Source organism: Gossypium arboreum, chromosome 11 (assembly GCF_025698485.1).
Source record: "Gossypium arboreum isolate Shixiya-1 chromosome 11, ASM2569848v2, whole genome shotgun sequence".
NCBI classification, from domain to species: domain Eukaryota; kingdom Viridiplantae; phylum Streptophyta; class Magnoliopsida; order Malvales; family Malvaceae; genus Gossypium; species Gossypium arboreum.
Window position 1 is genome coordinate 132,489,791 of NC_069080.1, and position 144,179 is coordinate 132,633,969.

General features: G+C 31.9%; 11 protein-coding genes, 1 long non-coding RNA gene and 1 pseudogene across 18 annotated transcripts in view; 5 read left to right on the forward strand and 8 right to left on the reverse strand.

The window, feature by feature from the left end:
• The window catches only part of LOC108470386 (mitochondrial Rho GTPase 1), a 7,139-nt gene extending 2,027 nt beyond the window's left edge, over window positions 1-5,112 (reverse strand). The window contains exons 1-12 of one of the 3 annotated variants that reach the window (XM_017771669.2): window positions 4,854-5,112; window positions 4,410-4,629; window positions 3,863-3,995; window positions 3,281-3,430; window positions 2,916-3,092; window positions 2,417-2,671; window positions 1,954-2,022; window positions 1,787-1,842; window positions 1,338-1,419; window positions 777-988; window positions 631-700; window positions 38-150 (exon numbers count right to left, since the gene is read on the reverse strand). In XM_017771669.2, coding sequence (XP_017627158.1) covers window positions 38-150; window positions 631-700; window positions 777-988; window positions 1,338-1,419; window positions 1,787-1,842; window positions 1,954-2,022; window positions 2,417-2,671; window positions 2,916-3,092; window positions 3,281-3,430; window positions 3,863-3,995; window positions 4,410-4,615 — 1,523 coding nt within the window. In that variant the 5' untranslated portion in view covers window positions 4,616-4,629; window positions 4,854-5,112. Of the gene's footprint in view, window positions 1-37; window positions 151-630; window positions 701-776; window positions 989-1,337; window positions 1,420-1,786; window positions 1,843-1,953; window positions 2,023-2,416; window positions 2,672-2,915; window positions 3,093-3,280; window positions 3,719-3,862; window positions 3,996-4,409; window positions 4,825-4,853 lie in introns of those variants that run through there. The other 2 variants (XM_053022363.1, XM_053022364.1) reach the window with 2 other exon arrangements.
• Window positions 5,113-8,589: 3,477 nt separating this feature from the next.
• On the forward strand, window positions 8,590-10,528 carry LOC108472058 (beta-glucosidase 13-like). Its single transcript, XM_017773577.2, has one exon. The coding sequence runs from the start codon at window positions 8,775-8,777 to the stop codon at window positions 10,317-10,319; it is 1,545 nt and encodes a 514-aa protein (XP_017629066.1). The 5' UTR covers window positions 8,590-8,774; the 3' UTR covers window positions 10,320-10,528.
• Window positions 10,529-13,163: 2,635 nt separating this feature from the next.
• LOC128284135 (uncharacterized) lies at window positions 13,164-59,432 on the forward strand. Its single transcript, XR_008274463.1, has 3 exons — window positions 13,164-13,240; window positions 58,636-58,718; window positions 59,411-59,432. It is a non-coding gene; the product is annotated as an uncharacterized LOC128284135 (long non-coding RNA).
• Window positions 41,387-45,333, reverse strand: LOC108474211 (mevalonate kinase). 2 transcript variants are annotated; one of them, XM_017776143.2, is made up of 5 exons: window positions 44,936-45,333; window positions 43,144-43,387; window positions 42,805-43,058; window positions 42,097-42,510; window positions 41,387-41,791 (listed from the first exon to the last, which is right to left on the reverse strand). In XM_017776143.2, the coding sequence occupies exons 1-5, from the start codon at window positions 45,060-45,062 to the stop codon at window positions 41,673-41,675; spliced, it is 1,158 nt and encodes a 385-aa protein (XP_017631632.1). In that variant the 5' UTR covers window positions 45,063-45,333; the 3' UTR covers window positions 41,387-41,672. The 2 variants fall into 2 exon arrangements, with proteins under 2 accessions (XP_017631632.1, XP_017631633.1); XM_017776144.2 differs by having other exon boundaries at window positions 43,144-43,384; window positions 44,936-45,329.
• Window positions 59,433-62,929: 3,497 nt separating the features above from the next.
• LOC108472776 (uncharacterized) lies at window positions 62,930-64,062 on the forward strand. Its single transcript, XM_017774331.2, has one exon. It carries the CDS (start codon window positions 63,136-63,138, stop codon window positions 63,847-63,849), a length of 714 nt encoding a protein of 237 aa, XP_017629820.1. The 5' UTR covers window positions 62,930-63,135; the 3' UTR covers window positions 63,850-64,062.
• A 996-nt stretch (window positions 64,063-65,058) lies between these two features.
• Window positions 65,059-67,977, reverse strand: LOC108472798 (alpha-crystallin domain-containing protein 22.3-like). Its single transcript, XM_017774355.2, has 3 exons — window positions 67,887-67,977; window positions 66,339-66,697; window positions 65,059-65,519 (listed from the first exon to the last, which is right to left on the reverse strand). Exons 1-3 carry the CDS (start codon window positions 67,919-67,921, stop codon window positions 65,287-65,289), a joined length of 627 nt encoding a protein of 208 aa, XP_017629844.1. The 5' UTR covers window positions 67,922-67,977; the 3' UTR covers window positions 65,059-65,286.
• Window positions 67,978-74,907: 6,930 nt separating this feature from the next.
• On the forward strand, window positions 74,908-80,326 carry LOC108470927 (receptor-like cytosolic serine/threonine-protein kinase RBK2). 2 transcript variants are annotated; one of them, XM_017772453.2, is made up of 9 exons: window positions 74,908-75,298; window positions 75,953-76,065; window positions 76,148-76,510; window positions 76,615-76,866; window positions 76,954-77,108; window positions 78,285-78,364; window positions 78,445-78,580; window positions 78,671-78,820; window positions 79,423-80,326. In XM_017772453.2, the coding sequence occupies exons 1-9, from the start codon at window positions 75,261-75,263 to the stop codon at window positions 79,582-79,584; spliced, it is 1,449 nt and encodes a 482-aa protein (XP_017627942.1). In that variant the 5' UTR covers window positions 74,908-75,260; the 3' UTR covers window positions 79,585-80,326. The 2 variants fall into 2 exon arrangements, with proteins under 2 accessions (XP_017627942.1, XP_052878294.1); XM_053022334.1 differs by lacking the exon at window positions 74,908-75,298 and adding an exon at window positions 75,326-75,464 and having other exon boundaries at window positions 79,423-79,882.
• Window positions 79,775-83,026, reverse strand: LOC108470928 (adenylyl-sulfate kinase 3). 3 transcript variants are annotated; one of them, XM_053022336.1, is made up of 7 exons: window positions 82,683-82,982; window positions 81,794-81,942; window positions 81,489-81,638; window positions 80,911-81,026; window positions 80,739-80,823; window positions 80,520-80,566; window positions 79,775-79,885 (listed from the first exon to the last, which is right to left on the reverse strand). In XM_053022336.1, the coding sequence occupies exons 2-7, from the start codon at window positions 81,915-81,917 to the stop codon at window positions 79,805-79,807; spliced, it is 603 nt and encodes a 200-aa protein (XP_052878296.1). In that variant the 5' UTR covers window positions 81,918-81,942; window positions 82,683-82,982; the 3' UTR covers window positions 79,775-79,804. The 3 variants fall into 3 exon arrangements, with proteins under 3 accessions (XP_052878296.1, XP_017627943.1, XP_052878295.1); XM_017772454.2 differs by lacking the exon at window positions 79,775-79,885 and adding an exon at window positions 80,012-80,404 and having other exon boundaries at window positions 82,683-83,026; XM_053022335.1 differs by lacking the exons at window positions 79,775-79,885; window positions 82,683-82,982 and adding exons at window positions 80,012-80,404; window positions 82,491-82,634.
• Window positions 83,027-86,507: 3,481 nt separating this feature from the next.
• Window positions 86,508-87,420, reverse strand: LOC108472843 (uncharacterized). Its single transcript, XM_017774398.2, has 2 exons — window positions 86,913-87,420; window positions 86,508-86,818 (listed from the first exon to the last, which is right to left on the reverse strand). Exons 1-2 carry the CDS (start codon window positions 87,072-87,074, stop codon window positions 86,714-86,716), a joined length of 267 nt encoding a protein of 88 aa, XP_017629887.1. The 5' UTR covers window positions 87,075-87,420; the 3' UTR covers window positions 86,508-86,713.
• Window positions 87,421-91,025: 3,605 nt separating this feature from the next.
• On the reverse strand, window positions 91,026-93,454 carry LOC108471208 (putative H/ACA ribonucleoprotein complex subunit 1-like protein 1). The gene is made up of 4 exons (XM_017772820.2): window positions 93,175-93,454; window positions 92,467-92,615; window positions 92,259-92,374; window positions 91,026-91,377 (listed from the first exon to the last, which is right to left on the reverse strand). The coding sequence occupies exons 1-4, from the start codon at window positions 93,317-93,319 to the stop codon at window positions 91,203-91,205; spliced, it is 585 nt and encodes a 194-aa protein (XP_017628309.1). The 5' UTR covers window positions 93,320-93,454; the 3' UTR covers window positions 91,026-91,202.
• A 3,003-nt stretch (window positions 93,455-96,457) lies between these two features.
• LOC108473893 (casein kinase 1-like protein HD16) lies at window positions 96,458-102,837 on the reverse strand. Its single transcript, XM_017775702.2, has 17 exons — window positions 102,581-102,837; window positions 101,379-101,867; window positions 100,944-101,069; window positions 100,784-100,857; window positions 100,608-100,677; window positions 100,470-100,525; window positions 100,295-100,366; window positions 100,108-100,202; window positions 99,852-99,918; window positions 99,643-99,772; window positions 99,337-99,555; window positions 99,117-99,247; window positions 98,265-98,439; window positions 98,081-98,171; window positions 97,273-97,430; window positions 96,979-97,167; window positions 96,458-96,894 (listed from the first exon to the last, which is right to left on the reverse strand). The coding sequence occupies exons 2-17, from the start codon at window positions 101,808-101,810 to the stop codon at window positions 96,835-96,837; spliced, it is 2,145 nt and encodes a 714-aa protein (XP_017631191.1). The 5' UTR covers window positions 101,811-101,867; window positions 102,581-102,837; the 3' UTR covers window positions 96,458-96,834.
• A 4,645-nt stretch (window positions 102,838-107,482) lies between these two features.
• LOC108470563 (T-complex protein 1 subunit theta-like) lies at window positions 107,483-111,923 on the forward strand. The gene is made up of 13 exons (XM_017771914.2): window positions 107,483-107,837; window positions 108,094-108,356; window positions 108,465-108,611; window positions 108,724-108,885; window positions 109,019-109,096; window positions 109,345-109,478; window positions 109,665-109,737; window positions 109,823-109,900; window positions 109,983-110,105; window positions 110,263-110,357; window positions 110,774-110,998; window positions 111,105-111,162; window positions 111,337-111,923. Exons 1-13 carry the CDS (start codon window positions 107,690-107,692, stop codon window positions 111,403-111,405), a joined length of 1,653 nt encoding a protein of 550 aa, XP_017627403.1. The 5' UTR covers window positions 107,483-107,689; the 3' UTR covers window positions 111,406-111,923.
• Window positions 111,924-113,606: 1,683 nt separating this feature from the next.
• Window positions 113,607-119,133, reverse strand: LOC108472059 (disease resistance protein RUN1-like; annotated as a pseudogene).
• Between the last annotated feature and the right edge of the window lie 25,046 nt (window positions 119,134-144,179).

The following is a 144,179-nucleotide window of genomic DNA, read 5'->3' on the forward strand; positions in this document are numbered from 1 at the left end:
GAAACCCTAGTTTGAATTAAGCATGCCTGTGATTTACCTGTCATGAACAAATACTGCTATGTCACAGACAGCCAAAGAATCTTTACTAGACAGTAGTTTTGCAACTCCATCTTCAGGGATTTCTCGCAAGACTAGAGTTTTCTTTATGCCCTACAAATGAACAAGAAAATTACACTTGGCACAAGAGCTGAAACATCAACACATCAAAGCAACAATAAAGTTAACCAAGGCTCAAAATTTTATCAACCTAGCTATATATAACTCAGTAATTGCTATGCTAACTAAATGCCCAGAAGGATATGCCAAGGAAACAATAAGCATTTATAAGCGAAAGTTCCAGGAGGGATTGCTTTGATACTGCAAGGAACATGTGGGTTCTAATAGGTTACCATCTCAAAGAAATTGTTTCATCTGAACCTTATGAAACATTTTTCTAGTATACCCGTGAAAACATGCTTTATGGTATAGAATCTAGAAGAGCAAGAAATGAATATATGCTAAAGTTCAAGTTACTTCAGCTTAAGTCCCCAATCCTCTGGAAAGACATAAAAAAAATCCCTGTGTTTTGAGTTAGGGGGCCGCTTTCAACATACAATCCCAAAACATGGCACATAGTTCAATGGAACTTACCCCAGGCAGTTCCACAACATTCACAGCATATCGGTCATCAACAGTTGGAGAATACATATCAGAATAGGGCCTACATTACAGTGAACGAAGTTTTTCAATTTGGGGAAAAGAGATATAGTTAATAGGAAACAAGTTCTAATGAATACCTGCCAAGGAAAGAATTTATTAACACAGATTTCCCAGATTTAGCTGGACCGAAAACAAAGCACTGGAAAACATTTCTTTCTGATTGTTGCTTCTTTCGATCTAGGCGCCTTCTCTTAGTCACACGGATAGCAGATGAAGGATCACCAGGATATCCTATGTATATCAAGTTCTCCAAACTACGAGTTGGGTCTAGGAGTGTCATAAGGGCCCACTGCAGCACACAACATAAAATAATAAATTACAAGCACAGGCTGACATATATAATAGCCAATATATGAAGTAATGATCAACCCCAAAAGCCAATCCACCCAAATGAAATAAAAACCACAGTACAACATTTTCATAAGCAGCCACAAATGCTCATAGGGTTGCTATTCATTATTTCCATAATGAATTAATGGTTGGACTGCAAAACTCAAAACAAGAACAAGTCAAAGTTTTCATAAGATAAGAGGCATTAGAGTTTCCTCAGACATAGCATAGTCAACAATGAATTAATTCTTATGAGACTGCATGAAGTATGATATTCCCATTTCAAGAAGTTAGGAAACCATGAATACCTCTGACAGAAATGCATCAAGTGGTAGCCCTCCCAGTGCAGTTTTTTCTGCAGCATCCTTGTACGGTACATCATTCCAAGGGCTGAAGTTAAACAGAAAAAATGTCAAGCATTATCCACAACAGCGTCCTGTTGGCAACTTATAATAATAAAGATTATCTATATGTGCAAAATACATGGTTATAAACACTTGTTTTTCTAAAATAAAATCCCCTCATTTAAGCAACTTCTTTACTTTCTATTTAGTCAGCAATAGCTTGTTATCCTACTTTTTTTGACAGACCAAATTGGTATGCTCACCCACACTCAAAGTAAAAGAAAATAAAAAAGGGATAAAGTTGGGACGGAAAAGACATCCCTGCCCTTAAATTCCCTTCTCAATAGGGCACATATTGCAATTTAATAAAAAGAAAATGAACTAATGTTACTTCAAATTGGGAACCATAATACCTGTCGGGAGCAGTTGAGAAAACATCCTCCACTTCAACTGGACGAAGGTTATTGTCCTGAAAAAGAACAATATTCAAGTTGTTAGGGCATTAATATTTGTAGACCGGACAATGTCAAAGGCAAGGTACATCACACTAAAATAAATGTGAGAAAAGACTGAGACATACTAAGTCACCGTCAAACAATTCATAGATGCCCCTCAGATATTCAATAGCTTCATTTGTCAGCTCCACACTCTACACAAATTAAAAAAGAGAAGAGCAAAGAATAATAATGTCAAGTTTAAAAAATGGCACAGTAAAGTGTATATGATAACAAACATAGTACATTATATTTGAAATAAGACAAAAATTGATCTAATATCAACCAATTAGGCACTGCTCATCTTAAATACAGCGAGGCATTCCAGTGGTAATCAAATATATGATTATTAAATGGTTATATCCAGTCATAGTAAAAATTTCACTCTACAGCACATCGAATTATTACCAATTCTCGTATGTACAATATTGTAAGCAAAAACAATGTGTCAGTCAATTCTAGTTGGAAACACAAGAACCAAAGGAATAACAGTTATAAATGCTTACTTCAGTTTTTCATATAAAAATAATGTTTACTATGAAGCATTACCTGATCAGGAGCTCGTTTAACTGAAGAATGTGGAATTAGATCATCTGAAAGTTTGATGTCATTGTTATATCCAAATTTCCTCAGGACAGTCCATGTAGTCTCAAGGCGGCCTTTTTCTATGAATAGTGCGTGAAGAAATAGGAAACCGGTCAATGTAAGACCGCGCTCATTGACTCCTTCAACCATCTTATCTTGCACAACCCTTTTCACACCAACTATTTCCGAAGGTTGTAATGGAGCATTGAAGCATTTGACCTATTTTACAACAAATTATCGGATTTTTTTAGATGTTTAAGTACAAGATAGCTTAAGTTATCATTGAGAAAATATTTTGTTTTGAGCTTAAAATTTTAAGCATTCAACACATCAAGCAGTGTTTGGGTAATGTCAAAGCTGGTCAGGACAATCATTATTCATAAACACTGAAGCCATTACCCAAACAGGTCCTAACCACCTTAAAAATAAAAGACAAAAATAAGTCAAGGAACAAATGAGGAACCTGAAAATCATTGAGTTCAGCATCACTAAGAGCACCATCCCTGTCATGATCACAGAGAATAAAAATTCGCTTCAAGGCTCTCACACATCGTGGCTTCAAAGTTTGTGATTCCTGATCAAATAATGGGCCTGTTGGATGAAGCACTGCCTTTTGTGCATAGTAGAAAACCTCAGGGATCTACCAAAAAAGGAAATACTTTAAAAGTTCAATCTCTGATAGTATTGATGTGTGCAAATCTGACAACAATTCACTCAAGAAGCGAAAACCAGGAATTGGTGCTAAAACTAGTCTACATTTTATCAGCATTATATAGCACCAGAATTTCAAATTAACCTCCAAAAGAAACAAAAGACATATATCCATACCTGAATGTGTTTATATGCTGAACACTCGATACAAGTTTCAATCTCCCGAAACTGTTGCATTATCGGTGACATCACCTGTTCCAAGCTCACTTGCTGCTGATCATCTCTTAAATCCAGCTTACAGCCAACTACTATAACAGGCACTTTCACCTAATCAACAGAAATTTACTTCAGTCTCATCAAAAGTAGATTCATGAAAGAAAAAAAATATCCATGTGATCTACAAGGTGTAGTAAGAAAAGATAATGTGCTATTAAGTATAGTAAAATCCTGACTGAGCCAACTGGCCTCCTGAAAGCATATTTAAATTCCTTTGAAACTGGTTCAAATGCTATAAATATGAAAAAGTAACGACATGATGATATTTTGTGATTTTTCCCTATATCCATAAGGTCACTTTCCTCATAACCATCAGCCTTCTAGAGTTTGCTATGGGTCCTACACAGGCACATGAAGTAGAATTAATAGCAGGCCCAACACTGTTAAAAAGATATTGACAACTTACTTCACCTTAACATGTTTTCTATCAAAAGAACAAACTAGCACAAATACACAAGAACAAAAGCAAATTAAGATAAAAACCTCTAATTGCCGAAGTTCTGGAAGCCAGTAAGTACTCAATCTGTTAAGGGTTTCAGGTTGATCACACGCATAAGTAAGCACTAGTGCATCAGCTCGCTTCAGTTCTTCTGCTAGTTTACCTCTATCCTCCGGACTAGAAAGGAAAAACAATAAATAAATAAATAAACTTAAGACAAAACATGACCATAATCAAAGAAAACAAGAACTTATCTTACCACATTCTGCGTTTTTATAATGCTACGCCTAAACTAAGTCGAAGCTAAAGCAAAATTTAACACCTCTCTCACTACAAATTCATTTAAAATGCTACAATTACTGCAAACATGGCCATAATCAAAGCAAACAAGATTTTTATCTTATCACATTCTGCTTCTTTAATGCGCTAAACTAAGTCCAAGCTAAAGCTGTTACACAAAATATACAATTCTCTCACTATAAATTCATTTTAAAAAATACAATTACAGCTCCAAATAACACTAGAATTGCGTCAAATATTAACAAAAATGAAAAAAGCAAGTAATGTAGAGAATAATTAATAGAAATATACTTAGCGGAGGTATCAATGATGGTGATGGGGACACGGTCGGGGTAGAAATCTTCCGGCAACCTTGTTGGCGGCAACAACCGAAGCACATTTGTCGGGAAAGTCTCGGCGGCTGCTGTTACAATCAAGCTCGACTTTCCAGTGCCTCGGTCTCCGGCCACCACGATTCGCACACCGGGCTTCCCTTCCGGATTCGAAGATTTAGCCATTCAGAAATTGAAAACTAAAAATAAAAAAAATATTAATAAGTAAATGAAAGAAAAAAAAAAAAACAAAGCAAAACCCTGGTTGATCGAAGATGAAAGAACGTGAAGTGAAAATAGCTAAGCTACAGTGTCAAAAACGTAAATAAAAAGTGAGATGGAGGGCAAAAATTTTGATTTTGAGAAACGATAAATGGAAGTAAATGGAAATAAGGGGTAAGAGAGGGGCATGAAGGTAAATAACCTGAATATTGAGGTGGATAAGAGAGGGAGGTTTACTGTGTTGGTAGCGGAGAGAGGCCGCCGAAAACCCTAGGAAGAGGCGGCGGTGGCGGTGGAAGCGCTCCTTAAAAAAGAATTATAGAATTTTTAAGTATATTTTTGTTTATTTTAATTTATTTGTTTGAAGTGCAGAGTGGCCCATTTCCAATGGGACGATCCTGGCTGTTCAAATTGACGATTCATTTTGATAAACAATGCGATTAATTTCAATAAATTGAAAATAACCGTGATAGACCGGTAATTAAATAGGGTAGATATAATGAGAAATTAAGCTTTTAATGTCTAATTTTTGTCAATCTAAATTGTAGATTTTGTTAGTTTTTTTTTTTTCGTGAAGAGTCGAAATTAATGATCAATTTTCTAAAAAGAATTTAATTATTTTTATAATAAATACAGTAAATATAAGTTTAAAATAAAAACACTTAATCAAAATTGTACCTTTTTTATTCGTCAGAATAAATGTTTTCGATCGAGTAATATTTTTCACTATCCTCAAGTTGCTCACGTTTATCGAATCAGATTTTCTCTCTATAACTTTCTCTTGATCTAAACCTATTTATATGGGGAGAGTTTATAAAATTCAATTATTATTAAACTTAATCATTTTAATATTAAATTAATATAAATAAATATCATATTAAATTTAACATTAAATATATTAAATTAATAGAATACTTATCTATAACATAAATATTAAATTTAATATTAAAACTATTAAAATAATATTATGTTTGGAATATTTAATTTAAAATCAAATTATCTGCTAGAGTATCAGTCGAAGTGTAATTCTTTCACTGCTCAACCACAGAAGAACTACCGTCGCCGACCATCCGTCGGCTACTGAAATGTCATCATTATAGCCACTATGTCCGATGGTGTCACCACAGCTGTGACACCTTCATAGCACCCTGAACCGATTTGGTCATTGCCGCCCTCGATTCGAGCATAGTGATAACCCAACCGGTTCGATCCAGCCACCGGTTGGACTGTCGACTTGATGTCACATATTAGGCTCCAGTTTTGGGTCTTAATTTATATTTTGGGTTCTTGGGCCCAATTTCGATCTCAAGTCCAATTACTGATTTAGCCAATTCTCTGACTTGAAATTAATTTCTAAAAATATAATATTTATTTTAATCAAATTGATTAACTTAATCAAATTTAATTTTCTCAAAAATTATTAAAATTTTTCAAAATTAAATTTTCAACAAAATTCTTTAATCAATTTCTCTAGTTGAATAATCATCAACACCTTCAATTTAATTTCATATTGAATAAATCGACTCTATTAAATTATTTTCAAAGCCGTAAAATTTTCTGCTAATTCAAATGCAGTCCAATCGAGTTATTGTTAAGCTAGCCGTGGGACCAATTAGACATATATAATTAGGCTCTAGTAATTTTGATTATGTCCAGAAGTATTATCCGATAATTCACAATTTACTTAACCATGGAATCAGTCCACAATAAGTATCATGATTAAAAACTCCTTATTGTATACTCTTTACGAAAACAATTCATCTAACTATTTTATCCGATGACTTTGTCATGTATGTGTTACTCTTATATGATATCCTTAATTTATTTGTGTTAAATTCATTCAATTAATACAATCCTATTTATCTCGTTGTCATTATTGTGTCTTCTTAATGATTAATAATATTATTGTTAAAAAATGACTATGATAAATTGCTTGTTTGAGAAAAAGTAACTCGTAACCAAGTTTCATATTTTATTAATCCACATAATGCCAACGAAAGGGTATCGTTAACTCTTTAATCGAGTTATGAATTCTATTATTGCTAGTAAATCCATGTTATATACAAGTCATGTACTTAACATACCGTCTATTGCTAGATCATTTTTAGAGTATAAGCCTTTACTTATATCAAAACATTTGAGTTACATACGCATGGTTAGTAACTGATTCAGGATTTAGGTAAATCACACAATTGACGTCACAAATATATTAATTTACGAACGGATTTAGAATTAATTTATTTTGGATCCAGTCAAATATATCATTTTTCAATTAATTCATCTAGTCTCTATCTGTGGAGTTAACTGCTCCGATAGCCAAAACTAACCATCTCCCAAATCGAAATTGTAGACAACATAATCCTTTTGAATATTTGAATAAAATACTTATTTTTATTTTTTTATGGGATTACTGATTTGTTTAGATAATCTACTGAAATAAGTTATTTTTCTTGCAATGTAAATATTCTTACAGTGCTATTTATCATCAGTTTGAACTTAGACAATTAATGAGCTAATATTTATTTGTTACAATTTTGCTATACATGTAAAACATGAAGGAAAGAAACACAAAAAACATAATAGTAAAATATGAAGTTAACTTTATTTATTTATTTATCGCTCAAATATATAGAAAACAATTACATTTTATTACAATATGGGCACATTTCTCAAAATGACGTGTAAGACAAATATTGTAATGTCAACATAAATTATAAGTGGATTGTCATGCGAGTTACAACATCAACATCGTTAAAAATAATATTATTATTAATATTTTGTTAAGACAAATAATGTAACTTCAACGTGAATTATACGTGAATTATTATGCAAGTTGCAACATCAACATCGTTAAAAATAATATTATTATTAATATTTTTGTTTAAAACAATTTGAATTTTTTTTTTAAATTTAATGGTGAAATTGAATTAAAAATAAAAATTAAATTAATAAAATGTAAATATTAAGAGCTTGTGGGAGTAGGATACCACAAGGTGAATTAAAATATAAATTCTCAATTATGATTTTTGGAATTTGTACGGCGGCCTTTAATTCTTTCGATTCATTTTCTAACTATTAAAGGGCGAAAAGGGTCAGAATGAGAAAATGGGATGATCCCGATTTATCAGGGCTATTCAAGAATAGAATTTCGAATTAAAAGTTTTTTTATTTCTAAAATTAATGACATAATTTAATCCGATAAGGTTTTTTTTTTAAATGTAGTTAAATTTTGGACTAAACTATATAATATTTGGATACTTCAAATATTTAATTGGGATAAAAAAATTAAGTACGAAAGTGAAATTTTAAGTATATTTGAAGGACCAAATCATTAATTAAGCCTTTTAAATTAAAAAAAAAGGAAAAGAAAGAAAACATTTGATTACATAATTAGATTGAATTTGAAGAGTGGATGAATTTAGTTGGTTTAATGATTTTGGTACAAATTGTTGGCAAATTCTAAAAGAGATTTCGCTTTTTTTTTTTAATTATAATAATAGGACAAAGCCTGAACAATCAACGCAATTAGAACTCAAGCCATACTCAGAGGCGAATTTAGGAGGCTATAGAGGCTCCGGCCCCTTAAAATGGAAAATTATTGTTTTGATCATTTAGAAAATTTTAAAATTTTAAATTAATAAAAGTAAAATTATAATTTGGGCCCCTTAAAATTACAAAAATTTAATTTAATCCTTTAAAAATTATAAAGATATAGACTATTAAAAAATTAAATTTCATTACTCCCCTAAAAATTTTCTCTGACTTTGCCCCTGGCCACACTTAAAGCGGTAAACACCCTTAACTATTAGGCCACCACATGATGTTCAGATTTTGCTGAATTTGTTTTTATTATGTTAGTTAATTAGTAATTTTTATATAAATAGTAAATCAGGTTATTTTGGAATAAATTGGTTAGCAATTTACAATTAGTTAACTAAAACAAATAATTGGAAATATTGTCTCATTCACGGTTTAGGAACTATACTTAAAATAGGTTTTCTGTTAGATAGTTTTGATGGGTACTCATTCATAAAATGCCATTCTTCCGTGTATCCTTGCACAAAATTCTGTTTTGTTGTTTACTTTGTGTGTTGCGGAAACCGCAAGGTTACAACTTTTAAGAATGTTGTCAATTTCTGTAACTCAGCGTCTGGTAAGGATCTCTGTTTTTGTTTTGCTTGCTTGCTTGTCTTCCAATGGCGAATCAACTCAAGAATCCCTTTCCAACATTAAAAGGTCAGATTTTCCAAATGATTTTCTTTTTGGAGCATCAACTGCTGCTGCGCAGACTGAAGGATCGGCTAAATTAGGAGGCAAAGGACCAAGTGTTTGGGACCAATTTATTCGAGAATACCCGGACAGAATAATAGACAAAAGCAACTTGGATGTAGCTGCTGATTCATATAACCGCTACAAGGAAGATGTATCGATTTTGAAAGACCTCGGCGTTAATTCCTATAGATTTTCCATAGCTTGGACAAGGATTTTGCCTGATGGAACTTTGAGTGGTGGAATAAATCAAGAGGGTATCGATCATTACAACAGTTTCATCGATGAGTTGATTAAAAATGACATCAAGCCTGTTGTGACACTTCTGCACTTTGATCCGCCGGAAGCCCTTGAAAAGAAGTATGAAAGCTTCTTAAGTAATAGAATTGTGAATGATTTCAAGGACTATGCTGAAATTTGTTTTAAAACATTCGGAGATCGAGTTAAATATTGGATTACAATTAATGAGCCACTAATTATGGCTAAAATGGGGTATGCCATGGGAGTGGCCCCACCAGTTAGATGTTCAGACAGGAAAATGTGTGTCAATGGTAATTCAGGTACTGAACCTTACATTGCTTCCCATAACCTTCTGCTTACCCATGCAACAGCTGCTGATCTTTACAAAAAAAAGTACCAGGAAACACAAGGAGGACAAATTGGAATAACCCTTAATTCTCATTACTGTGAGCCATATACAAACACATCCCTTGATATAGAGGCGGCAAAAAGAGCCATGGATTTTGAGTTGGGATGGTATATGGAACCATTAACGCATGGAGAATACCCAGAAACCATGAGAAGTTTGGTTAAAGACAGGCTACCTGTTTTCACTGCAGAACAAAAGAAGCTTGTTAAAGGATCTTTTGATTTCATTGGAATCAATTATTATACTTCAAGATATGCTAAAAACATTCCACCTAATCCAAATGAACCAGTTAGCTACTTGGTAGATCCAAATGTGAATGTCTCGATTGACAAAGATGGAGTCCTTATCGGTCCAAATGCAGGAGGGAGTATGTTTATTTACGTTTATCCTGAAGGGCTTTATAAACTTTTGGAGTTTATTCGAGAAAACTACAGCAAAAACCTTGCGATTTATATTACTGAGAATGGTTATACGGAAAAAAGCAACATCAGCTTGCCATTCTCCGAGTCACAAACGGATCGCATCAGAATTGAATTTGTTCAAAAACATTTGCGTCAACTCGAAATTGCAATAAAAAATGGTGTGAATGTCAAAGGATATTTCTATTATAGTTTAGTTGATTCTTTCGAATGGGGTGAAGGTTACACAGTCAGATATGGACTTTATCATGTTGACTTCAAAACTTTCATTCGCTCACCTAAGGATTCTGCAAAGTGGTACCGTGATTTTATTAAAGATGTAAAAGGATAAAGATCAATCTCTTTTTTCAATAATACCAATATAAACTTGTATAATAAATAAACATACAAATTATGTTCATGTATATTGTTCTAATACGAGCTTTATATTGAACCATCTCTTTCTCTCTCTATATATCTCAATACAACATTGATATTTGTTAATTATATTTATGCCAGTTAGATTCGAGTTCTGTTTATATATATAGTTTATGGGAAAAAGGATTGTATGAGACAGTGATATTATCATTTTTCAATAGTTTAATGTCACATCAGTAATTTCATTCTGAATTAAAGGATTTTCATTTGGATTTAATTTTTTTCAGGATGAAAATGTTATTGTGGCATTTAAACTATTAGAAAAGATATACCGATGATGTGGTGTCACTATTTCATACAATCCTTTCCCATAGCATTTTGTGTTAAAAGAAAATTTAATTAGATAAACTATTTATCTATTTAAAAGACTAACATAAAAAAAGTTCATTAAAATTATTATTTTGCGTTAGTTATATTTTTATCTATAAAATCAATAAATTTAATATAAAATAAAAATAATAAATATAATATTTTATTAATAATATTTCTACCATAATATTTAATATAAAACAAATATATAGGTTTTACATTCATTTTCGATAACAAATTATAAATATAGAATAATAATATTTTCATTATTAGTGTTACAGTTATTATCACTTTATTAAACTTTAAATTCATATTAAAATACGTTTATTGTTTTTGATTAATTATCATTTGATTAATGTTACAATTTATAATTATATATTAATTAAAAATAATATTTAATACTATAAATAAATGTATTAGCGATACATTTTCGTTCAAATAGCATCTAAAAATATATTTTAGCATTTTAATAGGTTTTGTTTTCATAGCCAAAAAAAATGCTTTTGATTATTACTAGCTTCTAATGCCACATGCTTTATATGTGATTTTACACGCTTTTAATATTTAATCAAATTTTATTTTAATATTAATTAAGTGATAATTAAGAGGCTTAAAATATATTCACTATTTTTTTACTATAATTACATTTAACTTTTCCTATATTTTATGCTTAAATTTCAATTCAATTAATACCTTTACTTTCAAATTAGCATAACATTTTAAACCATTAATTGTAAATTAAATTATAATTATTTTTAAATGTGTATTTCTCACAACTTCAAATTGAATAAATTGTAATTATTTTTAATGCATAATTATCATAACTTTTATTTTACTTCTATTTTTTTATTTTTAAATGTGAATTTAGTAATATGATGAAAAATAAAGGATATTCTCATCAATATTTTTTTAAACCTTGCTTTTATATATACTAATCCCATGTCATATGTGTTGCACGTTATTTTATGTGTTTACTTTTTTAAATAATATATTTTTATAATTATTACAAATATATTTTTTAATTGAATAAAATTTGGTCTAATTTATAATAAAAGTCTATTATTTTTAAAAATAAATGAGAGAATAAAATAATATTTTAGAAGTAATGAAAAAAAAAGTGGGAGATAACTCATGGTAATTCCAATAATTTTTAGATTTTATTTTGTTTATTTTGAACGAAAATGCAGTGGTAAATATTAACTTAAATTTGTATATAACTATAATACTAATTAAGTGAGAATTAATCTAAAATAATAAATTTAAATTAATATTGATTCAAAATCTAATTAAATGATAATAATTATTAAATTAACAACGAGAACATTAATAAATAATTTCATACATTATAAGTTAGATATTATCTTTTTTATATATTTTTGCTAATCTCACACATTTAATTTTTATTAATTATAAAAATGATTTTAACATCATTAATTATCATATTTAAAATAAAATAATATATATTATATTTATTTAATTAAAACTTAGTTTTTAATTATTTTTAACTTATTCAATTATTTTATAGATTTATAATTTTATTAATTAATAATATATTACATTATTTTTAAGTAGAATTTTTAAAGATATATGACCAAATTAATTAATTTCACATTAATATACTATTATATTAATTAATATTACTTTTACTATTATCAACATGATAATATTAATAAATTATTACTCTAATTTTAATTTAATAATATAACTCACAAAAAAATATTTTATCAGTTCAAAAATTTTAAACTCATGCTTTATATATATTATAGATACGTTATAAATTTAACATATTATTATTATTATTATTCCAAGAAAATCATTTGATTTTTTTTAGGGGCGTTTTTTCTGAAAACTTAATTGAACATATCAAATTATAGTTTTATATTCAATAATATAAAAAAGAAGAAGATTCCAAATAATAATTAGACTTGATGTGTGTAACGGCCTAATTTTCAGTGGTGTCGGAAATGGTGATTTGAGATCACTAAATTCGACAAATAAGATTGAACAAGATAGTAATTTAATATTTATGAGTCAAGTAAGAATTTAGAAGAATTTGTGAAATGGTGAAATTAGTGAATTAAAAGAATTTATTAGGTCAAACGGGTCAAAAATGAGGTATCGAGACCTCAAAGTTGAAAATCGAGCTATAAATATTTTTATAAATATTTATGGAGTGTCATTGAGTTAGTATTAAAGTTTCAGTTAGAAAATTTTAACGTTTGGATGGCTAATTAATTAAAAAGGACTAAATTGAAAATAGCACAAAATTTGTTAAATTGTGAGTAAATAGCTTAAGTATTTAAAAAGATGGATTTAAAGAGCAATTAGACCCAAAGGTTAATGGCTGGACGGTTTGGGTATGAAATAAGCAAGAAAACAATGTGAACAAGGGCAAAATTGGAAATAGATAAAAGTTAATAGTTAAATAATGATGTAATTGAAAAATCTAGCTATTTCTTCATATTTTCTCAGCCAAAACGCCATAGAAGGTCTGGAGAAAGCTGATTTTTCATATTTTTACATCATGTGAGTTTAATTCTTGCTTTTTCTTGATAATTTTTATGTTTTTATGACTTTTACAATTAGGTCCACGTAGAATTCATTAGTTTTTGATTTTATGGGTGAAATTGGAAGTTACCCTGGATGGATAAGGAATTTTATGATGAATTATTATGAAATTTAAGTTCTAATTTCATATTAAGGTGGTTTTATTAAGTGATTTTGATAGGAAATGATATGTAGGACCTAATTGTGAAAAAGTTGTGAATTGAAGGTTGCTGTTGAAATTTAGAATATAAAAGGTTTTGAAATAGTTTATAATGATAAAATAAAGTGTTAATTGAGAAAATTAGTTCAATTGATGGGTGAATTGAGCAGGACTAAATTGTGAAAACTCAAATTTTGGGGTAAAAGTGCAATTTCGAAATTTGAACAGCATAAATTATGAAGTGAAATAGAAATCAAATAAATGCTAATGAGTAGAAATATTTTATATTATAGATCAAGAATCCAAAGAAGAACGAGGAAAAGAAAAAGTTGCGGAATAGTCCCTAAATTTCAATATCTTCTACAAATTAGCCAGGTAAGTTCATATGGTTGGAATTAGATGTTTATTTGTGAATGATTGAAGTTTATAATGTGTTATTATATACGAATTTGTTGTGGGATTGTGTAGATTTTGTTAATGAAAGAATAAATGTGGAAATGCAAATTAGGAAAACGCAGGATTGAGTAATGTTCAGATCGTGACGTGTGATGAATTGATTGGATAAGACCATGGTTGTTCCATGGAAAAGTGTGAAATGTAGGTATGGTATCATCCATACTGAGTTGTGAAATGTAGGTATGGTATTATCCATATCGAAATGTGAAATGTAGGTATGGTATTATCAAATCCATACTTGAGTTAAAAATGTAGGTATGGCATTTCCCATACCGAGTTGAAAATGTAGGTATGGTATTTCAATGAGGAAAACCATACTGAGTTGTGAATCGTGGCATTGAGCAACGACGTACTCAATTTCGTAAGCCGCTTCCTAATTTGATTATAAGAAATAAAAGAGAAGTGATCCAAATGAAAGAGATTGAGTAGTTGTTATTGTTGAGCTCAACTATGTGAATTATTATAACAATGGTTGTGAATCGCAGGAAACTTTAGTAAATTTTTGGTATTGTTTGGAAATATTATGTTTGGTAAGCATTACTTTTAACCTATGAACTTACTAAGCTTCAATAAGCTTACTTGTGTGTGTTTAATATTTTATGTGACTTGAAGTGAAGTGGGTAGATCGGATCAACACAACAAAGCACACTATCCAGATCAATTCGGTAGCTTTTGTTTTATGTTTGAAGATTTATATGGCATGTATAGAGTTTAAATGAAATGAAGTAAAGATGTTATAAACTAGTTAACAACATTTTGTACTAAAACAGCTTTTTGGTTAGTAGTAGTAATTTGAGTTTGAAAATTTACCATAAATCATGAAAATCTAATTAGAGGTTGAATAAAATATGAAATTAAATCTTATTGAATCTAGTTTCACATAGAAGAAACGGTGTAAGCAAAAGGCTTTCATATCAGAGATATTTGAATTTTTGTGAGACAAGGCCGAGTGATTTTGAACTCCCTGCTCGATTTGTAAAATCATTAAAATTGTAAACAATTAATTAGGAGTCATACTATATATGTATGGATTCCTTATTGAGTCTATTTTAATAGAAATAAATGTCTTAGTTATTTGAATTCTGTACACGGAGAAATTTGGTTCGTAGTGAACAGGGTCGAGTAATGAACCTCAAACAAGGGAGACTTCAACTAATAAACTGTACTAATTGGCCCAACCAAAATTCTAGAAAAATTAGTAAGTAGATATATGAGCCTAGATTTGGGGAAAATTTACGGATTTGGATTTTGAGTTTTGTAACTTGGGATATGATTTTTTTCATCTGTAACGCAGCTTGGATAGCTTATCCGGAAAATGTGATATAAATTGTTTGAATTTGTTTAAGTGCTCAAATAAGTTTAGTAATGCCTCGTGCTCGACTCCGGCGACGGTCTCGGGTAAAGGGGGCGTTACATTTATTGGTATCAGAGCTTTGGTTTAGTCGATTCTCGGAACGAATTTGATGTGTAAAGTGTTTAAAAATACATGCCATATAAATCTGTGATAGTGTGATGTGAATGATCCGATCTAATTACTAATTTTTGTTATAGATTGTAAAGATGTCTGATAGACCCGATGGTGCTAGTCAGGAAGAGGAAGTTAATAGTAGAATACGACTTCGAGCGGGGAACAAGTGGTAATGTCCCGATTTCTTTGATGAGAGAGGAAGAACTTAAAAATATGATTTACTGGATTAATGAATCGGTGGTATCATGAAACAATACAAGGAAGAATTCAGCACAACAACCTCCTCCTCCCCTCTGTACCACCGCCATAACCCCGGTTGCTCCTTCTTTAATAGATGAATCTAGCAAAAGAAAACCAATTGAAAAACTCGAAAGTTTGGAGTGAAGAATTTCGAGGAGATCGGACGATGATCCTAAGTTAAAGCGAGTATTGGTTAAAGAGTTTGGAGAGTTTTAAACAGATGATGTGTTCTCCGGAGGACTATTTGGGATGTGCGCTTCGCTATTGAAAGAAGAAGCGTATAATTGGTGGGAAACCATTGAGGAAGTGGTACCGCAGATAAACTTACAGGGAATTCTTCCAAAACGAATTTAAGAAGAAGTATGTGGGAAAGAGATATTTAGATAAGAAGAAGAGAATTTCTTGATCTTCAAAAGGGAATAAAACAAAGGGCTTAATATGAAAGAGAATTTGTGTATCTCAATAGATATGCTCGGGATGTTGTAAATTGACAGAGGAAGAAATGTGCATTAGATTTGAAGAAGGGCTTAATGATGAAATCGAATGATGATTGGAGGTACAGAGATTCGAGAATTTGTGATTCTGTCTGATCGAGCTCAAAAGATAGAAGAAGTGTATAACAGAAAGATGCAAAGAGAAAGAAGAGGTAAAGAGGTATACAAAAGAAGTTTCTCTAGACCAACTTCGACTTTTCCGGCCAAAAAGTTCAGAGATGATTCTGGTCGACCTATTACAATCCCAGAACGATCGAATAAAAGTAAAACGACTCAACAAGATGTCGGAGTAACTAAGAAACCAGCAGCTAGTGTTAGTAGTGTGCAAAATATTCCGAGACTTAGATGTAAAAATTGTGGTAGATTTCATATTGGTGAGTGTTGGGGAAGAGCCGGAGCTTGCTATAAATGTGGTGGAACTGATCATTTTATTCGGGACTGTCCTCAATTATTAAAAGAAGATAGAGAACAAGGGGAGAAGCAAGCAAATACTCCTCAGAAAGGAAAACGTTCGGTCAAAGTAGTCTCTTTGGACTGTTCATTCGGGAACGAGAGATACTGCAGATCGATCGAGACAAGAGTACCTGACGTACATATGCTATCCGCAAGGGAAGAAGCTTTTGCTCCGTATGTGATAGTGGTAATTTCTATCTTTTGATGATTCTGTATGCTTTAATTGATCCCGGATCTACACATTCATATATTTGCACCGCATTAGTGTCGAAAAAGAAAATGACCTGCTGAGTCCATCGACCTTGAATTGCAAGTCACTAATTCACTAGGGCAAAGTGTGTTGGTTAATTTAATATGTCGAATTGTCCACCGAAAATACAAGGCGTGAATTCTCTCACGATTTAATGTTGTTACCTTTCCGAGAATTTGATGTTATTCTTGGAATGGATTGGTTGATTGAACACGATGCCATAGTGAATTGTAGAGAAAAACGGATTGATTTAAAATGTCAGACAGGGGAAATAGTTTCAGCTGAGTTTGGGGATAAAAAGAATAATGTCGAATTATTTCACTGCATACTCGAAAATTGATTCGGAAAGGTAATGAAGCATTTTAGCTTATATTCTTGATACTCGGGTTCGAATTGAAGATGGAACAATTGTCGTTGTTAATGAGTTTATCGATGTGTTTCGAGGAATTACCCGGTTTACCCCGGATCGTGAGGTTGAATTCACAATTGATGTAATTCCTGCATGCACTCAATATCAATAAAACCGTATAGAATGGCACCAAATGAGTTAAAAGAGTTGAAGACACAGATTGCAAGAGTTATTGGATAAAGGGTTCATCGGATCGAGTACATCACCTTGGGGCGCTTTGTCTTATTTGTGAAAAAGAAAGATGGTTCGTTGCGATTGTGTATTGATTACGAGCGCTTGAATAAGGTAACAATTAAAATAAATATCCATTACCTCGTATCGATGATTTGTTTGATCAACTGAAAGGTGCTGCAGTGTTCTCAAAAATAGACCTTAGATCTGGGTATTATCACCGAAGGTTAAAGAGTGTGATGTGCCAAAGATCGCTTTTGAACTCGGTATGGTCACTACGAATTTTTGTAATGCCTTTTGGTTTAACGAATGCCCCTGCTGCATTTATAGATTTAATGAATCGAATTTTTCAGTCTTATTTGGATAGATTTATGGTGGTATTTATTGATGACATATTGTCTATTCAAAGACAGAATCCGAACATGCACAGCACTTGAGAATTGTACTACGACTTTGAGAGAAAAGCGCTTATATGCGAAATTTAGTAAATGTGAGTTTTGGCTTCATGAGGTTGGATTTCGGGTCATATTATATCACCAAGGAATTCGTGGATCCAAGTAAAGTTTCGGCGGTGGTGAATTGGAAAACACCAAGAATGTAAATCGAAGTGCGAAGTTTTCGGGATTAGCAGGATACTATCGCCGCTTTTGTAAAGAATTTTTCCATGATTGCTTCACCAATGACTCGCTTATTACGAAGAATATTGAGTTTATGTGGTCTGATGAATGTCAGCAGAGCTTTGATCAGTTAAAGAAAATGTTAATAGAAGCTCCAGTCTTAACTCAACCAGAATCAGGTATACCGTATGTTGTGTACAGTGATGCATCTTTAAGTGGTTTGGGTTGTGTGTTAATGCAATGGAAAGGTGGTGGCTTATGCTTCACGGCAATTAAAACCACATGAAAAGAATTACCCTACACATGATCTTGAGTTAGTGCAATTGTTTTTGCCTTAAAAATTTGGAGACACTATTTATATGGTGAGAAGTGTTATATGTATACGGATCACAAAAGTTTGAAATACTTAATGACTCGTAAGAACCGAACTTAAGATGAGACGGTGGTTAGAGTTCTTTGAAAGACTACGATTTGGTTATTGACTATCATCCAGGGAAAGCTAATGTAGTTGCTGATGCACTGAGTCGAAAGTCATCCTTGTTTGGACTTTGGGCAATGAATGCTCATTTGGCTCTTAATGAAGAAGGTGTTGTATTAGTAGAATTGAAGGTAAAACCAATGTTTCTTCAACAAATTCAGAAGCTGCAGAATGAAGATCCAAAATTGGTGCTAAAACGGCAAATGGTTCGGGATAATTTAGATTCGAGTTCAAGATTGATGATGAAGGTATATTGCGCTATCATAATAGGATTTGTGTTCCAAATAATTCGATTTAAAAATGATATTCTTTCAGTAGCATATAATAGTATGTATTCTATTCATCCGGTAGTACAAAAATGTATGGTGATCTCAAAAGACATATTGGTGGCTGGTATGAAAAGAGAAATTTCGAATTTATTGCAAAATGTTTGATTTGCCGACAAGTTAAAGCAGAGCATCAAGTGCCAACGGGTTTATTACAACCCATTATGATTCCTGAATGGAAGTAGGAGCATATTTCAATGGATTTTGTGTCGATTGCTCGTGACTCCAAGAAAGAAAGATTCGATATGGGTGATTGTTGATAGATTGACAAAGTCAAGACACTTTATTCCAAATGTAATGCATTTTTCACTTAATAAGTTAGCGTAATTGTATGTGTCGAGATTGTGAGACTACATGGAGTTCCAATATCTATCATTTCGCATCGGATCCGAGGTTTACTTCAAGATTTTGGAATAAATTGCAAGAAGCTTTAGGCACCAGATTGAATTTTAGTACAAAGATTTCATCCTCAAACAGATAGACAATCAGAGCGAGTGATTCAAATTTTAGAAGATATGTTAAGATGTTGTATACTCAAGTTTGGTGACAGTTGGGAAAGGTATTTACCGCTATTGAGTTTGCTTACAACAATAGCTATCAGCCTAGTATAAAATGACACCATTTGAGGCTCTTTATGGTAGAAAATGCAAGACTCCATTGTGTTGGTCTGAATTGAGTGAATCAAAATAGTTGGGGTTGATTTGATTCAAAAATCAAGAGAAAGTCCGGATTATTCGAGATAGCTTAAAAGTCGCTTGATCGTCGAAGTCATATGCGGATTTAAAACGAAGAGACATAGAATATGCAGTGGGTGATCGAGTATTTTTAAAAGTTTCACCATGGAAAAGGGTGTTACGATTTGGTAAAAAGGAAAATTAAGTCCGAGATTCATAGGGCCATATGAAATTGTGGAAAGGGTTAGTCCTGTGGCTTATCGTTTGGCTTTACCTTCTAACTTGAGAAGATTCATAATGTGTTTCATGTGTCTATGCTAAGGCAAGATAGGTCGATCCTTCACACGTAATTCCCATACTGAAATTGAGCTTCAACCAGATATGACTTATTCGGAAGAACCAAGAAGATTTTGGCTCGTGAAGTTAAGGAATTGCGAACAAAAGAGTACCATTGGTTAAAGTATTATGGCATCGACATGGTATAGAGGAGGCAACCTGGGAAACAGAGGAGTCAATGAGATCACAGATTCAAATCTATTTTCAGTAACAAATTTCGAGGACGAAATTTTTAAAGGGGGAGAGTTGTAACTACTAATTTTCAAGGTGTCGGAAATGGTGATTTGAGATCACTAAATTCGACAAATAAGATTGAACAAGATAGTAATTTAATATTTATGAGTCAAGTAAGAATTTAGAAGAATTTGTGAAATGGTGAAATTAGTGAATTAAAAGAATTTATTAGGTCAACGGGTCAAAAATGAGGTATCGAGACCTCAAAGTTGAAAATCGAGCTATAAATATTTGTATAAATATTTATGGAGTGTCATTGAGTTAGTATTAAAGTTTCGTTAGAAAATTTTAACGTTTGGATGGCTAATTAATTAAAAAGGACTAAATTGAAAATAGCACAAAATTTGTTAAATTGTGAGTAAATAGCTTAAGTATTTAAAAAGATGGATTTAAAGAGCAATTAGACCCAAAGGTTAATGGCTGGACGGTTTGGGTATGAAATAAGCAATAAAACAATGTGAACAAGGGGCAAAATTGGAAATAGATAAAAGTTAATAGTTAAATAATGATGTAATTGAAAAATCTAGATATTTCTTCATATTTTCTCAGCCAAAACGCCATAGAAGGTCTGGAGAAAGCTGGTTTTCATATTTTTACATCATGTGAGTTTAATTCTTACTTTTCTTGATAATTTTATGTTTTTATGACTTTTACAATTAGGTCCACGTAGAATTCATTAGTTTTTGATTTTATGGGTGAAATTGGAAGTTACCCTGGATGGATAAGGGAATTTTATGATGAATTATTATGAAATTTAAGTTCTAATTTCATATTAAGGTGGTTTTATTAAGTGATTTTGATATGAAATGATATGTAGGACCTAATTGTGAAAAAGTTGTGAATTGAAGGTTGCTGTTGAAATTCAGAATATAAAAGGTTTTGAAATAGTTTATAATGATAAAATAAAGTGTTAATTGAGAAAATTAGTTCAATTGATGGGTGAATTGAGCAGGACTAAATTGTGAAAACAGTAAATTTTGGGGTAAAAGTGCAATTTCGAGATTTGAACAGCATAAATTGTGAAGTGAAATAGAAATCAAATAAATGCTAATGAGTAGAAATATTTTATATTATAGATCAAGAATCCAAAGAAGAACGAGGAAAAGAAAAAGTTGCGAATAGTCCCTAAATTTTAATATCTTCTACAAATTAGTCTGTAAGTTCATATGGTTGGAATTAGATGTTTATTTATGAATGATTGAAGTTTATAATGTGTTATTATATACTAATTTGTTGTGGGATTGTGTAGATTTTGTTAATGAAAGAATAAATGTGGAAATGCAAATTAGGAAGAACGCAGGATTGAGTACGCTCAGATCGTGACGTGTGATGAATTGATTGGATAAGACCATGGTTGTTCCATGGAAAAGTGTGAAATGTAGGTATGGTATCATCCATACTGAGTTGTGAAATGTAGGTATGGTATTATCCATATCGAAATGTGAAATGTAGGTATGGTATTATCAAATCCATACCGTAACACTCCTTACCGAGACTGCTTCGAGAATCGAGCACGAGGCATTACTAAACTTATTCTATCCCTTAAATAGGTTTAAATTGTTTATTTAAGCATTTCGGAATGTGCTGCCATTCTGCGTCAGTAGTCGCCTAAAATTCATATCTTGAGTTCGAAACTCGAAATTAAGATCCGTAAATTTTCCTGAAACTAGACTCATATATCTATCTACTAATTTTTTCATAGATTTTGACTTGGCCAATTAGTACAGTTTATTAGTTAAAGTTTCCCTGTTTCAAAACTCGACTGCACTAACCTCTTGTTACTACGAACCATGTTTCTTCCTGTACAAAATTCATATCACTAAGCCGTTTGTTTCTCTTAAAACTAGACTCAACAAGGATTATAACCATATAAATTATACCTTCTAATTAGTTTTGTACAATTTATGGTGAATTTCCAAAGTTGAAACAGGGTTCCAGAAATTGCTCTGACCCTGTTTCACTAAAACTCAGATATATCATGAAATATAATACCTTTACCTATTTTTCTTATTCCATAAGAAAATAGACATAATAAGCTTTAATTTCATATATTATTCATCTTCAAACTATGTTTATAAAATTTTAGTGATTTTTCAAAGTTACGTCATTGCTGTTACTTGAATCTGTTTTAGGTTACTTTCACATTTTCATAATTTTCATGTGATAATCACCATTCAATCATACATATTAATAAACATGCATATCATCGGCCATTTTTATTAACTAATCACTAGCAAGTATTTACACATCATTCATTGTTCATATTATACCAAAAGTGGCTAAGTTTCTATACATGCCATACACAAAACAAAACGCCTAATTATACCGAGTTATTTCTTTGATAGTGTGATCGGCCTCCGACGTTTCCTTCGATCCCCGAGTGGCTAGATAAGTACTATAAGAAGAAGAAAATAAAGAGATTAAGCACTAGGCTTAGTAAGCTTACAAGCAAATAAATCACAACATTCAACATAATGGATAATTATGCATAATATCATCTAACATCATAAATTTCTTTACTTCTCAATTTCTATCTTCTTCTTTATTCCCTTACCTTCTTTCTTACCTGACCTTTCCTTTTTCATAAGTATAATCTACTTTTCCTTTGCTGTTAATTCACTGTAATTTAACTCGTATCCTGACCCGTTGAACCACTCGGAATACTAAGGATACTAGGGTCGCTTCTGTCTATCAATATCTCGCCAATGCCATGTCTTTGACATGGACTTACATGAATTATTCCTGCTCCAATGCCATATATAATATGGACTTACATGGCTCAATCCTGTCTCCAAAGCCATATTTCTAATATGGACTTACATGGCTCATTTCGCTCATCTGTCAACCCTAATATCCTAACATTCCTAGGGTTCAACCGGCTTTCTAACACTTTTCCTCTCATCACTTCACCTTAAATTCGACTTTAAATATTTTCATAACATAAATATATAAATGCTGAAATTGACAATAATAATGTAAAATAAAAGAATATTGCATTTATTTACTGTAAACTTACCTCGATACAAAATGTGACTAAACTTTACAATTTAGTCCTTTACTTTTTCTTTTCCCGATCTACTCTCAATTTCGCTCTTCTTGATCTATAATAGCAAATTTAGCTTATTTAATATCAACATTTATCAAAACAACCCTTTACTCAAACTTTGGCAAAATTACATTTTGCCCCTAAACTTTCACATATTTGCACTTTTGCCCCAAGGCTCGTAAATTAAACTTCATCCTATTTTCTTATGTTTTATGACATGCTGATCATTTTTCCTTCTATGGCAACATCAAATTCACACACTAACATGTACTTATGACTATTAGGTATTTTTACCGATTAAGCATTTTACTGCTTTCACTTAAAACCAAGTAGCACAAGTTGTCTAACATAATTTAAAACCTCATATTCCATCATAAAACATCAAAATACACAAATTTCACCTATGGGTATTTTTCCAAATTTGATTCCTAACTTAAATTATTGCTAGCATAAGCTTTATCGAGCTACCGGGACTTCAAAAACGTAAAGATCATTAAAAACGGGGCTTGGAATCACTTACTATGAAGCTTGAAAGTTGAATAAACCCCAGATATGGAGAGAGGTAAGGTTCTGCTGGTAACTTGAAGAAGATGATACAATTTTATCATCTTTTTCACCTTTTTATTAATGTTAATAACCAAATGACCAAAATGCCCCTCCTTACTAAACTTTCAAAAATTCCTTCCATGTCCTAATTTTGTCCATGAACTTAAAATTGGTCAAATTACCATTTAAGATCTCCTAATTAATATTCCAAAATAATTTCATACTAAAAACTTCTAGAATGCAAGTTTTGCAAATTATTCGATTTAGTCCCTAACCTCAATTTAAGCACTTTATGCATAGAATTTTATCATGAAATTTTCACACAATCATGTAATCATACCATGAACCTCAAAATAATAAAATATATATATATATATATATATATATATTTTACCCTAAATTTGTGGTTTCGCAACCACTGTTCCGTTTAGGCCCTATTTCGGAATGTTACACATACTGAGTTAAAAAATGTAGGTATGGCATTTCCCATACCGAGTTGAAAAATGTAGGTATGGTATTTCAATGAGGAAAACCATACTGAGTTGTGAATCGTGGCATTGAGCAACGACGTACTCAATTTCGTAAGTCGTTTCCTAATTTGATTATAAGAAATAAAAGAGAAGTGATCCAAATGAAAGAGATTGAGTAGTTGTTACTGTTGAGCTCAACTATGTGAATTATTATAACAATGGTTGTGAATCGCAGGAAACTTTAGTAAATGTTTTGGTATTGTTTGGAAATATTATGTTTGGTAAGCATTACTTTTAACCTATGAACTTACTAAGCTTCAATAAGCTTACTTGTGTGTGTTTAATATTTTTATGTAGATTGACTTGAAGTGAAGTGGGTAGATCGGATCAACACAACAAAGCACACTATCCAGATCAATTCCGGTAGCTTTTGTTTTATGTTTGAAGATTTATATGGCATGTATAGAGTTTAAATGAAATGAAGTAAAGATGTTATAAACTAGTTAACAACATTTTGTACTAAAACAGTTTTTGGTTAGTAGTAGTAGTTTGAGTTTGAAAATTTACCATAAATCATGAAAATCTAATTAGAGGTTGAATAAAATATGAAATTAAATCTTATTGAATCTAGTTTCACATAGAAGAAACGGTGTAAGCAAAAGGCTTTCATATCAGGAGATATTTGAATTTTTGTGAGACAAGGCCAGAGTGATTTTGAACTCCCCTGTTTTGATTTGTAAAAATCATTAAAAATTGTAAACAATTAATTAGGAGTCATACTATATATGTATGGATTCCTTATTGAGTCTATTTTTAATAGAAATAAACGTCTTGGTTATTTGAATTCTGTACATGGAGAAATTTGGTTCGTAGTGAACAGGGGTCAGAGCAGCTGAACCCTGAAATAGGGGAGACTTCAACTAATAAACTGTACTAATTGGCCCAACCAAAAATTCTAGAAAAAAATTATTAAGTAGATATATGAGCCTAGATTTGGGGAAAATTTACGGATTTGGATTTCGAGTTTTGTAACTTGAGATATGATTTTTTTTCATCTGTAACGCAGTTGGATAGCTTGTCTGGAAAGTGTGATATAAATTGTTTGAATTTGTTTAAGTGCTCAAATAAGTTTAGTAATGCCTCGTGCTCGACTCCGGTGAAGGTCTCGGTTAAAGGGGGCGTTACAATGTGACTATAGTTAAGGGCGAAACCGACGAGGCAAAATAATGACTTTGGTCCCATTTGATTAAATGGTATAATTTCATGTTTTACTTTTTGTTAGATATTTTTAATTTAGTTTATTTAACTTTTGATTGGTATTTATACTCTTATTTATGTAAGAGAATATGAATTTAATTATGTTGAAGTGTAATTTTCTCTTATTAAACGATAGAAGAGAAATTATTAATAGATGTAACCATTCAAAATCCCATGCGTAAACGCCAAAGAACATTGCATTTATTTTGAAATGGTAATTAAAGAATCTCATTCATTCATTCTTTATTTTGTTTCTAATAACAATGCAAACTAAAATAAAAATAAAAATAGAGCTAATATAAATATATATATTGAAGTATTTGAATTTGACAATTTATACTTATTTTGTACTTAATTGTTTTTACTTAATCAAGATTTAAACTTGAAAATCGTAAGCTAACTTGGTAATTTTCGTAGGTATTGACTAACACCATTAAAATACATTAACATGGCTCTGACGACCAATAGTATTGTAACACGTAGCATCCTTACATTTTGGCACATGACAAAAAGTTAAAAAAGAAAAAATATTTAAATTTTATTAAAAAATTATAATCTTTTTATTTTGCCATGAGTTAAAATGTAAGGTTACCACATATCACCATACTATTGGTCGATAATGCCATGTTAGTTTATTTTAACGGTGTTGGTACCTAAAAAAAGCATCAAGTTGACTTACAGTTTTCAAGTTTAGGTACCAGTTAAGTCCAAAAAAAAATTTAAATATCAAGTAGGTATGAATTATGAAGTTTAGGTACCTCTATATTTATTAACTCAAAAAGATAAGATGAGATTAAAAGGGAAACTTTGATGTAATTTTAATTGGGCTAAAAAGGCAAAAAAAAGTCATCTATGAAAAATCAGAAAATCAATTGAAACCTTATGAAAAAAGTGCACCCAATTATGTAACATCCCGAAATAAGGCCTAAACGGAACAGTGGTTGCAAAACCACAAATTCGAGGTAGAAAAATTTATTTTATTATTATTTTGAGGTTCATGATATGATTGCATGATTGTGTGAAAATTTCGTGATGAAATTCTATGCATAAAGTGCTTAAGTTGAGGTTAGGGACTAAATCGAATAATTTGCAAAACTTGCATTCTAGAAGTTTTTAGTATGAAATTGCTTTGAAATATTAATTAGGAGGGTTTAAATAACAATTTGACCAATTTTAAGTTCATGGACAAAAATTAGGATATGGAAGGAAATTTTTTAAAGTTTAATAAGGAGGGGCAATTTGGTCATTTGGATATTAAATGAATTAAAAAGAGAAAAATAACACAAAATTTGTTATCATCTTCTTTATTTTCTGCCGAATTTATGCTCTCTCCATAGCTAGGGTTTCTTCAATTTTCAAGCTCCATAATCAAGAAGAACGAAATTTGAGAGTAGATCGGAGAAAAGAAAAAGTAAAGGACTAAATTGTAAAGTTTAGTCACATTTTGTATCGAGGTAAGTTTACAGTAAATAAATGCAATATTCTTTTATTTTACATTATTATTGTCAATTTCCAGCATTTATATACTTATTTTCTTTGAATATTTAAAGTCGAATTAAAGGCGAAGTGACAGAGAAAAAGCATTAGGAAGCCCCGTTTGAACCTTAGGAATGTTAGGATATTGGGGTTGACATGGCAGGACAAGACAGAAGTGAGCCATGTAAGTCCATATCAGATATATGGCTTTGGAGACAGGAATGAGCCATGTAAGCCCATATTAGATATATATATATATATACATATATATGGCATTGGAGACAGGAATAATTCATGTAAGTCCATGTCGAAGACATGGCATTGGTAGGATATTGATAGACAGGAACGACCCTAGTATCCTTAGTATTCTGAGTGATTCAACGGGTCATTGTATACGTTAAATTACAGTGAATTATCAGCAAAAAGGGAAGGTAGATTATATTTATGAATAGTGAAAGGTCAGGTAAGAAAGAAGGTAAATGAGTAAAGAAGGAGGTAGAAAATGAGAATGTAAAGAAAGTTTATGAAGCTAGGTGACATTATTTATATTTATTCATTATGTTGAATGTTGAAATTTATTTGCTTGTAAGCTTACTAAGCCTAGTGCTTACTCTCTTTATTTTCTTTTTCTTATAGTTTTTATCAAGCCACTCGGGATCGAAAGAAACGCTTAAACCGATCACACTATCGAAGAAATCACATTGGTATAGTTAGACGCTTCGCTTTGTGTATGGCATGTATAGGAACTTGGGTTCTTTTGATATGATATGATCAATGAATGATGCGTTAATACTTGCTAGTGATTAACTAATAGAATGGCTGATGAAATACATGTTTAATAGTATGTATGATTAAGTAGTAACTATCACATGAAAACTAAGAAAATGTGAAAGTAACTTAAAACAGATTCAAGTATCGAAATAACGTGATTTTGAAAAATCACAAGAAATTGTAGAGACATGGGTTGATGGTGAATAATATATGAAATTAAAGCTCGTAGTGTCTATTTTCATATGGAATAAGTAAAACAGGTAAAGGTTTTGTATTTTATAAGGTATCTGAGTTTTGGTGAAATAGGGCCAGAGCGATTTCTGGATCCCCTGTTTCAACTTTAGAAATTCACCCTAAATTTTACAAAAATAATTAGGTGGTGTAATTTATATGGTTAGAATCCTTATTGAATCTAGTTTTAATAGAAATAAATAATATAGTCATATGATCTTTGTATAGAGAGAAAAGTGGTTCGTAGTGAGTAGAGGCTAGTGCCGTCGAATTCTGAAACAGGGGTAACTTTAACTAATAAACTATACTAATTGGTTAAGTCAAAAATTCTAGAAAAAAATTAGTAGATAGATATATGAGTCTAGTTTCAAGAAATATTTACGGATCTTAATTTCGAGTTTTGAAACTCAAGAATGAATTTTTAAGCAACCATGATGTAGAAAAATAGTTTATTCCGAAAATTAAAATAAGTGGTTTAGAGATGTTTAAAAGGTAAGTTAAGTTTAGTAACACCTCAAGCTTGACTCCGGTGACGGTTTCGGGTGTGGGGGTGTTACATTTATTGGTATCAGAGCAGGTTTAGTAGGTTCTCGGAACAGTTAGTGTGAGTAAAAGTCTAGCTATACATGCCATGCCTGTATTTTGATAGTGTGACGACTCCTGACGATTTTTAGATATTTTGTTTTTTAGTAATAGATCCCGAGCTAACTGGTGATGATGATGTAGAAAGTAATGCGCATGCTCCCGCGAAAGGGGCACCGCCATCTGAGAATAGGCCAGTAACAGTTAATCAGGGAGGAGTGACTCGAGAAGCTCTCTTCCAAGCTTTGAATGATTTGTTTGCCGAGTTCGTTCGCACTAATCCGCAGCTAGACCTCCACCCCTCATGATTCTCGGGCTACCCATGTAGCTCAAGCTCCCCAAATCCACAGTGCATGTGATAAGAGAAAATCCACCATTGATAGAATCAGAAACAAGGGCGTAAGAGTTACGAGTAACAAAAGATGATGATGCGAAAGAGCGAATTTTGGTTAGAAAATACTATCGAGTCTTTGACGAATTATCTTGTACACCCGAGGAATGTATGAAATGTGTAGTATCACTTCTTAGAGACTCAGCCTACTACTGGTGGAAGACATTTGTATCAGCTTGTACAAAAGGAGAGGGTCGCTGGGATTTCTTTCAGAGGAATTTCGTAAAAGTACATCACGAGGTTTATTGACCAGAAGAGAAAGAAATTCCTGGAATTGAAACAAAGTAATATGACAGTGACCGATTATGAGCACGAATTTGTTAGGCTTAGTAAATATGCTCGAGAATGTGTGTCCACAGAGGCTATTATGTGTAAAAGGTTTGAGGATGGGTTAAATGATAATATCCGACTGTCAGTGGGTGTCCTAGAAATAAAAGAGTTTGTTATTTTAGTTGAGAGAGCCTGTAAGGCAGAGGAGCTGTTAAAAACAAAAGGCAAAATTGAGACAGAGACACAAGATACAAAGAAGAGACAGATGAGCAGGTCATTCCAGGCTACATCCAAAAGGCCAAAGGAGTTTTCTACCAGATCTAGTTTCGCAACCGGGTATTCTAGTCAGAATAGAGGCAGCAGATTTAAGGATTCGAAGGCTCTGAACACCTCGACTGCGAGTGTAGGTAATGTTGGACAGGGTAGATCAGCGTGTTCACGGTGTGGTAGACTTCATTATAGTCCTTGTCGGGCAGGCGAAAATGTTTGTTATAAATGCGGTGCTCCAGATCATTTTGTATGAGAATGTCCAGAGGTGGCTAATCGAGAGATAACACAGAGTGCTAGATCCAAAAATGCTCCTACTAAAGGCAGATCACCGAGGCAACCGGGAGTAGGAGCAAGTAACAGAGGTATCTCAAGAGATTCGGCTGTGAGACCAGATGTTAGAACCCCTGCAAAGACTTATGCTATTCGTGCATGCGAAGAGGCATCATTCCCCGATGTGATTATGGGTATATTTTCTCTATATAATATTAATGTCATTGCTTTGATTGATCCGGGTTCAACTCATTCATATGTTTGCAAGAAATTGATGTCTAGTACAAGTATGCCTATAGAATCTACAGAATTTGTGATTAAAGTATCGAATCCATTAGGCAAGCATGTATTAGTAGATAAAGTATGTAGAAATTGTCCTTTAATGATTAGAGGCTACTGTTTTCCGGCCGATCTCATGCTATTGCCATTTGATGAGTTTGATGTGATTCTTGGTATGGATTGGTTGACTACACATGATGTGATAGTGAATTATGGAAAGAAATTCATTGAGTTGAAGTGTGAAAATGGTGAAATTCTTTGGGTTAATTCAGAAGAGTCAAATAGTTTATTTCCCATAATTTTTGTTATGCCTGCTCAGAAATGTTTGAGAAAAGGGTATGAAGCTTATCTTACTTTTGTGTTAAACACTAAAGATCCAGAATTGAAAATTGAATTAGTGTCTGTGGTATGTGAGTTTCTCGATGTGTTTCCAGAAGAACTACCAGGTTTGCCTCCTGTTAGAGAAGTTGAGTTTGGTATTGAGTTGATTCCAGGTACCACACCCATTTCTATTGCTCCTTATAGAATGGTTCCGTTGGAATTGAAAGAATTGAAAGCTCAGTTGTAGGAATTAACAGATAAAGGCTTTGTAAGACCCAGTAGTTCACCATGGGGTGCACTAGTGCTATTTTTGAAAAAGAAAGACGAATCGATGAGATTGTGCATAGATTATGGGCAACTTAACAAAGTAACAGTAAAGAACAAGTATCCATTGCCTAGAATTGATGATCTGTTTAATCAATTGAAGGGAGCTACTGTGTTTTCCAAGATAGATTTGAGATCCGGATACTATCAGTTGCGAGTTAAAGAGTCAGATGTTTTAAAGACTGCTTTCCGGACTAGGTATGGTCATTATGAGTTCCTTGTGATGCCATTTGGCTTGACTAATGCTCCTGTCATTTTCATGGACTTAATGAACCGAATTTTTAGACTGTACTTGGATAAGTTTGTAGTTGTGTTCATTGATGATTTCTTGATTTATTCTCATGATGAGACTGAGCATGCAGAGCATTTGAGAATAGTTTTACAGATTCTGAAAGATAATCAGTTATATGCCAAGTTCAGCAAAGTGAGTTCTGGTTACGAGAAGTTGGTTTTTTTGGACATATTGTCTCAGGTAAAGGTATTAAGGTCAATCCGAGTAAGATTTCAGCCATTATTGATTGGAAGCCTCCTAGAAATGTATCAGAAGTTAGAAGTTTTCTTGGTCTTACCGGATATTATAGACGATTTGTAGAGGGATTTTCCATGATAGCTACCCCACTGACAAGATTGCTGTGAAAGGATGTCAAGTTTGAATGGACTGAGAAGTGTCAACAGAGTTTTGACAAGTTAAAAGCATTATTGACTAAAGCTCCTGTTTTAGTACAACCAGAACCAGGTAAGGAGTTTGTGATTTATGTGATGCGTCCATGAATGGACTTGGTTGTGTACTTATGCAGAAGGAAGGTAATTGCTTATGCCTCTAGATGCTTAAAGCCACATGAGAAGAACTATCCGACACATGATTTAGAGCTAGCTGCCATTATTTTTGCGTTGAGGATTTGGAGACATCATTTGTGTAATGACCCAAAATTCACGGGCATCGGAAAAGTACATTAACAGGCCTCCGTCTTAGTAAATCGAGTTCGAAATAATTACTAGAAATATTTATGAGTTTAGCGATGTGTTTGATTAGGTTTAAATTAGGTGAATTTAGCTTAATTTAAAGTAATTAGTAAAAATGACTAAATTGAATAAGGAGTAAAAGTTTAATTATAAATTAGTAGGAAATAATAAGGACCAAATAGGAATTAAGCCTATTTGGGAAGATGAGGCTACAAGGAGTAAAAAATCTAAGATTTTTACTTAGTTATATAGTATAATTTTGACAAGTGGATGGTAAAAAATAAATAATAAATAAATTATTATAATATATTATTAGCAACTAAAACAAATAAAAGAAAGAAAATAAAGTAAAGAACAAAGAAAAGAAACAGAATAGGCAAACGAAAACCAGAGGAAGGAAAGAAAGAAAGAAGAAAGAAAAGAAAAAGGAAGAATTAGGGTTTGAAGGTTTGAAAGTTTAATAGGTAAGTTAATTTAGCCCTTTTACTTAATTTTAATGTTTTAAAAGCTTTAGAACAAAGTTTTGATGAAATTAAATTAATATTTTGAAAGTTATTAGAATTCTAAATATTGTTCATGTTGAACAAAAAAATGAAATAGGGTTTAATTGAATGAAATTCAAGTTAAAATAGATATAAGGATTGAATTGCAAAGTAAGCTATAAGTTTTGTGTTTTAGGGACTAAATTGAGGAAAATTTCGGAATTAAGAAAATATGTTGAAAATTTAATAGTTAAATTTGAGTTTAAATGAAATTTGAATAGACATAAGGTGTGAATTGGTGTTATAAATTTGGTTATTAACATTTTACATCAAAACAGTTTTGGGAAGTAGCAATGGTCTGGCTTTGAAAATTCACTAAAAATTGTATAAATTGAACTAGAGGATGAAAAAAATATGTAATTAAAGCTTATTGAGTCTAGTTTCTTATAGTATAAATAGTGTAAGCAATAAATTGATGAATCAAGAGATATTTGAAATTTTGTAAGACTGGTTCGGGGTGATTTCGAGATGCCCTGTTTTAACTTTGGAAAATAATTATAAATTGTAAAAAAATTATTATGGAGTGTAATTTATATGTGTGAACTCCTTAATGAATCTAGTTTCAAAATAAGTAAACAAGAACCTTATTCGAGTTCTGTATAATGAGATAATTTTTTTTAGTAGAGAGAGGTCAGAACTGTCAAATGAAATAACAGGGGAGTATTTAATGAATAAACTGTACTAATTGGCTAGACCAAAAATTCTGAAAATATTATGGTGAGAAGATATATGAGTCTAGTTTTAAGGAAAATTTATGGATATTAATTTGGAGTTTCCTAGCTAAAGATATAAATAATTTAGTAACAATAACTCAAGTAGACAGCTTAATGGTGAAATTATATATATACATTAAAAATGGTTAAATTTGCATGTTTAGGCTCATGGATTAAATTGAATTGTGTTATATTGATGATTATAAATTATTATTATTTTCGTAGTTAACAAAGAACCCAAGACATCGGCACACAAAGGAAAGGAGAAAGCTATCGAGGATTAAAACGAGAAATTCACGGTTTGTATTACTATAATTCAAATTACTTTTTATTAAATGCTATATATCAATTCTATATTTAATAAGTGAATTATAAGGTAAGTATTGATATTTGAGTTGAATGAGAATTGAATTGAATGGTGAATGTGTATGTATAATTGAATTGTAAATTGATTTGAATGTGAAAATTTTAATTGAAAAGTAATCTTGGAATGGAAATGAAAGTGAATTGAGAATTGAAATACCCTATTAACTAGTCGGGCTAAGTCGGATATAATTGGCATGCCATAGGATATGGAAGTGTACGGGATTTGCCGGCTTTATCGATCGTGCACTTTATGTGTCGATTTCGTGCACCTCGTGTGTCGATCAAGCACCTCGTGTGTCGTTTTAGGCACTTTATGTGTCGATAATCGATCGTACTATGTACCGTTTTAGGCACAATGTGCCGCATCTGGTGTGTTTGGGTTGGAACTGTATCCGTTAAAGTCCGAAATGTTAATAGGGTGAATAATTGAAATGAGAAGTTCAAATGAATTTGATCGATTGTACTAGTGAATATGAAAGAAATTAAAATTGTGGACTGAAAATTTAGATTGGAAATGAAATGCATGGATTTAAAATGATTGTGGTGATTAAAACCGGTAAATGTGATTTGTAACTAAAATTGAATAATAGCTAAAGATTGTTTATTTATTGTTATTTAATGATAACTTAAAAAAAAAGAATTGTTATTTGATGCTGAGTTCTTATTTTATTTTTTTAATTGCTATTGCAATTTGAATTATGGTAATACCACCGAGTATGAAATACTCAATGTACAGTTGTTTCCGCAGCGCAGTTAATAGAAGTCTAGTGTCCCGTCCAAGATCCGAGTGATCCCGACTTCAATGAAAAGATTTTGGGTGATGTTTTCTTTCTTAATTGAAAGTGGCATGTACTAGGTGTTGTATAAGTTATATAGATATACTTGTAAAGTTAGTTATAAGAATGGTATACCATATTTTGTTATTAGTTTGATAAAATGGTAAATATTATATTATATAATTTGGTATAAGTTGGAATGAAAAAAATGAATGAAGTTATTAGTTAATTTGGATTAATATTATGAATGTTTAGTTATTAAATGACTATGTTAATGAATTGGTTATGATTTAGATATATTTAGGTTTAAATTGTTTTTGATTGTGCCATTGGTTTTGGATTAGGTGGTTTTTGGTTTGAATTTGCAGGGGGGTTTATGTAAAAATTAAGAAGAAATGCTGTCGAAATTTTTGTAAATAAAAATATATATATATATTCCCCTGAATACTCAAACAAGTCCCGTTTCATTCCACTTTAATACTTGTGTTGGGCTTCGAAAGTCCATTATAGGGACATAATTCTTCAATTATACTATGAATGTTATAATAATTGTAAAATATCCATAAGTTGTCTGATATATCCGGTAATGCCTCGTAGCCCTATTCTGATAACGGTTTGGGGTTAGGGGGTGTTACAATTTGTACGGTGAGAAGTGCCACATATTCACTGATCACAAAAGTTTGAAATATTTGATGACTAAAAAAGATTTGAATTTGAGGCAAAGAAGATGGTTAGGGTTGATTAAAGATTATGAGCTAGTGATCGATTATCACCCAGGTAAGGCAAACGTTGTTGCTGATGCTTTGAGTAGGAAATCTTTATTTGCATTAAGAGCTTTGAATACTAGTCTAGCCTTATCAGATGATGGGTTGAGAGCTAAACCGATGTTTCTTGAAGAAATTTGTGAAGCTCAGAAAAATGATAGTGAGTTGTTAGCCAAAAGAGATCAAGTGTGAGTCGGATATAGAGTCGATTTTCAGATCGATTCGACGGTTGTTTGATGTTCGAGATAGGGTATGCGTCATCAAGAATGATGAGCTTATTCAAAGATCTTACAGAAGCACATAGTAGTTCTTTGTCTATTCATTCAGGTAGTACAAAGATGTATAATGATGTGAAGAAAATGTACTGGTGGGTAGGAATGAAAAGGGACATTTCAGAGTTTGTTTCTAGATGCTTGATCTGTCAGCAGGTAAAGGCTGAACATTAGGTACCTTCAGGTTTATTGCAGCCTGTGCTAGTTCCTGAGTGGAAATGGGATCGAGTTACTATGGATTTTGTGACAGGATTGCCGTTGACACCAAGAAAGAAAGATGCAATATGGGTTGTGATTGATAAGTTAATGAAGTCAGCTCATTTTATCCCAGTTCGTATGGATTATTCACTTGACAAGTTGGCCGAGTTGTATATTTCAGAGATAGTCAGACTACACGGGGTATCGTTATCGATCATTTCAGACAGAGATCCAAGATTTACTTCATGGTTTTGGAAGAAATTGCAGAAGGCTTTGGGCACTAAGTTGGGTTTTAGTATAGCTTTCCATCCTCAAACCGACGGTCAGTCAGAAAGAGTTATTCAGGTATTTGAAGATATGCTTAGATACTGTGTACTGGAATTTCAAGGCAGTTGGGAAAAATATTTACCATTATTAGAGTTTGCCTACAATAATAGTTATCAATCGAGTTTAAAGATGGCACCTTATGAAGCTTTGTATGGACGTAAATGTCGCACACCTTTGTATTGGATGAGCTTAAGGAAAATCGATTCGAGGTTGATCTAGTTAAGGAAACAAGAGAAAGTAAAATCATCGAGATTGCTTGAAAGCGACCTCGCATGCACAAAAGTCGTATGCGATTTGAAGAGAAAAGAGATTGAGTATCAAGTTGATGACAAAGTTTTTTGAAAGTATCCCGTGGAAGAAAGTTCTCGATTTGGCAAGAAAGGCAAATTAAGTCCACGCTTTATTGGACCGCTTGAAGTGATTGAGAAAGTCGGACCATTAGCATATCGGTTAGCTTTGCCGATTGAGTTAGAGAAGATTCATAATGTATTTCATGTGTCTATGCTACGTCGTTATCGCTCAGATCATCACATGTGATTTCTCGACGAGGTTGAGATTCAACCGGACATGACTTACGGTGAAGAACCCAGAAAGATTCTAGCTCGAGAGGTAAAGCAATTAAGGAACAAAAGTATTGCACTTGTGAAAGTACTATGGAATAGACATGGGGTAGACGAGGCTACATGGGAACTCGAAGAGGCTATGCGAAAACAGTACCCAAATCTCTTCACAGGTAAAATTTTCGGGGACGAAAATCCCTAAAGGGGGGGAGAAATGTAACATCCCGAAATAAGGCCTAAACGGAACAGTGGTTGCGAAACCACAAATTCGAGGTAGAAAAATTTATTTTATTATTATTTTGAGGTTCATGATATGATTGCATGATTGTGTGAAAATTTCGTGATGAAATTCTATGCATAAAGTGCTTAAGTTGAGGTTAGGGACTAAATCGAATAATTTGCAAAACTTGCATTCTAGAAGTTTTTAGTATGAAATTGCTTTGGAATATTAATTAGGAGGGTTTAAATAACAATTTGACCAATTTTAAGTTCATGGACAAAAATTAGGATATGGAAGGAAATTTTTTAAAGTTTAGTAAGGAGGGGCAATTTGGTCATTTGGATATTAAATGAATTAAAAAGGGAAAAATAACACAAAATTTATTATCATCTTCTTTAGTTGCTACCGAATTTATGCTCTCTCCATAGCTAGGGTTTCTTCAATTTTCAAGCTCCATAATCAAGAAGAACGAAATTTGAGAGTAGATCGGAGAAAAGAAAAAGTAAAGGACTAAATTGTAAAGTTTACTCACATTTTGTATCGAGGTAAGTTTACAGTAAATAAATGCAATATTATTTTATTTTACATTATTATTGTCAATTTTCAGCATTTATATACTTATTTTCTTTGAATATTTAAAGTCGAATTAAAGGCGAAGTGACAGAGAAAATGCATTAGGAAGCCCCGTTTGAACCTTAGGAATGTTAGGATATTGGGGTTGACATGACAGGACAGGACAGAAGTGAGCCATGTAAGTCCATATCAGATATATGGCTTTGGAGACAGGAATGAGCCATGTAAGCCCATATTATATATATATATGGCATTGGAGACAGGAATAATTCATGTAAGTCCATGTCGAAGACATGGCATTGGTAGGATATTGATAGACAGGAACGACCCTAGTATCCTTAGTATTCTGAGTGATTCAACGGGTCATTGTATACGTTAAATTACAGTGAATTATCAGCAAAAAGGGAAGGTAGATTATATTTATGAATAGTGAAAGGTTAGGTAAGAAAGAAGGTAAGTGAGTAAAGAAGGAGGTAGAAAATGAGAATGTAAAGAAAGTTTATGAAGCTAGGTGACATTATTTATATTTATTCATTATGTTGAATGTTGAAATTTATTTGCTTGTAAGCTTACTAAGCCTAGTGCTTACTCTCTTTATTTTCTTTTTCTTATAGTTTTTATCAAGCCACTCGGGGATCGAAAGAAACGTCGGAAACTGATCACACTATCGAAGAAATCACATTGGTATAGTTAGACGTTTCGTTTTGTGTATGGCATGTATAGGAACTTGGGTTCTTTTGATATGATATGATCAATGAATGATGCGTTAATATACATGTTTAATAGTATGTATGATTAAGTAGTAACTATCACATGAAAACTAAGAAAAATGTGAAAGTAACTTAAAAACAGATTCAAGTATCAGAAATAACGTGATTTTGAAAAATCACAAGAAATTGTAGAGACATGGGTTGATGGTGAATAATATATGAAATTAAAGCTCGTAGTGTCTATTTTCATATGGAATAAGTAAAACAGGTAAAGGTTTTGTATTTTATAAGGTATCTGAGTTTTGGTGAAATAGGGCTAGAGCGATTTTTGGATCCCCTGTTCCAACTTTAGAAATTCACCCTAAATTTTACAAAAATAATTAGGTGGTTTACTTTATATGGTTAGAATCCTTATTGAATCTAGTTTTAATAGAAATAAACAGTATAGTCATATGATTTTTGTACAGAGAGAAAAGTGGTTCGTAGTGAGTAGAGGCCAGTGCAGTCGAATTCTGAAACAGGGGTAACTTTAACTAATAAACTGTACTAATTGGTTAAGTCAAAAATTCTAGAAAAAAATTAGTAGATAGATATATGAGTCTAGTTTCAGGAAATATTTACGGATCTTAATTTCGAGTTTTGAAACTCGAGAATGAATTTTTAAGCAACCATGACGTAGAAAAATAGTTTATTCAGAAAATTAAAATAAGTGGTTTAGAGATGTTTAAAAGGTAAGTTAAGTTTAGTAACACCTCAAGCTTGAATCCGGTGACGGTTTCGGGCGTGGGGGTGATACAAATTAAGTCATCAATGACTGAGAAAACATAAATTGGGTCCTTTCATTAATGAAAATTATCAATTACTTAATTTGACCAGTAACCGCACCAACATGGTTGACAGAAGCCACAAGAAACGACCACATGGTAGCATGCTAACGTGATATGCCATGTTTGCAGAAATAATAATAATAATAATAATAATAATAATAATGTGTATTTGAAAAAAATCTAGATAAATGGTTGTCCAAATTCATTTGAACCTAGACAATCATTTCTCCAAATTCATTTTAGATGAATGTGAAACTTAAAAAAGTTTAAAAATTATTAATAATTCAAATTCATTCCATGCACATTTTTATTAATTTATTTTTTTAATTTTTGCTAATGTGGTGGTAGCTTCTGCTAACTTCCATCAACACAACTAACAGTCAAATTGATCAATCGATGGTTTGAATTAATGGAAAGGGTCAATTAAATTTTAGGTCATTGAGGCTCAATTGAGTGTATTTTCTTTTCTTTTTTTATAATGATCGAATTGATTTTCTTATTTTTCACTTATGATTTTTTTTGACCTTTTAATCTTTTCATTGTGTTGCAAATAAAGAAAATTAAAGATAACCAATTATAGTTGTACCGCAATCGCCCCAAGCTTTTCAAGTCACTCAAGAATGCTTCTAGACATAAGGTCTTATCGCTCATCAATTTCAATAATAGTTGTTATAATATATCGAACGAGTATCTTGACATATTAAACACGAATTATTTTAAATTTGAGAGTTAAAAGAAATCAAAACGAATAAACTTAAATCTATCTTACTAATTTACATTCGAAAGTACGATTACGCTTGAAAAATGAGTTTGCACCCCTACATTACAATGCCTATCCTAAAATTACACCATTTTGTAACACTTTTATTAGCCCAAGCTTATTATCTAATCGATCTAGATTTACTAATTTAGAAATTCTATATTAATCTCAAATCCAACCGAATTAATTGTCGTTTAAACTAAATTCTAAAGTCGTCAAATTACATTATTACCTCCGCCTAGTAAAGTTGTCCCATTTTGACTTTTTGAAGGAAAATCTTTTCAACTTTGACTTTTTATTAATTAAAATATAATTTTGATAAAATTTTGAAAAAGATATAACTTGAAAATTTTCAATGAAGTAATTTTTAGTAGTTCATAAAATTTAATTTATTAAAATATTTAAAATATTATAAGTCAAAGTTTAAAAAATTAACTAAAAAAGCTAACTCCGATATTTTTATTGGGACGTAAGGAGTAAAAATTAATCTTATTAAAATTAATGTTGTTTGAACTAAACTGCATTTACGTAAATTGAGAACTGATTAAAGTATCTATTCGAAGAAATGTAAAAAAGTCAGATCATTCACAAATCAATATGGATTAATTGAATTCAACTAAAAACCAATTGAATTAAATTTTATATTTTAATTATTTATTTATTTTAAACTAATCATATTAGTCAAATCAACTACCACTCTAATTCTTAAAAAAATTGTTATAACTCTTCAAAAGATTTGCATGGTTAAAAACCCATTGATTTCTTTTCTCAAAGTTCCCCAAAACTTTCCAAAATTAGCTTAAAAGTTAAAATAAAATTAATATTATATTTTTTTCCCGAAATATAATGCTAATTTCATGCATTTAATTTTTATTAATTATGAAAATTAATTTAAAATTAATTAATTATTATATTAAAATAAAATAATATTTATAGATAAAATTTATATTTATTTAATAAAATTTTAATTATAAAAATATTATATTTGTTATGAATATCTTATTAAGTGGATGTCCGTCATGATCAAGATAAAGTTTGAATATACTTTAAATTCTAATAGTTATTAGAATTAGATCTCTACTTTTATTATACTTCTTATGGCTATAAATAGATAATCGACTCGATAAAGTATTGTAATGACCCATTTTGATCAATAAAGTAAATTCTCTATTGCTTTCATATTTTATTTGTTATTTATTCTCTCCATCTCTCTTTATTTTATAATAATATTTTTATTTTTTAATTTATCTAAAAATATTTGATGATTTTATAAATTTGATTTTTATTAACTAATAATTTATTATATTTTTAAGTAAAACTTTTAAAAAATTTCAGAATTTATTAATTTTATCTATTATTAATAATTAATTAATGTAAATTATTCTTAATACTTTAATTTCAACTTTAACTCGTTTATATAGTTGAATAAAAATTTTTATTTAAAAATAATAAAAATAATTATATTTTATAAAATATCAATTTAGTAATATAAAGAATGGCGATAGTTTTCACATCGATTCAAAAGTTTATCTAAACTCGTGCTTTCATGCAGATTATAATTATTAATATAAATTATAATTTTATTAAAAATATTTATTATTAATTACTTATACTTGGTAAACTATCATTTGATAATAACAAAGAGTATATATTTAACGGAAAAAACAATCTAACAAGTACGAAATACTAGAATATTCAGATAAAATTGTATAGAATTTTTTTTAGTACTTATATTTTCAAATACTTTCTTGGACTAAGATGTTGTTTATAATAATTTTACTTTTAAGTTTTGTTGCTTGTTTAGACTTTTTTTTAATATTATTGATAATTTTATAATATTTAATTTTTTGGGAATTTAAAATTATATAAGTGTGTAAATCCAACTTATACAGTCAAACATAACATAAAGAATTACAATGTAATTACACTCTATTAATCACACATACATTATAATTATAACATGGTGCAATTACTACATTAATAATTACATTTTCATCTAATTACTCTGTAACATCGAAAGACACTCTATCCCAAATCTTACTTAGAAAGTATATTTGAAGTGCTTCAACTACACTCAATTGAATGGAATCCACTAATTACATTCGTTATCTAAACATATTCTGATTTATTTTTTAATATTATAAAATATACAAATGCCAGACCGACTATCAACTCTATCCACGCCCACTCACACTCGTATCCAAGTAACATAACTCTTCAACCATAACATCCAACAAACTTTCCTACATCTAAAGAAAAAAAAATGTATAGAAAAGCATTGATGTTATAATGGCTAAAAGTTAAAACCTCATTGACTTTTAACTTTCAACAGCAAAGACAACACAAACTGACGCAGTAAACTAATGTACAAAGGAGAATAGAAACAGCTACAACATTGTTTTCTGTAGCAGTAGTTTTTCTTCGTTCTGGTTTAACTAGAAAACGGCTAATCCGAAAGTGAAGTGTACAGAAAACGAAAGGGAAGGGAAATAACTATAACATCGATATAATGTGCTTCATGTTGTTATTCGAAGAGAGTCTTATTACGACTAAAATATGGGGACGGAAAATTAGGAAGAATGATCAAAGGAAATTTGAACACCTTTACCACCAATTCCGGCTGAGAAACACTGGAAACCGAATGATCCGAGCTCTTCCACTAGCTTATCGATGACTTCTCCTGATATATCTGATTCATGTCATCAAGGGAACAAGTGACAGAAAGCAGCAAACTACTGATGAAACTATAAACAAAAACGGATCAAAGTCAATATCTGAGAAGTAGTTTCTTGTCAAACCCTATCCTAGCCTCTGCCCCTTTACGTGGGGAACAAGATCAAAATGTTCATTTCTACGGGCAGAGAGACGCAAGGGAAAGCATTTTATTGCAACGAATTCAAACTCGTTTATCTCATCAAAACCTTCAGTCATAAGTAATGAAAGAATTGGCAGAGGCATAAATAAACAAATTTAAAAGAACAGTAAAGAGGATACGGGTTGGCAAGAGTGTTAGCACGCAACCTCCGCCACCAGCTCCGGTCAGCTTGGAAGCTAGCTTATACTTCATTGATGTCTGAAGAACATTTTCTATCGATGCATGGCTAACACCTATAGAGAGGAGCAAACCCTGATTCATTTCCATTAATTCTCCGAGCTTCTCTTCATTGGCAGATAAATATAGATCATCCACAGCATGCGACTGGATGATGGTAGACCATTCATCACTGATGGCTTCAATGGCATTTAACACGGAACACATGGCATCAGGATGCCTTGATTTCCTTGCCGAAACATTAGCAACCAAAGCCTTTGTATCCCTCCCGACTTTTGTGTTGGTAATGAGCATTTTCAGTGGCATATTGGAATCGACGCGGGTCATAACACCAGATTTGAATTTGATCACATTTCCTGTTCCATGGAAACCATAAATTACTTAAATCACATAGATATTGATAAACATATCATGCATTTATGAGGTAATATAGCACAACTTGCTTAGGCTACTATAAATCGGTCTTCACTCTATCCAACCTTTCCTTTTAGATTACCGATGTTACCAAATTTGGTCTAAAATTAAAATTTGTTCTGATCGTAGTTGGTCCAGGATAGTGATGCATATGATAGAGGGACCACAAATTAATTGTTAAAAGAATTTGAAGGCAGAAAAAGTATTTAGTGAGTTTTTTTAAACAAGTTGGATACCAAATGTGCTAACTGAGTTGTCAACTCCAGAGGGTCTTCCGTGAATTATCTTCTCCCCTTCGAAAGCCCACTTATTCACCAATTCAGCCTCAGTCTCCTTAAACGTAGACCATCCTTTTTGGCTTACGTCCAATTTCACGGAATCTGAAAGAGCTAATAGAGCTGCTGAGAGTGAAACACAATATGCAGCCGATGAACCCAGACCCGCACCCACAGGAAGTTCAGAAGAAACGGTGACTGTAGCCGGCTTAAACCTGGCTCATTGAGTCAATATGTCAGAAACTAGATCATCAAGAAGAAAATTTTAGTTAAAATAAAAAGCCATAACTGGATACATACCCCAATATAGAGGTGTACAACCAAAGAAATGCATAAACCCCAGAAGCAAGTCCAATCTTTGTCTCGGGGAAACTTTGCTCATCAACAAGAGTGGCGAGAGATTTAATGGTCTCCAATGAGCATGATGTGGGTGTCGAAGAAAATGGAGAACCTAAGTGAGATAGCACTTCCTTGATTCTTCCGACTGACCATGAAAAGTCTAATCCAATGTCATTGAGCTTAAGTTTTACTGTATCTTCGTCTTCTATGGAAAAAAACAAATATAACAAAATGAAACAAAGATACAAATATTAGATTGCAAGACAATGTTACGGACCTTATCAAAGTGCCAAAGATTATACAAATAAGAAACCAAAATGAATCAATTGACCAAGAATTGTTATGACAAAATCAAATTTCAACTTACAAAAATTCAAGAGAGGATACTTCGATCAAAGCTTGACAGCGTGTCATTATTGACTTATAGTTTGATTGTAGGTGATCAAAGAAGGAAATATCGTAAATGAGAATGTTTTTTAGTTCTACTCATGCACTGGAACTTATGGTTTTTAAACTCCTAGCAACATTTACCAAAAACACATTAATATTATTAGTAAATACCGGAAAAGGCAAGAGGGGACCATTTGCAGATTAGTTCATGCAAATGAGTAAGTTAGCAGCCAACTATAAGCACTTATCAAACTAGAAAGTTCACAAAGATTGTCTGTTTCCCACAAGCTTGACACGCCCCATAAAATAAACAGCACACTTTGAAATTTATCAAATCCGGTGTGTTAGATCAGCTCAATCTTGGAAACATCATTTCCACATACTTAGTTTTCTCAAAAGATAAGAGCCAGTAAACACATCCAAAGAAACATTAGCAGAAAACAAACCACCAAATCTGATTTAATGGATCGTTATTAAAAGAAAACTATAATCAGCTCGATCACCGAAACTTTGTTCACAAATACTTTGTCGATTCATAGATAAGCACCAACAAACACACCTTTCAAAGCAACATATGCAAAAATCAAACATACCTTTGCACGATTGTCTTCCAAAAAAAACCATCAAAAATCCGTAACTCATTAAAAGCAAAATATAATCAAAGCGATCTCAGAATCACTTTTCCTGAATATTTAGTTTTGTTGAAAGATAAAAATGGCCAACAAACACATCCAAAGCAAAATTCATAAAAAGACAAACATATCTTCGCACGATCGATTCCCCAAAACAAATCATTAAATCCAATTTATAGGATCCTCATAATGAGTTCAATCTCGGAAACCTTGTCTCGAGATACTTAGATTGTTCAAAAGATAAAAACCAATATCTACAAAAATGAATCTCTTTTTCCTCATTAAAAGCAGACCATAATCACATCTCAATCTCAGAAACTTTGTTCCAACATAGTTTGCTCAAAATATAAGAACTAAAAAATACTTGAAGCAAACAAAACTTCAAGAAAGGCAAATAATGCTGATGACTTCAAAATTTTGCTGAACCTACATAATCTTCCAAATAACGGCTAACCCAATCAAAAAAAAAAATTAAAATAACATCAAATTCCAACCTATAAAACACCAAAAACAAATAATTTGAGCAACAAATTCAAACAAAAAAAAAGGCTTGGAAAACTGGAATAAAACTCCATATAGGCTAAACAAGGAAACTACCAAAACATTTTACACAATCTAAGAACAACCCAACTCAAAATAACTTTCATTTCATAAAATTCAACCCGAAAATCACCATTTTAAAAAAAATACATAACAATTAAATGAATGGAAGAAGAGAAACAGAAAGATACCAGAACGAAGACGAAGAGAGACAACAGTGTAGAGATCAATGGAGGAAGCAACGGCAGTATATCCATGAACCACAGCATGTTCACCGGCGAGAATGATCTTCCCTGGAGCTCTGGCAGTTACCTCCATTTTTTAAAATTAAAAAAATGTTGAATTTGAATTTTTTAGTTGATGATTTGAGTTACAATTTGGGAGCAAAATTGGTGTCGAAGGTTGGATCCGTGAGTGAGAATGAAACGAAGGAGCTAGTCGACGCAGTGGGCTTAAGACGAGGAGGGCGTTTAAATAACGCCGCCGTCAGAGGAAGCTGGATTTGGTGGGGGCGGAGAAAACTGAGTTAAAAAGAAATGGGACTTTACGCGCCATTTAAATCAACCTAAATTCCTGTCCTTATTTGGTTTGTTTGTTCTATTCCCAATTTTTTTTATCACTTAAAGATTGATGCCATGCCCACTCGACTAGCTTGCGCGTGATTCTCAACTTTCCGTTTTGGGATATTTCTTCTTTGTATTAATAATGGGATAATATAATTTTTGGCCCCTGAACTTGGCAAGTAGATTCATTTTGATACCTGTACTTTTTTTATCTACTTTGACACTTTAACTTGACAACTTGACAACTAGACAACTAGGTACATTTGATCCTTTAACTTGAAAAAATGTAAAAGTTTGATGATTGGCACATCATCACTTAAAAATCATTTAAATTTTCAGTTGATGATGTGGTATAATTTCAATATGTCAGATTTAGTGTTTTAATAACCAGATCGTGATTGAGTAAGTCGACCACCAGTTCCTGATTCTGCCAGTTCAACTGTCAAACGAACAATAATTAAAATTTTATAAAAAAATTTATTTAATGTCCCATCTGTTCAACTATTGATCTTTATCCTGCTTTTCGAATTTCAAGCAATTTATGTGTTAATCAGTTCAACCCTTTTGTTCAGATCATTATATCGATCAATTCTCAATCCAGTCGTTCCAGTTATGTTCCAATAACACAGATCACATCACCAAACCTTGACAGAATTCAAGTTCAAGGACCAAAATGGATAAACAACTAAACAAGTACAATTTGACAAATTTTGTGTACTATTTTAGTTTCTACCACTTTTCACTTTAATCCTTATTCTTTTACCCCAATCAATACTTTAAAAAATATTTTTTGAGTTTAGGGTCCAGGGTTGATCAAAATGAAAGCATAGACATGATATGGCATGTATAGTTTACTGCAATTAGAGATTTAACGTTTTTATGACTAAAATGAAAATACCCTAAAACTTGGGTGATCAGCTAGGAAGTTTACCCAAAAACTATTAACTAAGGTGTTTTTATTTTTGTTTTTTAAAATAGTGTATTCATCTCGCTCTTTATTTAGAAATTTAAATAAAACTACTTTCTAAAAATAAATATTTTAAATATTTTTCATCAAAGCTTAAAACTTTAGTATTTACGAAGTATTTTCTTGAAATGGAACGGAAATATAATTTTTTCAGTATTTGAAGAAAAATAATTAGTTAGTGGGACAAATCGAAACCAGGAAAAAAACTACAAATAAAGAAAGTAAAATGGTTTTTTTTCCATGAATTTTACAAAGATTGGATTAAAATCACCATTATTACCAAATTTTGTCCTATAAATTCTAGAAATTCTCTTCAATAATTCCATGGATTATTGTTAAGGAAAAATGATAGAAAAATGATAGAAAAAGTTGAATAATTCTTGTTTTATTTTCAAAACAATTGTAAAATTTTAGAGGTAAATTTATGATTTTGTGTATCTTTTATGTTATTTTCTTAAATTTAAGAAAAATAAGATATTAAATAAAATTTACTTTTTTACGTATAAAACTGGTTAACTTTCCTACAAATTGAGTTTTAATATTCTATAGGATTTTTACCAAAAAAAAATCTATAGGATTTTTACCAAAAAGAAAAGTATTCTGTAGGATTTCTAACATTGTAAATACTAAAATTAAAAAATAAAATAGAATATTCACTAAACCCTATACTCTTTACATATTCAGAATTTAATCCTTTTTTAAAGATTTCAATATCTGTTTTTAGATTTCAAAATTCAAGTCGATCGTTAACATCGTTAAATTTCTTTTGTTAAATCCACTAATGTGATATTTAAAAAAAAGCACTCATCTAGTAGTTATGTAATAAAAATATTACGTTATAATGAACTTCAATTTAATAAAATAATTTAGCAATTTAATAGACTAAATTCTAAATGTACGAAGAGTACGTAAACTTGAAGCATATTTAACAAATTTTTTTGGTAAAAACGTCCTCTTTGGTTACTCTTAATTTCAATATTAAGCAAATTGCTCCCTCTAAAAAAATCAAAGTAATTTAGCCACCATCAATTTCAAAAGTGAGTAACTAAGAACAATTAATACATCAATCATGTTTTTAGTCAATTTTACAAAATTTTAATTGGTATAATAACAATTTTAGCCCTCAAAATTTACACATATTATTTGTTAGTATATATGTTCAAAGTTATTTATTTTTTGAAAATTTTAAACTTTTAGATAATTTTTATAACTAAGATCAAATTGATAAAATATGAAATTATTAATGGCTTAATTTGTTATTATACCAATTAAAATCATGTATAATTGACGAAAAATATTAATGTTGTGATCAATTGTTCACTTTCAAATCAACAATAATTAATTTGCTCTAATTTTTTTGAAAGAGACCAATATGCTTAATATCAAAATTAAGAGGGACTGGAGATGATTTTTACCAAATTCTTATTGCATCTGTAATGCACGTGCTTGAAAGTCCATTGAGAGATAAAAGAACAAGTTTCTAAAAATATTAATATTAGTATTTTGAGGGGAAAAAACCCAACCCATGATATCACTAAAATAAGTCCACATTCCACAGTCAAGTCCAATTTTAAACATGATTCAATGTTGGCATGTTCATAATAGCCACCTACCCCCAAAATTTATATAATAAAAATCAACGTTTTATTTCATACGATTCAATTTAGTCACTTAAAACGTTTTAATTATTATTATTTTTATTTAAAATTATTATTTTTATATTTAATTAATAAATTAAAAAATCCTCATTTTTTTCTTTTATCGAAGATAATAGTATTGGTCATATGAAACAACTTGAAAAATTATTAAAACGTGATACAAATATATGAAAATGTTAAATTTCATATAATATAAATATAAAATATTTTAAATATAATTATCGTACGAAAAAATTCATCTACATATTACAAATACATGAAATATTAGATCTTGAATATAGGACGATGGGAAAGGCAACGTTTTTTAAAATAAATTCGTGGTGGGTTTAGTCAAGCCATTAATTTATCAGTCTGATAAATTTGATTTATTCGATTAAAATTTTATAAAATTTAAAAAATTTAATTTAATTTGTCCATACTAATTCACGAGTCAATTGACCTAATCTCTTATTTCGAATCGATACTCCGACCAATTTCTAGTCTAACTAGTTTGGCTCCAAAAATCATGGGAAAATGACTGGACCCAAAACAATGTTTTATACAATCAACCACTTTATAACAGTCCATTTGCCTGTCAAACTTTTGATGTAATTGAGAGATAATTGTTATATACTTATAACAAATCCGTGACACCTATAACAGCGGTCGAAATTAATATTATATTTGAATTTTTTAAAGCAAATTAATGAATTTTTAAAGGAAATTAAAACTAAGTATTATATTAAATTAATAATATTAATTAATGAAATTGATATCTTATTTTTAGTAAAATTTATTAATGTAATTCCATTTTATTAAAATTTATTTTCATTTAATAATTTTAAATATTTTTATAAAATTTAAATATTTTATTAAAATAACATCTTAATTAAATTTTATTATTTTCATTTTACTAAAAGTTAGAACTAATTTTTTAAAATTTGAGATGAGATGCTTTTAAAATAATTATTATATACTTATGAAGATTCCAAATCACTTGGTCAGTAATTTAATTTTTATATTATAAGGAATTAATTTAAAATTATAAATAAATTTTAATTTAATGTATAATATTATATACTAACTTTAATTTGATATTCTAAACATAAAATTTTAGTTTTTTATTTAGTTTCACATAACAATAACAACGCGACACGATTTTTCTTGTAAATTACGTGAAAATCGATTATTAACTTTATTAAGCTAAAAATGAAATAATAAAATTTAATGCTTCCATGTAAATTTAAATTATGTTGTTTTTGTTTCTAAAATTAATTTTAATTATTTTTCATATAAATTTAAATTATTTTCCCATTTTCATAATAATAAACATGTATTTTCAAGATTAAAAAACATGCATATTTAAAATCTACATGAAAATATAGTTTAAATTTTTCATTTATGCTTTTAATTTAATAAAATGTCATATTAACAATTTTCACATAACATAAAAGAAAAATAACACCACATAAATAACGGTGTTAATAAATACAAAAATTAAATCAAAATTAAAATTATATATATAATTACTCCAAAATAAAAATAATATCTAATATCACGTATTAAACCTATATTTATGTATACTTTTCAGATTTATTTTTTCCTTTATTTTTTATTGCTTTTTAATGCACGTGTTTGAAAATCCCTTGGGAGATGGATGAAAATTTTACTATTTTTTTAATATTAATATTTGGAGGGGAAAAAAAAATCAACCCATGATATCACTGAAACAAGTCCACAGTCCAAGTCAGTTTTGAACATAATTCAATGTTTGCACCCTTTAAAAAAATAATTAAAAAAACAACGTTTAATTTCATGTGATTCAAATTAGTCAGTTAAAACCAGTTACATATTATTATTTTATATTTAATTATTAATATAGTGTTTTTTAAATTAAATATAAGTTGCCATTTTTCGCAAGAGCTGATAATAGTGGACATGCTAGCAACAACGTAAACAAATTAATTTTTGTATAATTTACTAATGACGAGAGGTTGACAATGACAGTGTTTAAATCGAGATGCCAATAAACACTTGATCATTACTCTTTTATATTGTTCACAATGTAAAAAAAATTATTAAAACTAATATAAAGAGACCAAAAAAATTAAACTTTATATCAGACGCGAAACCAGAACAAATTTTTAGGGAGTCGAATGAAAATTTAAATTTTTATAGTCTATATTTTTATAATTTTTAAAGGATTAAATTAAATTTTTATAATTTTAGGGGCCAAAATATAATTTTATTTTTACTAATTTAAAATTTATAAAATTTTAAGGGTCTAAATAAAATTTTATATTTTAGGGGCCAGCCCTTGCCAACCCCTAAATTCGCCTCTACTTTATATATAATATAAATTATTAAGTTATACAAAATTATGGGCTAAATTGACCAAATATGAAAAAAAAAAAACTAAATAGGTTATTTTTTAAGAGAAGTTGGCTGTTTTTTAAGATAATATGTGAAAGCGCACTCAACTAGAAGTGCTTGGATGGGGGAGCTTTCCCTGACATGTCAACAGAAAAATGCGCCCAGTTGAACGTGCTTTCACACACTCTCTCAAAATATTACATATTTTTTAAAAATTTCAAAAAACCAACTTATTTGGCTAATAATTTTTTTTCATATAATTTAGTCAAAATTATATGAACACATGATATTTTAAATAAATTTACTATATTAATAATTGCCAACAATCTCTTAATCCAATGACGAGAACATAATGTTGTAAGTATAAAAGTTTGAGTTTAATCCCAACTAACCCATTCTCCTCGCTCAATTATCAAAAGAATTATTATATTAAGAGTTAATAGCATCAAACATCCTCAAACTATAACCCTCGTTTTAAATTGACCCATAAACTTTAAAACGTTCTAATGAAATCCTCAAACTATCGGTGGTTATATTAATCAAGTCTTTCAATTAATAAAACTGTTAATTTAACCGCTAATGACATGTCAAACCTTATATGACATGATTTAAAATAAAAATTAAAGAAAAGTAAACATATTGTATAACTTTAAAAGTGAAAACTAAAAATAAAATAAAATCGATAAAAGAGAAAGTGAGCTAGAAAGCTTTTGTAAAAGCTTTGAAAATCTCAAAAGTAATATTTTATATCATCCATTTTACAAAATTCATTTTTTATTAAATTATTCATTTCAAGCTATACTATATAAGATTTGACATATTATTTAACCACTGAATTAATGATTTTAGTAATGGAAGGATCTTATTGATAGAATGTTTTAAAAATTAAGAACTAATTTAAAATAAAGATTACAATTTAGGGACGTGTGATGCAATTAACTCTTATATTAATAAATATATGAATACAATACAAAAATTAGATTTTGACTTTTGAGTTTTAGAGGAGGGAAAGGATAGGGACCTAATCAATGTTTAATCTACGCATAATTAATATATTTTAAATTCAATAAATGTATTAAATATTGGCGTCTTAAATTAATTGTTAAATAAATTTTAGCTTATGAAATATCCAAATCATGGTCAATATTGTGTTGCTTTGAAAAATCTTATACGTTGGTCCAATAATTTATATATAATTTTTTTAAGGTAATACCAAATATTAGAACAATTTAGACTTCGGGATTTTCAAGATAACGTCTTGGGATTGGAACTTCGAAATCAACAGTGATTATAATTTTGTTCAGTGATTAAAAATGGGTAATATTATAAAAATGTCCTTAAACTAGTTCATTCTATTCAAGTCCATTTTCTTTAATTCAATAAGCCTTTTAAATTTGTTTTTATTTTTCTTCATTAAAACTTTTGGAGAAAGGCTAATACTCTAGTATGTATAAGAGCTTTACTTAAACAAATCACACTAATTTAATAGTCTTTTTGAGTAAATATATATTTTGGTGTCTGAATTTAGTTTTAAGGTTCAAAATGGTATCTAAGATTTTTCTTTTGTCCAATTAAGTATTTGAATTTGGCTTCAATATTTAATTTGGTACCTAAAGTTTATTTTGGTCCAATTAAGCATGTGAACTTGGCTTCTTAGTTCAAATTGGCACCTGAACTTAATATGAAGCCAAGTTCAGGTAAATTTAAATAAAAAGCCAAGTTTAAGTTAAATACCAAATTGAACCTTGAGGCCAAGTTTAGATATCTAATGAAAAGAAATCTTAAGTATCAAATTGAACTTTGAAGCCAAGTTCAGTTACCAAAATATATTTACCCTTTTTGGCATATTAACCTATAAAAAATTAGATTTGATCGGTTGGTTAAATAGGCAGAACTAAAAAAGTTGATACGACAGTTCATCCTTATAAATTGAAATGAGTGTAGCGAATCGGTTAAAATGGTCGATAATTGATTAAAAAAAAGTTGAAATTTAAGGTTAAATTACGTTATTAGACCCTATTCTTTATAAAATTTATGAAATTAATTATTGTATTTTACTTTGGTCATTTTAGTTTATTTACTTTTCAAAATTTAAAATTCTAGACATTACCAAACGATAATTGTTAAATTCAATAAGTTGTGCTATTTCTAAAATATTATGTGATAAATATATTATTATATGTATAATGTCATGTAAACTTATTATTTCCGCATATTACTAACTAAATATCCAATTAATGAATTAATGAATGTTATGTTATGTCGAAACTAAAATTTTAAAATTAGAAAAGTAAATGGGCTTAAAATGATCAAATTAATGTGGACTAAATATACAACTGCATGCATTGTACAGAACTAATAATTAAATTTAACCAAATGAAATTAACTACTACTATTTAGGTCAAAATTAAAATTAAAATCCAAAAATACAAAAACTAAAATTAATCAAATTAAAATATAAAAATTTATTTCACAATTTTCATAAAATACAAATATTAATTGCAAAATTTAACCAAACTTCAACCCTTTAAATATTGGCTTATAGCAACCCTTTATATATATAAACCCATTAATTTGAGTGCTCGTGTGTAATTACATTTTGTTGCATTATAATCGTGTTTTAGATAAATTATTTGTTCAACAATTTCATTATAAGTTTCGATCATATTTTTTTTTTTTACATAATGTCTAGAATTACCCATAGTCCCTCTCAACTCATAAATAGAAGGATAATGTGCTTCAGCACACTTAAACATACATCCTCCTGCATTTGACAACAACACCCACACCAATCGAGATAAAACTCAGTTAACTTGATTAAGTTGACTTAAAGGTTCATGCATCATGATGAATTTTGAACATTAGAATTATTCATGGTTGAATTAGTTCAATTCATCTAATTTGGATTAAGTTTGAATAAGAAGATTTTGCTCATCGTCAACCTAAGTTTATATAAAAATGTTTTATAAATTTTTTTTAATATAAAATATATTTTATTATTTTTTAAATAATAATTTGAAGTTTTTAGGCAAGTCAGCTCTAATCGAGACTTAAAACTTTGTGAACAAATTGAGTCTCAATCTGATCTATCTTATAGACATTTTTACTTGAAATGAAGACATTATGACACCTAAGATTATCATAGTACCATTTCAATTAATGCTTCACTTGATTTTTATATAAAATTTTAAAAATATAATTTTTACATAAAATTTTCATCTACATCTTGGGCATTTGTTTTATGTAAAATAAAATGTTTTCTACATTTTCTTCGTTTGTTTAATGGAAAATATTTGGTTAATGGAAAATGGTTTATAAGTCAATAAAAATAAGCTATTTTTTTTATAAATTAACTTATCATTTTAAAAAAAGTAAGTAAATTTCTAGAATATAATATTTTTATTTTATATAAAATAAAATTGAATCAAGCCTGATACAATTATATTAATAATAAATTTTAATTTTAATTTTAAATTATTAATACTAAATATTATAATATTAAATAATATTTAAATACATATTTACTTTTTATATTTATTAATAAAATAATTATTAATAAAATAAATTATTTAATAATATTATTTTTTCAAAATAAATATACATTAAAATTATAAATATTTAATAATAAATATTTATAATATAAAATATGAATTTTAATTATATAAATATTAGTATTTGTTTAGGTCATGTTTAACTTCATTTATCCCTTCTAGCTCTAATATGTCACTATTCACTCTCGTATATGTAATATATAATTTAAATTAAATTTTAATTAGGCATTGTTTATTATTAAGTTTATATACGATATTAATTATTATAAAGCATTTTATTATTAAAAATAATTTTGATGATCTAAAAGAAATGTTACAATAATAATTTGTAACAAATATATTTATGTTGCATTTGTTTATTAAGAAAAACTCTCGTGAAAATTTATCAAACAACGAAAAATATTTTACGCAGAAATGTTCAAACACAATAAAATATTAACTTTTTTTAGAAAATCAATCAATTTTTCAGAAATCATTTTCTGAAAGTTGCTTTCAATAAAACAAATGCAACATTAATATTTATAATTGTACATAAAATAAGTTTTGAAACATTCTTATATAGGTATCTAAGTTATATTATTTTCCATGTTATAATTTTCTATATTTGTTTTGGTCATACATAGATATGCTCAACTCATTATCTTAAAATTTTCAAATTTTGAAATCTCGTACTTAAATCCATTTCGATAAGTGTCGAATAGACTCAAATTATCCCATATGACTATTTAAAGAATAATAAAATAATAAAAATATTTAAATTTATTTTTATACCAACATGTATATTAATATTTATTTAAATAAATAAAACAATTTTATTGTTAAAATTTTAATTTGGATAATATTGTAACGCCCTAATTTTCGGGAATCCTGCGAATGTTGGCATAGGTTTAATTATGTTAGTGGGCCTCTAGAAAGCCCAAGCTAAGATAGAACCCGCAATTTTAGTTAATTTTGTTCCATAAGAAAAAGGGGTGAAAATTATGAAATAGGACCTATGTGAAAATGTTTGAAAATGCTATAGGCTAAATTGAAGTGGCCAAATAAATAGGAGTGCAAAATAGGAGGATTTGCATGACAAACCTCCCATTTTACATGAAGTGGCCAGCCATCATGGTGTTGTAGACAAAATGTACATTTGATATCCATAATTTATGGTACAAATTGATACAAATTGATAATATGTTAGGTAAATGTTCCATGATAATAGGTTAGGTAAATGTTCCATGATAATGGGTTAGGTAAATGTTTCATGATAATGGGTTAGGTAAATGTTTCATGATAAGAATTTCATGTCTTTTGTATTAAAGAATTAAATGGATGAAATATGAAGTTTTATTAAAAGAAAAAGGGGTGAAAGGAACAAAGTTTTGTCCATCTTTGTTCATCATAGCTGAAAGTTAGAGAAAAAAAAGGAGAGGAGAAAGCTCTTGAGTATTCGGTCATTAGGAGGAGGAAAATTGAAGGTAAGTTCTTGGTACCTTGCTTCTATTTTGAGGTTCATGAGTTCTTCTTGATTCTACCTTAACTCTTGAAGTATATTTTGATTTTTAGTTGTGTTGTGAGCATTTAGTCATGAATTAAAATGAAGGAAATGGTTGTTGTTTCATGTTCTTTTGATGAAAAATGGAAGATAGGTGAAGTTGAGCCAAACAAATGAGCATGCATGTGCCTTAGATGTTAAAGGGAAAAATCAGCTAACATGTTGTACTTTAAAATGATGAAATGGAGATTATACTTAAGTAAAATCATAGATATGTGATGATTGATTGGTGATATACATGTTTAAATAACATGCATGCAAGGTATGTGTGAAAGAGTGATTTGGTAATAAATCTGCTTGGGACAGCAGCAGTAACGTGACTTTGGAAAATCACCATAAATTGTGGGAGAAGAATTAGAAGCTGAATAAATTATGTAATTAAAGCTTATTGAGTCTAGTTTCTAATGAAATAAACAAGAACATATTTTGAATTCTGTACAATGAGAAATTTGATTCGTAATGAAGAGTGGTCAGATTAGTCAAACAGTGAAACATGGGAAACTTTAAGAAAAATCTGGTATTGATTGGCCATACCAAAAATTCTGAAAATTTTATGGATAAAAGATATATGAGTCTATTTTCAGAGAAAATTAACGGCACTTGATTTGGAGTTTCGTAGCTCCAGTTATAAATAATTTAGTGACTGTTGCTCAGGAAGACAGCTTGCAGTGAAATTATGATTATGTGGTAAACATTGACAAAAATTTGTTAATGAGTTGCTTATTGATTTCTTATAAGCTTACTATGATCTGTAGGTGTGGTTGGCGAATATTGTAAGGGGTTAATCGTAGTTTGTATTTGAATAGTTAGATTAACGTGTTAGTAATCCAATTGTAGGCGGTTCGTGTGTGGATCTCGTCAAGATATCGTCGCAAAAGCAATGTAATCGACACCTCTCATAGACTAGATTGGCAAAAGCCGAAAAGTGAAATGTCGAAAAGTCGGTATTTTGGGAATTTGCGAGTGTCGAATGCTCGTAAGATAGTTGGGTTTGTATATTTGGTAATCTAAAGTAATAAATTGCAGATGCGCGATTTCGTACATTTTGATAATTTGGGCTTAATGGGCCAAAGATCGGGTTCATGGGCCAACGGCCCAATTCGATAAGTATCTTGTGATAAGTGTTCGATAGTACGTAAATAGTTAGGATATGCATGAAAACCCTAAAAGTAGCTAAATTACTATAATACCCTATGTATGGAAAATTATCATTATACCCCTAGGTGCAAAATTACCATTATACCCCTAGGGTTAATTTTGACCGAAAAGCATGACGATCGATTACGTATGATGTATGCCATGATTATATATCTGTTGCATGGGGACATGGGTTGTATTATGGAGGAAGCGTTCGGTGGCTATGCCACAAATATCGATCTGGTGGCTCGCCACAAATATTCGATCCGGTGGCTCGCCACATATATCTGATACGGTGGCTCGCCACGATTATCAGTATCTAGTGACTCTGTCACATTATTCATTCTGCGACCATGCTGCAAATTCGTGGTGTGTAGCGGTTGGGTGGGTCGAGTTGTCTCCCCACACTGTAAGGTTGGTACGGGGTGTATACGGTTGGATATGGTTGGGTTTCGCATAAACATGTAATATCTGCGTTACGCTATGGGCCTATGGGCTTTATTTTGAATTGCTCAGGCTAAGGCCAACTTATTCTATTTCGTGGTTTAAGTCGATATAGGCTATGGTTGGGTTAATTTATACACCGAGTTTCCCAAACTCACCCTTTTATTTTCATCCACGCAGTAATCCCCAACCATAGTGGGCTTGGAGTCGTGAGGGAATTGGAGTGGCAACCCGCTCGAAAGTTTGATTTTCTTCGTGAACTGGACATCCTTTTAATTACGTTTGAGGTTTTGGGCTTTTAAATGTAATAAGGCCGCTTATTTATTTTGATGGTTTTAATATGTATTACTAAGATAGGTAATACTTATTTTAACTGTTGAAATTGGATAGCTTTAGGCGCATTTTCAAAAACAACATTGATTTCAAAATAACACGACAACAAGCAAAGCTTCCGAATGAAAGTATTTTCCAAAATTAATCACTTTTCCTAAAAATGACTTAATCAAATTGGTTTCTAGAAATATCCATGACGTTAAGGTGTGGCAATGGCGATATGCGTGTCAGGATTGGATCCGAAAGGAGCTTGGTACTTAGCGATTCGATGGACTCACCATGTAACTACCTAATTTTCAATGGTGTCGAAATGGTGATTTGAGATCACTAAATTCGAAAAATAAGATTGAACAAGATAGTAATTTAATATTTATGAGTCAAGTAAGAATTTAGAAGAATTTGTGAAATGGTGAAATTAGTGAATTAAAAGAATTTATTAGGTCAAGCGGGTCAAAAATGAGGTATCGAGACCTCAAAGTTGAAAATCGAGCTATAAATATTTTTATAAATATTTATGGAGTGTCATTGAGTTAGTATTAAAGTTTAGTTAGAAAATTTTAACGTTTGGATGGCTAATTAATTAAAAGGACTAAATTGAAAATAGCACAAAATTTGTTAAATTGTGAGTAAATAGCTTAAGTATTTAAAAGATGGATTTAAAGAGCAATTAGACCCAAAGGTTAATGGCTGGACGGTTTGGGTACGAAATAAGCAAGAAAACAATGTGAACAAGGGCAAAATTGGAAATAGCATAAAAGTTAATAGTTAAATAATGATGTAATTGAAAAATCTAGACATTTCTTCATATTTTCTCAGCTAAAACGCCATAGAAGGTCTGGAGAAAGCTGGTTTTCATATTTTACATCATGTGAGTTTAATTCTTACTTTTCTTGATAATTTTATGTTTTTATGACTTTTACAATTAGGTCCACTTGTAGAATTCATTAGTTTTTGATTTTATGGGTGAAATTGGAAGTTACCCTGGATGGATAAGGGAATTTTATGATGAATTATTATGAAATTTAAGTTCTAATTTTATATTAAGGTGGTTTTATTAAGTGATTTTGATAGGAAATGATATTTAGGACCTAATTGTGAAAAAGTTGTGAATTGAAGGTTTCTGTTGAAATTAAGAATATAAAAGGTTTTGAAATAGTTTATAATGATAAAATAAAGTGTTAATTGAGAAAAATTAGTTCAATTGATGGGTGAATTGAGAAGGGACTAAATTGTGAAAATTGTAAATTTTGGGGTAAAAGTGCAATTTCGAAATTTGAACAGCATAAATTGTGAAGTGAAATAGAATTGAAATGGATGCTAATGAAGGAATGATTTTATAATTATAGATCAAGAAAACAAACTGAATCGTGGAAAGGAGAAAATTCAAGAATAGTCCCTGAATTTCTACGACTTTTGCAAATTAGTCCAGGTAAGTTCATATGGGAAAGTTCAATGTTTTCATATGAAAATATTATGATTGTTAAAGTATTTTATTGTTGATGAATACTATCAATTTGCATTAACTAATGAATAATGTGTAACTAAAAGTACAAATTAGTAGGAACAATGGATTTGAGTGCTTCTATTCTGTGACCCTGATGAGTTGACGAAACATATGTGACAAGTGTGCCCGTTTAAGACCATAGCTGAGCTATGGCATCGGTGCAATGTGATAATGTGACTCCGTATAAGACCATAACTGGGCTATGGCATCGGTATAATGTGATAATGTGATTCCGTATAAGACCATGTCTGGGATATGGCTTCGGTATGATATGTGAACTGTAAGACCATGGCAAGGCTATGGTTTCGTGTGTGATGCGATCAATGTGAAAGTCCATGGTTTACTATGGCAATGTGATAATGAAGCACTCAATTCCCTTATTGTTCCCTAATTTGACAATGAAGTAAATGAGAAATGGGCCTAAGGGAGTTAAATTGTGAGTTGCCATATGGAAATTATTCCAATGAGTTATTAATGAAATTGTGATTTGGAGGATGAAATAGTTAAACTAATAGATATATGATTGTGTACGATATTTGATATGATTTGTGTTTATATGCCTATGAGCTTACTAAGCTTCAATAAGCTTACTTGTGTGTGTTTAATATTTTATGTAGATTGACTTGAAGTGAAGTGGGTAGATCGGATCAACACAACAGGGCACACTATTCAGATCAATTCGGTAGTTTTTGTTTTATGTTTAAAGATTTATATGGCATGTATAGAGTTTGAATGAATTGAAGTAAAGATGTTATAAACTAGTTAACAATATTTGTACTAAAACAGTTTTCGTAAGTAGCAGTAGTTTGACTTTGAAAAATCACTAAAAATAGTAGAAATGGAATTAAATAATGAATAAATTATGGAATCGAATCTTGATGAGTCTATTTTCATATGGAAGAAGCAAAACAGGTATATGAGCTATATTTTATGAGATGTTTAAATTTTTGTGAAACAGGGCCAGAGCGATTTCTGGATCCCCTGTTCTGACTTTGGAAATTCACCATAAATTTTACAAAGATAATTAGAAGTCATACTTTATATGTACAGATTCCTTATTGAGTCTAGTTTTATTAGAGAGAAACGGCATAGTCATTGAAGCTCTGTACAGAGAGATATCTGATTCGTAATACACAAAGGTCAGAGTAGTCAAACCCTAAAACAGGGGAGATTTTAAATAATAAACTGTACTAATTGGCTTGACCAAAAATTCTAGAAAAAAATTGGTAAGTAGATATATGAGTATAAATTCAGAGAAAATTTACAGATTTGGATTTCGAGTTTTATAACTCGAGATATGAATTATTTAGCAACTATGACACAGTTGGACAGCTTGTCTGAAAAGTATTATATAAATTATCTAAATTTGGTTAAGTGCTCAAATAAGTTTAGTAGTGCCTTATGCTCGACTTCGGCAATGGTCTCGGGTAAGGGGCGTTACACACCACCTCTTTTCCGGTTTCCTACCTGGTGCACAGCTTCCATTCACTTTAACCTATAATGAAATCATCTTTTAAAACACTCAGTAAGTTTTCTTTCTGGATCGGAAATGTTTTGAATGCTTCGATGTGGCAATTTTTTTTACGTTTTTGATGTGGCATGCCGGATCCGACCATAACTTCTGGGCCGGGTTTGGGGTGCTACAAATATGATGTGTCTTTTTTTCCCCTACATTTGTCAATGGTGTAATTACAACAACCTTAAATTAGTCATTATATATATCATTCTTAAACCTAATTACGGGTCGAAGAGAGTTTGGGAAAAAAATAAATTTAAAAACGAGTTTGAACAAAAAAAATATTTATTTTCTAAATGGGTTGGGCTTCAGGTAAGATTTTTTGGCCCAAGTTTGAATCAGTCTAAACTTTTTTTTCATTGTTGTTTTGCTGCCATTTCGTTATTATATTGTTACTATTTTGTTGTTATTGTTTGGATATTGTGTAACTCTTGTTTTATTGTTAATTTTGTTATTATTTTAGAGGTATTTACTTGCTAAATTACAACTATTTTAATGTTATTTAAGTATAAATATTTTTTAATTTATTTTCAATTTATTGGGATGTTCTATCGTCGATCAGAGAAATCTTTATGAAAAATACGAATTGGAGTTTGAAGAAGAAGAATAAGAAGGAGTACTCGACCTGCAACAAGTAGAAGAGGATTTATTCAATCACATAGTTTGGGCTCCTAGGATATGGCGCCCTTGAGGCTTTCTATTTGATTGTATTGAAAGGCCAAACGAATTGGGATTTTCCTATTAGGCCCGGTCATTTCGGGGCAAACGGATCATTTATGATGAAAAGGATGAGCTTCAAGAGAATGATTCGGCATTTTTGTAGAGTAGAACCATACAGTACTAGGCACGAGATAGATCTTCCAAAGAACAAGGCTTTTTTCGAATAAGCCAATTCATTTGGGATCCTGCAGATCCACTCTTTTTCCTATTCAAAGATCAATAATTTATTTCTGTGTTTTCACACCGATAATTCTTTGCAGATGAAGAGATGTCAAAGGGGCTTCTTACTTCCCAAATAGATTCTCCTACATCTATATATAAACGCAGGTTTATCAAGAATACAGAAGAATAGCACTTAGAATTATTGATTCATCGCCAGAGATGACTTATATTTTTAATGTTTGTAATGTATTTGATGTATTATATATTTTAAAATTTGTTTTTATATAAAAATAATAATTTTTTTTAATACGGACGGATTGAGTCGAGCTCAAGTTTAACATTTTTAATTTGAGCCAGACCAGAATAAAATTTTAAGCCATACTTTCAAATCAAACTTAAAAAAATGTTTAAAATTTTACATTAACCCGACCCAACTCATCCCGAAGATTTTGTTGAAATTACTTTTTGCTTTTCTAACCATCCAATCTAATGCCTCATCACTTGTTGCTGATCACTGCATCGAAGTCCTTCAAAATGTGAATGTCCTCCAAAATTGGTTAAATTCTCCGATTGACTGCAAGCTGTTTGTTTTCAACGATTTTTCGCATAAGCTTGTACTGTATTTGATGACACATGAGATAATTCCCATTTAAATACCTTTGCTAGGGTAAAAGCCTAATATCAACAATTTGCATACTTTTCATGTTGAAGTAAGAATTTTTTTAGAATGCTGAAAATTAAATTATAATTTTACGATAGTAAAAATATAATTTTATTATTTTAATAGTATATTTTATAATTTTAAAAAATTAAATTATATTTTATCATTTTTAAAGGGTAAAATATAAATTTATCTGTACTAATTTAAAATTTTAAAAATTTTAAAAGATTTAAATAAAAATTTTCTATTTTAAAATTTCTTCCAATACTCCATCCTCATGTTGGAAATTTTTATTAAGATTATTCCGTAATCTTAATTCTATCTTTCAATGAATATAACCCATAAATAGTTAAAGATCTTGTGATCCATCTAATCAAGATATGGTGAGAATTATTGATTACAATTTCAACCAAAGTTATTTCATCAAGACTAATTTGATAGATAAAACTAGTTGGATTTAAAATCAGTTAAGGTATTAGTTTAAAGAGGGTTTTGAACCGGTTTATTTAGGAACTGATATAAATTAGTTGGATCAGATAAAAAATAGGTTGAATTGAATTGTTAATATTTTTTTTATTTTATGAAATTTTAATGATTTATTTAATCGAATTGGATGGATCCATTGAATTTATAGGATTGACAAATTGGTGGCCTGACTAATTCGTTCCCTAATCTGATTCAGAAAGCCTCGACTTGATTTGGAGCTAGTCCTCTTCACACATTTTTGGAGTTGTCCAATTAACGTTTGTTTTCTTGGTCTGATTTGTGATTTGCAATGTTGTCTGAATTGCACTAAACCGAGAATAGATTGGGGTATTAATCTAAGGAAGGACTTTGTAATTAACTCGAGAACTAATATGAATCGATTAAACTAAATAAAAATCAATTGAAACAAATTGTTTAATTATTATTTCAAATTTTTTAAATTTTAAGAAATTGTTTGATTAAAATATCAAACTAATTACCTAATTGATTCCATCATCGGTCTAATTTAAAGAAACATTGGTCATCTGCCCAATTTAATCCAACCTATCGAACTGGGCTGGGCTGGGGTTGATTTTGAATTATCAGACAAATAATGGGGCTTCAATAAGCCACAAAAATTTGAAAAATAGGAGAAAAAAATTCACGATGGAGCTCAATCGCTCATCCGCCAAAAATTGTTCCTCCTTTCATTTCAAAAAGAAAAAAAAATCGAAATTCAATATAAAAGAATAATGGCATAAGTTCCATTTCTTTTTCAAAATTTCAGTTTTTTTTTCACCAATCCATTTTCAATAACAATGGAGAAGAGCATTCAATTCAAATCCCAAATCCTTCACTACACAACCAATAGTTTCTTAAACCCATTTCTCGAATCCACCATTTCTCTTCAAGCTTTTAATTGTTCATGGAAATCTCCCATTTTCACCGTTTCTCCTTTGCTTTCACCCAAAACCCAGATCCAAAAACCAATTATTTGCGCAAGAAGAAGCAAAAGAAGAAAGGGGTCTGACAGATCGACAAAGCTTGCACTCGAGTTGCTGTCAATTTTGGCTTCGAATCTCAGGATCTTACCTCAACCGTTGGATCTGATCGTTCAAAATTTAGTTGCTGCAGATGAAGAAGGGCTTGGGTTTTTGAACGGTTTCAATGGAGTAAGATTTAAAGGATGGAAAAAGCCAACAATGCGAAGAAGAAACGGGAAGAAAATTTTAGGGTTCTTAGTAATTTTAGGGTCTTGTATTCTTTGCTTGTTGTTTGGGAAAGAGATAAGTAGTGATATGCTTTTTGGGATCTTAGGGTTAATCTTTTTTGTGTTTGCATTGATTAAGGAGTGGAGAAGGGGGTTTAAAGCTTGGGTTTTTGGGGTCTGTTGTGTTGGGGTTTCTGTTGGATTGGGATTAAGGGGAAATGAAGCAATGAAATGGATTAGAGAAATTAGGGTTCCTTCATCTTCTTCTTCAGTGATGGAGATCGTAAGGAGAGGCAAAAGAAGAAGCAAATGGACATTTTAAGAAAGAAAGCTTTCCATTTTTCATTGAATTTTTCAATTTATTTCTTTCATTTCCTTTTCTCTTTTTTTTTTTGGCATTAGAGGATTGAAAATTGTATTTTTGGTACAAAATGAGGTCTCAGTTTTTGATAGTAGAATAAATTTTTAGGAAATTTTTTAATTTTGTATTGCGAAACTTTGACTTGTGTATGGCAATTTTTTGGTTTGTGTTGCCTCTGTCGGTTTTTAATGCTATCATCATCAGTGAAGACGAAACAAAGGGTAAACTACATTAAGATCATTAAATTATTTATAAACTTACAATTTGATTATTTAACTTTAAAAATTATAAAATAATCATTAAACTATTTAAAAATTTCATTTAAGTCATTGTATTGTTTAAATTACAATTATATAGCCTTATATATTTGCACCATTTATGTTAATCAAGTCTCTTTCCCTTTACTTTTATAATTTAATTTTTTATGAAATAATTTTAAATGTCATGAATCTACAAACTAAAATTCAAATAATTTTTATTTTTGATCTTTGACATTGATTGTCAAATTAATTTAAATCTAAAGTATATATTTTTTACTTGCTGATACGCACTGATCAACCGTAACAAGTGTTACTTAGAGCTCACTAGTTGAATTTAACATAAAAATTTTCGTATAATTTAATAATTATTTTGTAACTTTTAAATTAAGTAACCAAAAATAAATTCTTTAATAATTTAGTGACCTTATGTATAATTTATGTATTTAGAAGACCGATAAAAAAAGAAAAAGATTGGATTCTTGAGTGTAAGTTTGATTCTGAAAATTTAAAGTGAGAATATTCAACTGGCTCATTCAATGGATTTTTCAATTGGTTCTTCGGGAAGTGTCCTGTTTTCCTTGAGGAATTTTGAGACATTTTGGTTGGTTTAATTGATTAAGAAACAAGATTATGATGGGTTCGTCATTCAAAAAAATAATTTTGAGGTTGTAAAAATTATTGAAGACAATAAAATTGAAAGATCAAATTCTACTCTAGTTAGACGAATTCACTAGATTTTATCAAATGAAAAGAAGTAGTCTCTAGAGATTTTAATAAGGCAGTGGATGCGATAACTAAAATAGCTCGACCAGATGATGACGACTATTTGCATATGTTCGAAGAATTTCTAGAGGCAATTAAAGAAGCTCTACAAGGAGACAGTACTAGAGGCATTCTGTTTATGAATAAGTTTATGTAATTTTTTGTTTTATATTTCACCAAAAAAAAATATAATACCAACTATTTGATTTTCAAAAATAAGACAAATCTATTTCTTTGATTCGAAAAGTAGCAGATTCATTAAATATCAAGTTGGATATTCACCTTTTCTAAACTCATGCTTAAAGCATATGCATAGTACTAAGTCCAATGCAGGGGGAGGAAAAAGCCATAACCATTGCTCTTTGAGCCTCCTCAGTTACCTTTTCTTCACAACGGCTTCAAGCAATCCATTAGCTAAACAGCTAGTAACTTTTTCGGGATCGACAGGACCCGGTAGCTTGAATGAAACAGTGAAGTGTCCAGATGGGCATAGATTTTGTGTTAGCATGTGAAAGACTTGAGAGTTCTTGACTACTAGTTTCTCACCGGTTGTTGTTAGCCCTTTGATTAGCACTTTTCCATCAGACTCGATGTCACAGCTGAAGTCTTCTGCACTCGTAAAATCAACTAACACGGTTATCATTTGCGGTAAAATCATTAACTCAACCCCTAAGGCTTGTAATAGAGGTTTAATGGCATTGGGTGAAAAACTGCAGTGCAAATCAATTATCAAAACATTTTATTTCAAGGGATTAGACAGTAAAAGTATCATGGAGGCTCCTATACTAGGCATCGGATTGCAATTTGCCCCCTCACTCAAAAAATGGGCAAATTAGCCCATTTATGTTAAATCAAAAAACAAATTGGTGCTTTCGTTAAAATTGTCATCCATGTCTATTATTAAAAACAATCCATGTATGTCAGCATGATGTACACGTGGCATGTCACGTATTACTATTTGGTTATTCCATCAGCCACACAAGTTTTTAACAGTACAAATGGAAGAAAATTTTAACAAAAAGAACCAATATACTCTTTGAACTAATATACATAGACTAATTTGCCCATTTCTTGAGGGGGCAAAATGCAATCTTACTCTCATTATAGGGGCCTCCATGATACTTTTACCAGGATCAGACATACACTTTAACCTTATGTTGTTCCAACTCTATTTTTCTTAAAAGTACAGGTGTCTTAACACCTGAATCTCATGCATATTAACATGAGTATTGAGATGTGATCCTCCAAGGACCCTCCGAAATCTGAATACATGCAAAACTTGGGGCAAAATCGTACATATCCACAGCGAACCAGTGATTTATATGCATCACATGAACCATTTGCCACTATCCTTTCCTCTCTTAACCAAGAGTGGTAAGGTTTTTTTTTTTAGATCACGAGTAGGGCGATTAGCCTAGAAAAACTTACTTTTATCCGGTGATACTCCAGGAAGGGAGACACGAAAATAGTACGAATCCTCTAATACACCGATGTCCACTAACCCTATGATCGGTCCCATTGTTCCAGTTGCTGCAGCCCCAGTCAAAGCAACTCCATGTTTGGTACAAGCCACGATACTATCCAAATCCTCACTGGTTGTTTCGGAAGGCAGAAATATCATAGCAGGACCGATTGTTTCTGTGTCATCAGTATTCTCTTCAGGTGAGACAGACTTATCATCTGGATTTGTCGGGCCAACATATGGCACACAATTGAGAGGAGCTACATCAAGAACTAGTTGCTGGGGACTTGTGTGCTCATTGTTTTCACCATTTTCATTTTTAGACCTGCCAGAAGACAAATAAGCAGTCAATTTTGCAATGAAGACAAGCAATTACGTTACGATCATGATCCGTAACGTCAGTTCTTTTACCTCAAATATTCTGTTCCGGATTGGTTTTTGTGACTGCGAATCTTTTTTATTTGTCATAACAATTGTTTTTGGAAATAAAAGATACTCTTCTAAGCAAAACCTTTTCTGTAAATTCGAGATTTTATCCAATAAATGAAATCTACCACATCATTAAGCATCATTGGGTTCATTACTGATAACTGTGTTTCGAAAGGGTAGTACTAGGTGATGTTTGGTTAACTCTTTAATGAATCCAAAGCTTTATCATATGCCTTACGGAATCACTCCGAATGCATCAACTAGCATCTACCTGATGAACCGAAAAAGCCAGGATTTTGACATTTCGGGGTCAAAACAGATGCGCAAATTCACTAGGTTCATCATAGGTTCATCAAGTTGTTTCAGTCTATGTTGCTCCGAATCTTCATTTTTCTTTAAGTATCCGTATCTGACACATAGATATAGAGATACAGCCTCCAAGATCCTCCAAAAACATAAAGAAACTCGGAGAAATCTGACCATAAGTTCATAACCATAGCTGACACTCATGACTCCGAGTAACAAAGGTTTAATCGTTCTTATGTTAGGGAAAAATTCAGTCCTAGACAAGAAAAAAGGAAGAAAGAAACTTCCATACCCTTAATTTTTCAGAAGAGTATAATCTTGGTTTAAATTAAGCAGTTACAAATATATCGAAAAAAATGAAAAATTAGGCCTAGAAAACCCTAGAAAACCTCTCTGGAACAGATTGTTTCTAAGCAATGAAATCAAAACCCAAGCCGAATCATATAGAATCACAAACACTTTAAATCAAAATAGTTCAATTCATTTGTCAAACGAAACTAAAAACTAAAATGTGAACCAACAATAACATGAATAAAAAAAAAAAAAAAACCTAAGATAACCCATTATCATGATCAATACTCAGTATCATATCCAAAACCCAGAAAGAACATTGCTTAAGCTATACACTAGATTTTGCAAAAAAAAAAAAAAAAAAAGGAAAAAGAAGAAAAAAGCAAGCAAGAAGAAGAAGGGTTCAAAGCTTTACCTTTTCAGATTAGCCTAGTGCATCAAATGATGCATGTAAATAACATGCATGAGAATGTGGAAAAGGTTTTTACCTTAATGGAGAAGCCATTGGAGAGTCACCTGACATGAACAAAGCTAAACGTAAGGGAGTTTTTACACTTTAAAATGGTTTCTTCGCTGTATGAAGGAATTTATTTCTTTGGGTTGGGCCACTGGTTTTGACTCGTGAGTTGAGTCCCCTCATGGATTTAATTTTTTTCAAGTTTTTTTTATAGACTTGGTGATTTTATTATAATTTTTATATTAATATTTTTAAAAAATTATTCTTCAAGTACGTTGATGATTTCACAAGTGTATTAGAACTCTTGTAAGAATGTAATAAAAATAAAAAATACATAAATATACGTAAAACTCATCATACTTTTAATTCACTCGTGGACTGTTAAAACTACCCTAAATATTTATATTTTTCTATTTCCATTTTATTTAAAAATAATTTTATTAGTTAATTTTCTCTTTTGTTTTCTTTTTTCAAATTTTATAAAACGTGTTATAATTTGATAATTTTAGTTTTTTCACCTTTCAAAACGTGTTTTTTAGTTAATCATTTGTTTGTTGTGAAAGTGGCACAATTTTTTCATGTATTTTATTAAAATTGAATGTTTGGAAAATATCATTTAGATTGAGTTAAGTGACATGTCGGTTGAGTTTTATTTCTTGACATGATTGTTATTGTCAACATAGCAAGACGTGAGTTTGAGTGTGCTAAAGTATCTATAAATTGAGAGAAGTTATGAGTAATTTTAGTTATTGTGTTAAAAAGAATAGATATGATCGAACTTATAATTTATAACGATCGAGTGAATGATTTTACAGATTATGATCTAATAATCGTAATATATTGATTTTGAGTAAAATCATTTATTTAACTTTCAAAATCTACAAGAAAAATAAAAGAATAACACTTTTAAAAAAATAATTACTCAAACAAAAATAGAAAATTTTAAAAATTAGTAGCGAACGGGTGAAGGGTTTTAGATAATAGTTTTTGAATAAATTTTAAATGGAAAATTTGAAGAGATTTATGAATAAACTAAATAAAAGTGTAGTAAATAAATATCACAATATTATATTATTTTATTATTGATTATATATATATATATTTTAATATTATTGATTTTACTGATTGAGTCTTAACTCAATTGGTATAAGCATAATACAGAAAGAGTTCTAAACATTATGTAAAAAAAAATAGATATCATCGAACTTGTAATGAAATTATTTAAAAAATATGAATTGATATTTTCTTATCGAATAACTATTAATTTAATATTTTATTATTTTGAGATACTTCTAACTTTTAATATTAACAATATCTTAGGAAGCTATTTATACAATTAAATCTCATTTTTTAATTGGTTTATAGGATAATTATTCTAAAACAATGAGTATAATTTAATATAAATAAAAGTCTAACTTAATATTAATTAAGTAGTAATTAAATGATAATTAATGAAATTTTCTTTTATCTATTATTACAATTTTAAATTTTTTTGGTGAATTTTATATTACTCTACCGTTAAGTCAATGACTGAAGTCTAATATGTCTTTTTATTAGCATAATAAAAAAATTAACTTTCTAATGTTTATAAAATTTATTAGTTTAGTCCTAAATTTAAGTAAATCAATAAATATATAAATTTGTTCAATTTAATTTTAAGTAAATCAATAAATATATAAAATTGTTCAATTAGATTAAAAAATACAAAGATGTATATGTCTTCTTATCATATGTTTGATGGAATTAACAAAAGAAAACGTTTGTAACGCCTCAATTTTCGGGAATTCTGTGAATGTTGGCATAGGTTTAATTATGTTAGTGGGCCTCTAGAAAGCCCAAACTTAAGATAGAACCCGACAATTTTAGTTAATTTTTGTTCCATAAGAAAAAGGGGGTGAAATTATGAAATAGGACCTATGTGAAAATGTTTGAAAATGCTATAGGCTAAATTGAAGTGGCCAAATAAATAGGAGTGCAAAATAGGAGGATTTGCATGACAAACCTCCCATTTTACATGAAGTGGCCAGCCATCATGTTGTTATAGACAAAATGTACACTTGATATCCATAATTTATGGTACAAATTGATACAAATTGATAATAGGTTAGGTAAATGTTCCTTGATAATAGGTTAGGTAAATGTTTCATGATAATGGGTTAGGTAAATGTTTCATGATAATAGGTTAGGTAAATGTTTCATGATAATGGGTTAGGTAAATGTTTCATGATAATGGGTTAGGTAAATATTTCATGATAAGAATTTCATGTCTTTTGTATTAAAGAATTAAATGGATGAAATATGAAGTTTTATTAAAAGAAAAAGGGGAGAAAAGAACAAAGTTTTGTCCATCTTTGTTCATCATAGCTGAAAGTTAGAGAAGAGAAAGGAGAGGAGAAAGCTCTTGAGTATTTGGTCATTAGGAGGAGGAAAATTGAAGGTAAGTTCTTGGTACCTTGCTTCTATTTTGAAGTTCATGAGTTCTTCTTGATTCTACCTTAACTGTTGAAGTATATTTTGATTTTTAGTTGTGTTGTGAGCATTTAGTCATGAATTAAAATGAAGGAAATGGTTGTTGTTTCATGTTCTTTTGATGAAAAATGGAAGATAAGTGAAGTTGAGCCAAACAAATGAGCATGCATGTGCCTTAGATGTTAAAGGGAAAAATCAGCTAACATGTTGTGCTTTAAAATGATGAAATGGAGATTATACTTAAGTAAAATCATAGATATGTGATGATTGATTGGTGATATACATGTTCAAATAACATGCATGCAAGGTATGTGTGAAAGAGTGATTTGGTAATAAATCTGCTTGGAACAGCAGCAGTAACGTGACTTTGGAAAATCACCATAAATTGTGGGAGAAGAATTAGAAGCTGAATAAATTATGTAATTAAATCTTATTGAGTCTAGTTTCTAATGAAATAAACAAGAACATATTTTGAATTCTGTACAATGAGAAATTTGATTCGTAATGAAGAGTGGTCAGATTAGTCAAACAGTGAAACATGGGAAACTTTGAGAAAAATCTGGTATTGATTGGCTAAACCAAAAATTCTGAAAATTTTATGGATAGAAGATATATGAGTTTATTTTCAAGGAAAATTAACGGAACTTGATTTGAAGTTTTTTAGCTCTATTTATAAATGATTTAGTGACTGTTGCTCAGGAAGACAGCTTGCAGTGAAATTATGATTATGTGGTAAACATTGACAAAAATTTGTTAATGAGTTGCTTATTGTTTTCTTATAAGCTTACAATGATCTGTAGGTGTGGTTGGCCGAATATTGTAAGGGGTTAATATGTAGTTTGTATTTGAATAGTTAGATTAACGTGTTAGTAATCCAATTGTAGGCGGTTCGTGTGTGGATCTCGTCAGCATATCGTCGCAAACAGGTGTGTAACTAACACCCTCTTTCTTAGTCTAGATCGGTAAAAGCCAAAATGTCGAAAATCGGTATTTTGTAGATTTGCGAGTGTGCGAATGCTCGTGAGGTAAATCGATTAATGTTTTTGGTAAGCTGCAATGTTTGGATTGCAAAGTGCATGATTTCTGTGCCCTCGATATTTTTGGGCTTAATGGGCCAAAATTGAAATGATGGGCTAACGGGCCCAATTCGGTAAGAACCCTCGGTACGTGATTCTGTTAGTACGTGAAAGGTAGGAATATACATGAAAAACCCTAAAATAGATAAATTATTGAAATACCTTTAAAAGTGGAAAATTTACAGTTTTACCCTAGTAGATAAATTATCGAAATACCCTAGGGTTAAATTGACCTAAATGCATGTTTGATCGTTGTTATTTACTGCATGCCATGTTCTTATTATCTGGTGCATGGGATGGGATATTGACGAGGAAGTACTGAAAGTGGCTTGTCCACGTCTTGGAGGCTTTGCCTCAATTCTGATTGATAACTGAGCAAAGGTCGCATGCATCTGTGGAGTGTTAAATGGGTGGGTTGAGCTATTCCCCACATGGAGTGTATGGTGGTACGGGTGGAGTGTAGTGGTTGGTGGGTTGAGTAGTCTCCCAAATGGGCTTGCATATGTTTACTTGATGTTGCATGTATTTTGAAATGGGCCTATGGGCCATCTTGTTATCTGAATAAGGGCTAAGGCCCGGTTTATTGTAATTTGAAAAGGGCTCGCCCAGACCACTGTTACTGAATGGGCTTAGGCCCAATAGGCTTGAGCTGACTTGGGCTTTGAATGGGTTTTCCTTACACTGAGTTTCCCCAAACTCACCCCTTTTATTTTCATCCACGCAGAAATCCCCAACCATAGTGGGCTTGGAGTCGTGAGGGAATTGAGAGTGGCCACCCGCTCGAAAGTTTGATTTTCTTCGGTGAACTGGACATCCTTTTATTTACGTTTGAAGTTTTGGGCTTTTAAATGTAATAAGGCCACTTAATTATTTTGATGGTTTTAATATGTATTACTAAGATAGGTAATACTTATTTTAACTGTTGAAATTGGATAGGTTTAGGCGCGTTTTCAAAACAACAATTGATTTCAAAATAACACGACAACAAGCAAAGCTTCCGCAATAAAAGTATTTTCCAAAATTAATCACTTTTCCTAAAATGACTTAATCAAATCGGTTTTCCTAGAAATATCCATGACGTTAAGGTGTGGCGGTGGTAGTATGCATGTCTAGGATTGGATCCGAAGGAGCTTGGTATTTAGCGATCCGATGGACTCACCACCTCTTTTCGGTTTCCTACCGTGCACGCTTCCATTCACTTTAACCCTTAATGAATTAATCTTTTGAACATCAAGTACGATTTTCGGACTTAGAATGGAATTTTTTAACGTTTTGATGTGGCATGCCGGATCCGGCCTTAACATCTGGGTCGGGTTTGGGGTGCTACAACGTTAACGTTTGATACTTGGAAATACATATTTTGAAAAGTAAAAACTTAAAATTAAAGGTTAAAATATGTTGTTAATTTGAGATTAAAAAGTTAATAATTAAGCCATTTTCGAGATTAAAAGTTAATAATTAAGTCATTTTCTTCTATACTTAAAAGCTTAAAATTTAAGTCATCTTATTTTTTCGATTTAAAATCTTAGTCCAATCAATCATTAATATTATTAGTATTTTCCAGTAAAATCTATCAATTTGACACGTTGATTGGGTTGTCTTTATATTATGTGACAAATGATTGGTAAAAATAAGCATGTTAAGGTAATAATTATTATTAAAAAAAACTATCAACGACAATGATGATTTGATTAGAAAAATATTAAATCGAAAAAAAGCATAGACTTCTATTTTTTTTCTTATATTGTTTTGTAGAGAGAAGAATTTTTTAAATAGATATAATATTTTATTAATCAAACATATAAAATGTCATTTAGAATTAGGGGCGAAACTCGTGACTAAATTAGGGGTTGGCAGGGATTCGGCCCACTAATTTTTTTTTTTTTGGTTTTGTCCCCGTCTATAACCATGTTGTATAGAGTCAATTTTCTCTATAACAGTTCCATTTTTTTAAGATTTTACCTGTTATAGAGAAGTGATTGTTATATATCTAGAATAGTATGTTGTTATAGAAGCATAATTTTATAAACCTACAATAGAATTTATATCTAAATTTCTATCAAATAAAAAGAGTGAAAATTGTACGAAAAAATAGAGAAAGTAGAAATCAAATTTATAAAATTAAAATACGTATACTATGTGCATGCATGATTACTTTTATTCACATTTTATTTTACATTCTTTCACATAATTAATTATAGTGTTCATCAATCTAACAAGTTCAGTTAATTAGTATGAGTTATCAAAATAAATAAATAAATTTATTTTAAGTTATTAAATTCAAATATTCTATTTATAAGTTTATGAAGTTCCAAATTTATGATAGAATATGAACGGGAGATCTTCATAGTTTATTGAATATTTATTCCACTTATTAAAGATTTTTTTATTTAATAAAATATGAATAATAGAATTTTTTCATGTGAAATTTAAATATTTATTAAAATAATATTTTAATTAAAGTTTTTTATTTAATAAATTATAATTAATAACCTTATGAAATAATTATAATTTTACTTAAAATTTTAGACAATATTTTATTTTAGAGAACTAATTTAATAAATAATGTACTTCATAGCGATAGTTGGTTGTTGTTGTTGTTATAACGGAAAAACTGTTATAAAATGTTAAAGTAAAACATAAAAATTTGATTATACTAAAACGTATCTATTATAACGAAATGTCATTATAACAAATGACTGTTATAGAGAAGGTCATTGTATTTCATTAAAATAATCTAAACTGTCACTCAATTAGAGTAATATAAATCACTCATGGAATGAACACCAAAATTGTTTGATTAATCCTATTAATCTCAATATTACATTAAGCTCATTCATATAGAAAAATAGTTTAAAATATGCTGTCAATAATTGTATTTTGATAAAATTTGATATTTGGCCTACCTACTTAAAATTTTAATTTAAAAAATTCAGTCTAATCATTGACATTATTAGTATTTTCTCTCAAAATTTATCAACTTCGCACATTGATTAGATTGTTTTCATATAATGTGACATATGATTAGCGAAAAATAAACATGTTAACAAAATTTGACAAATTACAGACGATGATAATGATTAAACTTGTTAGGATAATCATTATTAGGCCTGAGTTGAATCCTAATGAACTCGTAGGTTTAACCCAAATACTAAGTTCACGGAGTGAGTTTGCAAGTTAAGTTTGTAGATTGACGAGCAAGACTTGGTCTCTGTATTGTGAGGTTGCATAAAGTCGGAACCATGTAGACACTTGTTTAGACTAGAGTAGGGAATATATTTACATGCATGAAGTCTACTTAATCTGTCTTATCAATAAATAGTACCCTATCATATAAATAATCAGACCACACCATCTCTAAGATACACAGAAAAAATACTCAATAGGACTAATATTTTTAAATAGTAAAAAGTTAATTTTTAACTATAAGGATTAAATCTCAAATTTTATTAAAGTACAGCACTAGCACATTTTAACTGAAAAAAAATAATGGGTTCAATCACGTTAGAACAAACCAAGCATACTGTCGACACCGGAGGCCTTGTATGCTATCATAGAAATCTTTAAAGAGAGAGAGAGAAAGCAGTAAATACTTTTCCATATATAGTTATTTTTAGAGTTTGAGGTTGCCATTTTCGGGGGCTTAGAATTAGAAAGCAAAACATAAACAATGGGAATTTTGTGGGGTTCAGAATTTAATTTGACTACTAAAGAACAGGGCTATAATATCATAGAAACCATTTCTAATAATTTTTTCTTCTCCCTTTTGTTTGGTGTCTCTCTCTTTCTCTTACTTGCTTTGCTTTCTCTCTGTCACATAGTTGTTTGGTTTGGTTTATTTGCTTGTTTTGATAGTGCTCATGGCTGACATTAATGACCAGAAACAAGCAACTTTAAGGTTTGTATGCCTCATGTCATCTCATTTGAGAATGTCTTATCTTTTAAAAAATGCCTGCAAATGAGTTCTTAATTTGTTTTCTCCTTAGTTTTATTGAAAGTTCTGTTTTTCTTCTAATTTTGATTGAATGTTAGATGAGCTCTTTTTGGTATTTGTCTAATGGTTGGTGAGTGGTATCTCAATGGTTTCTTCCATTTGATTTTTTTGGAAAAGATATGAAAAATGTATAGATCTTCGTTTTTTTTGTGCAGTTTCTCTGTCTTACAAAGAAGATTGTTGGTTTTCATTCCCATTTAAGTGGTGATTTCAAGTTTTATTTTTGGGGATTTTCTAAACATAAATATACATGATAAACATGCATTTTTGGTTATTTTCCTTCAGGAATTTTCCCATTTTCATCATTTCTTATTCCCTGTTACGTAAATAATGCTTATATATATATATATATATATATTGGATTTTCAAGTTTTCATTGATGTGATTATGATTTTCATTCTTTTTTCTTTTGGTTATTCAACAAATCATTCACTTCTAAGTTTATAAATATCTCCTCCATAGCAAAGTCACCTATAAACATAATGAGACAAGCACAGATCCTGATTTCTAGCTTTTTATTTGGATTTTTGATTTGTAATGACCATTGATTTCTTCCAGTTCGGACTCCATCGGTTCAGGCGATAGGCCGGAGCAGAACTTCGAAGATATGGTTGTTCAAGCAAGACATAGAAGACAAGAGGCTATGGTTTCTTCATATGGATCCGCCCATGGTAGTTATTCCTATCTTTATGTGGTTCATGTGTTTTAGTACTTCAAGCTCTTTACCACTCTTTGTTTCTTATTGCATCGAAGAATTACGGGGCCCCAACATCGAAAAGGAGAAACAAGATAGATCGTCTCCAAAAGGAGTTATAGAAGCATGCTTTGAAGGCTCGGAATCCAACAAAAATTCACCTGATAATAGCCCGCACGCAGTAGTTAGTTGCACAGGTTCGGTAGCACTTTCTAACTGGAAAAAACTCTTCCAATTATGGAAAAGAAGATCGAAAAAGCACTTCGCTTCGATCCCCATTCTCTCTGCATCGAAGCGATCAAGAAAGAGCAGCAAGAGGGTGGAAGAGGATCCTATGATGCAAGAATTGTACAACTACAAGTCTTCTTTACAAAACTTTAGCCTACCCGAGCTCCGAGCTGCAACTGACAACTTTAACCGCGGTATGCAATTAATTTCAAGGCTTCAAAATACTTGCAAAAACAGTAAAATATAATGGCATAAAGGTTTAGTGATGCAGACGAATATAAGGTTCTTTTTCTTGTAGAAAACATAATTGGAATGGGTGGTTACTCAATAGTCTACAAGGGTTGTTTGAAAGATGGAAGATTTGTCGCAATAAAACGTGCGACAAAAGGGACATCGGATGAGATGACAGCTGCCTTCCTGAGTGAGCTTGGCATTATAGCGCATGTAAACCATCCGAACACTGCTACATTGATTGGGTGTGGCGTAGAAGGAGGAATGCACCTTGTTTTTCAGTTATCTCCATTCGGCAGTTTGGCATCGGTTCTTCATGGTTTGTTCTTAATGGTCTGGATTGTATATCTCAAGTAGTAATTATTCAATTTTTATGAAATCTTGTGATGCTCTTGACTTTATCCAGGATCAAAAGGAATACTAGATTGGAGTAAAAGATATAAGATTGCTTTGGGTACGGCCGATGGCCTCACATATCTTCACGAGAGTTGCGAAAGGCGTATTATTCATCGAGATATCAAGGCTGAAAACATTCTGCTTACCGAGAATTTTGAGCCTCAGGTACTTCTCAAGTCTTAAATTCGTAGGCTACACCGAATTAGATGTTTTAAAAACAGAGGGCCGTGAAAGATTTGCAGGAATCCGGAGTGTACGGAGTCCAAAACACACATCTATGTCATTCATGATACAAAGAAATCATGAAACTGCTACTCCAATATTAAGTAATCCAGGTTATCTATGTGAACTAGCTACTATATATATATCGAAATGATCTATGCATACTTCGTGGCCAAAATCTATATTACTATTCTCTTTGAAAATTTTCAATAATTTTGCAGGACATGGTTTACTTCACTGTCCCTGTTGCTATTTACGTACTAAATCATAAGAACATATAGTTAGAGGAACACAAAAAAGTTGCATAATGCGTTGAGACATGCAGAAACTAATATTCCCCATATATTGTTTTTGTAAGCCTTTTCGATATATTTGGAGGATCATACTCTAATACTCATGTTTGAATATGTGTTGGATAAGAATACTTCAAGGAAAATGACGAGTAGGGGTAATATAGTATAACATTGTAAAACGAGAAAATTTATACTACTAATGAGTAGATGCAGGAAAAAAAAAATCATTGCTTATGGAGGCATAGACGACCATGTGTATTTTTGAGCTTAGGTCATTTCATCTGCAAAACGATAAGGATTTCTATTTGCTATACTCTGAAACTTTTCAATGCCATACATTGGATCACCTAATACTAGTTATTTTTTCCATTTCTCCTAGTTAAACTGGTCAAATTATATTGGTTATGTTGCTGTCCTAGATCATGGTTGTTATACCGGACGCTTTCATTAAGTGCGGGCGGAGCCTTGTGCAAGCTTTAATTTTTAGATCGTAAATTTGGCAACTTTGGGTCGAGCCAATGCGAAGCGTATGTGAGATATTGATTGCTTTCTTCCTTTGTGCTCACTCTTCTGGTGGCTGTAGTTATGGTGAAAGTTTTGAATATTACATGTGTTTTAGTTATGAAAGTCGAGTTTTCTGACTCCATATCCTGCCAAGAGGCTTGCAGGGATGTCAGTTTCGTGCTTTTCTTTGTTAATATAAAACAATTTATGTATAAGAACTAAGTTTATGACAGTTGTTTTATAAAGCTCTTAATGATCTGTTGTATTACCATTCCCTTTCTTCGTTCTATTGTTTGATTATGTTGGCCGATTTCTCATCCAGATTTGCGATTTCGGCCTTGCAAAGTGGCTACCAAAACAGTGGACTCACCACAATGTATCGAAATTTGAAGGCACCTTTGGGTTTGTAAGCCTAAAGTATCTGTATCGAGTTAATAAATACTTCTTTGGTAACGCTGACACATTTGTTTCTCGAGATGCAGCTACTTGGCTCCTGAATACTTCATGCATGGCTTAGTTAATGAGAAAACCGATGTATATGCATTTGGAGTTCTACTTTTGGAGCTCATTGCAGGACGGAGAGTTTTAGATGATCAACAACAAAGCATCGTAATATGGGTATATTTCCTCGAGATGAATTTGATCCCTCCAAACTCCAATTATATTGTAATCGTAAAAAAAATGGTTATACTCTTTTGATTCTTGTAGGCAAAGCCTCTGCTTGATAAGAATGATATTAAAGGGCTCATTGATCCTTCCCTAGGTGATGATTATGATCCAAAGGAAGCGAATCGCATGGTTTCGACTGCCTCTTTGTGCATCGAGCACTCTCCTATTCTTCGTCCTCAAATGAGTCAGGTTCGTGATAGATTTTGAAGTTTTCGAATATCTGTTCAAGAAATTAATTAGCCGGAGAAATATTTACGAGTTATACTTATAAAATCAAAGAGTGACACATTATTGTTCATCTCATTAAGCTAGGAAATCGTAGGTACTTTCATGATTGAATTTTTTCTTATTGATAAATCCATGGTGGTTCATTTATTTCTGGCATGCTGATATTTTTCAATGTTATGATTTGTGTGTTAGTTCATGTTCAACGGTAGCATTCGCTTGTCAGACTGTTACTCATGTTGTAAAACAAGCCATTAAGTAGTAGATACAAGAATAAAATTCTTGTTGGTGACTTAAGGACAATAACATTTTCATGCCGGTGCTCTCATTTTCGGATGATTGTTGAAGTTGGTATGACTTTTAAGTGTTTATAACTGTTATTGAAGTGCATTTGATCGGTTTGAAAATTTCAATTGTTTTGTTTTGACATCAAATAGATGTCTTGGTCTTTGACTCATGCTTTATGTCTGCTTTTTGTTCAAGAGACGGAAGCACTGCAAACAAGTGAAATGGGTACACTGGGAATAACATAAATAACAGGTTAACCTAGTTTGTTTTTGTTGCAGGTCACAGTACGACTGAGGTGTGATGGACATCTTGCAAACTGTTGTAAAAAATCCTGGAATCGATCAATCCGAAGAACATACTCGAACGAACTCCTCGATGCACAAGAATACAACTCAACAAAGCATCTAAACAGCATTGATAGGCTTCGGGAAATTGATTAAGTTCTTGAAAGCTACAAGTATGGAGGTTCACCAAAAGCCCTATGGAAGCAAACCATTTGATGCTGTTCTCCATGGTGGTCGGAAGTACCGGTTTGTAGTTAATCGAAAACTGACTCAATTTTTATTTTTCTGAATTTCATGGGGGACAGAATTTTCAAAATGAAATTATTTATGCAGACAGTTACGACCGTTATTTTACAGTCTCTTTATTTACTAGTATTTATCGCAATTGATGATAATAATGTCTATATACATTACATGATTTGAATTGAAAATGCACCTGCCATCTCGGTTTCAATTTCTGCAGGATAAAATACACAAATAAGACTTGATTTTCGATGCATGCCACAATTTTCCTGGATCCACCATGAATGCACCAGTACGGAGTTTATTCCGCAACATGGCATATCCACTTGAATGCACTCGCTTTAAAGACTAGAATGTTGTAAATATAAGAAGTTCAAACTGAGACACGAGTGGTGTTCATTCATAAATATCCAGAATACAAGTAATAAATCCAATGACCTCAATCCGTAATTTCCAGTAAAACAATGGAGTTGTTAGTGACCTTGATGTGCCCACTAACTTGAAAACCCTGTCCACTTAAAAGATAACAATTACTTGGGACGAAAGGAATACAAAGTTGGCGGGCAATTGAACTCGATTGAGAATGCTCGACCATGACAACCGAGGCTCGACCATGACAACCGAGAATTGGTCGCTAATCTTGCAGATATCCTTTGTCCTCCAAGTAAGTAACTACTTCCTCAGCCATGGCACTAGGTGTGGGACAAACTCCATCTTTCTGATTTAGTTCTATCTATAAAGGAGGAAAACGATTACCCGTAAACTAGCAGTATTTATATCAGAATAATAGCCTAATTTTAATTCACAATGCCGCCACTAATAATTTCCGTATTCAATTAAACACATACCTCACAGTTCAAAGGTGGTTCGTAAGGATCATCTATGCCAGTAAAACCTGCAAAAGTAACGCAATTAGTTGGTAAAGGAGAAATGAGGAATCATCTTCTACAATTCATCCATTAAAAAAGAAATCACCATGAATTTCTATATGACAATGCGTATATATTGCTGTTAACATGGACAAGGCAACTTAATGTTAATGAATGTATGAAGGAAATTGAGCACACCTTTAATCTTTCCAGCACGGGCAAGCTTGTAAAGACCTTTCGGATCTCGCTCTTCACATAATGCTAGGGGCATGTTCATGAAAACCTGCAAGTGTACAAAGAAAAAGGCATTTCAACTTAAGTACAAACAACAACATAAGCAAAGATGAGAACCACTTAGAAGGAGCCTTGCCTCGATAAAAGCATCCGGCAACATTGCTCGGCATGCATCACGGTCTTTCCTATATGGAGATATTAGACTGGCAATGCAGATTAAACCAGCATCTGCAAAGAGCTTTGCCACTTCACCTGAATTAGACGCACAAAATGTTAGAAACAACATGAAATGAAATAAATCAAAGAAGAACAGTGCCCTAACCGGGCTCTTCCAAAAGAAAAGCCGAACTCGTGTAAACCATCTAGTTACCCGGACTCCAATGTGAATGTTGGATATGGGTATACTTAAAAAAAATTTCTAAGTCTATTCATATCTTTGGAGAATCATTCCCTCATATTGTGTCAAATACAGGTACTTCAGGGAAAGTGAAGAGTTGAAGCAACAAAGGTAACAATCATATACAGTAATAATACAGTGTTTAATAACAGTTAAACTGCAGATAGCTGAACTTTTGCCACGATTTGCAGTCATATATTACAAGTCTTGCTTGCTGGACAAAACTATTTACATAAACCAAACACGTTAGCTATATAGACTATTTACATAAACCAAACACGTTAGCTATATAGACTTCTACTTCTCAACATACTTACCAACCCTGCGAATATTTTCTGTTCGATCTTCAGCCTTGAAACCAAGATCCTTGTTTAATCCATGTCGAACGTTGTCCCCATCAAGTATGTAGGATAGCTTGCCTCTTGTATGAAGTTCCCTACTTAGTGAACATGCAAGTGTGCTTTTACCTGAAACATGATCATTGGATCTAAGAAGCATTTTTCAAATTTGAAACCAGGATGAAGCAAAGCAAGCTGATAATTGTTTTAAGTTTCAAGGAATGGGAATCATGGCTCGGAAGGAAAAATAAAAGTAGATAAGAGAGTCATTTTTTACTATAAACCTGATCCGCTAAGACCAGTGATCCATACGACACAACCCTTTTGGTTAAGTAGCTTCTGTCTCTCAAGCTTCCCAACAGGCGATTCTTGCCAAAATATATTTGTCGAATTTCCCATAGTCGACATCTTAACTTCCCTAGTCTTCAATTCTCTATGAATACGAGAAGTAAACACAGAATCAGTATATGACAACCAGATTACTGTATACCAGACACCACTAAAAAATAGTATGAGAGGTTTATAGTGCCCATTGTATATACAGAAGCCTCTCTAAACCTCAATACTTAATAACTACGATGTTCAGACCCAGGTGTCAGTATTGAATACTTGGAGCCCTCTTAGAACATCATACCCTCGTATCCATATCGAGATATGTGTCGGATCAGAGAAAGATAGCTTCATAGTTTATAGAAATTCATAAAATGTTCTTAATTTTCTAAAAATTAAGCTGCTGAAGGATACATAAACTTGATTTTCATTTTTCCATTTCATTCACATTGTTCTAGTCACTACTTAGAATCTTCTAAAATATGTTTCAAATCGATAAAACATGCTTATTTCTTCACAAATCTCTTTAATCCTACACATCATAGTGAGGGAAGCAAATCTCCACCATTAAACAGCTAATAGGACAGGCAAAACAGCAAACACATAAAATGCATCTTCTATTTATCTATAAAAGGATCAAAGCTTAAAAACCCAAATCATTTCGTAGCGGACTTGCTGTGATCTAACAGTGATGACTTCAATAAACCCCAAAAGGAAAATGTTTCATCATTTACATATAAAACCCAACAAAGGGTGCATGTTTTTATCACATTTTGAGTAGTTTTCTAGAAATTAAAAACTACCCATCACATGAAAGTAAGTAACAAAGAGGTTGGCAAGTACCTGAGAGAGAGGACAAAAATTGAAGCTTGATTGAAAGTTGAAAGCTTAGCAAGTTTGGGGGGGAGTAAAAAGGAAACAAAAGAGAAACCAATTTTATTATTTTAGTTCTTGACTAAAAATATATATAATTTTAGAGAGAAAATAATATATTATAGGAGCTTAAGACGGCATAGACATAGGAAAGAAAGTAACAAAGCAGGGATTTTTAGGAATTTGATTCTATAAGTTTAAAAGATTATGAAATTATTTATAGTAAAGTTGGATGCCACTTTTTTTTTCAGGCAGCACCGCCTTAAAAATTTCCCACAGAAAACAAAATTTTTGAAGCTGTCTAATAAATTGGCAGTATCGTATTGAAACGTGTAGGAGAAAAATGTTTAGAAAAATATTTAGGGACTTGATGAAGTAATTATCTTTTTTAGATTAGTCGAAAAAAGAGTCTCACTTGAAAGTATTGCGGCATCTAATTAAACTTTTAATTTATTTGCATGTTAGTTTGTCTTATTTTGAAATTAAATTTAAATAGCATTTAAAAGATGACAAATGTGTCTTTTTATCAGATAACTCCATCCTTAAGCTTGAGATTTTAGTCTTTTCAGAATAGTTCCCTCATTTACTGTGACTTAACTAATAATTAAACTCGCTTCATTGAAATTCGTATTGTGAAGAATAAACTAATTTTAAAATAAGATAACATACTCGATAAGGCATGAGTTCTTGTAAGAATAATAAAACAAATCCTTCTCTTTTTTAAAAATAATAAACTTAAAAATTATATAAAATTCTTATTTAAATTAGCCAATATATTCCTCAAAAATTTCTTCAAGCTTATCTAAATTCAAATATGCTAGAGAATGAATTGAAAATATTTAAATTTAGAATTTAGCTTGTTTACTTTTATTCTTAAAAATTTAGCCATTTTATTTTTCAAAATTTAAAATTCAAGTTCAATTATGAACATTGTTAAAAATATTTTATTAAATTTATTTCATTACTATTTTTTAATTAAATTTCTACCAAGTGAATTTTTTATTTCAAAATGCTATATCAATAAATTTAATAAAATAATTAATTTTATTAATAATTAGAATGAATGTTAAAATCTAAAAATAAATTAAAAAACTAAATTCAAAATTTATAAAGCCTGCATTAACCTATAAAAATTTAAACCAACAGTAAAACCATTTGTCATTAAAGCTACCCACAAAACCATTAAATTTACACATGGTACAAAACATTGAAGTAATTATGACAATAAAGAAAAAGAGAGCGTAAGGATGGTGCCAAATACAAAGCATTTTTTAAAAAAAATCACGCGCCTCCTAGCATCCTCTTTATTTTCTTCCAAAGCAAAAACTCTCATCTCAAAGCCTTCATCTTTTTCTCGTACATTATTTGAAGCGGGCTGAAGTTAGGAAAAAAAATTTAGAAGAGTCGAAATTAAATTATAATTTTATAATAATAAAAATAATTTTATTATTTTAATAATTTTATTTTATAATTTTAAAAGATTAAATTAATTTTTATAATTTTAAGAGAGTTAAAATATAATTTTATTTTATTAATTTAAAATTTTAAAAATTTTAAAATCTAAATAAAAATTAAGTTGTTGATTTCAAATTTGTTTCAACCTATTTTTAATTACAACTATTTGTTACTCATTCTCCTTTGTATAGTTGTTATATTAAAATCAATTTCGACGTTGAAGAGGCGATAGCAAACCGTAGACGGCGGCTTTAACAGCAACGTAGCAAAGGGCAAAAATCATAAAGGTTTATCTCATCTTCCAATTTTTTTAAAAAATTATTTTAACTCTTTATTTAATTTTTCATCTCTTCTGGATATTAAATTTGTACTATTTGTTAAACCATCTCAAAATAGATAGAAAAATTAATATTTATTAACTTTGCTAACGTATCATGCACTGAATCGTAATGTGAATGTCATATTAATAATTAATTAATTTTAATTTTTAAAATATTTTTAAAATATTCTTTTATAATTAATTGTAATGTGACATGACAATCCACGTGCATGTCACGTTATTAAAATTAACAAACCTTAGTTAAAAAGATGAAAAATTAAATTGAGAGCAAAAATGACTTTTTTATATAAAGTTAATGGGCCAAATAAATTATTATCCCAAATAAAAACTAATTCACCCTATTTATTTCTATTTTAATTTTTACATTTTAGCTTTTTTTAAGGTTGACATGTAATGAAAATTAAACGGGTTAAAGATTACATTAGCCCAAACCAGATTCAATTTTCAATTTTGTAGTGGTTCAGATTGATTCAATTAAAAAAAGTTTTGTAATATTGATTGAACCGTTGAACCAACTGATTTTTAATTTAACCAGGTCAACCGTCTGACTTAGTCTGATTTCAACAACTATGATTTTTTTTTGTTATACCATTGTCTTGACAAGGACACGTGGTAGAGCAAGAGGTGACTTGTCATGGACCCTTCATTGAGGACTGCTTGGGACGAACCGTGAGTGTAACCCTCCATTTAGCATCCTTTAATGCGACTCTTGTCCAAACCATCCATAAGTGACCCTCCACAAGTCTTAGTTGAGACGATTCACTACGAACTCTTTGTAGGGACCACAAAGTATAACAATCTCTATAAAGAAAATATCATAGCAGGATCACACAGTAGTACATATAGTGGCAATTGATTTGTAACGGCTCTACAACCTGGCCGATCACATAGGCAAGCTACCCTTCATATTGTCAACTACATGGCATAACGGGATAGGGATACCCCTTATGTATACCCTATAGCATGACAGACAAAGGATCTCCTTCTTCCTCGAGAAAAACCCAAGTATTCCTCCTCTCCTCAACCTCCTATTTCGACTCTCCGCTTGATATAGATAAACTAACTTCCTTATCTCCACTAGAGGTGTGCATGGGCCGAGCCGGGCCCATAAAAAATTTTAGGCCCATTTTCAAGGCCCGGGCCCTGCCCGAAATATGGGCCTGAAAATTTTTCCGAGCCCGGCCTGAGAAAAAAATGGTAGGCCCGAGCCCGGCCAGATCATATTATTTTTTTCTTTTTTATTAAATAAAAAACTTTAAAATATAATAAATCAAATACATTTAAAACATAAAACAAATATTAAAACAAAAATAAATAAATAATGGGACTAAAATAATTATTAAAATAATACATAAATTAAAAATATAATAAAAAGTAATTATATTAAAATTGAAAAATTGAAACAAATTAAAACTAAATTAAGAATTAAATTATATTAATAACAAAAGTTTTACAATATCAAAATAACATCAAAACAACAAAAAAGTAAAGTAAAAGTACTAAAGTTATTTAAAATTAAAATAAAAAATTTTAAAAATAATTTAATATTAAAATCGGGCCAGGCCTGGGCCAAAAAATCTTACCCGAGGCTCGGCCCGTTTTCTAAACGGGCCTCGTTTTTTGTCCAAGCCCTTTTTTCGAGCCTATATTTTTACCCAAACCCTTTCATTTTTCGGACGGGCCTTCGGGCCGGGCTGAGCCGCCCAGCCCATGCACACCTCTAATCTCCACCACCTTCTATAAATTGTGTCAACAGTTTTTAATGTTTTTATAGTAGTTTTTATAACACAACTACAAATCATTACAATTACAAATGAACGATTTTTCGATATCCAATAACCACATTGAGTTATAAATAACTAAATTTATAATCGAATCAAACTCTTAAACAGATTAAAACTCACGGAATACTGTTTTCTCTATCCACAAAATTAAAATTCGAAAATTTATTCAAAAAGCATTAAGCTCTAATACAGAAATAAAATTTGCAGGAAATTCAGTTCATCAACCAAAGATTCTAATTATATAAATTTTCATTCATAAAACATGGTAAATCTACAATAATTGAGAACTTTTCATCTCTTTAGATTCAAATTTCCCTATCTTTGGAAACAACAACGAACTCAATTTCTCATACACACATTCATACATATTGAATAAGAAAAAAAAATAGTTTGACATAATTCTACAATTCAATCAAAAACTGTTAAGAGCTCTTTAATTTCTCATCATTCTTCAATTCCTTAAAATTCCTCCACAAATACCTTCCACTAGCCATATCAACAAATACCCAGAATCCATTCTTAACCATCTGGAAATTCAATAACAGGAAAAAAATTGCAATTAATTTAAATAATATAATGATATGAACATGATTTAATGATAATACGAACACGAATGCATACCATTTTGAAACTGAAATCTTGTTCATTTTTGGCAACAACTTTCCTTGAATCTTCAGAAACCCCATCATCCGCATCAACCGATGAACCCACCGCCGTTCTCCAAGCGAAATACCCAGCTAAAATCGCCGAGAAAAACACCAACAAGAACCTCATAGGACACATGTTTTTCAATTTTTTTCTTCAATGAAAGAGAAAGATTTAGAGATTCGATTAGAAACCCAGAATTTTTTTTCTTTGTTTATGCGATATGATAGATTGGAATTACGAAGAATGTAAAAGGAAGAAAGCTGAAAATTAAAGGAAAAAATGGTGAGAATTTTTTTTTTTGGGAAAACGCCAGAGAATGTAAAAAGTGTTTAAATGATATATTGGAAAAAAACGCGTTTGCTGAAGATAGAAGTTTTCTCCTCAAAAAAGGGCTTTTGGTATATTATTGTATGGCTTCACAAAGTCAAATGATGGCTTACCAACTCCATTAATAATTTGATCGTCATTTTATCGATTTTCAGTTTTGGGTTTTAGCAGCAAAAATGAAATATTTAATTATAGCTTTTAGTCTCTAGAAAAAGGGGAATATCGACCAAATTGGGAAAGAAGCAGCCTAATTTGTTTCTAATTTAAGATATATTTATAAATTAAACCCTTAATGTTTACATTTTTTATCAATTTAGCTCTTTCTTTTTTTTTAGTTAAATTTAGCCCTTTACCTTTTAAAAATAATCAATTGTTATTTTTTTAACAAAAATATTAACTAAAATATTAAATTTTAAACATGTCAACTCTCATGGCAACCTAAGTGTACTTTGTGTTTTTTTATCTTTTAGATTTTTAAAATTTTAAATTATTTATTAACGTGGAATATAAGACAAACAATGTTATGTTAGTATGAAATACACTTGGGCTCAGGGGTAAAGCCAACAATTCATTATTAGGGGGCTAAAATAAAATTTTAAAATTTTGTTGGCTAAAGTTAAAAATTTGTTCAAAAAATAATTAAATTGAATACTTCATAACTAAAAGGACTAAAAGAGATATTATAACCCGTAACTAAGGGAGGACAAGGCTACCATCTACCTCTCTTCCTACACCCCTACTTGGACATTAATATTAACATCGTTAAAAAATTAATGTTTTAATCCGTTGATGGCTAAATATTCAATGCTCAATACCCCTATAATATTAATTAATAAAGTCGAGGCATTGTTGGTGAACCGGATTTATTGAGTACCCATGTCAAAAACTGCGCTAAGAGAGCAAACAGGAGCCTTATCTTCAAATAAAATCTCATTTCAGTTCCTTTAATTTATTTAAAATTATAAATTACTATAATGATAAAATTACACTTTGATTTTCAATATGATAAAATTTTAATTTAATTCTTTTAAAAATTTTGATATAATAAATTAATATACTAATAAAATTATATTTTGGCTTCATCCCTTATCTAAGTTTGAGTTTTACATGTGTAATTGTAAAGCACCCATAATCTCATTCCAACATTTAAATAAAAGAATAAATGCGTTTGAGTGCGTTTAAATTCACGTCCTCTGATACTGACAACAATGTCGATACAACTGAACTAATACCTATTCAACTTCAATCCCAATATTTAAATATGTCATGGATGAGTTTTATCCAATTTTTTCCTTGATTCTTTTGCTTGTTTATAAAAATAAAAATATATAAATATTAATATAAAAATTTTGTAGAAATGGTTTATGAGTTAACTTTAGCTTGGTCCGAATTGTGCTTTTATATTTATATATATATATAAAGAGGGTAAAATTTAGGCCTATTCAACAATGAACCATAGAAAATGTCAAAAAGAGCATGAGGCTGCCGTTTTCTAAATCTCCCAACAGAATTTTTTTTCATACTAAAATTAAAATGACCTCACATTTAGGTATTATTAATTGATATTTATAGGCAACAATTAAAAATAATTTATTATTACGTTTTGAAATAAATATTATATACACATTAATTACACTTTTCTGATATTTTCCCATCTTTAGTTTATTATTTTATTATTTATTTTATGGGTAGAAATGGACAAAAATGGTCGGCCAAAGTTTTCCATATCCATCCAATTATTAACTACGGCTTTTTCTAAATCTTTGCTGTAGAGCACAAAATCCACAGGCAATATTAATTATGAAAATAATCCAATCTAAAAATTGTGTAAGTAAATGATCCAATTTCTGTCTGACCTCTCATTGTCGATTAATTATTGTATTTTAAAAAATAATAATTTTTAAGTGGTGCTGTTGATAATTTGATGGTATTAAATTGAAACGTGATTATATAAATTGTTTAAGGACCTGATAAAATAATTATCTTTTTTAAATTGATTGAAGTGTGATTATATAATATCGTGGAAATCATTTTAATTTAGATATTTTTATAATTAATAAAAAAATTAAGTTATTTAAAGGAAAAAAAAAAAGCGTTAGGCAGCCACACGAACATGTTTGACTTTTTGCATTGTTGGGTAGTACCAGTCGATAAGCATGACTTTTTGCATTGTTGGGTGGTACCACTCGATACTTTTTGACTTTCGTAAGTACCAAGTTGGGCAACATGATCACAACTCTGCTTAAAATTTTGATCACGCTGATTCACTTCTTTTTCTAGAGGTAAATTCAATTATAAAATTTTCAAGGTATTAGAATATAGATTTTGTTTCATATGAATTTATAATTTCATTGTTTTTAAAGGAATTAAATATTTTTTTAATATTTTTTGAGAGAATCGAAACATAATTTTATCTCATATTAATTTTTAATTTAATTATATTTAAAGAATTAAAATTACAATTTTATATTTGAGGCGGAGCGAAACCCTTGCTTACTTTCCTTATATTCACTAAAATAACAATGTTACTTTCATCACTAAATATTAAGTGAAGTAATAATGTTCATTGTACTTTCAAGAAAGATGTCAATTCGAATATTAGAGATAATATTATTGAAAATAATAACCCTAAACATAAATTATAAAATAAATCAGAAAAATACCAAAACACAAATCAAATAAATAACTATAAAATAATTATTTAAACCCAAAAATCTAAACTCAAAATTATCACTAATCTAAAATGAACTCAATTTTGATTTGACAGACTTCCAAACTCTATTATTTGGATGTTATTTGAGATCAAACTGTAGCTATGAAAGTAATAGTCTTAAGTATCATAATAATTCACTAGAGAATCTCATGTGTGGAGTTATTTTTTAAGTATATTATTTAATTTGTATAAAAAAATTTGAAGTAGAAAATGGTAAAAGGATTTTTCAAAATTAAGTAAATTGATTCGTCCGTTTGTGAGTAATTATAATAAGTGAACAATTTCAGACAATTAATTATTTTGTTAATGTCTTCTATCAATTGTACATAATTTTTATTAGTATAATAATAGATTTAACTTTTAATGTTTACATATTTTGTCATTTTAATTTTAATTTTAAAAATTCAACAAATTCATCCTCAATATGTACACATTTAGAAAACGTTGCAAGATAAAATTGTTAAATTAAAGTCAAATTGACAAAATATGTAAACTTTGAAAGCTAAATTTATTATTATATCAATCGAACTCATGTACAATGGATAAAAATATTAATTTCATGATTAATTATCTTTAGTTGCTCACTTTCAAAACTGTTAAGATTAAATTATCCTATTTTTTCAAAAGACTAATTTGCTCAATTTCAAAATTAAAAGGGACTAAAATGAATTTTACCAAAAATACAATAAAATAATTGATTTTAAATTTAATGCATAAAAATCGAGCTCCTAAATTTCTAAACTTTAAAAACAAAAAGACTCTTTAGATAAAATTCAAATCTCAATTTATCGATTAAGTCTTAACTCGATTAGTATAAACACTGTTGCCAATGTAAAAGGCTGAAGCGCTAATCTCATATTTATGAGTTGAAAAAAGATTAAGAGTAATTCTCCAGATTATGTTAAAAAAAATAAATATGATCGAAATCTATAATGAAATTATTAAAAAATAAAATAAAGTTTCAACCTCGAGCTTGGCTTATGTCGGAGTAGAACAATAGAGCATAACCTATCGTGGAGAGGGGAATAAGCTGGATCACCAGCATGTATCATAAACTTGGTTATAGGCATTTTCGATTGACAAAAGTACGAGATGAACGTATCTGTGTTGAACATGCTACAGTCGCAATCAAGTTCGGAATCAAATTTTCGAAGTTCAATGCCCATGACATTGCAAAAGGATAAAATAAATGGGCATTGGTACTGTTACAAAATGTTATTACTTTAAAATCTCCCTCTGCCTCTAAAACCACCACCATGGCCACCGCCCCTAAAACCACCCCTGCCACCTCTAGGAGCACCCCTTCCACGGAATCCACCACCTCCACCACGACCACCGCCTCTACCGCCACCTCTGCCTCCTCCACGACCACCTCTTCCACCAACTTGTGCTTGCCCCCTACAAAATTACATCATGTGATATTATGTACCATAACCAATTATATAAACTCCAGCAAACTAACAATTTCACATCAAAAGATAAATTAAATTGAAGCATATGAGGATGGCAACAGATCGGAAACCAGAACTTGACTTGAATCTAGCTCCCAAGAACAGACCCCTGAAACAAAGAACTCCTCCCAATCTGTAAACTTAAACACCATTTCCAAAAATCTACCAACTAAACCAAATATATTAAAAAAAAAAGTTAAAGAATTAAAAGAGGGGGTACTTTAGTAAAAATATTGAGTCGAGGCAAGGTGGATTTTATCTAAAACCGCCCCCAATATGCCCTGAAAATTTCAGCCAAGTAACTAACTTGCCTAGCCTCTGAACTTGATTGTCAGATAAAAGAAAGACCTATAAGGTGAGGTTGAAACTTGAAAAGTTGGGTTATTTATCCTCATATATGTTCGGGGCAATGTGGATTTTATCTAGAACCACTCCCAACCTGCCCTGAAAATTTCAGCTAAGAAACCAACATGCCTAGCCTCCGAACTCGATTGTCAGATAAAAGAAAGCCCTATAGGGTGAGGTTGAAACCCAAAAAGTTCGCTTGTTTCTCCCATATAAGTTCGTGGCAAGGTGGATTTTATCTAGAACTGCCCCACAACTTGTCCCGAAAATTTCAGATAAGAAACCAACATGCCTAGCCTCCGAACTGGATTGTGAGATAACAAAAGACTTACAGGGGGAGGTTGAAACCCAAAAATTTCGGTTTTTTCCCCATGCAAGTTTGGTTGAAACTCGACAAGTTTGGTTAGATCATCTGATAAAATAAATCAAAGCAAAGCAATTTTGTGACAGTAAATGAAAGAATATAAGGAAAAGCAAACATACTTTGGTTGTGGAAGAAATCTAGCAAGAGGCAAAAGTTTGCTCGGGTCAATATAGAACTTATCACCCGCAGTGTACGAGGTCGCTACAATACCTTCCAACAGCTTGATTGAAAAATACTGCAACAAGCAAGAAAGCAAATAAACCAACATGCATATGAAAGTCCAGAACATTTAAGAACAATGCATTGAAAACTAGCATCAGAACTCACAGATTCGTTGATAGGACCGAAGATTTCATCGACTTTCCCAATCTGGGTCTTGTTTTGCAGATATATGTTAGCATTAAAGAAAGGTATTTTCTCATTACTCAGCTTTGTCACTGCATCACCCTCACAAGCATGAAGGAATGTAGATACCTCTGCACAAATAACAAACAAAAGAAAGTCAAATTATTGCCCAGATTGTTCGTTAAGTCAAATTATTGCCCAGATTGTTCGTTGTTGTTTAAGTATGGTGTATTGACACCCGTATCGGACATATTTTCAGACACAAATTTCAAAACGCAATCCTACAAGTGAAGGTTCTTTTAAGAAATTAGACATACCAATGTCCGATATAATTGTATCTTACACTCACACTCAAGTTCGAGTAACAAAACAAAATAATATCTTTTACTGCTAAGTAACCAAAATAATAACTTGCACTCACATCCGAGCTCTTATTTGCAATAAAACCACTGCTTTTATCCCTAATTTTGCAATTAAATTTAATTTTCTAAGCATCCAACAAGATATGTGTGTGTATAGACAAAGCAAAGGGCAATGGAAGAAAAACCGTAAATAAAAAATGTTACTACCTAGTACTTACTCCTCACTGCATCAAAATGGGGTTTCTTTTATTGTTCCTCTCATTTTCTTAGCATCCAAACAAGAAAACCAAAATAACAATTACCACAAAGGGGTAAAAAAAACACTAACCCACTACTTCAGCAGGAGGGCCTTCATCACGAAACCCACCGCCACCACGTCCACCACCGCGACCAAAGCCTCCTCGGCCACCTCCTCTCCCTCTGCCACCGTCCCTGCCGCCACGGAAACCTCCGCCTCCTCTCGGTGGTCGCATGGATTTTGCCTTTTTATCACACTCTCTGTTCGGCTTCTCCGAGGTGAGGCTTCCAAGTGTTTTTTCTTCTGAAAGGGTTTATACTTGGAGTAGTAAAAATTTGTAAGAAACAGGAGAAGTAGGGTTTTGCAGTTTCTTAGTATATTAAATTACTAAACTATCCTTTTAGTTAAAAGCATGTGCATTCATGAGCAGAAATTTGTCTGAATTTATTTTTATAAATTTTTTACTCAATTTTATAGGATTATTTTTACTCAATTTAAAACATATTTTAATTATCATGATGGAGTGTGATTTTTAGAGGTAGTAAATCTTAATAGTAGAGTGATAATTTCATAATAAAATATTAATATAAATAATTAAAATATAATATTTTAAATATAAATAATTAAAATATAATATGAGATAAATGTAGTGATTATTTTTATAATTTATTTATTAATATAATATGCTTCAATAATTAAATTAAAATAAAATCTTTTGATAAACTTTTGTAGTGCTGAATTCCTCAAGTTTTGAATTTATATTTTTAAATTATTTGATATTTTTAACAATTATTTATTTTACTGATTTGAACTTGTTAATATACTCGTAGTTCTAAAAATAAAATAAAATTTATTTCAAATTATATTTTAAAAATAAAATAAAATTGCCTTAAACATTTTCAAGACGGTGAACTACAAGTTCATTGGCTTGATCACATTCAAGGTAAAAATACAGTGTAATTGCTTATTTGAACCTCTAATTTTATAAAATAAAGTTATTTAGTTTTCCGTTTAATTTTTCATTTGTTTTAGTACTTAAACTTGAATTGTTTATTAAGTCACCTAAATATGAATGAAAAAAATAATATTTTATTAATTTTATTGATGTGACATACGCGTGAAGGGTTAAAATGAAGAACTAAAATGATCTTTCTTTTTTTTTTTGTAAAATTAGAGTGCCAAATAAGTCATTTACCTCAAAGTACCATAGAGGTCTCTATACTAGGACTCAAATTGTATTTTTGCCCCCTTTACTTAAAAAAAGGGCAAATTAATCCTTGTATCTTATGCTAAGGAGCAAATTAATCCTTTCTGTTAAAGATTTAATCTATTTCTTCTATTAAAGATTGATGTAGTTCATAGAAAAATCTGACAGTTACACGTCATATGTATAAAAACCAATTTTTAGCAATAGTTATGAATGATTTTTTTAATAGAATTGTCAATTTGCTCTTTGATCTAATTTACGAGTACTATTTTACACATTGTTTTAGTAGAGGGGTAGAATGCAATTTGACTTCTAGTATAATGGCCTTCATGGTACTTTTACCAACACTTTGATTACTAAATTTTTCAAATTTTTTTTTAAAGTGTAACAAGTATAATATAATTACAAATACAAGTCTGAGTAACCACAAGTATCAAACTATTACAAATGAACTATCCGAGTAATCACTGAATAGAATCAAACTATTACAGCACAATATTAACAAACTAAAAATTGATACGATCCTAACTAACCCCAACAAACTAAGATTATCTAGACTAAAACTTCCATACATGATGAGCTAAAAAATCTACGCATATAATTGCACATAATAAGCCTCGAATCTAAATACCAATACCTAGAGCCTCCGTCTTTGATAACTAAGCTAAGACCTCATTGTATTTTTATAATCACTAATATTATCTATTTATTACATATCAAACTATTTGACCAATGCTCGAATATTTTTGAACAATTTAAATTTTTTAAACTTATCTTTTCCCTTTATATTTTCATTTTCTTAAAAAATTTGTATTAAAACAAAATTTAGTACAAATGATGGACTTTGAAATTTTTTCAATACATAGAATATTTTAAAATCTTTCTTTGATAGACGTAAAAATAAAATAAAATTATTATCTTCTTCTTTTATTTTACAACTTGATTTTTTGTATATTTCAATAGATTATTCGTAAGTATTATATATACATAATATTTTTAATTTATTCAAAAATAAGTTTTTTAATAATTTCATTATAGTTTTGATTATATCTATTATTTTTAACACAATGTCTAAAACTACCTATAGCCCTTCTTCAACCCATAAATAGGAGGATAATGTACTTCAGCGCACTCGAACCCATGTTCTCTAGGGGTGTTCAATCGGTTAAATGACTCAAACTACCATTAATTAAATTAACCGACCCCTTTAAACCTTTAATCTTTAACTAAACCAATCTTGTTAAAAAATAAATTAACCAAACCGAATTTTTTCGGTTAATTCGATCGGTTAACCGAATTAATTAAAATTTTATATTTTTATTTTTGGTTAAAACAAATATAAAACATAAAAAAATTAACCGAATTAACTGATCGATTAATTTGTACTTCCAAAAAATTAACCGAACTAACAAACCCTGGCATAATACTTATATGCTATAATATTATTTATTAAGATCAGTTAATTTGGTTAATCGACCTATTTCAAATTAAATTAACTGTTAACTAAACTTCCAAAAAATTATTAACTTATCCCCAACCGAACTAATTCGATTAACTGAATTAACTCAACTTTACCCAAAATTTACACACCCCTAACGTTCTCCTACATTAACCACAATGTCTGTTATTATACATAAAACAAATTTTATATGTACAGAATTCTATACGTTCATTATTATATTTGCAAAATATATGAAAGACAGATTTAAAAGAAATTTACTTTCAATTAACATCATAAATTAAAAAATTAAAATGTCAATTAAAATTTATTATTAAAGATATAACTTAAATCTTTGTTAAAAATAAAATAGAAATTAAATCTATAGATTGTTTTCACTTTGTTCATTTTTCTTTCTTTTTAATGAATATGGTTTTAGTTGAAGAAAAATATTAAGTACATAAATATTATTTTATTTAATAAAAAATTAATTTATCATTACTTCATAATGTATACCAAACCAAACTTTCCTGAGAAATACATTTCAAAGAATGTCACATTCCTATGATAACATGAATAACACCAAACACTAAATAAAAATAATTGATTAAATCAGAAAGCTTCTGAATTATGGATTCAATCACCTCTAGAAGGAAGGCAAACTGTAGGATATTAACCTTAACCCAATCCAACCAAAATAGTAATATACTAAATGAATATATGGCAAATTCTTATAAACTTTTGAGTTGTTATAAATATACAGATTATCAAGTATATGAAAGTATTGGCATATTTCCTCAGGTGAAAGATTTTCACTGCACATTTACTTGCAGCCATTAATGATATCTCTCAATAAAATAAAAGACAGCTTACCATCAAATTTATGCTTATAACAGAAAAACTGCTCAAGGAATTTTAACTCATTTCTTCAATTTCTCACTTATGCATTTCTTTTTTCAAGTTTTCCCCTTTTTACATTCACATATGAGAAGATTATATAGAAGAATTGACCGAACTCGAGACGAAAGATACTCGGTGGCTTTCAAACCATGAACTCATTTTCTTTTTTCTTTTTTTGGTTTAAGTCAGAATGTACAGACCGGGATTAGCGAACTGTCCGACCATAACAAATTGATGCAATGTATAGGTTTTTTGCCCATTTTTCCTGTAACATTAAAATCCAAACCAATGATCAATCATCATATGGATGTTAAAAGGATATCGAGGTGCGAAAATAAGGTATACCCACCTTTACATGGGTGCTGGGAAAGGCAGTTGTACGGAGCGTTTCCTGAGTATCATCTGTTGTTTTTCGTTTTGGAATGCTAAGTATGAAGGCAGCTTGATCCACAGTTGCAGCCATTGATGTTATTCTGTAACCGCTCTCCCATCGCCGGTGTATTCCTTCACTTGGATATAAGAAGTCGAGCTCCACAACCTTGAATGGTTGAAATAAATGCAAAACAACACGTAAGTAGATACTTAGGAAATGGAGGACAGTGGAAAACTGAAGATACATGTAAAGATCAAAAGAAAGGAATACCTGATCAGAGAATCCAGCGTTCCTTGACATTACCACACCCCAGCGAGTCCCAGCAGTTGTCATCGATGTTACATAAAAGCCTTCTTTCCACTTCTTATTTATCCACTTGAACGGAAAAGATTCGCTCACCTTGTAGGATTGCTGGGTGTAAGGAGTCCCTACGAAGTCACAGAAAATCAATAATAGCTTAGTGATTAGATGGTCAATATAATTTACATGCTTTCAATATATATGAATCTCGGGCAAGCTCGGAGCATATTGCTTTCACTGATCTCATCTGCAACCCACAAGCTTGACATTAGTTTCTTTCTAAAGGTTAATTGCTGCAAATAAGCCCTAAAAACTAATGGTTTTTGCCTTTTTGAAACCAAGGAGTCAGTTCTAGCCTTTAGGAGGAAACATAAACTGTAGACTATTTCATATTCACATCAGTACTATATTTAATCTCAATAAGATGTGATCGTGTATGACTGCTATGTTGCTTCGACTCGTCATTTTTCTTTTAAGTACCTGTGTCGTACACCTTTGGACATGAGTATGGGATACGACCCTCTAAAGACCCTTCAAATTAAGCATACCACTTTGGATATAACATAGTATGACTTCAGCATTATGGCAGCAGGTTTAGGAAGAAGAGCATAAAATTTGACGAGTCTTTAACACTGGGATTCATTAATAAATTTTAATATATGAATTTATCTGTGCATGACAGTGGTCTCAGCAAACTCAATGACACTGCTAAAAAGGTAAAAGTTTTCTAGTTTCAAAGTCATCTAAAAAGAAATATATTTAGTATGTAATGACCAACCTTTCGACATAACAACCAAGGAACTCTCGTTATTTGCCCCAGCTACTGAAGTAATATAGTAGTTCTTTTCCCACTGCTCCATAATCCAATCCTGATAAAATCGAGTTGATATTAGAAGTCCAAAGTAAAAAAGGCGCATAAAGCAAGAATAAAAATGACACCAATTAGGCCTTAGAATGATCACCTTGTGTAGAAATACGGTTGACAATTCATAAACCTGGGAAGAGAAACCAGTTCCCGCATCCATGATCAGGGCCCAGAGATTAGCTGCCGAAGCCACGCAACTAATAAACAAACCATCTTCATTACCCTTACTCACATGTTGGCTCAATCTCAAATCCGCTACATTGTAGTGATATCTACAAGATTGGTATAAAGCTAAAGGTCAGATGGACACCGATTGAGAACATACTGAAGATGAGCGAACTCTAGGCAAAAACAAACATTAAGCATCATAGTTTAATATCTCGCATTTCATGGAAAGAGGCATGCACCGGAAAACAAACATCAAGAAGTAGCAATCAAATTTTAATGGATCACATGCAAACTTTGAAATGAGTACTGGGTCTTTTGTCATTTACTTTAGTTTTGGCCAGTCACTGTAAAAGTTTAATCATCAAAGACAAGACACCAATAATGAAAGTTGTTAAGCATCGATTGAATCTAAAACCGATTGAAAATAGGTGGGGGAATCCAACTTGAGTATAAGACCACAGCATACCCAAGACTTTTAACAGATGTAGGATAACAGAACTTAATACTCCCCCCTAAATGCAGCTAACAAGGGGCCACATGTGGAAAGCCAGGTGGGGTAAGTTAACCTCACATGGGGATAGGCCGGAAACAGAAAACCAAGGATCCGATACCATGCCAAGAGTCAACCATAAAACTATTTGGCAATAGGAGGAAGGGCCCGACTTGAATATAAGATCATACAACAAACATTAAGGATTGGAGATAAAATAAAATATTTGAGCATTTCACAACAATAAGTAGTAGAAATGGATACTATATTTAACAAGAAATGCAATTTTACCTTTGCTTCATAGGGCGATGAGCATTGTAAATCGAAATCCACTGAGTAGCAGCATTACCTATTCGTACTTTTTTCTTAGGTTGCTCATCTTCTTCCAAGTTAATGAGTATTCTTCCCCTCTTTTGCCCAATCTATTTATACAAAAGGAAACCAAGAAAAAGTTTTTTAATTGAACAACCTATCGAACTGGTTTAATTGTGGGAAAAGGCATAACAACCACCTTAAGAGCTCCGTCAATTCTAATTGGTTGCAATGGTGTGCATGGTTCAATTAGGCTTTCAAAGAAGGATATGAGCTTGGCATAATTGGGCTCCTCGTTGAACTTCATATTTGAAACAGCTTCGAGGAACTGCTTAAATGGTGCAGGACAAAAGCAACACATCAACTCGGGTGAAGTGGCCATCTTTTTCTTGCAAACCAGAAAACTCTTGTTATCCCCCTGTGAAGCCCCAAAAAAAGCAGGATGGTAAAGAGGAATGAAGTATACCAGATTAGGTAAATCCATAATCGAAACAATGAAACAAACCTGATAACCCTGCCATGGTAACCGCCCTTTTAGAAGAAATAACAATGTGTATGCCAAAGACTCGAGGTCATCCCTACGACTTCCAGTCCGACCTAAATGTGCATGTACACTAGCATATCTAACTGTTCCCCTGACAAAAGAAATATTGAAGATATTAGCACCAAGTATAAGCAATACCCTCTTATGTTTAAAGCAAAAAGTCCACAAACCTGAATACATCAGGCCTCTGATCATAATCAACATGTTGACCTGAGCGTGCATCTTTCCATCTAGAAGCTGATCCAAGAACACAAGAGGCAGATAGCAATTAATACCATTAGCAAATAGCATTTATTCCAGCTCGGTTAAAAAACATGAGAGAAAATTATAATCTCGTAGAGAAATCTCCCATTGAAGAAGAAGAGAACACTATAAGCGCTCATGCTAAACACAGCACAAGGGAAGTTGGGACTGAGGATAACTTACCTAAACCAAGATCAATAAGATATAGCTTCTTCTCATCAGCTGATCCAGGTCGGCCTAGTAAAAAATTCTCAGGCTTCACATCCCCATGCACGAACCTTATTTCAAGCAGACAATAAACAATCAGCTGCAACAATGCAAAACGGAAGGATGAATTTAATGAAGTGCAGAAAGTTCAGATATGACATACCCTTTTAAATGAAGCTTTTCAAGAATTGATATTGCCTCCACTGCCACGCAGGCAACCATATTAGGAGACATCCTGTCATATTACACGTTACAAATATGAAAGTGTATTGTAGAATCATCTAGACGTGCCTCGAATATGTGCAACAAAGACAAAAGAGGAGGAATCTATTTCTTACGATTGTCCTAAAGAATTCCAAACATCCCAAAGACTAGGACCGAGCATATCCATCACCTGAAAATTTCATTAATTTTCTTTAAGATGCATTAAGTATTTCGGGTGTTATGACACAAAGGAGCACAGAATAAAAGCTCACCAGAACGTAGAAGTCTCCTTGGATACCCTTGTGATGCACCCAAGGAACTCCATAGCACCCGTTTAGGGTACTTTGCATTTCGTAAGGACATCAAGAGAAAAAAAGTAAGAATTTAGAAGCTGCACTATATAGAAACAAAAGCTTGACTCAAAGTTTTAGGATTATAAATGCCATACTTGTACACTTGCCACTCATAAGGTGGACCATAGTTGCAACCTTTACTGTTTCGGTGCTCAAGTTTCAAGGCTACCTGTTATGAAAAAATCTCATGTCATCACATCCAAGTGGTTTGATCTGGAAAACCCTTAAGCATGGGAATGAATTTCTCGGACATACCTCAATTGCATCTGGTCCAGTTCTACCACTACCACCACTTACCCTTCGGCCAACATAAACCTGGCCAAAACCACCCTTTCCCAGTTTCCTTTCTACCTTATATACAGGAGAATTACCCACTTGTACCTGCAACAAATAATAAAAATGGTATGCATTGAGAGAAACAACAAAATAACTACGTACGTTATAGTTGGTAAGAAAGTTAAAACACTGGTTCCCTCACTTTCATGAACAATAGAAGTAGAAATGATTATCCAATTAGTTGAAGCATTCTTGAAATGCTGTCATGAAGGATACGAAAAAAAAAACCCGTAATTTAACCGGTTTTCTTGCCAAAAGTAAGGTGTCCCGGGAATAAGCAACTTAATATGGAAGATTTAAGTAAAAAATAAATATATTTAAAAAGGAAACATATGGCAAACACTTTGGATATACCCTTTCAGGAACTGGGGCTGTACTAGCTTCTTCATCAACTCCAACTATTTTGTCACCACTCCTACCCTCCATTGCAATATCTTTATCTGCCACCACCTCTACTCGGTTAAAAGCCGCCGGTTCAGCTGCAACCAAAGGTAAAGCCCCTGGAAGAACCTGACAAGGTTCGGGGTCTAAATCTATCAACCTAATGCCCCGGCCTCTACCAGCAGCTGTTGGCCTCGTAGGTACCACCGCTAAGGGCCCTTTGGCTACACCTGCAGCATTACCCCTCCCTCTTCCACCAACTCTCCTCCTGGTTCGGTTTTGAGCAAGCAGTACACAATTCTCCGGTTGTTCAACTGGTTGAGGATGAGGAGGATGAGGAGGAGGAGGAGGCTGAAGATCATCAATGCGTTTCGATCTCCGGGCTCCACTTCGCAAATCTGGCATCTTCACCCCATGCAATTCACATTCCAATTAATTCCCTCGATACCCCCTTCAAATCTTCTGTTAACATAAAAGTAACCAACTTTACCAATAAAAGAAACCAATAAACACATATCACATGCAAAACAGTACATATTCGGAAAGGTCTCATATAATCAATGTAACTATATATGGAACTTTTTTAACATACCCTTAGAATAAAAACTAAGTTTATATAAGCCCTGTCTATCATGACATTACAAGATATCAAATTATAAACAATAATAATACAATCAGTGAGCAAATTATATCAAAAGAGGAAACAAATAATTCTTCCACTAAGTAGCTATCTCAAATAGACTATTTAGCAAATAGTCTTTCAAAATAAATCTATTTTTTTTGCCAAGAACAGACTAGCTATAAAGCAAATGTAGCTAAAAACATACAAAAATCAATGCAAATTCATTCCATATTTGATAAAAAAACCCCAACTTCATAGATTATTTGTATCAGTCATTTCAATATCAAGCAAAAAGAAAAAATCAATAATTTACAATAAAAATCAACAATCTTTTGATCAACCATATTCATATTTCATTGCCCAAAAATATGATTCAAAAGATAGAAAAAATTCAAAACATCACACAAAAACTTTCCATTTTATAATCAGTTTAAACCAGATTTTAGTAACCAAACAATCTCTAATCTGATCATTCAACTGTTCATCAAAAATAAATAATCAAAAGTAAAACCGATCATCAAACAAACTTCAAAAAAATTACAAGATCGGTTACCTCAAAAAACGTGATGGGTCAAGCTCCGATTCTTGATGAAATATTCAGAAAATACATTTTTGGGGGCTTGATTTAGAAAAAAAAAACCAGAAATAAAAATCAATACTTGGAAAAAGAAAAGGTATGCCAAAAATTAGGGTTATCGAAAGATACAGAAAAAACCAATTTTTTTTTTTGAGAGATTGATTGAATAGAACTGTAAGAGAAGATTGAGAAAACAAATTTTATTATGTACGGGTGAGGGTCATTTGTGTGTCAAACATAAATAATAATAATAATAATAATAATAATAAATAAAATAAAATAAAATAAAATAATATTTATTATTATTATTTTAGAGTGCTTAAACTTTTTAAATAAATTTAAATAATTTACATTAACCATAACATTTGAATCCATAAAATAATAATTTTATTACTCAACTAAAATTGATATTTTATACATTTTAATTTTATTCTTTATTACCTTTATTGAATTGAGTTAGTATTATAAATTAATTAGACATCAAGACAACATTAATAATAATATTATAATAAATAATTATAATACATTTAATATTATTAATATTATGTATTTAAATATTTATTTTTATTTTTCTCATAATTTTGTTTAATTTTTTATTTTAATATTATATATATTTTATTTATTATTATTAATTAATTTCAAATTACATATTTTATTATTTATTATATATTATTTTTAAACATATTGTAATATTTTAAACAGTTGATTTTCGCAATGTGTATAATAAAATTCTAATACGAAAAGGATTTGAAGTGTAATTTAAAAAAAAAAGTTGAAGTGCAAATAGAATGGTAATGGTAATGTGATAGTGGTGAAATTTTTATGTAAAATATAGTTAATAAAATAAAATTTTGATAAAAGAGTACACTTAAAATCTTTAAGTTTAAATTTTATCATTTTATCGATTTCTACAAAATACCTTAACAATAAAAATTCCTCAATAATATAACTTATTTGTAAAAATAATAATTTTAATATTTTTAATTGAGTTAATATCTCTTTAATTTGTTGCAAAAGTTTAAAGATTTAAATAATATTATAAATTCAAACTATAATATATTTTTATTTATTTATTTGAAAATCATAATTAAAATGTATTTTTATAAATAAAAAATAAAATCTATGTATATACTATTATTTAAGTGTGTGATTGAATTGTTGTTACGAGTTAACACATCACTAATTCAGTTAAAAAGTTATGAAAATAACCTTACATATTTTAAATAAATTATGCTATTACGAAGGTATTTTTTCTGTTTTATTATTTTAAAAATAAAAAATATAAATGTTGAGATTTGAACTCGTATCCAAGAATATATAAAATCTTTTCTTTATCACTTTAACCAAAGTTTTATTTCCATTTTTTATACATTTAAATGATAGTACACAAATTGTTTCACCCACATTATTTGTATATAATGATAATTTTATTGATTGAATTTGTGTCACAAGTTCACTCTATATCAAGTTAAGAAAAATGGTAATTGGTAATATTATGATAAATAATTTGAGTGTATTTAATATTTTTAATCTAATGTATTTACCTAATTAAACTTCATTTTACTCACAATTTAAATTGTTTTTAATTTAATTTCATATATGTTGCATATGTGTCGTCGTAATTGTTGTTGTTTCAAACTTTATGTTTCGTTATTTATTATGTGTTATTTTTAAGTAGATATTTATATTCTAAATATGGAGTTTTCGAATGCATACATATGTAATAGAATTTTTAGTAAGATATTATAAAAATGTTTGATTGATTTAGTATTACTTATCATTTGAGTCTCAACTCAATTAAAAATTTTTCGAAAACTTTTTATAAAGTAACAAACAGTGGCTAAATTAGGCATATTGCCTTAAAAATAGGGAAATGGGCCGAAATTTATGATATTTAGGGAAATAGATCGAAGTGAAAACGCATCTAACTGAACGAGTTTTCTTCCCACTTGGGTGAAAGCGCGCCCCATTGAAAGTGTTTTCTTGACAAGTCAGCAAAAAATACACCCATTCTATTAGACAAGTTTTCACTTTCTCTCTCCTTAGTCGATTGGTTTTTTTTTTTAGGTTAGGATTTTGGTTTTATAAGGTTTAGAGTTAGAAAATTTGAGAGGAATATTTAGGGTTTTTTTTTTACTTTCTCATATCTCCCATATAGGTAGACATTGTCAATTTGTATCAATAGTTTACAATATTGAAATGCTCCTTTGCATTGCTCGAAAAGTCCAAAAGAATCGATGAAAAACTCTTTTCCCATGGGTAATTGTTAATATTCATAGTCTGTATGACTATACGTCGTACTACAACGCATGAGTCGCAAAACAAAAGGTTATGGGAAAGATGCATAACGGGTGGGACAAGTCATACAATGATTTGTGACAATGGTGTCAAGTATTGGCTCGATATGTACCAGGTTTCATAACTGATCTACAAGCGGAGTCTGTGTACTATCGTGATCAATTGGTTCATGGGAAAAGAGTTTTTCATCAATTCTTTTGGAGTTTCAAGCAATGCAAAAAATCATTTCAACACAGTAAGCCATTGGTACAAACTGATAACATCTTCTTGTACAAGAGATATGAGAAAGTCAAAAACCCCTAAGTATTTCGCTAAAAAATTTCAATCCTGAACCTTAAAAACATAAACCCTAAAAACACAAAACCCTAACCCTAGAAAAAGTCAACCAACTGAGAAAAAAGAAAGTGAAAACACGTTTATCTTACTAGACGCATTTTCTGTTGACTTGACAGGAAAGAGCTTCCAGCAGGACGCACTTTCACCCAATTAAGAAAAACACATCTCACTGGACGTTTTTCACATCTTTTCTCCAAAATCAACATATTTCTCTAAATATCACAAAATTTGACCCATTTCCCTAATTTTCTTTTCAACATATATGCCTAATTTAGCCAACAAACATTAGTATAAGAATATTTTTTATCTATTTATATATTATGTAAAATCTATAAAATACACATGCTAAAAATTGGACTTAAAACATTATATTTACTTTTTCAATCAAAACCTCATTTATTTGTATTTTTATATAAATATATTTATTAATATTTATTAAATATCTACTATACTTTACTTTTAAATTTTACTTTATCAATAATTAAATATTTTTCTTTTGATCGAAAAATTATAAAAGTATTTCATAGTTAAATAAAAATTAAAAGATAGTGTATATCTAGATATAACAAAATGGATTTTTGGCCTTTAAAATTAATTTTTTATTGATGAGTCCTTGTAATGGATGGCAAATTTGTTGACAGTGAGGGCGAGAGTTAAAGGGTTAGCAAGGACTCAGATCTCTTAAAATAAAAAATATTCATTTAGACTTTTTAATTTTTAAAATTTTAAATTAGTAAAGATAAAATTACACTTTAATCTCCTAAAATTGATAAAAATTTGGTTAATCATTTAAAATTATAAAGATATAGGCCATTAAAATAGTTAGATTACATTTTTACTATAGTAAAAATTATAATTTAATTCGACCCTTAAAAATATTTTCTAACTTCACCCATTTTGACAATCTATTAATGGAGACCTTCCATCCTCTAATGTTATTTCATTTGTTAGTGTTGACTATGCACAAAGAAGGTAGTATTATTCCTATTGTATGAAACTCATATTATTCTTCCTCTCCTTTCTTTTAATCCCTCTTGTGTCCTTAAAGGTTCTAACTCAAAAAATGCCAATAAGTCGAGTTAGAGATCGTAGCTAGTCAGAGAGTAGTGAAGGTCATGCGACTTCTGATGATGAGTCCTACATGCAAAAGACCATGGTTGTGAAGCTTCATCTGCTCAACAAGGTTGCAATCAGAAGAGTGCTGATAATGCCTGTTGGTCAAGAAGACCTAGCTTTAAGAACAGCACATTGGCGTTACTGTTTGATTGTCCATTTTCATGATTCTAGGTAGTTCTTAGTTTGATTCATTTGCACATCGGAATGCATAAGCTTAAGGTCACAATACCCACGATGTGACGAGATCCAATATTGCCACAGTCACTTTTTGTAATGGTTTAGGTTAAAGCGGTTAACTGAAGAAAATCACATGTACCAAATTGAGAGTAAAAAATCAAAGGTACTACATTAACAAATAATGTATAATTCACGGGATAAATCATTATTTGTTGATTTAAAATAGGGATAAATATCAAAATTATACATGAATATTGATAAAACGTGCAATGCTATACATAAACTATGAATTTCTGTAATTTTAGTAATGAAATTTTGATTTGATTCAATTTTTATAAATTATTAAAATAATTATCAATACAACTCCATTTTACATTTACATATTGTATACACAAATAATCATATTAATCTAATATGAAAAGAAAATGATGTATTTATATTTTTTAAATGTGTATGATTAAATCACAATCAAAATTTTATGTATAAATTTGAACCACGATCAAAGTTTCATGTTTATATCGTTCAAAAAAGTTTTATCTGTATAATTATACCCAATCAAAGTTCATATATTAAATTACCATTAAATCAAAATTAATTTGCTGTTTTAAAATTACCCTTTAAAATATAAATATATCTTTTATATAAATGTTTTATATATTTTTATTTTTTTCATTTTCACAATAATCTACTAAATTTATATTTATCATTAGATACAAGTCCTTTGAAATCTAAATCACAATTTTAATAGGCATAATAATAAATTTATTTCTTAACATATATTTATTTTAGATCATTTTAGCTTTAAAATTTCAAAATTTAATCAAATTGTTTTTATAGAAAAGTGACTAAAATATTAAAAATTAAAAATTAAAAGTTAAGTGATTTTAAAGAAAGGGACCAAAATGATAATAAAAGTAAATATTAGAGACTAAATTTGCAAGTTTTTGAAAATCTTAAATCTATGGATTTTTGAAAGGAAGAGCTTGCATCTAAGACAAACCTTTATAGAAAGTGTTTTAGGGTTTGCCTGACTTACGCTTCCATTTTGCTATTTCCTTCTTCAAGACTAATTCAAGTTCCATTTCCCCCCATTTCTAGGGTTTGTTTTTTTAATTTACTCTTCTTTGATTAGGGTTTGTGCAAAAAAAGAAGAAAAAAATGGCGTTCTCAATGCAACCTCATGGCATACAATCGATGCTTAAGGAAGGTCACAAGCATCTCTCAGGTCTCGATGAAGCTGTTTTGAAAAACATCGATGCTTGCAAGCAACTCTCAACAATCACCCGCACTTCCCTCGGCCCCGACGGTACCCTTCTCTCTCTTCGAATTTCTTTATGAATTGTTGTTTTTAATTTGAATTTCGCTTTGTTTTCTGTTTGAAATTCGGATCAATTGTTTTAATGTATTTTAGGTATGAGTATGATTTTTATTAATCATTTAGATAAGCTCTTTATTGCGAGTGATGATGCTACTATTGTTCTGTTTTTTTTTTCCCGAAATCCGGGTTGATCGTTCTTTTTGTAATGCCTTATTTGCTTTAATTTTCTGTTAATGTTCTTTAGGTATGAATAAGATGGTTATTAATCATTTAGACAAGCTCTTTGTTACCAATGATGCTGCTACCATTGTCAATGAGCTTGAGGTTCAGCATCCGGCGGCAAAGATATTAGTTCTGGCGGGTAAGGCTCAGCAAGAGGAAATTGGTGATGGGGCTAATTTGACAATTTCTTTTGCCGGAGAGCTTCTCCAAAATGCTGAGGAGCTTGTTAGGACTGGCTTGCATCCGAGTGAGATAATCAGTGGATATACTAAAGCAATTACCAAGGTTTGTCCTTTGCACTTTTAAGTGACTTCAATGACCTGAGTATTGTTAATTGTGATGATAAATGTGCTGTCATTTGTGAATTGGTTTTTTGTGTTTTAACTTTTGTAGACACTTGAGATTTTGGAGGAGCTTGTAGAGAAAGGTTCTGAGACTATGGATGTACGGAATAAAGAGCAAGTTGTTAGTCGAATGAAAGCTGCTGTTGCTAGCAAACAATATGGACTGGAAGATATATTGTCTTCCCATATAGCTGATGTAATTCACAACTCGTTGCTCTCTGCGTAACCAATCAATTATTCTAGAATCTATTGCCTTTTGAAGGGTAACATAATTGCATTTTCTTTCTTTTATTTTTTTTTGTCATTAGGCTTGCATCCAAGTCTGCCCCAAGAACCCTGTGAACTTTGATGTTGATAATGTCCGTGTGTCAAAGCTTGTTGGAGGAGTTTTGCATAATTGCACAGTAATTAGGGGAATGGTTTTAAAAGGTGATGCTGTGGGAAGTATAAAACGTGTGGAGAAGGCGAAGGTAATTTTTTTTCTTTCTATTTATCCATTTCAGATTAATTTAAGTTATACAAAGCTGCTTGATAGTTTTCACTTGGCCAAGTTAAAGGTCTTGTTGCTTTTTGACTTGTATTGTTGTGTTCACTTCCTGTTAGGTGGCTGTGTTTGCTACTGGTGTTGATTCAACTGCTACTGAAACAAAAGGAACTGTTTTGATTCACTCTGCTGAGCAGGTAAATTATGATAATTTTTTAATTCTTTTTTTAAATAGGAGATCATATGAAAGAAGTAACCGATTAGAAGGCAAATTGTTTTGAATGCATTCCTGTTATTTTAAAATCTGTGGTTTTGGGCACAATGGGCATAATGATTTTCTTATCTCATTCTGTCCGTCTTTACATTTTGTAAATTGGTATAGGGTGCTTTTGTTGGTTAAATATTCTAAATGTGGAAGGCTTCTCTTGATGTTTTTTTCTTACAGCTGGAGAATTATGCAAAAACTGAAGAAGCTAAGGTTGAGGAGCTCATTAAAGCAGTTGCTGATTCTGGTGCCAAAGTTATTGTTAGTGGTGGAGCAGTCGGGGAAATGGCATTGCATTTCTGTGACCGTTACAAGTACATCAAGCTTCCTTCCCATATTTCCAACTCTTTACTTTGCTCTTTCTTGTTTTGATTTGATATTTAGCCCATGATGTTGAATATGTTGTTGTTGATAGATTCACCTACTTTTTGGATTCAAAATTATTTCAATTATTTTGCTCTCTTGGTCAACATCTCTGATACGTGATTTTATTTGTGCAGATTAATGGTCTTGAAAATCAGCTCAAAGTTTGAACTACGACGCTTCTGCCGCACAACAGGCACTTCTGCTCTTGTGAGCATTCTATCTAGATTATGTTATAAGGAAAAAGATCACATCTTTTGATTGCAACCTAATGGGCCTTTAATTCTTCTGACAGCTGAAACTCAGCCAACCAAAGCCAGATGATTTGGGATTTGTTGATTCAATTTCAGTTGAGGAAATCGGTGGTTCTCGGGTATGTTTGAAGAGGTGGCTTTACTTATATTTGGTTCCTTGTCCTGGCCTCACTCTATTTTGCCTTTGCCAATTTAACGTAGGTCACTGTTGTGAGAAGTGAAGATGGGGGTAACAAGGTTGCCACTGTGGTTCTGCGAGGAAGTACTGATAGTATATTGGATGATCTTGAAAGAGCTGTTGATGATGGAGTCAATACATATAAGGTTTTTTTTTGCTGATCTTTTTCTTTGAATGCCATATAAACCTGATTAAATTCTTTTATTCTCACCTGCTGAAATTGTCTTTTCCATTTTTTTTTGGATGTAAATTCCAAGGAAAGAATCATTATCCCATTCTTAATGCCCATTCATTTTTGGTTAGGCAATGTGCAGAGATAGTCGTATAGTACCTGGAGCTGCTGCTACAGAAATCGAGTTGGCGAGAAGACTGAAAGAGTTCTCCTTCAAGGAAACAGGGTGATTTGTTTTTTCCTAGTGCTCTTCTTAATGCAAAATGCCATCCTGCATGTATTGTTTCATATTTAAGCTGCAAGTTTGTGCATTACACTTGTATGAATGACATGAACACATTTGTGGCTTGATGGAATTCTACCCAAGGTAGTCAGTACCACACTGGTCGGTACGACCGGAACAGGTGCAAGACCGACCATCATGATTCTACCTGCTGAACAACTAGGTATTCAGGCATAGTGCTGGAGAGGTGTCAAATGAGTCTTCTTCTGCATTGTTGGCTGTCATGTTATTTATATCTTGCATTGGTTATGTTCATTCTGATAGCTGTGATGGGAATCTCCTACAGGTTTTTGGGATTTATAGTAGATTAGATGAGTACTAGAAGAAGCTATTAATATTAACTACGGGATATTTTGCAGATTGGATCAGTATGCCATTGCTAAGTTCGCTGAAAGTTTTGAATTGGTACCGAGAACCCTGGCAGAGAATGCTGGACTGAATCCAATGGATATTATTTCTAAGTTGTATGAAAAGCATGCATATGGGAATGCTAAAGTGGGCATCGACTTGAGGGGAGACGACTCTGAGGATGGTGTTTGCAAGGATGTCTCAACCGTGAATGTTTGGGACCTTTATGTCACTAAGTAAGTCGCTATTTACAATTATTTCTGGCTCAGTTCCGTTCTCTTTTGCATCGAAAATTAACCTCGAATTCTTTTATAATTTACAATTGTTGACTTTTTTTGTCAGGTTTTTGGCTCTCAAATATGCTGCAGATGCTGCCTGCACTGTGTTGCGTGTAGATCAGGTAATTTACTAGAGACAGAAAGCTTGAAAATGAAAATCGCACTTAAAATAGTTTGCTGATGGGATTAGGTTCTCATGCAAAGCTGTATTTGTTGCTTAGGATTGCATATGTATTTCATTTTCCAAACATTTTCTTCCACTAAGCTCAGTAATGCCGTTGATTCAATGTTTGCAGATTATCATGGCGAAACCAGCTGGAGGTCCAGCGAGGAGAGATCAACCTGCAGGAATGGATGAGGACTAAATCTTGCATGGTATGATTGATTTCCCATCTCTTGTATCTCACCACCCCGTATTCGGACTTTGTTTAGGCATCTATTTTATTATTATTATTTTTTATTTTTAGATGCTAAAACGAGCTCGACAGAATTTTGCATGTGATTTTAGAATGTTTACGGTGGGGAGTAGTGGTGATCTATGTTTTTAGTGTATTACCCTAACCTATATTAGGGCCTGGGGTAGGGAGTTAGAAGATCGTCTTATTCATATCTTTCTCGATTTTACATGGATGTTGGTTATATCATAGCCTATATTACACGAACCCATTCATTTTCTCTAAGTACCTATATTTAACACTTATGTTTGATACATATCTAGATATGTATATAAAGGGATTACATAAGTTTGGGTCAGATAAATTGATTTGAATAGACTTTTATGCATTCCTACTGAGGGAGGGATTTAGTGATAAATTCAATTATTATGTATTAAATGGACAAATCTAATTCAGAATAAAACTTGAGATTTAGTTATTTCGTGCAATTTGTCTTTAAGAACATTTATTTCAGAATTTTGTTTGTAAGGTTATAACATTCTCGCTGTAAAATAGAGGTGAACATTTGATAATTTCATTCTAATCATAATTGTGCACCAATTATAAAGTGAGGAAAATTGCGCACCAATCAAATGGAATTTTCTTCAATCTATCCTCTATTTAAGTTAGAGGAAAAGATGGTCCAAATGAGATGACACATGAAAAGTTTAATGTTGAATTAAAACGAATTCATTATTCATCTCACGTTAATATCATTAAATTATCGGTTTAATCAACATTTGCGATAAAAAATCCATAATTTGACTCAAAATAAAATGTTGAGGGTTAAATTGTTGAAAAGTAAAAATTAAGGGTCAAATTGTTAAAATTTATAAACTCTAAGAACCTGCCTAGTTTAAAAGGTTTTATTGACATCATTATTAGATTACTATTTAAATTCATTTAAAATAATATAATATAATCTACATTACATTATATGTAAAAAAAACAACTAATTATATATTAACATAATCTATATCAAATTTTACTTCTCAAAATTCAGCCGAGCATATAATCTCCCTAAAATTTACATTTTAAACTTTTTCAATTTTAAAATTTTAAATTTGTAAATGTAAAATTACATTTTAATTTTTCTAAAATTGATAAAAGTTTGATTCAATTATTTAAAATTTATAAAGATATAAGCTATTAAAATAGTTAAATTATATTTTATTATTATAAAATTATAATTTAATTTTCACTCCCAAAAATTTATCCGAGCCTATAATTGTGTTAAGTGTTTGCTTCCATTTCAACTTGATAACCTTTGCTGGTCCTTCACTTGCACGATCCTTTGAGCAGACTTTCATGTTTTTATCTGTCTAAGGGATAAACATAAAACACCAAGAATATTTTTGTTGCATTGAGATAATCTATATCACTATTGAGATAATCTATATTATTGGTATATTAATTTACTTCTAATCGAGAAATTTTGTTAATATCACATAAAATACAATCATCTCACATTAAACAAGAACAAAAAATGAATCTATTGAATTTTGAAAAATATATTGGATATGAATATGTTTCTCACACAGAAAAGATTTTCCAATTAATTAAAAGAGTATACTTTATATTCATATTTGAATAAGTGTTAAAAATAAATGTTTAAACATAAATACTTTGTAAAAATATAAATTGAACAGTTGGAATAATATTATTTGTACTTCAAGCCATGAAATTTAAATGATACTTTTATTACAAGGAATTAAACCTATTTAAGTACTATTAAAGACTTATATTTAATCTTTCAAACATATAAAAATAATTTTAACTGATTAAATTGAACACATAAATTGATCTCAAATAAAATGTTGGTTTTAACTCAAGTGAAATTATGATCTAATCCTCATTAGAGGATTTTCACATTTTATTACGTGCTTTGTCATGGATGATATTTTTTTCTCCACATTTGTGTCTCAAATTGATTATATTTACTTCAACTTAGAAATAAAATATAGATGTAAGTGAATATATATATAATGAAAATAAAAATTTAATAAAAGAATGAAACTAATATAAATGTACACATTTCAGTGATTAAAATTTTAAATGGTATAAAAACCTATATTATCAATATTCGCAATATGAGCTCATGCTTAATGTGAGTATAAATAAAAATTTAAAACTTTTTGATATATAATGAAAGGATCATATCTCTTTTGTAAATAAATTTAGAATGATTACTTTAAATGGAATAAAAAATACAAACAAGATAGATGTATAGAAAAACAAATCAACAGGAGGTTGGTTAAGTAGTGTACCACACTTAATGCTTCTCCCCCGATTGGCCCATTATAAAATTGAAAAATTTCTGCATCCGTTTTGGTTGCGGCCCTTCTTCCTCCGCTACGTTACTAGCTTTTCGTTTTTTGTGAGAAGTGCTATCTACTGATCCATGGTTGTGAGCAGAGTGTTGGTGGATGTCAGAAGATTGAGTGGTATGGCACTGCAACTCTTTTATTTCTTCCAAATCTTCCTCATACACTATTCTAACACCACACTTCTTCACCTTAGCATTGTCTTCAACATCTGGGTCTATGAAAGACAGCTCAAGCTCATCGCATTTATGATCTAAGCAATCTGTTGCCCGTAAATTATTGGTTTCACAATGACCATATTTATTCTCCATGGAAATTGGATATAGTTCATCACGCGACCAATAATGAAGTAAAAGGTGATCTTTCATTATGGGCTCCACCCCCCAGCCGTACCCATCACAGCTGGCTTGTTCAGAATTTCTGAAATTGATATATGCATAACAACTGATAATCTCTTCATCTCTTGAAGAATCATTATTGATAAAAATGCAGCAAGAAGCAACTCCAATCCATTGACTATCTTTCGGAAGGGGTATCTTAATTGAAGAGTCACTTTTTTGTTGGCTAAACCATTCTGGGATTTCACTTCCTGGCATAATAATATCAAACATTTTTCTCGAATTTGCAAATGCCTGCAAAATAAAACACAAGTCGTTTGGTAACTAAAACCATAAATTCTCAAGTATGAGATTTTGTAAGGGAGAAAATAGAGATTAGTCGACCTTAAGATGTTTTCTCAGCAGTGTTAATGCATTGATATTCTCAGCCAATTTGAAACAGTTAATGGCATAAACGAGAGCCTCATCCACTAAGTTGCATACTTTTGATGGACTTGCAACTACTTCAAGTGAAGCACAACCATCTATACTCACATGTGTTATAGTTGTTAGAAGCTCAGGCAAGGATTTAAGCATCTTGCAATTTGATAAGCGAAGCGATACAAGCCTGCTAAGTTGAGTAAGAGCCAAAGGGATGGTGATGAAATTGTTACCCTCAAGATAAAGATGACTCAAAGAGGATAGACCATGAATATCTGCTTCACCAAGAGTGCACATGTTGCAATTTGACAAATCAAGAAACCAAAGCTTTGAGAGTCGAGTAAGAGATTCAGGTATGCTGATGAAATTGTTACCACTAAGAGCAAGAAGTGTCAAAGAGGATAGACCAGAAATATCACGTGGAATATCTCCTTCACAAAGATTGCAGTCCCTTAGATTTAGCTTTCTTAATGAACTCAAACCTGACAACAAAGGCAACATCCGAGCCATGGGATTCGTCTTTCTTCCTTGGATTACCTTGAAAAGAGAAGGCAAATTTGGTCGTGACTCCTTGCGGCCATTGAAAGATAGAATTTCAAGATTTTTCAATTGAAAAATGAAGGATGGTGGCTCTGTTATGCTTGTTTCACTCAAGTCAAGCTCTTCCAAAAACTCTACTTGTTGCGAATTCACTGGCAAATACTTAATTTTATAACAACTAGAAAGGTCAAGAGTTTTTAGATGTTCCATCCTCCCATCAATCTCCGGAAACCTTACAAGACTTGAGCAACACGAAAGAATTAATGTTTCAAGAGATTCCATTCCAATTCTGGTTGGAAGATTCCTAAGACTTTTGCAGTCTCTTAAATTCAAAAGTTTAAGCACCTTAAGCACTCCGATTGATGGATGGACATCTACTAATCTGGTACAACCTTCCATAATCAAAGCTTCAAGTTTTGGTGCTGTTGTGAAGTCTGGTGTCTTGATCAGGTTTTGGGACCCTTTAAGGTTGATCATTTTCAACTTATACAATGGCTGTTGAAGACAATAATAAATTAGACAGAAAACAGAATAGTGCTAATTTTTATTTTCTTTAGCTTAATCAAAGTTTAATTATTTGTCTTAAAATAAGCTAAAATGATGAGTTAATTCTTACTCTGTTTCCCTTCCATAGTTGTTCAATGTGACTATATGGTAAAAGAAGTCTAACAAGGTTGCCGGGTTGGAAGCTTGAAGGCAAGTATCTCAAAGGACATCCCATCCAATCTAAAAGCCGTAATTCATTAGAAAGATATTTGAGATCATCACAATTTGATAGGCAATGCACTTTGAGCAATCTCAAGTTTTTCATCTTTGAGAAAGTATCGGCACTCAAATTGAGTATCTTGCTCAATTCCCTAATAACCATGAGCAAAACAATAATAAACTTCAAAATATACAAAAATATTCAATATCTAAAAATTATGTTGCATCAATATTGTTTTTTATTAAGTAGTTGTATCAAATACTTATATCTTGTGTATTGAGATATCATTGAAAATATTAGGCAACACTCTATCTAATACTTCATTAGAATTTTAATTACCTAAGCCTAAAAAAACTAGAACTAATATTTTGATTCATGTTTGGTGCATTGACGTGTAATTCTATGCATTATTATGAAGCAAATGATGACATCACTTGGATTTATTTTTTGAAAACTTTTAACCACATGTTATAACCTAGTTGACTGATATATATTGTTATTACATCTAAAAATTAAGAATTAAGGAGGTGTTTAGTTGAGTGAAAAAGTGGAGGGTTATGAGAATAGAGTGGAAAAGTGAAAAGAAAAGAAATTTTAAGTGTGCTTAGTCAGAAAGAAAAGTAAGAAAAAAGTATAACAGATTAATTTCTATTACAATGCATAAAAATCAAACCTTCTAAATTTTATTTACAAATGGTTTACTTTCTTACCTTCCCACTTCTCTGCCACAATAGTGAGGAGAGAAATATATTTTTCACGCTTTCACTCTAGTTTTCCATCATTTTAGTTTTCTATCTCTTCAATTTTTCATCTTTTTAATTTTTTTCCACTCTACCAACCAACGCCAAAAGGTTTTTTTTGTCATTTTTTATTGGATTTTTTTACAAAAAATAATAATAATTTTAATAGTACATATTGATAAATTTATATGTTTTCTTACTTTTTATTGTCGATGACCATACCTTCAATCACTTCTGTACCCTAAAAATAATCAAGAATAGACAATAAGAAAACAAAATAAATTATCTAATAATACTTTTGAAAATTTATGTACATATTCAACATTATCACAATCTTTTGGTTGAAATATACTAAATAAAACATTTTTTACGAGAGTAGTTCAATAAAATTAAAGCTAGTCAATGTAACTTAAAGGATCAATATATAAACCAATTAGACTAAGCTTTGGGTTTACATCATATATGGATAAAAGAAAATTTTGTATGTAATTTTTGTTGAATGTTTTTTGTTAGAACATGATGGACATCCTTTTCCTTCCATAATCTGCATCGTTTTCCAGGTTCATTAACACATTTTTCTTCAACAATTTTTCTTCCCATTTCTTGCAACAAGGCATGCATCCAAAAATATTGGTTGTTATCACTGACTTTTATGAGAGATTTCTTAATGAGAACATCGATTTCAATATCTGGGAAGAAGTTACAACCATTTAATACTTCCATTACAAAATCTTTCTTCTCCATATTGAAAAAGCATGCTATATCTAGAAATATATTCTTCTCCTTTTCTTCCAATCCATCAAAGCTAATTCTTAGTGTGTTAAGAATTTCTTTGTTAGGATCTTCTTTAAGTCTTTCGATTGCACTTCTCCATTGAACTATATCTCTATCGCACAAAAATGAACCCAAAACTTCAAGAGCTAAGGGGAGACCACCAGCATAACGTACAACACATTTAGAAAGTTCAATGAAATCATCTTTCGGCGTTGTATCCCTATCAAAAGCTTTCAAATTGAAAAGCCTAAGTGCATCGCCGGAATTCAATGTTGTAGGCTTATACACATCATCGATTCAATAAGATGGGAGCAAATGTTCATCTCTTGTTGTTACAATGATCCTACTCCCTAAACCAAACCAATAACGCCTTCTAACTAAGCATTTCAAGTATTTTAAGTCATCAACATCATCAAGAACAAGAAGAACCTTCTTGCTAGACAACCTTTGCCTAATTATGGTATTCCCTTCATGAACATTGAAAAATTTGAAGCATTCATCTGGCAAGATTTGAGAAAGGAGTTGTTTCTGTAAAGAAACAAGTCCATGTTTGTTTGAAACTTTTCGAATATCAGCAAGAAAGCATTTACCTTCAAAATGAGGTGACATTTGAGTGTAAGCAACCCTTGCAAGAGTTGTTTTACCGATGCCACCCATTCCGCAAATTCCTATAATGCGGACATCGTCTTCCCCAATGTTTATTTTCGAATACAACTTCAACAAAGGTAAACTAATTCCAACCAACTCATCATGAACAACCGGATATCTCTGACATAATTTTGCTGATATCTTCTTAACAACGTCTCCAATAAACTCTGCTTCATGCCTACAAAGAAATTAAATTCCGATATGCACTCTTTCATTTTTAGTTCAGTGAATCATGAATTAGATTGTAAGATATATTATAGCATCAAAAATACACAACTTGCTCGCTAGTTGAAATATGGGAATTCTTAATTAAAAACAAAATTATAAAAAATAAGATGCAATAAAAACACAATTTTGTAGTCATTAAAATTAGGAAATAGAGAAGAAAAGAAAGAAATACCTATTATTTAAATGCCATCCCAAGATGTTAGCCACTTCAGTCAAAGCGTTTCGCCACTTTTGGATCTTGTCTTTATCTTCCTTGTATCTTTCTTCGTGTTTGGCAAAGGCTTCTTCAACTTTACCTTTTTGTTTTCTTAAATCGGATGGATCCACATGGTAGAAAATTGGAAATACTTTATGACCCTTGTCATTTTTTTGTTTAACAATCTCCGCAAGCTCCTCCAAGCACCAACCAGAAAGGGCATAGGTCTCGGAAAAAACGATTACCGAGCACCATGATTGCTGAATTGCTTTCAAGAGTTCCGGTGCGATCTCTTCACCAGCCTCCAACTTTGGATCATCTCTAAAAGTGACGATCCCATTTCTGTTTAGAGCATCGTAGAGATGATCCGTAAAGCTCTTGCGGGTATCTTCACCTCTAAAACTCAAGAACACATCGTACTTCTTTGTAGAAATGGATGAGGAAGTCGAAAGTAATAACGACATGAGGATGTATGAGAAGAAAAAAATATGTGGATGTAATGTTCAAAACCGAAAATAGACGGCTCGATACCTCAGAAACAAAGTAGAAACTATAAGTATATGAGCATGAGAAAGGAGAAAAACAGATGAAAATTCGAGGAAAAAACAAAGGACTTGTGTTAAGAAATTTCTGTGTTACTTTCCGAAATGAATGTATCAGTATAATAATAGCTATGGAAGGGAGTAGGTGTGGAAATTTGGGGTTATAGATGCTCTTTCCAGGAAGACTCTAAGAAGGTGAGAGTTGACAAAATGGAGCCTACAATCATTAATAAGTGCTGGACGGTTTGTGTTTGACTTTTTTTCTTTACATTATCATATCAATTTTTATAATTAATTGCTTCTAATATATTGTGGTTTTATTAATATTAATTAAAATTTTTAGATATTATATTTTTAATTGAAATAATTAGTATAAAATAATATTTTTATTTGAATTATTGAATATAAATAAAATATATTAATTTATCAATTTAAATATTATAATAGAAAATTTTAAAAATAATTAAATCATTTTTAACATATTCAACATACGATATATTTTTTTTTATGTAGCTAATGCAAAGTAATATTATTCAAAATGATATGTTAACAATCTCTTAGTTTATTCACAAAAGTGTTATTTTATATTCACGAGAATTTATATTTGATCCCAATCAGTCCCATTCCTTCCACCAAAAATATATATAAAAAACCTTAACACAATTAAATCTAATATTAATTGAGTGATAATTATAATTATCATAACTTTTATTAAATTATAATTATTCTTAAATGTATAATTATCACGACTTATATTTTATTTTAACTTTCTTTAACCAATAATTCTAGATTAAATATTACAATTATTTTTAAATATGAATTTAGTAATATAAACGTAAATAAATAGTATTCTAGAATTTTCTTTTATTTCCTAAGACTAGATATTTTCTTATCCGGGCGAGCCTGTTTTTTGGCCATCAGTCGTGTTTGTTTTAATCCCTGTGGACTATGTATTTCTGTTTTATTTATATATATAAGCCATTATTAGTTTAAAAAAGAAAATCATAACTTCTTTTAAATTATAATTATTTTTAAATTTATAATTATTAGACTATTTTAATTCAATTACCTTGAAAGGATATTTTAAATTAAATATTATAATTATTTTAAATATAAATTTAATAATATAAAAATAAATATTATTCTCATGGGTTCAAAATTTTTTAACTCGTTATATATATATATATATTACAAATTAAGTATTAAAATTGTGATTTACGTGTCAAAGCAATTCACCACCGTAATTTGGATATTGTCTTTATCTTCATGTTTGGTGAAGGCAACTTTTTCTTTGTTTCTCAAATCAGATGGACCCACATCGGTGGCCATGAGCCTTTCTTTCCGAGAAGACTCCAAGAAGGTGAGAGTTGACCATTGGTGCCTACTTTAATAACAACTAATATTTATAGAGTTTTTAGCGTTTTCCTTGGTTAAAATTTACAAGAAGTCCCTGCACTTTTCATAAAATTAAAATTTAATTTTTATACCATTAGTTACTAAATTATAGATAAATTTTTACGAATATCTTCACCTCTAAAACTAAAAAAAAAAAAAAATTCTTTCTGAACATGGATGAGGAATTTGAAAGTGACGATGACATGACGATGTATGAGAAGTAAAATATATATGGATATAGACATAGTGTTCAAAATCAGAAAATAGATGGCTCAATATCTTAGAAACAAAGTAGAAAAAACAAGTATATGAACATGAGGAAAGAGAGAAACAAATGAAATTTACAGGAAACAACAAAGGACTCGTCTAATTTCCCACCTTCTACTTTTCCAAATGAGTCTTGTAGAACCCATATTTTGCCCGGGCCTTAAAATAAATAAACCAAATTTTAAAAAAAAATAAAAAAAATCAAAATGCCCATTAAAAGTCCATTTACAAACAAAGCTACCAACCCAATTACAACCCAAAAATTAAAACCTAAAAGAAGCCTAAAAGCTTAGAAACCCTAGCCCACAACCTATTTTCTAAATTAGAAACTCTAGCATAAGCCTCAACCACCCACTTCCAACCACTACCAAGTGGCACATGCCTCCACCACCGCTTTGCCTGCCATACAAGAAGAAGAAAAGATAACAAATATATATAATAAAGTTTGTAAATGGCTATAAAGGCCATACTAGAACCGATTGTGGGGGGATCGATGGTATTTTGAGGAAGAATCGATTGTATTCTGGGAGAGAAGAGATTGTATTAGAGGGGTTGTATTACGAGACTTTTGGGAGAAATCAAAAGGAGAAAACAAGTTCAAAAGGTGTTTGTCCTTATTTTTATTTTTTGATCTTCTTTCTATTCGCTTCGTTTTATCTATTTTACAAATATTTTTAACAAAGAAAAAACTTGTAAAAAATATAAAAAAAGGGAAAGGGAAGGATCTTACCGGTGTTCGGTTTTCCAACATCGTGGATTTATCGAGGAAGCCACCGCCGAGGACCGGTGGTCAAAACCGAATGGATTCTTGAGTTCTAGGGTGCTTCTCATTAATTTTTGAAGGTTTTGGGTCATTTTAACCCCAAATCCGGCTCTACTCGAGAAGAGAAGCGAAAAAGGGCCTCGAAGATTTTCGTCACTGTGGACGGCCAGGCCATTGCCGTCGGTGGCCGGTGACTGGCGTGATTGTTGATGGCCGGTCGATGACCGGAGGAGGGAAGGGTTGAGAGAGTTGAGAGCCTTCTCTATTTTGAAAAATGAATGTAGGGTGGTAAGGTGGTGTTTTAACTCTTTTTTTGTTGTTTTTTCTTTAAAAAATGTTTTTTATGATAAAAAAAGAGAAAATAAAGTATGGTTTTAATTAATAATAAAAACAAAATAGTATGGGGAATGGTTTTAATTAATAATAAAAATAAAATAGTATGGGGAATAGTTTTAATTAATAATAAAAATTTTAATTAATAATAAAACAAAGTAGCATGGGGAGTGGAATCAACTTTTTGCTTGGGACCATGCATGTTACCTTTAATTGGGTAATTTATAATTGGTCCCTCCTTTGTGCTAGCCTTCAATCGGGCCATATTTAAGTTTTATATTATTTTAAATTGGCCTCGCATCATGTGCTATTTCAATTTGCCCCTTTATGCGGTATTTTAAGATTTGGGAATTTTAATTTTAGATCTCGACATTTATACATAATTAATTTTAGCCCCAAATTCTGCTTTCAATAATTTGTTTTACTTGTAAGTTATCTCTTGCATTTTGTTTCTTCTCTCAATTAAGTTTCAGTTATTCTTTTAGAATAGACATGTTTCTACATATTATTTTGATTTCTTACTTTTATAATTATTATTTTTCTCTTTTTTTTTTTCACGTGCATACTGCTTTATATGAAATACCTTTATATTATTATTACTACTATATGTATATATTTATAATATTACTAATAGTTTATTTTTACATTATTATGTATATACCATGTAAATATTTTAATATTATATTATGTATACATTATATATATATATATATATCTTTTAATATTGTATTTTTATTGTTTTGCATATGCCCTAATATTATATCGTTTATATATATTTTTATTTCCATATTATCTTACTTTATATATTTTTAACTATATCATGTATATGCTACTACTATATATCTATTTATGTAGTATTATTAATAGTTGTTTCTAATAGTATGATTATTTCTAGTATGTATATATTATGTATTTACCTTCAATATTATATATCGTATATTTCTAATACTATTACGTTATTACTACTATTACACTATTATTATATTTTTACCCATTACTCTTTAAATACACTTGTTTTACCTTTTACTCTTCACTCACTATATATATTGTTTACTTATCTATATATTCACATACATATATATAATTTCACACATCATTCCAAAATTTTTATTTGTATTATTACTATTAATATTATTATTATCTTCACTATACTATCATTCTTTAGTCTTACATAATGATTGTTTATTTATTACTAGTTTTTTTTAATCTCGAATATTTCCTAGCTTATTTGTTATTATCTTTTTATTCGTTTTATTCATTTATTTGTTACCTCGAAATAAGATTTTTTGAAAATAAGGCAATGCTTGGTGTTTGGAAATTTCGAGAAAGCAGTGCCCTAACTTATTGGGTTGCCACTTTTTTCGTTGAATTCGAATAATTAAGTACTCTTCTAAGTTTTTAGAGGTTTTCTAAATGCAAGCCACTATATTAGAATTTCAAAGCAATATGTCCTAATTTATTGGATATAGTGTTTTGCTGTTTCGAGATAGGAATTTCAAAAACGGGATAAGTTAATGTCAATACTTTGACGCTAGTGAATCCCAATTTTCAAAGTTAAAATATTTTAAAGAGGACTACATCTTAAATTTTTTTTCTTTCGACATTAAAGACATTTGATAATCAATTAGGTATCAATTTTTGGGCGTTACGAGGGTGCTAATCCTTCCTCGTACGTAACCGACTCCCGAACCCATTCTTTTATTTCGTGGACCAAAACTAATGATTTTAAAACAAAATATTTTAAAGGTGATCCAATCACACCCAAAAAGATTGGTGGCGACTCCCGTTTTCATTTTTTAAAATCGATTCCCATTTTCCAAAACTCGATCTGATAATGGTTTCGACAGCTTGGCGACTCCACTGGGGATGTAATAAGAGAGTCAGGCCATGTAATTGATTATCTCTTGTCTTAATGTCGGAAATTAAAAATTTTAAAATTTAATCCTCTTTGTATTACATATGTTTGTATTATTACATGCTATATTTTGATCGCATTGCATTTTACATGACCGTTGTGGTCACACCCTTAAGTGGGAGTGAGAAGCTACGCCTTCGTGAGGTTTTCGCCTCCGTGTAGGATAGTGGATCACTTTCGGGATACATCCGTACCTATGGTTTCGTGAGATTTTCATCTCCGTGTAGCCATAGGGAAATGTATTCCCCTGAACTGAACTCGATTCAAATGAGCCTATAATGGGTGAGGATCGAGGAATCTGCTGGTTCGGGTACCTCAAACTTTAGAACCAACCCCATGTCGAAGGACCGTATAAGCCCAACTTAGACATTACCCTTATAAGTTATCGTTGAAATTTATTGATATTATGTGATACTGACTATCTCTTTTCTTTTGCTTGCATGTCATTTTGCATTTACAAAGATATCGGTTCATGGTCAGTTTCTAAGTTAGGAAGTTTTATTATGGAGAACGGACTTCTTGATAAAGTGGAAGGCAACGTTAACGTCCACAGATGGTCCGAGCAAACTCAATTAGAAAAGGGAGACAGATAGCTATAGGATATGTGTCGAGTGCCAGATTATACTCGTATAAGTGTCACAGAATAATCTCCAAGAGCTTAAGGAAATTTGGGATCGGTGGGGCAAAGAGACTAAGCAATTATTCTACGGTAACTATGGAGACTTACCTTACTTGCTTGATGTTCGGATAGACGAGCACTTATTGAGCCCTTGTTCGGTTTTGGAACCCGTGATGCAGTTGCTTCACTTTTGGAGAAGTAGACATGGTACCCTCTTGTGGAAGAGTACATTGCTTTACTTCGTTGTCCCCTGCTTCGAAATGATAGGATCTATTCTGAGCTCCTTGTGTCCCTACCTTTTGGAAGAAATTGATGATTATTACGGGGATGAGCGAACAGTGGGCCACGGCCCAAATTAAAGAAAAGGGTGAGTGCAAGTGCATTTCGTGGGATGCTTTGAAAGATTTGATTTTGACACACCCTGATAAGACAAAGAAGATAGATGTTTTTGCCCTAAGTTTATATGGATTGATGGTCTTCCCTAGGGCTTTGGGATATGTGGATGAGGCAACCACGGATCTTTTTCATCGACTCAGTAAAAAGGTCACTTCTGTCCCTGCAATTTTGGCGGAAACATTTAGGTCTTTAGGTGCATGTAGGAGGGCTGGTGCTGGCAGGTTTATAGGGTGTGCTCAGTTGCTTTTGGCTTGGTTCTACAGTCATTTCTGGTTGATAGATAGGGTGGTTTGTCGGGTTTACTTTGAGGATTATTCACCGTTGAAAGATATAGTAGCTTCAACCAGGAGAGTTGATGTTCCAGAAGAGAATTGGATAGCGTTACTTCAGAACCTTCAGTCAAAAGATGTCGAGTGGAGGGATCCGTGGATGATGCCTGGTGAGGTTATTTACCGATGCGGTAGTTTTGATTGGGTACCCTTATTGGGGATTTGGGGTGCTATTGGCTATGCCCCTTTGCTCTTACTGAGGCAGTATGGATTGAGACAGTTTATACCAGCGACTTAGAGGTTGGCTCAAAGTGAGTTTGTATATAGAGGAGCTGATTACAAGAGGAGGGTTAGTGAAGTTTCTAGTGCTGGGAAGAAGACTTGTCGATTGAGAAGGAAAAGCTATTAGCCCCGCTACGACATCGGAATACATAGAATGGAGAGGTAGAAGAGTTAATGATAATATCCCTAAGCCAAGTATGGAAGGAACTCGACCAATGGAGGAATATTTGCAAGTAAGGCCCTCAAAGTTAGAAATTATGAAACAGGAGTTCGAGAGACAAAGCTTGGAGTTCGAGAGGAGGATAGCAAAGCTCGAAGAAGAAAAGATGTACTTGAGTTTGGACGTTGATGTTCAAAAGATGGAAGTCAAGAAAGAGAGGAAAGAAAAAAGAAAGATTGAGGAAGATCGAGATGATCTAAGGGAGCATTACAAAAGGGCACAAGTAGCCTTGATGAGGGAGAGAGTAGGAGGATCTTCGAATCAGTGGCAGAAGGAGGTTTAAGAAGAAAAGGATAGAGCCGAGTACTGGGAGAGGAAATTCCAAGAAATGCGGGGGCAGAATTTGGCATTAGAGGAAGAGAATAAAGGATTGAAGACCAAGGTAATAGAATTTGGAAAATCCCTGCGTTGGCACAAAAACCATAATTCTACGGTCGAGTTAAAGGAGCTAAGAAGCAAGGTTGAAGATTTGGAGGTGGCATTTCATGACGGTGAATTCCGGGTTGAGCAGCTCAAGGCGCAAGAGGATTATCTGAGGGGAGAGCTACATCAAGCTAAAGAACATGTCAGAAAAAGGGATCACGTCATTGGTGAAGCCATAGCTCAGATTCGAGAGGTTGCTGAGTATGTGCAAGACTTGGCAATTCGAGCTGACGTATTGAGTCTGATGTATTCATCATCGTCGGATGTAGGACGAAAGTTAGCCCTTTTATTAGATAGAGTTAAAGCTTTGGGCCTTAGGGCGAAATCATATTTGTAATCCTCTTATATGTAAAGATATTCCTTTTCTAAATAAAATTTTCTAAATGAAGTTGAACCAGAATCGATATTCTTTTTGCATTCATGCATTTGCATCTCATAACATTTCATCACATCATTTGCATTCAAAGTTATAGAAAGACCCTGATTAGTTAAAGTTTACTTTCCAGAGAGGTAGAAAAGAGAGAGGTAGAAAAGAAAATCTGGAAATCACACATCCTTACGGCACTCGTACTAAAACTAAGAACATGGGTCAAAGGTTTGAGCAATTACAAAAAGATATGCAAGATCAAATGCAAGAGCAGTTGGCCAAAATACAGAATGAAATGAGGGAGCAGATGCTAGAGGCTCAGAGAAACATGATGGTTGAAATGGCTCAGCTGCTAAGAGCCACTGATAAAGGAAAAGCTCCCATGGCGATCACTGAAGAGGATAATGAAGGTCCTCCTCCGGGTTTTACTCTGCCTCATGTGTCCCTGCAAACCGAGGCACCTCCTAGAAGGCCATCTGTCACAAGAAGGCCTCAATATGGGCCATGGATGCTAGAATCCCCATAAATTTCCCATCTGGGTTGGGAAATAATTTGGGTGATAGCTCGATCAACCCTATTACTCCTGATCTGAATTTAATGGAGAAGGAAAGAATGGCCACTGAATCCTCAAAATAATTGGAAGATCGTTACAGTTGGTTAGAGGAGAAGTTTAGGGTTTTAGAAGGCGCTGGCAATCATCATGGGATTGATGCCAAAGACTTAAGTTTGGTTCCAGATTTGGTGCTTCCTCATAAATTTAAGATGCTAGAGTTTGAAAAGTACAATTGGACTACTTGCCCAGAGGCACACATAACAATGTTTTGCAGAAGAATGACTGGTTATGTGAACAACGATCAACTATTGATCCATTGTTTTCAAGACAGCCTAGTGGGAGCGGCGGCTAGGTGGTACAATCAGTTGAGCTGTGCAAGAATTAGTTCATGGAGAGATCTTGCACAGGCTTTTATGTAACAGTATAACCATGTGACTGATATGACGCCAGATAGGATCACACTTCAAAACATGGAGAAAAAACCTAATGAAAGTTTTAGGCAATATGCACAACGATGGAGGGAGGTGACAATGCAAGTACAACCACCATTGTTAGAAAAGGAAACCACCATGTTATTTATTAATACTTTGAAGGCGTCATTCATCACACATATGATTGGAAGTACCACAAAAAGTTTTGCGGATATAGTTATGGCGGGTGAGATGATTGAGAATGCCGTGAGAGGCGGTAAAATCGAGAGGGAAGTGGTTAAAAGATCGGCCCCAAGGAGAAAGGACAATGAGGTGAATAGTCTCAACTTGAGGGCAATCATAGTTGGTCAACCCAAAGCAGCTATGGTCAAACAACAAAATACCCAAAGACAGGAATTAGGCATAAGACAGAATTCGAAAAGAATGCAATTTACGCCTATCCCTGTGACGTATCATGAGCTTTATCAAAGCTTGTATGATACACATGCCATTGCTCCATTTCACTTGAAACCACTACAGCCACCGCATTCAGGATGGTATGATGTAAATGCTAAGTGCGAATATCATGCGGGAATACCGGGGCATTCGATCGAAAACTGCACAGGATTCAAGAAGGCCGTGGAGAGGCTTATCAAGATGGGGGTTGTGAAATTCGACAGTACCCCTAATACCGAAAATTCGTTACCGGATCATGGCAATAAAGGAGTGAATGCCGTTGATAAAATAAAGAAAAGAAAAATCAAGGAAGACATTGCTGAGGTGAAGACACCTATGAAGGTAATATGGGAGGATATGGTGAAGAGAGGTATACTGACCTCTAGTAAAGGAGGAGAAGGAATAGAGAACCATTGTGAGTTCCATGGGGAAGTAGGTCATGTGATCCAAAATTGTGAAGAGTTCAAGGTCATGGTACAAGACCTTATAGTTAACAAAGAGTTGTAGGTTTTTGAAGGTAGTTCTTATGAAAGACAAATATGTGTACTGGAGAATGAACGACAAAGAACCAGCCAACCGAGAATTATTATTTCCTTCCCAGGGAATAATGAGGAGGGGTCGCAAACTAGGTCCAAAATAGTCATCTATAAACCCAATCCTTTCCCTTATAAGGATGACAGGAGGGTGCCATAGAGCTATGACTGCAATATAACAATACCTGAAGGGGAGAGTATAGCTAAGCGCGTCGAGGGCACGCAAAATGAAGGTTCTCATACACGAAGTGGGAAACGTTATGACGAGGGGAATATCAGAGTAGAGCCCGCAAAGACGAAAGATGTCAAGGCTGAAAGGGAAAAGGAAACTAAAGTACTCATCAATGAGCCGATAAAGGAGGAAGAGGCTAAGGAGTTTCTAAAATTCCTGAAACATAGCGAGTATAGCATGGTCGAGCAGTTGCGCAAGCAGCCGGCGCGTATATCAGTGTTAGCCCTACTCTTGAGCTCTGAGGTGCATCGAGATGCGTTGTTAAAGGTGCTTAACGAAACATATGTTACCCATGACATATCTGTTAACAAGCTAGACCGGTTAGTAAACAATATCAGTGCTGACAATTTTATTTATTTTAACGATGATGAAATTCCACCTGGGGGCATAGGGTCAACCAAAGCCCTACACATCACTACTCGGTGCAAAGGATACACATTTCCAAGTGTACTTGTGGATAATGAGTCTGTTTTGAACGTCCTGCCGCTATCCACCTTGAACAGATTGCCCATTGACAGTTCGCATATGAAAACGTTTCATAATGTGGTAAGAGCCTTTGATGGAACTGAAAGAAAAATAATGGGGCGAATCGACATCCCTTTGGAGATTGGGCCGAATACGTATGAAGTTTATTTCCTAGTGATGGATATCAAACCCTCCTACAATTGTTTATTGGGGAGACCATGGATACACTCGGCAAGAGCAGTGCCCTCTTCATTGCACCAAAAATTAAAGTTAGTGATGGATGGTCGCTTAATAACCATCAATGCGGAAGAGGACATCATAGCGACAGTTACAAGCAAGGCCCCTTATGTTGAGGCAAATGAAGAGGCTATTGAATGTTCTTTCCACTCTTTAGAGGTCATCAATGCCACCTTTATTTTGGAGGGAAGCAAAGTCTTTGGTACCCAAAATGTTTGGAGCCACGAAGATGGCCTCGCAAATGATGATGGGAAATGAGCATTGCGGAAAAGGGCTAGGAAGACAGTTGCAAGGAGAGGTTCAAATCCCAAAACTGATTGAGAAGAAGGACCGCTTTGGCTTGGGCTTCAAGCCAGACCACAAGCACAAGAAGCAGGAAATAGAGAAGTGCCAAGCGAGAAGAAAGGCACGTTTGAATGGAAGAGAAGTGGAGTGGGAACCGATGACATTCCCACCTATATCCAAATCTTTCAAATCAGGAGGACTGCTGATAAAGGAAAGTCATCAAGTTAATGCTGTGCACAATGAAGGATCGGAGTAATGAAGCCTCGAGGCCATTCGCCCTTACGAACCGGGGAGCTCTCTAAATAATTGGATCATGGAAGACCTTCCTGTAGTCTTTAGGAATTTTTCGAGTAATTCTCAAAACATGTCATTACTCTAGGGCCTAGGAGTAGTAAGATTATATTCGTGAAATAGGCTTATGTTCATCTATAATTATTTAAATAAAACATAACTTTTTATCAATTTAAACGAGTATCGTTCTATTTTTATCGACCAATATTCCTTCAAATTCTAGTAATTCTTATTCTTTTATTCATAGCACATAAACAATCATTCTTTGATTTATTCATTCTTTGTATATTCTTTCATACCCCCACAGGTCCCTAGATATCAATGATATGAGCGCTAATACTACAGCTCCTAATTTCTCTGGCGAGCAAGACATGTGTTTAGAAGAACCTCAGGATTTTGAAAATATTCAGGATTGTGATGTATCTCTCGATCTGTTAAGAATGGTTAAGTAGGAGGAGAAATAAATCATGCCACATGAGAAAGAGGCAATAGAGAATATAGCCCTAGAGGAAGGGAGGGAGTTGAAAATCGGAACCCTAATTGGCGTGGACACAAGGCATGGTGCGATTGAGTTGCTTGAGAGTTCAAGGATATCTTCGCTGGTCATATCGGGATATGCCCGGATTGAGTCTCGACATTGTGGTACATCTTCTTCCGATAAAACAAGATTGTAAGCCAATCCAATGAAGTTATGAAGAATGAGGCGGATATCGTTTTGAAGATAAAGGATGAAGTCAAGAAGCAGTTTGATGCGAGATTCTTGCAAGAAGTGAAGTACTCCGAATGAGTAGCTAACATTGTGCCAGTCCCCAAGAAGGATGGAAAAGTACGAATGTGTGTTGATTACAGAGACTTAAACAAAGCAAGCCCAAAAGATAATTTTCCTTTACCCCACATTGACACTTTAGTAGATAACACAGCGGGATATTCATTGTTCTCCTTTATGGATGGTTTCTCAGGATACAACCAGATAAAGATGCATCCAGAGGACATGGATAAAACCACCTTTATAACCTTGTGGGGCACTTTTGCTATAAAGTAATGCCATTTGGACTAAAAAATGCAGGGGCAACGTACCAAAGGGCCATGGTGAACTTGTTCCATGACATGATGCATAAGGATATTGAGGTATACGTGGATGATATGATTGCCAAGTCCCGTACGGAAAAAGAGCATATTGAGGTCTTGAGAAGATTGTTTGTAAGGTTGAGAAAATTTCAGTTGAAGCTCAATCTAGCAAAGTGTACCTTTGGAGCCAGATCTGGAAAGTTGTTAGGCTTCGTAGTCAGTGAAAAAGGAATTGAAGTCGACTCAGACAAGGTCAGAGCCATACGAGAATTACCTCCACCACGTACTCAAAAAGAAGTTCGAGGATTCCTAGGAAAGTTGAATTACATTGCTCAGTTCATTTCACAACTAACCGAGAAATGTGATCCTATCTTTCGCCTCCTCAGAAAGCACAATCAAGGTATTTGGGATGGGGAATGCCAGAATGCTTTTGAAAAGGTCAAGCAGTATTTGTTGAATGCTCGTATTGTCTCCACCCATCCGGATAAACCATTAATCTGTACTTATCGTTGTTCATAATTTATGAGATGTGTGCTTGGCCAGCATGATGAGTCAGGGAAAAAGGAGAAGGCAATTTATTATCTCAGTAAGAAGTTCACTGACTGTGAGATGAAATATTCACCAATTGAAAAGTTGTGTTGTGTGCTGATTTGGACAACTCGGATATTAAGGCAGTACATGCTATACCATACCACTTGGCTCATCTCAAAACTTGATCCATTGAAATACATGATGGAGTCAACAGCTCTAAATGGGAGAATGGCGAGATGGCAAATTTTACTTTCGGAGTTTGATATAGTCTACATAAGTCAGAAGGCTATAAAAGGAAATGCGGTAGCGGACTTCTTGGCTAGTAGGGCTTTAGAGGATTATGAGCCACTAAACTTCGATGTGTATAGCAATGACTGAAAATTCTTCTTGGAGGCTCAATTTTGATGGGGCTTCTAATGCAGTCGGAAATGGAATTGGGGTAGTCTTGGTATCTCCGAATGGCGATCATTATCCTTTTATATGCAAGTTGGACTTTGATTGCACAAATAATATGGCTGAATATGAAGCATGCATCATGGGACTTCAAGCAGCTATAGAGCGAGGTATAAGAACTCTAGAAGTATATGGGGATTCAGCGTTGGTTGTTTATCAGCTTAGAGGTGAATGGGAGACAAAGGACCCTAAATTGATTAGTTATCGAAAGGTAGTTTTGGGGTTACTTGAGGAATTTGATAGCATCACCTTCAATTATCTCCCACGAGACAAAAATCAGATGACAGATGCTTTAGCAACCTTGGCCTCAATGATCAAGGCAAATAAAGAAGAAGAAATGAAGCCAATTCAAATAAGTGTTTACGAGGCTCCAGCTCATTGTTGTAACACTGAGAGGGAGGGAAATGACAATAACCCCTTGTATCAAGATATATTGCGATACGTGAGAGATCGTAAATATCCTGAATAGGCCAGTAAAAATGACAAACGGAGGAGGTTAGCTTGCGACTATGTTTTAGACGGAGATATCCTGTACAAAAAACGAAAAGACCAAGTACTTTTGAGATGTGTCAATGCTGTGGAAGTGATAAACATGTCAAATTGCATATTTTTTGTGCTTAATTTGGTTTATTGATGAACTGAATCCTGCTAATTAAGTGTTTTTATGATTTAATTTTTGTCAGGGATGCAATTGATCTAAAGCAAGTGAAAAGGGCCAAATTAGAAGAAAATTATTGGAATGGGCCAAAGCAAAAGATGGAGCAAGCCAAGGACTAGTCATAAATTTGACTTTGTAAAAAGCCAAAATAGGAAATTCTATTTTAAGTTTATTTTAATTTTATTTTTTAATTATTATTATTTTAGATTTTATATTAATTTTCTTAAGCTATTTTTAGTAAACCCTATCTATATAAATAGGGTTTTAGTTCTTAGAAAATCATCCATTAATCAATTGTCTTTACATTCCTATTTTATTTTGGAATTTCATTATCCACTTTGTTTTCTTTTTCTTAATTTAATTGAGCATTAGATTATTTTGTCTTCTTTTTACAAAATTTGTCTAATGCTCTTTGCAATTTTTCCTATCCATTTCCACTACCTTTTTCATATAATTTCTATCATTTCCATAACCTTCAAGCATGATTACATTCATGCCACACTAAACCCCTTTCAGCTTTAAGCCGGTGTTAACCCCGTCAAAATACTCGTGAGTTACGAACCCGAGCTGTTTAACTCCCAACTTTTGATATTTATTATTTCTCCGGATTAAGAGTATGACTTCGTCAACTCACAAAGTCAAGTCAATACTAAGTCAAAAAAGACATCGTTTGAGTTAGTGTGGCTAGACGTACAGTTGGAATTCCGAAAGGATCGATTGTCTAATTGGTCTTCCGTGAACACATTGGCGTGCCAAGTGGGGATTGTTGTTTGGTTCCGTCAAGGGAAGTAGTAACCGGATTTAAATGTCTCAACGTTTGAGGGCATTGGTTCGAGCTAGGCTCTTCTAGAACGCAAAGCTACCGGAGTTCTAAATCACGAACGTTTCGTAGGTTGTTTGATCTGTAAGGGTTAGTTATAGGACGTTCCATAACTAATTTACACAAGGAAGAGTTGGTGTCTGAGGCGTCCTTGGTAGCTATAACTAGCTTATCGAAAAAGAGGAGTTCACTTAATTTAGAGGAACGGGTCAAAGACGGGAAAACCCGTGCTTAAGGCTGAGCTAAGTTTTATTGATTTTTCTTTAAATTATTTTGTTATTTATTTTTATTTCATCTTTTTATTTTCATTTCATCTTTTACTTTTTACTTTTTACGTTTTCTTGTATTTATTTCAAGCTTCATATTTTATTTTCCCCCCAAACGTCGCGGGCACGACAACTGCCCAGACACTAATCTGGTCAAGAAACAAACAATTTTCAATAATTCTAGTCTCTGTGAGATCGACCCTACTCCCTATACTGCTTTAATTTGCAAACTAGGTGTAGGTTTATATTGGTGGAATCGACAGCCATCAGTTTTGGCGCCGTTCCCGGGGACTGCAACACTTACAATTGTTTAAATCGTCTTCATGACCAGATCTTCATCAGGAGATCTCGAATATGACCCAGAGATCGAGAAATCAGCGCGAGCACGACGAAAAGAGATAGAAGCTCTTAAACGTACAAGTAAATCAGGAGTTGAGCTAGGACAAGGAATCCTAGAATCCGACGTTGAAAAGTTGAGCGAAGTAATTCGCACAGAGGCAATTTGACGTGGAAATGAGTCAAGAGGTTGAACACGAGACCGAACCACTCTTTGAAACAAAAGGCAACCTCGATGAATCGAAAGGATGGCAAACCGAACCATTCGTCAACTAGCATTTGCTCCCAACGAGCAAACACCGTTATGCATAAACTATCCAACCGGAGGAACCCCTTTCAAATTGAAGTCGGGCTTGATTCACCTTTTGCCCACTTTTCGAGGCCTGAAGAACGAAAATCCACACACTCACTTGAGAGAATTCCAAATGGTCTGTTCAAGCATGAAACCCCAGGGAGTACCCGAAGATGAGATCAAACTTCGGGCCTTTCCTTTTTCTTTAGTTGATACAGCAAAAGAATGGTTATTTTACTTACCTCCCGGTTCTATCACAACATAGGATGACTTATCTCGTGTATTTCTTGACAGGTTCTTCCCAGCGTCACGTGAAGCCGAGCTTAGGAGGGACATAGTGGGAATTCGCCAATTGGAGAGTGAATCGCTCTACGACTACTGGGAGCGGTACAAAAAACTGTGTGCGAGTTGTCCTCAACATGGGTTGACCGAACAATCACTTCTTCAATATTTCTACGAGGGTTTGCTCCCTATGGAAATGAAGATGATCGACGCTGCTAGCGGGGGAGCGCTTGTCAATATGACCCCTCAAAGGGCAAGAGAGCTAATATCCACCATGACGGCAAATTCTCAACAATATCGGCCAAATTCAGAACCGACAAGACGGGTTAATGGGGTAAACGTTTCAACTTTAGAAGATAAATTGGATAAACTTACGAATGTTATTCAATCTTTGCTTACAGAAAAGAAGAGTTTGACCCCACTATGTAGAATTTGTACTACGTCTGAATACCCGATGGATTTGTGCCCAATCCTTAACGACAATTCAACGGCACATGTTGATGTTATCGGAGGTTTTCCAGGACCTCTGCAAAGACACTATGATCCTTTTTCCAACACCTACAATCCCGGGTGGAAGGATCATCCCAACCTGAATTACGGAGCTAATCCCCGGTATAATCCACCATACCAACCGAGACCTCTACAACCACCACCACAACACAAGCCGAGCACATCTCTAGAAGCTATTGTGGAAAGACTTGCTGCCGATGCTGCAAAATATCAACAGAGGACACGACGCATCAATACAAGAGTTAACTAATCAAGTTAGTAAACTCTTGATGGTAGTTAATCGCTTGGAGTCTCAAGGTAAACTACCTTCTCTCTTGAGGTGTTACTAAACTTATCTTACCTTTTAAACAACTCTAAACCACTTATTTTAATTTTCGGAATAAACTATTTTTCTGCGTCATGGTTACTAAAAAATTCATTTCTCGAGTTTCAAAACTTGAAATTAAGATCCGTAAATTTTTCATGAAACTAGACTCATATATCTATCTACTAATTTTTTTCTATAATTTTTGACTTAGCCAATTAGTACATTTTATTAGTTAAATTTACCCCTATTTTAGAATTCGACTGCACTGGCCTCTACTTACTACGAACCACTTTTCTCTCTGTAAAAAAATCATATAACTATACCGTTTGTTTCTATTAAAACTAGATTCAATAAGGATTCTAACCATATAAAGTACACCACCTAATTATTTTTGTAAAATTTATGGTGAATTTCTAAAGTTGAAATAGGGGATCCAGAAATCGCTCAGGCCCTATTTCACTAAAACTCAGATATCTTATAAAATACAAAACATTTACCTGTTTTGCTTAATCCATATGAAAATAGACACAATGAGCTTTAATTTCATATATTATTCACCATCAACCTATGTCTCTACAATTCCTTGTGATTTTTCAAAGTCACGTTATTTCTGATACTTGAATCTGTTTTTAAGTTACTTTCACATTTTTCTTAGTTTTAATGTGATAGTTACTACTTATTCATACATACTATTAAACATGTATATCATCAGCCCTTCTATTAGTTAATCACTAGCAAGTATTTGCACATCATTCATTGATCATATCATATCAAAAGAAACCAAGTTACTATACATGCCATACACAAAACGAAACGTCTAACTATACCAATGTGATTTCTTCGATAGTGTGATCAGTCTCCGACGTTTCCTTCGATCCTCGAGTGGCTTGATAAGAACTATAAGAAAAAGAAAATGAAGAGAGTAAGCACTAGGCTTAGTAAGCTTACAAGCAAATAAATTACAACATTCAACATAACGAATAATTATACATAATGTCACCTAGCCTCATAAACTTTCTTTACTTCTCATTTTCTACCTTCTTCTTTACTCATTTACCTTCTTTCTTACCTGACCTTTCACTATTCATAAATATAATCTACCTTCCATTTTGCTGATAATTCACTGTAATTTAACGTGTATAATGACCCGTTGAACCACTCGGAATACTAAGGATACTGGGGTCGTTCCTGTCTATCAATATCCTGCCAATGTCATGTCTTCGACATGGACTTACATGAATTATTCCTGTCTCCAATGCCATATATATATCTAATATGGGCTTACATGGCTCATTCCTGTCTCCAAAGCCATATATCTGATATGGACTTACATGTCTCATTTCATCTCATCTCATCCTGTCAACCCCAATATCCTAACATTCCTAAGGTTCAAACGGGCTTCCTAATGCTTTTCTCTCATCACTTAGCCTTTAATTCGACTTTAAATATTCTCAAAAAATAAGTATATAAATGCTGGAAATTGAAAATAATAATTTAAAATAAAAGAATATTGCATTTATTTCTCAAAACTTACCTTGATACAAAATGTGACTAAAACTTACAATTTAGTCCTTTACTTTTCTTTTCCTCGTTCTTCTTTGGATTCTTGATCTATAATATAAAATATTTCTACTCATTAGAATTTATTTGATTTCTATTTCACTTCACAATTTATGCTGTTCAAATTTCAAAATTGCACTTTTACCCCAAAACTTATAGTTTTTACAATTTAGTCCTGCTCAATTCACCCATCAATTGAACTAATTTAATTCATGCTTGAGAAATCAAGTTGGATGACCAGTTTGACTATCAATTTAAAGAGTATATGCTTGAATCAAAAATATTGGGATAGGATTAACAATGTGGAAGGAATGAGAGGATTGTGAATCGAAAGAAACATGAGTAATAGTTAAGCGCAATGGAGGAGCACTAAGATGACATAGAGTCTAAATGAAATTGGACTCACGATAGAAATGTGAAATAGAGCAATTGTCAGATCAACAATGACCTTTAATGACATTTGAGGCTATCACAATGTTGAAGCAAGCAATAGTTCACTGACACTTAGATAGTTAATAAGTGTAATGATATGGATAAGTCCAATATGGGAAAACTAGAGCTCATTAGGCAGATGGCGATAGGTAAGTAGCAGATAGTCATCATCTAGAGAATAGCCATGAATAGTAATCGAAGTGATTATTCCATATGGGCTAAATGACGTACAAATCTATTAGAGCTAATTAGTCATGATAAAGGAAGTGAAGACGCAAGAGATGAGGAAATGAATCGAAGTCACTTGAGGAATAGCTGATCAACGCAAATGAGGTATTATAGAAGTTGGAGATCATAAGCCATTGGGATTAGAAAGAGAACTCATATGACAAGATTATCGAAGAGTTAAGGTAAAACTATGAAGACTCATGTCATGACAGATTGAGTAGCAAGAGTTACGATGGTTATGAAGTAAGTATTCTAGAAACGAAATGCGGACGATGAGCCAAAAGAAGTACTTACAAGATGGTGAAATTGAGGATGACACTTAGAGTTAAATAGGCAATAGGAGGTAGATCTATGTATAAGCAAAGAGAGAACCATAGAAGACATGCAAGTGACATGAACATATGAAGAATCAGGTAGGACTAAGAGGAAGTTACAACTAGTTCTCATAAAGTGAAGTAGAAACAAGTGGGAAGTCACTAGGATGACAAGGCAACTAGAGCTCAGGTGAAAGAATAAATTACCAAGTGGAATGGGAGAAGACTGCATAGATCTACGACAAACTAAGGTTCGTAAAGCAGTAAAGCATGACGGAATATCGAGTAGCGCTAAGGGAAGATGCTAAAATTTGTAATGACATGCAATGACAGATAAGGTAAGCTTAATTCGTACATCATACATATCTGAAATGGAGGCGATAGGAAATGTTCACCTTCAAGTGAGAAAGGAGAAACTACGGCTACAATCAAAGTACACATTGGTGAATGCCATACATATAGTGCATACTTGGCGATTGACCTTTTGAGCTCTACGAATGATAGAGTTTGATGAGGTCAAGAAACTATATCCATAAGGTAAATCAAAGGGACGGGATAGATGGCTTATATGATATTCCTGGATGCATTACAGAACTAGTGAAAGTTTATTTCCAGTATAGCGAATCATCGAACTGAGCTTCTATCTTGAGAATAGATGCATGATGAAAGTCAATGACTTTAGACCAAATGCACAGAGAATACAAGTTAGAGCATTTATGGTAATGAAGCTGAATTACAGATGCAAGAGGCCACATATCGACGTATGGCAAGATCAAGGCTTATGTAGCAAATGAATGTGAGCCCTATGAGGTCCTCCACTATGAGGATGAAGCGGCCATAATTGAGCAAAGGGCAAGAAGCATGGTAAATGAGCCAAATGGGAAGCAAGATATGAAATAGAGGTACCGTTGGTTAGGGCCGAACCGAATATGAATGAAAGGCATGGAGAGAAGGACCGAGACATTGCGAGCTCAATCCGAAACTGCAAATCGGAGGCTGCATCAAGCAAAGTCATGCAGGAATGGAGATGAAGGAACAAATGAAGAGGACCATTCGCCATACGGGAGTAATGAAGGCCGAGGACATCCTAGAGAATTCTAATTCAAATCTTAGGCATGAAGATCTATATTGAGAATGTTAGGACCTATATATTCGATTTGACCGATTTAAGTATTCTAGTACCAACTCAGAATTATATTACTTAGGCTAAAGCTGTAGTGATTATATTACAACCAAGTCCATTCATGGACGCATCATTATAAATCACAAACTCCTTACAGGTTCGGTTGTACTAAAACATGAGCTTTAGTCAATAATGCTTTTAACTTGTCAAAACTCTGTTGACACTTCTCAGTCCATTCAAACTTGACATCCTTTCACGGCAATCTTGTCAGCGGGGTAGCTATCATGGAAAATCCCTCTACAAATCGCCTATAATATCTCGCAAGACCAAGAAAACTTCTAACCGATACATTTCTAGGAGGCTTCCAATCAACAATGGTGAAATCTTGCTCAGATCAACCTTAATTCCTTCATCCGAAACAATATGTCTAAGAAAACCAACTTCGTAACTGTAACTCATTTTTGCTAAACTTGGCATACAACTAATTATCTTCGAATCAGAAACTATTCTCAAATGCTCGCATGCTCGGTTTCATCATGAGAATAAATCAAGATATCATCAATGAACACAACTACAAACTTATCCAAGTACATTCGAAAATTCGATTCATTAAGTCCATGAAAATGGCAAGAGCATTAGTCAAGCCAAATGGCATCACAAGGAACTCATAATGACCATACCTAGTCCGGAAGCGCCTTCAAGACATCTGACTCTTTAACTCACAACTGATAGTATCCAGATCTCAAATCTATCTTGAAAAACACAGTAGCTCCCTTCAATTGATCAAATAGATCATCAATTCTAGGCAATGGATACTTGTTCTTTACTGTTACCTTGTTAAGTTGCCGATAATTTATGCACAATCTCATCGATCCATCATATTACCTTGTTTCAATTCCAGGAATTCCTTTCTCTTCTGGTCAATAAACCTCTGACTGATGTACTTTTTACGAAATTCCTTCTAAAAGAAATCCCAAGTGACCCTCTCCTTTGGTACAACTGATACAAGTGTCTTCCACCAGTAGTAGGTTGAGTCTCTAAGAAGTGATACTACACATTTCATACATTCCTCGGGTGTACAAGATAATTCATCAAAGACTCTGATAGTATTTTCTAACCAAAATTCTGCTCTTTCTGCATCATCATCTTTTGTTGCTCGGAACTCTTCTGCCCCTTGTTTCCTGATTCTATCAACTGGTAGCTTTTCTCTTATCACTGCATTCTATGATCGGGGAGCTTGAGCTACATGGGTAGCCTGAGAATCATGAGGGGGTGGAGGTCTAACTGCCAGATTCGCATGAACGAACTCGGCAAACAAATCATTCAAAGCTTGGAAGAGAGCTTCTCGAGTCACTCCTCCCTGATTAACTGTTACTGGCCTATTCTCAGATGGCGCTACCCCTTCCGCGGGAGCAAGCGCATTACTTTCTACATCATCATCACCAGCTCGCTTGGGATCCATTACAATAAAACAAAATATTTAAAAATCGTCAAGAGCTATCACACTATCAAAATACAGGTATGGCATGTATAGCTAGACTTTTACTCACACTAACTGTTCCAAGAACCGACTAAACCTACTTTGATACCAATAAATGTAACGCCCCCACGCCCGAAACCGTCACCGGAGTCAAGCTTGAGGTGTTACTAAACTTATCTTACCTTTTAAACAACTCTAAACCACTTATTTTAATTTTCGGAATAAATTATTTTTCTGCGTCATGGTTACTGAAAAATTCATTTCTCGAGTTTCAAAACTCGAAATTAAGATCCGTAAATTTTTCATGAAACTAGACTCATATGTCTATCTACTAGTTTCTAAACTCGAGATTTTGCAGAAGTCGATAATGATGGTAGCGTGGGCACGTGCTTAAATCTTGACAATTATTTCCCAACACCGACAACATCGGTTGAAGCACATGGGAGTATTCTTAACCTTTCTCTTTGCTTGTTGTTTGAGTTACCAAACTTTATTGCATATAACACATGCTTGAGGACAAGCATCGTTTAAGTGGGGGTTGGATTAATATGTTAATTTTTGCCGCATGTCATCTCTTTTGCATGTGTTCAATCTTACGATGAATTCTTTCGACAATTTATTCAACATTTGAGCCTTAAAACCTCATACTTAGTCGATTTAAGCAATTAGGCAAATTTCGAATTAAATGTTTAAGTATATAGATTGGTCGACATTTAGGTTTTAAAATTGGTATATGTAGTTAGAATTTTTTCGCATGAATTGATTGATTGAATAAAATATGTTTGCTTGTGCATAAATAAATTAATAAAGGTTCAGGCTATGAATGAAGTTTCAAAACGTGACCGAATTGAGTAACTTAAGGCGGTGCTTGGGTTGTCATCTTGTCTCGCGTAAAAAGGTTCGAGTGACAAGTCGATAACTTACAAACATTCCGCTAGTTGAACACCCCATAAAATAAAAAAAGAGAAAAAATAATACATAATAAATAAATACTGTTTGAACTGAGTAACCAGGATAGGGTGCTTGGGTTGCCATCCTAGTTCGCGTAAAAAGGTTTGATCTTGTCTATTAATTTTCTGATGCATAGTTAATTAATAATGCCGTGTAAATTTTGGGATTCAATCTCAATTTAGCGAAATTGTTTAGTTGACATATTTCAATTTTATGACACTTGTTGATTAAAATGTATATTTTGAACATTTATTTCTTTTTGCCTATGTTGTTTGCATTGATTGAGGATATGGAAAAGGGGCTCGATTTTTAATAAATTGTGGAATTGATTCTAATGTTTGAAAGAACAACATGCTTGAGGGCAAGCATGAGCTAAGTAGGGGGGATTTGATAAACATGTCAAATTGCATATTTTTTGTGCTTAATTTGGTTTATTGATGAACCTGAATCTCGCTAATTAAGTGTTTTTATGATTTAATTCTTGTCGAGGATGCAATTGATCTAAAGCAAGCTGAAAAGGGCCAAATTAGAAGAAAATTATTGGAATGGGCCAAAGCAAAAAGATGGAGCAAGCCAAGGACTAGTCATAAATTTGACTTTGTAAAAAGCCAAAATAGGAAATTCTATTTTAAGTTTATTTTAATTTTATTTTTTAATTATTATTATTTTAGATTTTATATTAATTTTCTTAAGCTATTTTTAGTAAACCTATCTATATAATAGGGGTTTTAGTTCTTAGAAAATCATCCATTAATCAATTGTCTTTACATTCCTATTTCATTTTGGAATTTCATTATCCACTTTGTTTTCTTTTTCTTAATTCCATTGAGCATTAGATTATTTTGTCTTCTTTTTACAAAATTTGTCTAATGCTCTTTGCAATTTTTCCTATCCATTTCCACTATCTTTTTCATATAATTTCTATCATTTCCATAACCTTCAAGCATGATTAAATTCATGCCACACTAAACCCCTTTCAGCTTTAAGCCGGTGTTAACCCCGTCAAAATACCCGTGAGTTACTGAACTCGAAATGTTTAACTCCCAACTTTCGATATTTATTATTTCTCCGATTAAGAGTATGACTTCGTCAACTCACAAAGTCAAGTCAATACTAAGTCAAAAAGGCGTCGTTTGAGTTAGTGTGGCTAGACGTCTGATTGGAATTCGAAAGGATCGATTGTCTAATTGGTCTTCTGTGAACACATTGGCGTGCCAAGTGGGGATTGTTGTTTGATTCCGTCAAGAGAAGTAGTAACCGGATTTAAATGTATCAACGTTTGAGGGCATTGGTTCGAGCTAGGCTCTTCTAGAACGCAAAGCTGCCGGAGTTCTAAATCACGAACGTTTCGTAGGTTGTTCGATCGGTAAGGGTTAGTTATAGGACGTTCCATAACTAATTTACATAAGGAAGAGTTGGTGTCCGAGGCGTCCTTGGTAGCTATAACTAGCTTATCAAAAAAGAGGAGTTCACTTAATTTCGAGGAACGGGTCAAAGACGGGAAAACCGTGCTTAAGGCTGAGCTAAGTTTTATTGATTTTTCTTTAAATTATTTTGTTATTTATTTTTATTTCATCTTTTTATTTTCATTTCATCTTTTACTTTTTACTTTTTACGTTTTCTTGTATTTATTTGGGTTTCATATTTTATTTCCTCCCAAACGTCAGCGAGCGACAAGCGCTTGACACTAATCTGGTCAAGAAACAAACAATTTTCAGTAATTCCAGTTTCTGTGGGATCAACCCTACTCCCTATACTGCTTTAATTTGCAAACTAGGTGTAGGTTTATATTGGTGGAATCGACAGCCATCAGGAAGCTAAGTTAATTCTAGAAGAAGTTCACGAAGGTGTATGCGGGACGCATGCAAATGGGTTCACGATGGCAAGGCAAATCATGAGGTTTGGCTATTATTGGGCCACTATGGAAGGGGATTGCATCAGTTACACCAAGAAATGCCATAAGTGCCAGATTTATGAGGATAAAATTCATGTACCACCTTCACCTTTGCATGTTTTGACTTCTCCATGGCCCTTTTCCATGTGGGGCATGGATGTTATTGGACCAATATCACCGAGAGCTTCGAATGGACATCGGTTTATCTTTGTAGTAATTAACTACTTCACAAAATGGGTAGAGGTTGCTTCTTATGCGAATGTTACTAAGTCAGCTGTGAGTCGATTCTTGAAGAAGGAGATCATTTGTCGGTATGGAATGCTTGAGAAGATCATATCCGACAATGCATTGAACCTAAACAACAAAATGATAGCAGAAGTTTGCGACCAGTTCAAGATTAAGCATCACAATTCTTCCCCCTATCGTCCAAAAATGAATGGGGCGGTAGAAGCTGCCAACAAGAACATTAAGAAAATAGTAGGGAAGATGACTGAGACCTATAGAGATTGGCATGAGAAATTACCGTTTGTACTCCTGGCCTATCAAACATCTATCAGAACCTCTACTGGGGCAACGCCGTTCTCGTTAGTTTATGGAATGGTAGCAGTATTACCTATTGAAGTAGAAATACCTTCTCTTCGAATTTTGACAGAAGTAAAGTTAGATGAAGCTGAGTGGGTTCAATCCCGGTATGACCAGTTGAACTTGATTGAAGAAAAGAGGCTAAAAGCCATTCGACATGGTCAGATGTATCAGAAGCGAATGATGCGAGCTTATGACAAGAAAGTTCGACCAAGAGAATTCCATGAGGGAGACCTTGTACTGAAAAAGATCCTTCCTATTCAAAAGGATTTTAGAGGAAAATGGATACCGAATTGGGAAGGGCCGTATATTGTGAAGAAAGCTTTCTCTGGTGGTGCATTGATCTTAGCAGAAATAGATGGGAAAAGTTTACCTAATCCAGTGAACTCGGACTCAGTTAAAAAATACTTTGTCTAAAGAAGAAGAGAATCTAAGGTGAAAACCCGCAAAG

Coding starts and splice junctions, on each gene's coding strand:
- LOC108472058 (XM_017773577.2), top strand. CDS start 8,775: ATGTTGTCAATTTCTGTAACTCAGCGTCTGGTAAGGATCTCTGTTTTT.
- LOC108474211 (XM_017776143.2), bottom strand. CDS start 45,062: ATGGAGGTAACTGCCAGAGCTCCAGGGAAGATCATTCTCGCCGGTGAA. Junction 43,059..43,143: donor TTGTACACCTCTATATTGGG/GTATGTATCCAG, acceptor TCAATGAGCCAG/GTTTAAGCCGGCTACAGTCA. Junction 42,511..42,804: donor CAACTCAGTTAGCACATTTG/GTATCCAACTTG, acceptor TCCATGGAACAG/GAAATGTGATCAAATTCAAA.
- LOC108472776 (XM_017774331.2), top strand. CDS start 63,136: ATGGAGAAGAGCATTCAATTCAAATCCCAAATCCTTCACTACACAACC.
- LOC108472798 (XM_017774355.2), bottom strand. CDS start 67,921: ATGTCAGGTGACTCTCCAATGGCTTCTCCATTAAG. Junction 66,698..67,886: donor CCAATGGCTTCTCCATTAAG/GTAAAAACCTTT, acceptor GTCTTCTGGCAG/GTCTAAAAATGAAAATGGTG. Junction 65,520..66,338: donor TGGAGTATCACCGGATAAAA/GTAAGTTTTTCT, acceptor TTACGAGTGCAG/AAGACTTCAGCTGTGACATC.
- LOC108470927 (XM_017772453.2), top strand. CDS start 75,261: ATGGCTGACATTAATGACCAGAAACAAGCAACTTTAAG. Junction 76,511..76,614: donor AACTGACAACTTTAACCGCG/GTATGCAATTAA, acceptor TTTTTCTTGTAG/AAAACATAATTGGAATGGGT. Junction 78,581..78,670: donor AACAAAGCATCGTAATATGG/GTATATTTCCTC, acceptor TGATTCTTGTAG/GCAAAGCCTCTGCTTGATAA.
- LOC108470928 (XM_017772454.2), bottom strand. CDS start 81,917: ATGTCGACTATGGGAAATTCGACAAATATATTTTGGCAAGAATCGCCT. Junction 81,027..81,488: donor AGAAAATATTCGCAGGGTTG/GTAAGTATGTTG, acceptor CGTCTAATTCAG/GTGAAGTGGCAAAGCTCTTT. Junction 80,824..80,910: donor TGCCGGATGCTTTTATCGAG/GCAAGGCTCCTT, acceptor GTACACTTGCAG/GTTTTCATGAACATGCCCCT.
- LOC108472843 (XM_017774398.2), bottom strand. CDS start 87,074: ATGTGTCCTATGAGGTTCTTGTTGGTGTTTTTCTCGGCGATTTTAGCT. Junction 86,819..86,912: donor AAGATTTCAGTTTCAAAATG/GTATGCATTCGT, acceptor TTGAATTTCCAG/ATGGTTAAGAATGGATTCTG.
- LOC108471208 (XM_017772820.2), bottom strand. CDS start 93,319: ATGCGACCACCGAGAGGAGGCGGAGGTTTCCGTGGCGGCAGGGACGGT. Junction 92,616..93,174: donor CCCTCCTGCTGAAGTAGTGG/GTTAGTGTTTTT, acceptor TTATTTGTGCAG/AGGTATCTACATTCCTTCAT. Junction 91,378..92,258: donor AGATTTCTTCCACAACCAAA/GTATGTTTGCTT, acceptor GTAATTTTGTAG/GGGGCAAGCACAAGTTGGTG.
- LOC108473893 (XM_017775702.2), bottom strand. CDS start 101,810: ATGCCAGATTTGCGAAGTGGAGCCCGGAGATCGAAACGCATTGATGAT. Junction 101,070..101,378: donor CAGCCCCAGTTCCTGAAAGG/GTATATCCAAAG, acceptor TATTTGTTGCAG/GTACAAGTGGGTAATTCTCC. Junction 99,919..100,107: donor TCTTATTGATCTTGGTTTAG/GTAAGTTATCCT, acceptor TTCTTGGATCAG/CTTCTAGATGGAAAGATGCA.
- LOC108470563 (XM_017771914.2), top strand. CDS start 107,690: ATGGCGTTCTCAATGCAACCTCATGGCATACAATCGATGCTTAAGGAA. Junction 110,358..110,773: donor TTCTCCTTCAAGGAAACAGG/GTGATTTGTTTT, acceptor GATATTTTGCAG/ATTGGATCAGTATGCCATTG. Junction 111,163..111,336: donor CTGTGTTGCGTGTAGATCAG/GTAATTTACTAG, acceptor CAATGTTTGCAG/ATTATCATGGCGAAACCAGC.